This window comes from Callospermophilus lateralis, unplaced genomic scaffold, assembly GCF_048772815.1.
Source record: "Callospermophilus lateralis isolate mCalLat2 unplaced genomic scaffold, mCalLat2.hap1 Scaffold_386, whole genome shotgun sequence".
Lineage (NCBI taxonomy): Eukaryota > Metazoa > Chordata > Mammalia > Rodentia > Sciuridae > Callospermophilus > Callospermophilus lateralis.
In genome coordinates, this window is record NW_027514285.1 from 1,004,377 (window position 1) to 1,148,555 (window position 144,179).

Sequence of the window (144,179 nt, forward strand, 5' to 3'; positions counted from 1 at the left end):
ATAGCTCACTTGAATCTAATGTAGGAAATATGATATCTCAAGAGCTATGTAATGTTTTCAGCAACGAATATAAAAAAGAGGTCTTCATTTTTCTTTGTAGTTGAGATCTCCTGTTTCCGTGACATGTTTAGTTGTGTTCTCTCCTTTAGTCCTCCCATGCTCTAGTTATTCTGATATGGAGAAACTAGCTGATATGCCCAACCAGTCTGAAAATCAGTGACAATTTTTCATTAAGCCTAAAGTCACTTCACATTTGCTACAGTCATACTAAATACACTTCTTTGTTGGGAGTTTCAAATATGTTTCCATCAGCTAGATTACAAGTACCTAGAACTCCCATTCTTGTTTATGTAATAGTGGCTTCATCAGATTAAATGCTGTACTCTGGAATAAAACAAAATAGGAATAATTTACTCATAAACTTCCTATGTAAACCATCTTTATTTACAAAATACTATCTTAAGAATTATAGTTTCATTGAGATTCAATTGGAGCCAAAGTATAGTCAATTACTGAAGTAAAAGCAGTTACTTAAAAACTAAAAATGAGAGAAAAGTCAAATTACATTTGAAGAGAGAGCAACAGTATGAGGTTTCTTGATTGGTTCTGGATGTTGAGTAACAGGCTCATTGGCAGGTGGAAGGAACCCTTCAGGGAACTCACTTGTACTTTCAGAATGCAGGTGTAGAGGGCTGAATTCCAGCTCTTGGGGGAAGATTGAGAGGAAAACCCTCTCCCTGCAAAGACACTTCGCATTGGAAATGGAGTGGGTGGCGGGCCAGGTGGAAAATAATCTCCAGGTTCCCATACAAGTTTCCTCGGAGAGGTGGAGGAAAAAAAAGGACCTCTTCTCATGAACTGACTCCTTGGGTCAACTGGAAACAAGGCACCTCTTTGATTGCCAGCTTCAGTTCTTCCTCATTCACTTGAAAGAGTCTCCAGTTTGTTTTAGCTTCAGCTATTTGTGATCTGAGGGTTTCAGATTCACCTTGGAGGGACCGTATCCTTCTTGATAGATGCGCCATCGTTTCATCCTGTTGACCATGTTTAGCCTTCTGTGCTTTGAGCTCTTCTTCTAGAAAGAGCATTTCAACGCCATGGCTGGATTCGGACCAATGCAGCTTTTCGTAGGTTGCCTCCAGATGTTGTGCTTCCCTTGAACCCTTCTCAAACCTGCAATCCTTTAAAGATGAGGCTAAGCCTTCATGTTTTTTTTCAACAAGGCTCACTTTTTCAAGAAGTCCACACTTTTTTTCAATAAGTCCCGCAAGATTTAGAGCCAGCTTTTTTTCTCTTCCCACGTAAAGCCTGCTACTAACCGACTGAGAACATCTCCAGAGAACAGCCAAAAATCTAAGAGCTGTACACATCACCAACTCCCAAGGAAAGCCATAAGGAAGATGGCCTGGCTTCATGTCTTCGGACAATGCTGCCACAACCCTTGGTGCTTCTTCCAGAACCACTCACTAGTATGGCTGAGAGGCAGCCCTTGGCTCCTCCATCACACCAAGACGGCTTTGGCTCTTGCCACCACAACCACAGCCTGCCCAGGCAGGCCAACGCAGGCTGTGGACACTCAGGTGTTTGGTCAGGAACTCCAACCTGCACCAGGCAACGGAGCAGACCACTGCGATCCCCTTCAGGGTGTGAGCGTATGGCGGGTGGTGGGCGTATGGCGGTGGGAGCCATGATCAAGGGCTCCCAGGAGCCTTGTTGTGCTCAACTGCCCATCAGGGGAGTCTTGTCCCCTTCCCTACCCAGTGCATCCTCAAGTGCCACAGGTTTAGGTCCCTCCCACTCCAGCCAGAGAGAATTCCTCTCCATGCCACCCACCCCTTGATTTGGTTTAGGCCAGGCCAAGGCGGGGCTTAGTAGGAAGATTCCATCCAGTCATCATAACATTCATTTTGTTGTCACTCAAATTCTAAAGCTGTCTAAACTGTTCAAACAGCTTTCATGGCCTATATTGGTCTTTGTGTTGCTTGCCGTTTGTTTTATTTTGTTTTACTTTACTTTTTGTTTTTTTTTTTTGGCCTTTTGTTTTAGTGACTCAGTCCTTTCCCTGCCCTTGTACTCTCCCTATTTCCTCCTTCCTTGCTTTCTTCCTCCCTTCCTGGTATTTCTCCTTTTCTTCTTCCTTCTTTTCTACCTCCCTCCATCCCTCCAACTTTGCCTCCCTCCCTTCCAACTTTCTCTCTCCCTTCCGTCTTTTTTTTTTTTTCTTGCAAGTGTTTGGGGTGAAAATCCATGGCAGGCCAGCCCCAAGCTAGGCAAGGTCACTGCCAGTGAGCTGCTACAACATCCCCAGACCTGCTGCCACTTCCTACGCAAGTAATTTGAATTTTCTCTAAAGAGAAACTCTCACATTAGTCTACTTTCAAAGTAATTTCAGAAGAGTTGCCAACATGGGCACAAATCAGTTATGACAAGTCATTTTTGAAAAGCACGGCACAGCTAAGGTTCCTAAAAAGAAGGAGTTGAAAACTTTAGTTGGTTTTCATGTCAGCATTTCTAGACTAGTATTTGTTGAAAATTCTTGAAACTCTTCTTTCAGATTTTTTTTTTTTTGGACGTTTCATGGGCTTAAAAACATCTAAGGAAGCTGGCTGGACCTTATAAATATATAGCCAAGAGAAGGATGGATATGACACTCTGAAATGGATGTAACTCCTGAACATGAATTATATTGTTGATGTTAAGACAAAGAGGTCATGGCTTGATGTACAAAAAGGACATCCCAACATATTGTTTTCCTCCCAAGTTACACTTGACTTGTTGATGAGTCACATATGAGGTTCGAAGGTGAAGATGCACAAGTAATCACTGGTTTTGTAAGCATGCAAGTTCCCAGCTCATAGGCCACCATGCATGATTAGACCTGTTGTTATTTACACTTACACGGCCAGAGCTGTATCACTGTTTAAAAGTTGCCAAATGAGAGTCGCTTGTTTTCCTCTCCAGCACCTGTATCGAATGACCAGCTTTCAAGTGGACTTCCCTGAGCCTTTTCCGTATCTGAACATGCGAGTCCAAAACACTTTAGTCCTACTACTAAGAAGGATACTCACTGTAACACTGTTTTTCTGACCATTAAATGGACAATAAGATGACCCTGGTGTGCAAAGAACAGGACTCAGTGAAGATGTACTGCCTGCTGGTGCATGACACTTTTCTAGGTTTTACGGGCCATGTGGAGGAATCAGCCCAAACACCTTGAAATAGCACTCAATTCATAGTTTACTTAAGGACACATGTGGCTTAGGGAGAACTTCTTTCCTCTGAAAGTGTTTCTTCAAACGAGATGAGAGTCGAAAAGAAGGTATTGAGAACACTAAGTAAAATGGCTGTGCTTTGTGGAATTGGCAGGATTCATCAATACATGTAACAATGTTTGTCACTGCCTTTGGACCTAACACGTACCAGTGTAGATGAACAGAGGCACAGTAAGAAAGATAGCTGGCATAAAACACCAAGGGGATGGGGCTAAGCTGCCTTACTAGGTTTACTTTTTTCACTCTGGTGGCACTTTCTGTTGTCTGTATGAATAGAGTTTCCAAGTACTTTCCCACTTAGCCGGCCTCTCTGTTATTCATACAGTTGAACTACCAGGGAGAGATGGATCAGTTTACCACTGTGAGGCCTTTTATTCCACATTTTCTGCCCATTGCATGCTTTTGTTTTTTTTTCAGCTCTTCCTACAAGCCCCCCTAATCCTGATCTCTCCTTAGGCCTTATGATTTCTTTAAGTGTGCCCTTTCATGAAGTCATGTGTACAGATAGTATACCTGGTTCTATTGAACTCTACTTAATTCTTTCTCACCTCTGTGCTCCTTTTACCAAGTCACTCCTCAACACTTACTGTAACCCTTTGAATTTTTTGTCCATTGCCCTTTAAAAAACTCTTTGAAAATTGAAACATTTCACATGCAGATACAGTCTTCTTGATCTGCTATTGATCCCCCATTACTGACATTGTAAGTTATTGAAATGTGCACTTGCAGACCGTTTTCAGATTTTTGATTTCTGTATATCTATCTGTCTATCTATTTACAAACATAACATGGTATTCTGAAAATATCGTTCTGCTTTTGGAGCCCGACTTTGTGTTTTTCAGAAGCAGGCCTATTACACAGAGATGAATCCATGTTACCTAGATTGAGTTCAAACCGGTATGGGCACTGTGATTCCCATTATATTGTTCTACCTACTAATGGACAGTTAAGTTATATCCAGACCTCACCCCCTCCCCCATTAAGTAAAACCCCTGTGGAGAGACATGTAGATGCCTTTATGAACATATTGATAATTTTTCATGGCAGTGTTTTCCAAAAACCAGTTAGTAAAATCAATTTATTCCTTTGCAGCCTGAAATTACCTTCATTCCAGTTTACTGGTATAAGAACCGCAGTATATCAGCAACTATTCTCCAGTAGTAGTTCAGGCAGAAGTCATTCTAGATACCAATCAGGGCGGGATCCTCGATGTATTTTACACAGCCCATGGCAGGGGACATCCGTCCACTCGTTTAGAGCAACTGATGTTTTATGCTGGCAATTTAGGTTTATTTAAAGGACTGATTTGAAAACAGGTGAGACAGACTGATTAGATTTATTATGTATGTTGGCTTTGTTTTTCTAGGCCTGAATTTTTCACATTTCAATTAATTGTAGGTCAAGTATCAGGCAGATTCTTCACTGGGCTTCAAATGTGATAAAGCTGCTTCTTACTTTTAAGAAGGCTGTTGCAATCCTGCATTTATTTTACTCCTCAGTGCATGTTTTACACAAGAGCACACACACACACACACACACACACACACACACACAGACACGTAATTAGAGCACATTTAACACTCAAATAAAGCTTTAACTACTAAATCATAACTAGGGTATTTTTTTAATAAGTATTGTGTCTTGGTCTCTACTGGGGAAACATTGTTCAATGTGAGTTTTCTGGTTTGTTGTAGGGCAGTGAATGTTCACTTGTTGGCAATGATATAGAAATGGGGATTAAGAGTTTAAAAGTTTTTATAGTAGGTAGGCAGAGTCAGAGTATGGAATCTAAGAATAAGAAATTGGGGAATTTCCTCTTTGTTTTTTCATTTCAATCTCCTAATAATTCATATATATTTTCCTAAAGTCTCCCAGAAAACAAGGACTGAGTCAATCCACATATCAGTGAACCATAGCAGAATGCAATTCTGAATTTCATATAAAGAGTCATAAAATCAAAAAGACAGGTGCTGGGGTTTTGGCTGAGCACTAGAGTGCTGGCTGTGCACTTTCAAAGGTCTTGAGTTGGATCCCCAACACCATAGGTGAAAGGAATGAATGAACCAATGCATGAGCGTATGATGAATGAATTAAAGGTATAAGGAGGAGGAGGAAGAGGAGGAGGAGGAGGAGAAATAGAAGAAGATGATGAGTAATTTGACAGAAGGGAAATAGGGGAGCAGAGTGAGTTTAAAGTGTGGTTTCCAATTCCCAAACGTTCAATTACAGCAGATGGGATAGAGAGAGAAGATGGGAGGGCAGGAGAGGGGGGATAGTAGAGGATAGAAAAGGTAGCAGAATACAACAGTTACTAATATGGCATTTTGTAAAAATGTGGATGTGTAAACAATGTGATTGTGCAACCTGTATATGGGGTAAAAATGGGAGTTCATAGCTCACTTGAATCTAATGTAGGAAATATGATATCTCAAGAGCTATGTAATGTTTTCAGCAACGAATATAAAAAAGAGGTCTTCATTTTTCTTTGTAGTTGAGATCTCCTGTTTCCGTGACATGTTTAGTTGTGTTCTCTCCTTTAGTCCTCCCATGTTCTAGTTATTCTGATATGGAGAAACTAGCTGATATGCCCAACCAGTCTGAAAATCAGTGACAATTTTTCATTAAGCCTAAAGTCACTTCACATTTGCTACAGTCATACTAAATACACTTCTTTGTTGGGAGTTTCAAATATGTTTCCATCAGCTAGATTACAAGTACCTAGAACTCCCATTCTTGTTTATGTAATAGTGGCTTCATCAGATTAAATGCTGTACTCTGGAATAAAACAAAATAGGAATAATTTACTCATAAACTTCCTAAGTAAACCATCTTTATTTACAAAATACTATCTTAAGAATTATAGTTTCATTGAGATTCAATTGGAGCCAAAGTATAGTCAATTACTGAAGTAAAAGCAGTTACTTAAAAACTAAAAATGAGAGAAAAGTCAAATTACATTTGAAGAGAGAGCAACAGTATGAGGTTTCTTGATTGGTTCTGGATGTTGAGTAACAGGCTCATTGGCAGGTGGAAGGAACCCTTCAGGGAACTCACTTGTACTTTCAGAATGCAGGTGTAGAGGGCTGAATTCCAGCTCTTGGGGGAAGATTGAGAGGAAAACCCTCTCCCTGCAAAGACACTTCGCATTGGAAATGGAGTGGGTGGCGGGCCAGGTGGAAAATAATCTCCAGGTTCCCATACAAGTTTCCTCGGAGAGGTGGAGGAAAAAAAAGGACCTCTTCTCATGAACTGACTCCTTGGGTCAACTGGAAACAAGGCACCTCTTTGATTGCCAGCTTCAGTTCTTCCTCATTCACTTGAAAGAGTCTCCAGTTTGTTTTAGCTTCAGCTATTTGTGATCTGAGGGTTTCAGATTCACCTTGGAGGGACCGTATCCTTCTTGATAGATGCGCCATCGTTTCATCCTGTTGACCATGTTTAGCCTTCTGTGCTTTGAGCTCTTCTTCTAGAAAGAGCATTTCAACGCCATGGCTGGATTCGGACCAATGCAGCTTTTCGTAGGTTGCCTCCAGATGTTGTGCTTCCCTTGAACCCTTCTCAAACCTGCAATCCTTTAAAGATGAGGCTAAGCCTTCATGTTTTTTTTCAACAAGGCTCACTTTTTCAAGAAGTCCACACTTGTTTTCAATAAGTCCCGCAAGATTTAGAGCCAGCTTTTTTTCTCTTCCCACGTAAAGCCTGCTACTAACCGACTGAGAACATCTCCAGAAAAGTGAGAGAACAGCCAAAAATCTAAGAGCTGTACACATCACCAACTCCCAAGGAAAGCCATAAGGAAGATGGCCTGGCTTCATGTCTTCGGACAATGCTGCCACAACCCTTGGTGCTTCTTCCAGAACCACTCACTAGTATGGCTGAGAGGCAGCCCTTGGCTCCTCCATCACACCAAGACGGCTTTGGCTCTTGCCACCACAACCACAGCCTGCCCAGGCAGGCCAACGCAGGCTGTGGACACTCAGGTGTTTGGTCAGGAACTCCAACCTGCACCAGGCAACGGAGCAGACCACTGCGATCCCCTTCAGGGTGTGAGCGTATGGCGGGTGGTGGGCGTATGGCAGTGGGAGCCATGATCAAGGGCTCCCAGGAGCCTTGTTGTGCTCAACTGCCCATCAGGGGAGTCTTGTCCCCTTCCCTACCCAGTGCATCCTCAAGTGCCACAGGTTTAGGTCCCTCCCACTCCACCAGAGAGAATTCCTCTCCATGCCACCCACCCCTTGATTTGGTTTAGGCCAGGCCAAGGCGGGCTTAGTAGGAAGATTCCATCCAGTCATCATAACATTCATTTTGTTGTCACTCAAATTCTAAAGCTGTCTAAACTGTTCAAACAGCTTTCATGGCCTATATTGGTCTTTGTGTCGCTTGCCTTTTGTTTTATTTTATTTTATTTTATTTTTTGGTTTTTTTTTTGGCCTTTTGTTTTAGTGACTCAGTCCTTTCCCTGCCCTTGTACTCTCCCTATTTCCTCCTTCCTTGCTTTCTTCCTCCCTTCCTGGTTTTTCTCCTTTTCTTCTTCCTTCTTTTCTACCTCCCTCCATCCCTCCAACTTTGCCTCCCTCCCTTCCAACTCTCTCTCTCCCTTCCGTCTTTTTTTTTTCTTGCAAGTGTTTGGGGTGAAAATCCATGGCAGGCCAGCCCCAAGCTAGGCAAGGTCACTGCCAGTGAGCTGCTACAACATCCCCAGACCTGCTGCCACTTCCTACGCAAGTAATTTGAATTTTCTCTAAAGAGAAACTCTCACATTAGTCTACTTTCAAAGTAATTTCAGAAGAGTTGCCAACATGGGCACAAATCAGTTATGACAAGTCATTTTTGAAAAGCACGGCACAGCTAAGGTTCCTAAAAAGAAGGAGTTGAAAACTTTAGTTGGTTTTCATGTCAGCATTTCTAGACTAGTATTTGTTGAAAATTCTTGAAACTCTTCTTTCAGATTTTTTTTTTTTTGGACTTTTCATGGGCTTAAAAACATCTAAGGAAGCTGGCTGGACCTTATAAATATATAGCCAAGAGAAGGATGGATATGACACTCTGAAATGGATGTAACTCCTGAACATGAATTATATTGTTGATGTTAAGACAAAGAGGTCATGGCTTGATGTACAAAAAGGACATCCCAACATATTGTTTTCCTCCCAAGTTACACTTGACTTGTTGATGAGTCACATATGAGGTTCGAAGGAGAAGATGCACAAGTAATCACTGGTTTTGTAAGCATGCAAGTTCCCAGCTCATAGGCCACCATGCATGATTAGACCTGTTGTTATTTACACTTACACGGCCAGAGCTGTATCACTGTTTAAAAGTTGCCAAATGAGAGTCGCTTGTTTTCCTCTCCAGCACCTGTATCGAATGACCAGCTTTCAAGTGGACTTCCCTGAGCCTTTTCCGTATCTGAACATGCGAGTCCAAAACACTTTAGTCCTACTACTAAGAAGGATACTCACTGTAACACTGTTTTTCTGACCATTAAATGGACAATAAGATGACCCTGGTGTGCAAAGAACAGGACTCAGTGAAGATGTACTGCCTGCTGGTGCATGACACTTTTCTAGGTTTTACGGGCCATGTGGAGGAATCAGCCCAAACACCTTGAAATAGCACTCAATTCATAGTTTACTTAAGGACACATGTGGCTTAGGGAGAACTTCTTTCCTCTGAAAGTGTTTCTTCAAACGAGATGAGAGTCGAAAAGAAGGTATTGAGAACACTAAGTAAAATGGCTGTGCTTTGTGGAATTGGCAGGATTCATCAATACATGTAACAATGTTTGTCACTGCCTTTGGACCTAACACGTATCAGTGTAGATGAACAGAGGCACAGTAAGAAAGATAGCTGGCATAAAACACCAAGGGGATGGGGCTAAGCTGCCTTACTAGGTTTATTTTTTTCACTCTGGTGGCACTTTCTGTTGTCTGTATGAATAGAGTTTCCAAGTACTTTCCCACTTAGCCGGCCTCTCTGTTATTCATACAGTTGAACTACCAGGGAGAGATGGATCAGTTTACCACTGTGAGGCCTTTTATTCCACATTTTCTGCCCATTGCATGCTTTTGTTTTTTTTTCAGCTCTTCCTACAAGCCCCCCTAATCCTGATCTCTCCTTAGGCCTTATGATTTCTTTAAGTGTGCCCTTTCATGAAGTCATGTGTACAGATAGTATACCTGGTTCTATTGAACTCTACTTAATTCTTTCTCACCTCTGTGCTCCTTTTACCAAGTCACTCCTCAACACTTACTGTAACCCTTTGAATTTTTTGTCCATTGCCCTTTAAAAAACTCTTTGAAAATTGAAACATTTCACATGCAGATACAGTCTTCTTGATCTGCTATTGATCCCCCATTACTGACATTGTAAGTTATTGAAATGTGCACTTGCAGACCGTTTTCAGATTTTTGATTTCTGTATATCTATCTGTCTATCTATTTACAAACATAACATGGTATTCTGAAAATATCGTTCTGCTTTTGGAGCCCGACTTTGTGTTTTTCAGAAGCAGGCCTATTACACAGAGATGAATCCATGTTACCTAGATTGAGTTCAAACCGGTATGGGCACTGTGATTCCCATTATATTGTTCTACCTACTAATGGACAGTTAAGTTATATCCAGACCTCACCCCCTCCCCCATTAAGTAAAACCCCTGTGGAGAGACATGTAGATGCCTTTATGAACATATTGATAATTTTTCATGGCAGTGTTTTCCAAAAACCAGTTAGTAAAATCAATTTATTCCTTTGCAGCCTGAAATTACCTTCATTCCAGTTTACTGGTATAAGAACCGCAGTATATCAGCAACTATTCTCCAGTAGTAGTTCAGGCAGAAGTCATTCTAGATACCAATCAGGGCGGGATCCTCGATGTATTTTACACAGCCCATGGCAGGGGACATCCGTCCACTCGTTTAGAGCAACTGATGTTTTATGCTGGCAATTTAGGTTTATTTAAAGGACTGATTTGAAAACAGGTGAGACAGACTGATTAGATTTATTATGTATGTTGGCTTTGTTTTTCTAGGCCTGAATTTTTCACATTTCAATTAATTGTAGGTCAAGTATCAGGCAGATTCTTCACTGGGCTTCAAATGTGATAAAGCTGCTTCTTACTTTTAAGAAGGCTGTTGCAATCCTGCATTTATTTTACTCCTCAGTGCATGTTTTACACAAGAGCACACACACACACACACACACACACACACACACACAGACACGTAATTAGAGCACATTTAACACTCAAATAAAGCTTTAACTACTAAATCATAACTAGGGTATTTTTTTAATAAGTATTGTGTCTTGGTCTCTACTGGGGAAACATTGTTCAATGTGAGTTTTCTGGTTTGTTGTAGGGCAGTGAATGTTCACTTGTTGGCAATGATATAGAAATGGGGATTAAGAGTTTAAAAGTTTTTATAGTAGGTAGGCAGAGTCAGAGTATGGAATCTAAGAATAAGAAATTGGGGAATTTCCTCTTTGTTTTTTCATTTCAATCTCCTAATAATTCATATATATTTTCCTAAAGTCTCCCAGAAAACAAGGACTGAGTCAATCCACATATCAGTGAACCATAGCAGAATGCAATTCTGAATTTCATATAAAGAGTCATAAAATCAAAAAGACAGGTGCTGGGGTTTTGGCTGAGCACTAGAGTGCTGGCTGTGCACTTTCAAAGGTCTTGAGTTGGATCCCCAACACCATAGGTGAAAGGAATGAATGAACCAATGCATGAGCGTATGATGAATGAATTAAAGGTATAAGGAGGAGGAGGAAGAGGAGGAGGAGGAGGAGAAATAGAAGAAGATGATGAGTAATTTGACAGAAGGGAAATAGGGGAGCAGAGTGAGTTTAAAGTGTGGTTTCCAATTCCCAAACGTTAAATTACAGCAGATGGGATAGAGAGAGAAGATGGGAGGGCAGGAGAGGGGGGATAGTAGAGGATAGAAAAGGTAGCAGAATACAACAGTTACTAATATGGCATTTTGTAAAAATGTGGATGTGTAAACAATGTGATTGTGCAACCTGTATATGGGGTAAAAATGGGAGTTCATAGCTCACTTGAATCTAATGTAGGAAATATGATATCTCAAGAGCTATGTAATGTTTTCAGCAACGAATATAAAAAAGAGGTCTTCATTTTTCTTTGTAGTTGAGATCTCCTGTTTCCGTGACATGTTTAGTTGTGTTCTCTCCTTTAGTCCTCCCATGTTCTAGTTATTCTGATATGGAGAAACTAGCTGATATGCCCAACCAGTCTGAAAATCAGTGACAATTTTTCATTAAGCCTAAAGTCACTTCACATTTGCTACAGTCATACTAAATACACTTCTTTGTTGGGAGTTTCAAATATGTTTCCATCAGCTAGATTACAAGTACCTAGAACTCCCATTCTTGTTTATGTAATAGTGGCTTCATCAGATTAAATGCTGTACTCTGGAATAAAACAAAATAGGAATAATTTACTCATAAACTTCCTAAGTAAACCATCTTTATTTACAAAATACTATCTTAAGAATTATAGTTTCATTGAGATTCAATTGGAGCCAAAGTATAGTCAATTACTGAAGTAAAAGCAGTTACTTAAAAACTAAAAATGAGAGAAAAGTCAAATTACATTTGAAGAGAGAGCAACAGTATGAGGTTTCTTGATTGGTTCTGGATGTTGAGTAACAGGCTCATTGGCAGGTGGAAGGAACCCTTCAGGGAACTCACTTGTACTTTCAGAATGCAGGTGTAGAGGGCTGAATTCCAGCTCTTGGGGGAAGATTGAGAGGAAAACCCTCTCCCTGCAAAGACACTTCGCATTGGAAATGGAGTGGGTGGCGGGCCAGGTGGAAAATAATCTCCAGGTTCCCATACAAGTTTCCTCGGAGAGGTGGAGGAAAAAAAAGGACCTCTTCTCATGAACTGACTCCTTGGGTCAACTGGAAACAAGGCACCTCTTTGATTGCCAGCTTCAGTTCTTCCTCATTCACTTGAAAGAGTCTCCAGTTTGTTTTAGCTTCAGCTATTTGTGATCTGAGGGTTTCAGATTCACCTTGGAGGGACCGTATCCTTCTTGATAGATGCGCCATCGTTTCATCCTGTTGACCATGTTTAGCCTTCTGTGCTTTGAGCTCTTCTTCTAGAAAGAGCATTTCAACGCCATGGCTGGATTCGGACCAATGCAGCTTTTCGTAGGTTGCCTCCAGATGTTGTGCTTCCCTTGAACCCTTCTCAAACCTGCAATCCTTTAAAGATGAGGCTAAGCCTTCATGTTTTTTTTCAACAAGGCTCACTTTTTCAAGAAGTCCACACTTTTTTTCAATAAGTCCCGCAAGATTTAGAGCCAGCTTTTTTTCTCTTCCCACGTAAAGCCTGCTACTAACCGACTGAGAACATCTCCAGAAAAGTGAGAGAACAGCCAAAAATCTAAGAGCTGTACACATCACCAACTCCCAAGGAAAGCCATAAGGAAGATGGCCTGGCTTCATGTCTTCGGACAATGCTGCCACAACCCTTGGTGCTTCTTCCAGAACCACTCACTAGTATGGCTGAGAGGCAGCCCTTGGCTCCTCCATCACACCAAGACGGCTTTGGCTCTTGCCACCACAACCACAGCCTGCCCAGGCAGGCCAACGCAGGCTGTGGACACTCAGGTGTTTGGTCAGGAACTCCAACCTGCACCAGGCAACGGAGCAGACCACTGCGATCCCCTTCAGGGTGTGAGCGTATGGCGGGTGGTGGGCGTATGGCGGTGGGAGCCATGATCAAGGGCTCCCAGGAGCCTTGTTGTGCTCAACTGCCCATCAGGGGAGTCTTGTCCCCTTCCCTACCCAGTGCATCCTCAAGTGCCACAGGTTTAGGTCCCTCCCACTCCAGCCAGAGAGAATTCCTCTCCATGCCACCCACCCCTTGATTTGGTTTAGGCCAGGCCAAGGCGGGGCTTAGTAGGAAGATTCCATCCAGTCATCATAACATTCATTTTGTTGTCACTCAAATTCTAAAGCTGTCTAAACTGTTCAAACAGCTTTCATGGCCTATATTGGTCTTTGTGTTGCTTGCCGTTTGTTTTATTTTGTTTTACTTTACTTTTTGTTTTTTTTTTTGGCCTTTTGTTTTAGTGACTCAGTCCTTTCCCTACCCTTGTACTCTCCCTATTTCCTCCTTCCTTGCTTTCTTCCTCCCTTCCTGGTATTTCTCCTTTTCTTCTTCCTTCTTTTCTACCTCCCTCCATCCCTCCAACTTTGCCTCCCTCCCTTCCAACTTTCTCTCTCCCTTCCGTCTTTTTTTTTTTTTCTTGCAAGTGTTTGGGGTGAAAATCCATGGCAGGCCAGCCCCAAGCTAGGCAAGGTCACTGCCAGTGAGCTGCTACAACATCCCCAGACCTGCTGCCACTTCCTACGCAAGTAATTTGAATTTTCTCTAAAGAGAAACTCTCACATTAGTCTACTTTCAAAGTAATTTCAGAAGAGTTGCCAACATGGGCACAAATCAGTTATGACAAGTCATTTTTGAAAAGCACGGCACAGCTAAGGTTCCTAAAAAGAAGGAGTTGAAAACTTTAGTTGGTTTTCATGTCAGCATTTCTAGACTAGTATTTGTTGAAAATTCTTGAAACTCTTCTTTCAGATTTTTTTTTTTTTGGACTTTTCATGGGCTTAAAAACATCTAAGGAAGCTGGCTGGACCTTATAAATATATAGCCAAGAGAAGGATGGATATGACACTCTGAAATGGATGTAACTCCTGAACATGAATTATATTGTTGATGTTAAGACAAAGAGGTCATGGCTTGATGTACAAAAAGGACATCCCAACATATTGTTTTCCTCCCAAGTTACACTTGACTTGTTGATGAGTCACATATGAGGTTCGAAGGTGAAGATGCACAAGTAATCACTGGTTTTGTAAGCATGCAAGTTCCCAGCTCATAGGCCACCATGCATGATTAGACCTGTTGTTATTTACACTTACACGGCCAGAGCTGTATCACTGTTTAAAAGTTGCCAAATGAGAGTCGCTTGTTTTCCTCTCCAGCACCTGTATCGAATGACCAGCTTTCAAGTGGACTTCCCTGAGCCTTTTCCGTATCTGAACATGCGAGTCCAAAACACTTTAGTCCTACTACTAAGAAGGATACTCACTGTAACACTGTTTTTCTGACCATTAAATGGACAATAAGATGACCCTGGTGTGCAAAGAACAGGACTCAGTGAAGATGTACTGCCTGCTGGTGCATGACACTTTTCTAGGTTTTACGGGCCATGTGGAGGAATCAGCCCAAACACCTTGAAATAGCACTCAATTCATAGTTTACTTAAGGACACATGTGGCTTAGGGAGAACTTCTTTCCTCTGAAAGTGTTTCTTCAAACGAGATGAGAGTCGAAAAGAAGGTATTGAGAACACTAAGTAAAATGGCTGTGCTTTGTGGAATTGGCAGGATTCATCAATACATGTAACAATGTTTGTCACTGCCTTTGGACCTAACACGTACCAGTGTAGATGAACAGAGGCACAGTAAGAAAGATAGCTGGCATAAAACACCAAGGGGATGGGGCTAAGCTGCCTTACTAGGTTTATTTTTTTCACTCTGGTGGCACTTTCTGTTGTCTGTATGAATAGAGTTTTCAAGTACTTTCCCACTTAGCCGGCCTCTCTGTTATTCATACAGTTGAACTACCAGGGAGAGATGGATCAGTTTACCACCTGTGAGGCCTTTTATTCCACATTTTCTGCCCATTGCATGCTTTTGTTTTTTTTCAGCTCTTCCTACAAGCCCCAGTAATCCTGATCTCTCCTTAGGCCTTATGATTTCTTTAAGTGTCCCCTTTCATGAAGTCATGTGTACAGATATTATACCTGGTTCTATTGAACTCTACTTAATTCTTTCTCACCTCTGTGCTCCTTTTACCAAGTCACTCCTCAACACTTACTGTAACCCTTTGAATTTTTTGTCCATTGTCCTTTAAAAAACTCTTTGAAAATTGAACCATTTCGCATGCAGATACAGTCTTCTTGATCTGCTATTAATCCCCCACTACTGACATTGTAAGTTATTGAAATGTGCACTTGCAGACCGTTTTCAGATTTTTGATTTCTGTATATCTATCTGTCTATCTATTTACAAACATAACATGGTATTCTGAAAATATCGTTCTGCTTTTGGAGCCCGACTTTGTGTTTTTCAGAAGCAGGCCTATTACACAGAGATGAATCCATGTTACCTAGATTGAGTTCAAACCGGTATGGGCACTGTGATTCCCATTATATTGTTCTACCTACTAATGGACAGTTAAGTTATATCCAGACCTCACCCCCTCCCCCATTAAGTAAAACCCCTGTGGAGATACATGTAGATGCCTTTATGAACATATTGATAATTTTTCATGGCAGTGTTTTCCAAAAACCAGTTAGTAAAATCAATTTATTCCTTTGCAGCCTGAAATTACCTTCATTCCAGTTTACTGGTATAAGAACCGCAGTATATCAGCAACTATTCTCCAGTAGTAGTTCAGGCAGAAGTCATTCTAGATACCAATCACGGCGGGATCCTCCATGTATTATACACAGCCCATGGCAGGGGACATCCGTCCACTCGTTTAGAGCAACTGATGTTTTATGCTGGCAATTTAGGTTTATTTAAAGGACTGATTTGAAAACAGGTGAGACAGACTGATTAGATTTATTATGTATGTTGGCTTTGTTTTTCTAGGCCTGAATTTTTCACATTTCAATTAATTGTAGGTCAAGTATCAGGCAGATTCTTCACTGGGCTTCAAATGTGATAAAGCTGCTTCTTACTTTTAAGAAGGCTGTTGCAATCCTGCATTTATTTTACTCCTCAGTGCATGTTTTACACAAGAGCACACACACACACACACACACACACAAACACGTAATTAGAGCACATTTAACACTCAAATAAAGCTTTAACTACTAAATCATAACTAGGGTATTTTTTTAATAAGTATTGTGTCTTGGTCTCTACTGGGGAAACATTGTTCAATGTGAGTTTTCTGGTTTGTTGTAGGGCAGTGAATGTTCACTTGTTGGCAATGATATAGAAATGGGGATTAAGAGTTTAAAAGTTTTTATAGTAGGTAGGCAGAGTCAGAGTATGGAATCTAAGAATAAGAAATTGGGGAATTTCCTCTTTGTTTTTTCATTTCAATCTCCTAATAATTCATATATATTTTCCTAAAGTCTCCCAGAAAACAAGGACTGAGTCAATCCACATATCAGTGAACCATAGCAGAATGCAATTCTGAATTTCATATAAAGAGTCATAAAATCAAAAAGACAGGTGCTGGGGTTTTGGCTGAGCACTAGAGTGCTGGCTGTGCACTTTCAAAGGTCTTGAGTTGGATCCCCAACACCATAGGTGAAAGGAATGAATGAACCAATGCATGAGCGTATGATGAATGAATTAAAGGTATAAGGAGGAGGAGGAAGAGGAGGAGGAGGAGGAGAAATAGAAGAAGATGATGAGTAATTTGACAGAAGGGAAATAGGGGAGCAGAGTGAGTTTAAAGTGTGGTTTCCAATTCCCAAACGTTAAATTACAGCAGATGGGATAGAGAGAGAAGATGGGAGGGCAGGAGAGGGGGGATAGTAGAGGATAGAAAAGGTAGCAGAATACAACAGTTACTAATATGGCATTTTGTAAAAATGTGGATGTGTAAACAATGTGATTGTGCAAACTGTATATGGGGTAAAAATGGGAGTTCATAGCTCACTTGAATCTAATGTAGGAAATATGATATCTCAAGAGCTATGTAATGTTTTCAGCAACGAATATAAAAAAGAGGTCTTCATTTTTCTTTGTAGTTGAGATCTCCTGTTTCCGTGACATGTTTAGTTGTGTTCTCTCCTTTAGTCCTCCCATGCTCTAGTTATTCTGATATGGAGAAACTAGCTGATATGCCCAACCAGTCTGAAAATCAGTGACAATTTTTCATTAAGCCTAAAGTCACTTCACATTTGCTACAGTCATACTAAATACACTTCTTTGTTGGGAGTTTCAAATATGTTTCCATCAGCTAGATTACAAGTACCTAGAACTCCCATTCTTGTTTATGTAATAGTGGCTTCATCAGATTAAATGCTGTACTCTGGAATAAAACAAAATAGGAATAATTTACTCATAAACTTCCTATGTAAACCATCTTTATTTACAAAATACTATCTTAAGAATTATAGTTTCATTGAGATTCAATTGGAGCCAAAGTATAGTCAATTACTGAAGTAAAAGCAGTTACTTAAAAACTAAAAATGAGAGAAAAGTCAAATTACATTTGAAGAGAGAGCAACAGTATGAGGTTTCTTGATTGGTTCTGGATGTTGAGTAACAGGCTCATTGGCAGGTGGAAGGAACCCTTCAGGGAACTCACTTGTACTTTCAGAATGCAGGTGTAGAGGGCTGAATTCCAGCTCTTGGGGGAAGATTGAGAGGAAAACCCTCTCCCTGCAAAGACACTTCGCATTGGAAATGGAGTGGGTGGCGGGCCAGGTGGAAAATAATCTCCAGGTTCCCATACAAGTTTCCTCGGAGAGGTGGAGGAAAAAAAAGGACCTCTTCTCATGAACTGACTCCTTGGGTCAACTGGAAACAAGGCACCTCTTTGATTGCCAGCTTCAGTTCTTCCTCATTCACTTGAAAGAGTCTCCATTTTGTTTTAGCTTCAGCTATTTGTGATCTGAGGGTTTCAGATTCACCTTGGAGGGACCGTATCCTTCTTGATAGATGCGCCATCGTTTCATCCTGTTGACCATGTTTAGCCTTCTGTGCTTTGAGCTCTTCTTCTAGAAAGAGCATTTCAACGCCATGGCTGGATTCGGACCAATGCAGCTTTTCGTAGGTTGCCTCCAGATGTTGTGCTTCCCTTGAACCCTTCTCAAACCTGCAATCCTTTAAAGATGAGGCTAAGCCTTCATGGTTTTTTTCAACAAGGCTCACTTTTTCAAGAAGTCCACACTTTTTTTCAATAAGTCCCACAAGATTTAGAGCCAGCTTTTTTTCTCTTCCCACGTAAAGCCTGCTACTAACCGACTGAGAACATCTCCAGAAAAGTGAGAGAACAGCCAAAAATCTAAGAGCTGTACACATCACCAACTCCCAAGGAAAGCCATAAGGAAGATGGCCTGGCTTCATGTCTTCGGACAATGCTGCCACAACCCTTGGTGCTTCTTCCAGAACCACTCACTAGTATGGCTGAGAGGCAGCCCTTGGCTCCTCCATCACACCAAGACGGCTTTGGCTCTTGCCACCACAACCACAGCCTGCCCAGGCAGGCCAACGCAGGCTGTGGACACTCAGGTGTTTGGTCAGGAACTCCAACCTGCACCAGGCAACGGAGCAGACCACTGCGATCCCCTTCAGGGTGTGAGCGTATGGCGGGTGGTGGGCGTATGGCGGTGGGAGCCATGATCAAGGGCTCCCAGGAGCCTTGTTGTGCTCAACTGCCCATCAGGGGAGTCTTGTCCCCTTCCCTACCCAGTGCATCCTCAAGTGCCACAGGTTTAGGTCCCTCCCACTCCAGCCAGAGAGAATTCCTCTCCATGCCACCCACCCCTTGATTTGGTTTAGGCCAGGCCAAGGCGGGGCTTAGTAGGAAGATTCCATCCAGTCATCATAACATTCATTTTGTTGTCACTCAAATTCTAAAGCTGTCTAAACTGTTCAAACAGCTTTCATGGCCTATATTGGTCTTTTTGTTGCTTGCCGTTTGTTTTATTTTGTTTTACTTTACTTTTTGGTTTTTTTTTTGGCCTTTTGTTTTAGTGACTCAGTCCTTTCCCTGCCCTTGTACTCTCCCTATTTCCTCCTTCCTTGCTTTCTTCCTCCCTTCCTGGTTTTTCTCCTTTTCTTCTTCCTTCTTTTCTACCTCCCTCCATCCCTCCAACTTTGCCTCCCTCCCTTCCAACTTTCTCTCTCCCTTCTGTCTTTTTTTTTTTTTCTTGCAAGTGTTTGGGGTGAAAATCCATGGCAGGCCAGCCCCAAGCTAGGCAAGGTCACTGCCAGTGAGCTGCTACAACATCCCCAGACCTGCTGCCACTTCCTACGCAAGTAATTTGAATTTTCTCTAAAGAGAAACTCTCACATTAGTCTACTTTCAAAGTAATTTCAGAAGAGTTGCCAACATGGGCACAAATCAGTTATGACAAGTCATTTTTGAAAAGCACGGCACAGCTAAGGTTCCTAAAAAGAAGGAGTTGAAAACTTTAGTTGGTTTTCATGTCAGCATTTCTAGACTAGTATTTGTTGAAAATTCTTGAAACTCTTCTTTCAGATTTTTTTTTTTTGGACTTTACATGGGCTTAAAAACATCTAAGGAAGCTGGCTGGACCTTATAAATATATAGCCAAGAGAAGGATGGATATGACACTCTGAAATGGATGTAACTCCTGAACATGAATTATATTGTTGATGTTAAGACAAAGAAGTCATGGCTTGATGTACAAAAAGGACATCCCAACATATTGTTTTCCTCCCAAGTTACACTTGACTTGTTGATGAGTCACATATGAGGTTCGAAGGAGAAGATGCACAAGTAATCACTGGTTTTGTAAGCATGCAAGTTCCCAGCTCATAGGCCACCATGCATGATTAGACCTGTTGTTATTTACACTTACACGGCCAGAGCTGTATCACTGTTTAAAAGTTGCCAAATGAGAGTCGCTTGTTTTCCTCTCCAGCACCTGTATCAAATGACCAGCTTTCAAGTGGACTTCCCTGAGCCTTTTCCGTATCTGAACATGCGAGTCCAAAACACTTTAGTCCTACTACTAAGAAGGATACTCACTGTAACACTGTTTTTCTGACCATTAAATGGACAATAAGATGACCCTGGTGTGCAAAGAACAGGACTCAGTGAAGATGTACTGCCTGCTGGTGCATGACACTTTTCTAGGTTTTACGGGCCATGTGGAGGAATCAGCCCAAACACCTTGAAATAGCACTCAATTCATAGTTTACTTAAGGACACATGTGGCTTAGGGAGAACTTCTTTCCTCTGAAAGTGTTTCTTCAAACGAGATGAGAGTCGAAAAGAAGGTATTGAGAACACTAAGTAAAATGGCTGTGCTTTGTGGAATTGGCAGGATTCATCAATACATGTAACAATGTTTGTCACTGATTTGGACCTAACACGTACCAGTGTAGATGAACAGAGGCACAGTAAGAAAGATAGCTGGCATAAAACACCAAGGGGATGGGGCTAAGCTGCCTTACTAGGTTTACTTTTTTCACTCTGGTGGCACTTTCTGTTGTCTGTATGAATAGAGTTTCCAAGTACTTTCCCACTTAGCCGGCCTCTCTGTTATTCATACAGTTGAACTACCAGGGAGAGATGGATCAGTTTACCACTGTGAGGCCTTTTATTCCACATTTTCTGCCCATTGCATGCTTTTGTTTTTTTTCAGCTCTTCCTACAAGCCCCCCTAATCCTGATCTCTCCTTAGGCCTTATGATTTCTTTAAGTGTGCCCTTTCATGAAGTCATGTGTACAGATAGTATACCTGGTTCTATTGAACTCTACTTAATTCTTTCTCACCTCTCTGCTCCTTTTACCAAGTCACTCCTCAACACTTACTGTAACCCTTTGAATTTTTTGTCCATTGCCCTTTAAAAAACTCTTTGAAAATTGAAACATTTCACATGCAGATACAGTCTTCTTGATCTGCTATTGATCCCCCACTACTGACATTGTAAGTTATTGAAATGTGCACTTGCAGACCGTTTTCAGATTTTTGATTTCTGTATATCTATCTGTCTATCTATTTACAAACATAACATGGTATTCTGAAAATATCGTTCTGCTTTTGGAGCCCGACTTTGTGTTTTTCAGAAGCAGGCCTATTACACAGAGATGAATCCATGTTACCTAGATTGAGTTCAAACCGGTATGGGCACTGTGATTCCCATTATATTGTTCTACCTACTAATGGACAGTTAAGTTATATCCAGACCTCACCCCCTCCCCCATTAAGTAAAACCCCTGTGGAGATACATGTAGATGCCTTTATGAACATATTGATAATTTTTCATGGCAGTGTTTTCCAAAAACCAGTTAGTAAAATCAATTTATTCCTTTGCAGCCTGAAATTACCTTCATTCCAGTTTACTGGTATAAGAACCGCAGTATATCAGCAACTATTCTCCAGTAGTAGTTCAGGCAGAAGTCATTCTAGATACCAATCAGGGCGGGATCCTCGATGTATTTTACACAGCCCATGGCAGGGGACATCCGTCCACTCGTTTAGAGCAACTGATGTTTTATGCTGGCAATTTAGGTTTATTTAAAGGACTGACTTGAAAACAGGTGAGACAGACTGATTAGATTTATTATGTATGTTGGCTTTGTTTTTCTAGGCCTGAATTTTTCACATTTCAATTAATTGTAGGTCAAGTATCAGGCAGATTCTTCACTGGGCTTCAAATGTGATAAAGCTGCTTCTTACTTTTAAGAAGGCTGTTGCAATCCTGCATTTATTTTACTCCTCAGTGCATGTTTTACACAAGAGCACACACACACACACACACACACACACAAACACGTAATTAGAGCACATTTAACACTCAAATAAAGCTTTAACTACTAAATCATAACTAGGGTATTTTTTTAATAAGTATTGTGTCTTGGTCTCTACTGGGGAAACATTGTTCAATGTGAGTTTTCTGGTTTGTTGTAGGGCAGTGAATGTTCACTTGTTGGCAATGATATAGAAATGGGGATTAAGAGTTTAAAAGTTTTTATAGTAGGTAGGCAGAGTCAGAGTATGGAATCTAAGAATAAGAAATTGGGGAATTTCCTCTTTGTTTTTTCATTTCAATCTCCTAATAATTCATATATATTTTCCTAAAGTCTCCCAGAAAACAAGGACTGAGTCAATCCACATATCAGTGAACCATAGCAGAATGCAATTCTGAATTTCATATAAAGAGTCATAAAATCAAAAAGACAGGTGCTGGGGTTTTGGCTGAGCACTAGAGTGCTGGCTGTGCACTTTCAAAGGTCTTGAGTTGGATCCCCAACACCATAGGTGAAAGGAATGAATGAACCAATGCATGAGCGTATGATGAATGAATTAAAGGTATAAGGAGGAGGAGGAAGAGGAGGAGGAGGAGGAGAAATAGAAGAAGATGATGAGTAATTTGACAGAAGGGAAATAGGGGAGCAGAGTGAGTTTAAAGTGTGGTTTCCAATTCCCAAACGTTAAATTACAGCAGATGGGATAGAGAGAGAAGATGGGAGGGCAGGAGAGGGGGGATAGTAGAGGATAGAAAAGGTAGCAGAATACAACAGTTACTAATATGGCATTTTGTAAAAATGTGGATGTGTAAACAATGTGATTGTGCAACCTGTATATGGGGTAAAAATGGGAGTTCATAGCTCACTTGAATCTAATGTAGGAAATATGATATCTCAAGAGCTATGTAATGTTTTCAGCAACGAATATAAAAAAGAGGTCTTCATTTTTCTTTGTAGTTGAGATCTCCTGTTTCCGTGACATGTTTAGTTGTGTTCTCTCCTTTAGTCCTCCCATGCTCTAGTTATTCTGATATGGAGAAACTAGCTGATATGCCCAACCAGTCTGAAAATCAGTGACAATTTTTCATTAAGCCTAAAGTCACTTCACATTTGCTACAGTCATACTAAATACACTTCTTTGTTGGGAGTTTCAAATATGTTTCCATCAGCTAGATTACAAGTACCTAGAACTCCCATTCTTGTTTATGTAATAGTGGCTTCATCAGATTAAATGCTGTACTCTGGAATAAAACAAAATAGGAATAATTTACTCATAAACTTCCTATGTAAACCATCTTTATTTACAAAATACTATCTTAAGAATTATAGTTTCATTGAGATTCAATTGGAGCCAAAGTATAGTCAATTACTGAAGTAAAAGCAGTTACTTAAAAACTAAAAATGAGAGAAAAGTCAAATTACATTTGAAGAGAGAGCAACAGTATGAGGTTTCTTGATTGGTTCTGGATGTTGAGTAACAGGCTCATTGGCAGGTGGAAGGAACCCTTCAGGGAACTCACTTGTACTTTCAGAATGCAGGTGTAGAGGGCTGAATTCCAGCTCTTGGGGGAAGATTGAGAGGAAAACCCTCTCCCTGCAAAGACACTTCGCATTGGAAATGGAGTGGGTGGCGGGCCAGGTGGAAAATAATCTCCAGGTTCCCATACAAGTTTCCTCGGAGAGGTGGAGGAAAAAAAAGGACCTCTTCTCATGAACTGACTCCTTGGGTCAACTGGAAACAAGGCACCTCTTTGATTGCCAGCTTCAGTTCTTCCTCATTCACTTGAAAGAGTCTCCAGTTTGTTTTAGCTTCAGCTATTTGTGATCTGAGGGTTTCAGATTCACCTTGGAGGGACCGTATCCTTCTTGATAGATGCGCCATCGTTTCATCCTGTTGACCATGTTTAGCCTTCTGTGCTTTGAGCTCTTCTTCTAGAAAGAGCATTTCAACGCCATGGCTGGATTCGGACCAATGCAGCTTTTCGTAGGTTGCCTCCAGATGTTGTGCTTCCCTTGAACCCTTCTCAAACCTGCAATCCTTTAAAGATGAGGCTAAGCCTTCATGTTTTTTTTCAACAAGGCTCACTTTTTCAAGAAGTCCACACTTGTTTTCAATAAGTCCCGCAAGATTTAGAGCCAGCTTTTTTTCTCTTCCCACGTAAAGCCTGCTACTAACCGACTGAGAACATCTCCAGAAAAGTGAGAGAACAGCCAAAAATCTAAGAGCTGTACACATCACCAACTCCCAAGGAAAGCCATAAGGAAGATGGCCTGGCTTCATGTCTTCGGACAATGCTGCCACAACCCTTGGTGCTTCTTCCAGAACCACTCACTAGTATGGCTGAGAGGCAGCCCTTGGCTCCTCCATCACACCAAGACGGCTTTGGCTCTTGCCACCACAACCACAGCCTGCCCAGGCAGGCCAACGCAGGCTGTGGACACTCAGGTGTTTGGTCAGGAACTCCAACCTGCACCAGGCAACGGAGCAGACCACTGCGATCCCCTTCAGGGTGTGAGCGTATGGCGGGTGGTGGGCGTATGGCGGTGGGAGCCATGATCAAGGGCTCCCAGGAGCCTTGTTGTGCTCAACTGCCCATCAGGGGAGTCTTGTCCCCTTCCCTACCCAGTGCATCCTCAAGTGCCACAGGTTTAGGTCCCTCCCACTCCAGCCAGAGAGAATTCCTCTCCATGCCACCCACCCCTTGATTTGGTTTAGGCCAGGCCAAGGCGGGGCTTAGTAGGAAGATTCCATCCAGTCATCATAACATTCATTTTGTTGTCACTCAAATTCTAAAGCTGTCTAAACTGTTCAAACAGCTTTCATGGCCTATATTGGTCTTTGTGTTGCTTGCCTTTTGTTTTATTTTATTTTATTTTATTTTTTGGTTTTTTTTTGGCCTTTTGTTTTAGTGACTCAGTCCTTTCCCTGCCCTTGTACTCTCCCTATTTCCTCCTTCCTTGCTTTCTTCCTCCCTTCCTGGTTTTTCTCCTTTTCTTCTTCCTTCTTTTCTACCTCCCTCCATCCCTCCAACTTTGCCTCCCTCCCTTCCAACTTTCTCTCTCCCTTCTGTCTTTTTTTTTTTCTTGCAAGTGTTTGGGGTGAAAATCCATGGCAGGCCAGCCCCAAGCTAGGCAAGGTCACTGCCAGTGAGCTGCTACAACATCCCCAGACCTGCTGCCACTTCCTACGCAAGTAATTTGAATTTTCTCTAAAGAGAAACTCTCACATTAGTCTACTTTCAAAGTAATTTCAGAAGAGTTGCCAACATGGGCACAAATCAGTTATGACAAGTCATTTTTGAAAAGCACGGCACAGCTAAGGTTCCTAAAAAGAAGGAGTTGAAAACTTTAGTTGGTTTTCATGTCAGCATTTCTAGACTAGTATTTGTTGAAAATTCTTGAAACTCTTCTTTCAGATTTTTTTTTTTTTGGACTTTTCATGGGCTTAAAAACATCTAAGGAAGCTGGCTGGACCTTATAAATATATAGCCAAGAGAAGGATGGATATGACACTCTGAAATGGATGTAACTCCTGAACATGAATTATATTGTTGATGTTAAGACAAAGAAGTCATGGCTTGATGTACAAAAAGGACATCCCAACATATTGTTTTCCTCCCAAGTTACACTTGACTTGTTGATGAGTCACATATGAGGTTCGAAGGAGAAGATGCACAAGTAATCACTGGTTTTGTAAGCATGCAAGTTCCCAGCTCATAGGCCACCATGCATGATTAGACCTGTTGTTATTTACACTTACACGGCCAGAGCTGTATCACTGTTTAAAAGTTGCCAAATGAGAGTCGCTTGTTTTCCTCTCCAGCACCTGTATCGAATGACCAGCTTTCAAGTGGACTTCCCTGAGCCTTTTCCGTATCTGAACATGCGAGTCCAAAACACTTTAGTCCTACTACTAAGAAGGATACTCACTGTAACACTGTTTTTCTGACCATTAAATGGACAATAAGATGACCCTGGTGTGCAAAGAACAGGACTCAGTGAAGATGTACTGCCTGCTGGTGCATGACACTTTTCTAGGTTTTACAGGCCATGTGGAGGAATCAGCCCAAACACCTTGAAATAGCACTCAATTCATAGTTTACTTAAGGACACATGTGGCTTAGGGAGAACTTCTTTCCTCTGAAAGTGTTTCTTCAAACGAGATGAGAGTCGAAAAGAAGGTATTGAGAACACTAAGTAAAATGGCTGTGCTTTGTGGAATTGGCAGGATTCATCAATACATGTAACAATGTTTGTCACTGCCTTTGGACCTAACACGTATCAGTGTAGATGAACAGAGGCACAGTAAGAAAGATAGCTGGCATAAAACACCAAGGGGATGGGGCTAAGCTGCCTTACTAGGTTTACTTTTTTCACTCTGGTGGCACTTTCTGTTGTCTGTATGAATAGAGTTTCCAAGTACTTTCCCACTTAGCCGGCCTCTCTGTTATTCATACAGTTGAACTACCAGGGAGAGATGGATCAGTTTACCACTGTGAGGCCTTTTATTCCACATTTTCTGCCCATTGCATGCTTTTGTTTTTTTTCAGCTCTTCCTACAAGCCCCCCTAATCCTGATCTCTCCTTAGGCCTTATGATTTCTTTAAGTGTCCCCTTTCATGAAGTCATGTGTACAGATATTATACCTGGTTCTATTGAACTCTACTTAATTCTTTCTCACCTCTGTGCTCCTTTTACCAAGTCACTCCTCAACACTTACTGTAACCCTTTGAATTTTTTGTCCATTGTCCTTTAAAAAACTCTTTGAAAATTGAACCATTTCGCATGCAGATACAGTCTTCTTGATCTGCTATTGATCCCCCACTACTGACATTGTAAGTTATTGAAATGTGCACTTGCAGACCGTTTTCAGATTTTTGATTTCTGTATATCTATCTGTCTATCTATTTACAAACATAACATGGTATTCTGAAAATATCGTTCTGCTTTTGGAGCCCGACTTTGTGTTTTTCAGAAGCAGGCCTATTACACAGAGATGAATCCATGTTACCTAGATTGAGTTCAAACCGGTATGGGCACTGTGATTCCCATTATATTGTTCTACCTACTAATGGACAGTTAAGTTATATCCAGACCTCACCCCCTCCCCCATTAAGTAAAACCCCTGTGGAGAGACATGTAGATGCCTTTATGAACATATTGATAATTTTTCATGGCAGTGTTTTCCAAAAACCAGTTAGTAAAATCAATTTATTCCTTTGCAGCCTGAAATTACCTTCATTCCAGTTTACTGGTATAAGAACCGCAGTATATCAGCAACTATTCTCCAGTAGTAGTTCAGGCAGAAGTCATTCTAGATACCAATCAGGGCGGGATCCTCGATGTATTTTACACAGCCCATGGCAGGGGACATCCGTCCACTCGTTTAGAGCAACTGATGTTTTATGCTGGCAATTTAGGTTTATTTAAAGGACTGACTTGAAAACAGGTGAGACAGACTGATTAGATTTATTATGTATGTTGGCTTTGTTTTTCTAGGCCTGAATTTTTCACATTTCAATTAATTGTAGGTCAAGTATCAGGCAGATTCTTCACTGGGCTTCAAATGTGATAAAGCTGCTTCTTACTTTTAAGAAGGCTGTTGCAATCCTGCATTTATTTTACTCCTCAGTGCATGTTTTACACAACAGCACACACACACACACACACACACACAAACACATAATTAGAGCACATTTAACACTCAAATAAAGCTTTAACTACTAAATCATAACTAGGGAATTTTTTTAATAAGTATTGTGTCTTGGTCTCTACTGGGGAAACATTGTTCAATGTGAGTTTTCTGGTTTGTTGTAGGGCAGTGAATGTTCACTTGTTGGCAATGATATAGAAATGGGGATTAAGAGTTTAAAAGTTTTTATAGTAGGTAGGCAGAGTCAGAGTATGGAATCTAAGAATAAGAAATTGGGGAATTTACTCTTTGTTTTTTCATTTCAATCTCCTAATAATTCATATATATTTTCCTAAAGTCTCCCAGAAAACAAGGACTGAGTCAATCCACATATCAGTGAACCATAGCAGAATGCAATTCTGAATTTCATATAAAGAGTCATAAAATCAAAAAGACAGGTGCTGGGGTTTTGGCTGAGCACTAGAGTGCTGGCTGTGCACTTTCAAAGGTCTTGAGTTGGATCCCCAACACCATAGGTGAAAGGAATGAATGAACCAATGCATGAGCGTATGATGAATGAATTAAAGGTATAAGGAGGAGGAGGAAGAGGAGGAGGAGGAGGAGAAATAGAAGAAGATGATGAGTAATTTGACAGAAGGAAAATAGGGGAGCAGAGTGAGTTTAAAGTGTGGTTTCCAATTCCCAAACGTTAAATTACAGCAGATGGGATAGAGAGAGAAGATGGGAGGGCAGGAGAGGGGGGATAGTAGAGGATAGAAAAGGTAGCAGAATACAACAGTTACTAATATGGCATTTTGTAAAAATGTGGATGTGTAAACAATGTGATTGTGCAACCTGTATATGGGGTAGAAATGGGAGTTCATAGCTCACTTGAATCTAATGTAGGAAATATGATATCTCAAGAGCTATGTAATGTTTTCAGCAACGAATACAAAAAAGAGGTCTTCATTTTTCTTTGTAGTTGAGATCTCCTGTTTCCGTGACATGTTTAGTTGTGTTCTCTCCTTTAGTCCTCCCATGCTCTAGTTATTCTGATATGGAGAAACTAGCTGATATGCCCAACCAGTCTGAAAATCAGTGACAATTTTTCATTAAGCCTAAAGTCACTTCACATTTGCTACAGTCATACTAAATACACTTCTTTGTTGGGAGTTTCAAATATGTTTCCATCAGCTAGATTACAAGTACCTAGAACTCCCATTCTTGTTTATGTAATAGTGGCTTCATCAGATTAAATGCTGTACTCTGGAATAAAACAAAATAGGAATAATTTACTCATAAACTTCCTATGTAAACCATCTTTATTTACAAAATACTATCTTAAGAATTATAGTTTCATTGAGATTCAATTGGAGCCAAAGTATAGTCAATTACTGAAGTAAAAGCAGTTACTTAAAAACTAAAAATGAGAGAAAAGTCAAATTACATTTGAAGAGAGAGCAACAGTATGAGGTTTCTTGATTGGTTCTGGATGTTGAGTAACAGGCTCATTGGCAGGTGGAAGGAACCCTTCAGGGAACTCACTTGTACTTTCAGAATGCAGGTGTAGAGGGCTGAATTCCAGCTCTTGGGGGAAGATTGAGAGGAAAACCCTCTCCCTGCAAAGACACTTCGCATTGGAAATGGAGTGGGTGGCGGGCCAGGTGGAAAATAATCTCCAGGTTCCCATACAAGTTTCCTCGGAGAGGTGGAGGAAAAAAAAGGACCTCTTCTCATGAACTGACTCCTTGGGTCAACTGGAAACAAGGCACCTCTTTGATTGCCAGCTTCAGTTCTTCCTCATTCACTTGAAAGAGTCTCCAGTTTGTTTTAGCTTCAGCTATTTGTGATCTGAGGGTTTCAGATTCACCTTGGAGGGACCGTATCCTTCTTGATAGATGCGCCATCGTTTCATCCTGTTGACCATGTTTAGCCTTCTGTGCTTTGAGCTCTTCTTCTAGAAAGAGCATTTCAACGCCATGGCTGGATTCGGACCAATGCAGCTTTTCGTAGGTTGCCTCCAGATGTTGTGCTTTCCTTGAACCCTTCTCAAACCTGCAATCCTTTAAAGATGAGGCTAAGCCTTCATGTTTTTTTTCAACAAGGCTCACTTTTTCAGGAAGTCCACACTTTTTTTCAATAAGTCCCGCAAGATTTAGAGCCAGCTTTTTTTCTCTTCCCACGTAAAGCCTGCTACTAACCGACTGAGAACATCTCCAGAAAAGTGAGAGAACAGCCAAAAATCTAAGAGCTGTACACATCACCAACTCCCAAGGAAAGCCATAAGGAAGATGGCCTGGCTTCATGTCTTCGGACAATGCTGCCACAACCCTTGGTGCTTCTTCCAGAACCACTCACTAGTATGGCTGAGAGGCAGCCCTTGGCTCCTCCATCACACCAAGACGGCTTTGGCTCTTGCCACCACAACCACAGCCTGCCCAGGCAGGCCAACGCAGGCTGTGGACACTCAGGTGTTTGGTCAGGAACTCCAACCTGCACCAGGCAACGGAGCAGACCACTGCGATCCCCTTCAGGGTGTGAGCGTATGGCGGGTGGTGGGCGTATGGCGGTGGGAGCCATGATCAAGGGCTCCCAGGAGCCTTGTTGTGCTCAACTGCCCATCAGGAGAGTCTTGTCCCCTTCCCTACCCAGTGCATCCTCAAGTGCCACAGGTTTAGGTCCCTCCCACTCCAGCCAGAGAGAATTCCTCTCCATGCCACACACCCCTTGATTTGGTTTAGGCCAGGCCAAGGCGGGGCTTAGTAGGAAGATTCCATCCAGTCATCATAACATTCATTTTGTTGTCACTCAAATTCTAAAGCTGTCTAAAGTGTTCAAACAGCTTTCATGGCCTATATTGGTCTTTGTGTTGCTTGCCGTTTGTTTTATTTTGTTTTATTTTATTTTTTGGTTTTTTTTTGGCCTTTTGTTTTAGTGACTCAGTCCTTTCCCTGCCCTTGTACTCTCCCTATTTCCTCCTTCCTTGCTTTCTTCCTCCCTTCCTGGTTTTTCTCCTTTTCTTCTTCCTTCTTTTCTACCTCCCTCCATCCCTCCAACTTTGCCTCCCTCCCTTCCAACTTTCTCTCTCCCTTCTGTCTTTTTCTTTTTTTCTTGCAAGTGTTTGGGGTGAAAATCCATGGCAGGCCAGCCCCAAGTTAGGCAAGGTCACTGCCAGTGAGCTGCTACAACATCCCCAGACCTGCTGCCACTTCCTACGCAAGTAATTTGAATTTTCTCTAAAGAGAAACTCTCACATTAGTCTACTTTCAAAGTAATTTCAGAAGAGTTGCCAACATGGGCACAAATCAGTTATGACAAGTCATTTTTGAAAAGCACGGCACAGCTAAGGTTCCTAAAAAGAAGGAGTTGAAAACTTTAGTTGGTTTTCATGTCAGCATTTCTAGACTAGTATTTGTTGAAAATTCTTGAAACTCTTCTTTCAGATTTTTTTTTTTTGGACTTTTCATGGGCTTAAAAACATCTAAGGAAGCTGGCTGGACCTTATAAATATATAGCCAAGAGAAGGATGGATATGACACTCTGAAATGGATGTAACTCCTGAACATGAATTATATTGTTGATGTTAAGACAAAGAAGTCATGGCTTGATGTACAAAAAGGACATCCCAACATATTGTTTTCCTCCCAAGTTACACTTGACTTGTTGATGAGACACATATGAGGTTCGAAGGAGAAGATGCACAAGTAATCACTGGTTTTGTAAGCATGCAAGTTCCCAGCTCATAGGCCACCATGCATGATTAGACCTGTTGTTATTTACACTTACACGGCCAGAGCTGTATCACTGTTTAAAAGTTGCCAAATGAGAGTCGCTTGTTTTCCTCTCTAGCACCTGTATCGAATGACCAGCTTTCAAGTGGACTTCCCTGAGCCTTTTCCGTATCTGAACATGCGAGTCCAAAACACTTTAGTCCTACTACTAAGAAGGATACTCACTGTAACACTGTTTTTCTGACCATTAAATGGACAATAAGATGACCCTGGTGTGCAAAGAACAGGACTCAGTGAAGATGTACTGCCTGCTGGTGCATAACACTTTTCTAGGTTTTACAGGCCATGTGGAGGAATCAGCCCAAACACCTTGAAATAGCACTCAATTCATAGTTTACTTAAGGACACATGTGGCTTAGGGAGAACTTCTTTCCTCTGAAAGTGTTTCTTCAAACGAGATGAGAGTCGAAAAGAAGGTATTGAGAACACTAAGTAAAATGGCTGTGCTTTGTGGAATTGGCAGGATTCATCAATACATGTAACAATGTTTGTCACTGCCTTTGGACCTAACACGTATCAGTGTAGATGAACAGAGGCACAGTAAGAAAGATAGCTGGCATAAAACACCAAGGGGATGGGGCTAAGCTGCCTTACTAGGTTTACTTTTTTCACTCTGGTGGCACTTTCTGTTGTCTGTATGAATAGAGTTTCCAAGTACTTTCCCACTTAGCCGGCCTCTCTGTTATTCATACAGTTGAACTACCAGGGAGAGATGGATCAGTTTACCACTGTGAGGCCTTTTATTCCACATTTTCTGCCCATTGCATGCTTTTGTTTTTTTTTCAGCTCTTCCTACAAGCCCCCCTAATCCTGATCTCTCCTTAGGCCTTATGATTTCTTTAAGTGTGCCCTTTCATGAAGTCATGTGTACAGATAGTATACCTGGTTCTATTGAACTCTACTTAATTCTTTCTCACCTCTGTGCTCCTTTTACCAAGTCACTCCTCAACACTTACTGTAACCCTTTGAATTTTTTGTCCATTGTCCTTTAAAAAACTCTTTGAAAATTGAACCATTTCGCATGCAGATACAGACTTCTTGATCTGCTATTGATCCCCCACTACTGACATTGTAAGTTATTGAAATGTGCACTTGCAGACCGTTTTCAGATTTTTGATTTCTGTATATCTATCTGTCTATCTATTTACAAACATAACATGGTATTCTGAAAATATCGTTCTGCTTTTGGAGCCCGACTTTGTGTTTTTCAGAAGCAGGCCTATTACACAGAGATGAATCCATGTTACCTAGATTGAGTTCAAACCGGTATGGGCACTGTGATTCCCATTATATTGTTCTACCTACTAATGGACAGTTAAGTTATATCCAGACCTCACCCCCTCCCCCATTAAGTAAAACCCCTGTGGAGATACATGTAGATGCCTTTATGAACATATTGATAATTTTTCATGGCAGTGTTTTCCAAAAACCAGTTAGTAAAATCAATTTATTCCTTTGCAGCCTGAAATTACCTTCATTCCAGTTTACTGGTATAAGAACCGCAGTATATCAGCAACTATTCTCCAGTAGTAGTTCAGGCAGAAGTCATTCTAGATACCAATCAGGGCGGGATCCTCGATGTATTTTACACAGCCCATGGCAGGGGACATCCGTCCACTCGTTTAGAGCAACTGATGTTTTATGCTGGCAATTTAGGTTTATTTAAAGGACTGATTTGAAAACAGGTGAGACAGACTGATTAGATTTATTATGTATGTTGGCTTTGTTTTTCTAGGCCTGAATTTTTCACATTCCAATTAATTGTAGGTCAAGTATCAGGCAGATTCTTCACTGGGCTTCAAATGTGATAAAGCTGCTTCTTACTTTTAAGAAGGCTGTTGCAATCCTGCATTTATTTTACTCCTCAGTGCATGTTTTACACAAGAGCACACACACACACACACACACACACACACAAACACACACAAACACGTAATTAGAGCACATTTAACACTCAAATAAAGCTTTAACTACTAAATCATAACTAGGGTATTTTTTTAATAAGTATTGTGTCTTGGTCTCTACTGGGGAAACATTGTTCAATGTGAGTTTTCTGGTTTGTTGTAGGGCAGTGAATGTTCACTTGTTGGCAATGATATAGAAATGGGGATTAAGAGTTTAAAAGTTTTTATAGTAGGTAGGCAGAGTCAGAGTATGGAATCTAAGAATAAGAAATTGGGGAATTTCCTCTTTGTTTTTTCATTTCAATCTCCTAATAATTCATATATATTTTCCTAAAGTCTCCCAGAAAACAAGGACTGAGTCAATCCACATATCAGTGAACCATAGCAGAATGCAATTCTGAATTTCATATAAAGAGTCATAAAATCAAAAAGACAGGTGCTGGGGTTTTGGCTGAGCACTAGAGTGCTGGCTGTGCACTTTCAAAGGTCTTGAGTTGGATCCCCAACACCATAGGTGAAAGGAATGAATGAACCAATGCATGAGCGTATGATGAATGAATTAAAGGTATAAGGAGGAGGAGGAAGAGGAGGAGGAGTAGGAGGAGAAATAGAAGAAGATGATGAGTAATTTGACAGAAGGGAAATAGGGGAGCAGAGTGAGTTTAAAGTGTGGTTTCCAATTCCCAAACGTTCAATTACAGCAGATGGGATAGAGAGAGAAGATGGGAGGGCAGGAGAGGGGGGATAGTAGAGGATAGAAAAGGTAGCAGAATACAACAGTTACTAATATGGCATTTTGTAAAAATGTGGATGTGTAAACAATGTGATTGTGCAACCTGTATATGGGGTAAAAATGGGAGTTCATAGCTCACTTGAATCTAATGTAGGAAATATGATATCTCAAGAGCTATGTAATGTTTTCAGCAACGAATATAAAAAAGAGGTCTTCATTTTTCTTTGTAGTTGAGATCTCCTGTTTCCGTGACATGTTTAGTTGTGTTCTCTCCTTTAGTCCTCCCATGCTCTAGTTATTCTGATATGGAGAAACTAGCTGATATGCCCAACCAGTCTGAAAATCAGTGACAATTTTTCATTAAGCCTAAAGTCACTTCACATTTGCTACAGTCATACTAAATACACTTCTTTGTTGGGAGTTTCAAATATGTTTCCATCAGCTAGATTACAAGTACCTAGAACTCCCATTCTTGTTTATGTAATAGTGGCTTCATCAGATTAAATGCTGTACTCTGGAATAAAACAAAATAGGAATAATTTACTCATAAACTTCCTATGTAAACCATCTTTATTTACAAAATACTATCTTAAGAATTATAGTTTCATTGAGATTCAATTGGAGCCAAAGTATAGTCAATTACTGAAGTAAAAGCAGTTACTTAAAAACTAAAAATGAGAGAAAAGTCAAATTACATTTGAAGAGAGAGCAACAGTATGAGGTTTCTTGATTGGTTCTGGATGTTGAGTAACAGGCTCATTGGCAGGTGGAAGGAACCCTTCAGGGAACTCACTTGTACTTTCAGAATGCAGGTGTAGAGGGCTGAATTCCAGCTCTTGGGGGAAGATTGAGAGGAAAACCCTCTCCCTGCAAAGACACTTCACATTGGAAATGGAGTGGGTGGCGGGCCAGGTGGAAAATAATCTCCAGGTTCCCATACAAGTTTCCTCAGAGAGGTGGAGGAAAAAAAAGGACCTCTTCTCATGAACTGACTCCTTGGGTCAACTGGAAACAAGGCACCTCTTTGATTGCCAGCTTCAGTTCTTCCTCATTCACTTGAAAGAGTCTCCAGTTTGTTTTAGCTTCAGCTATTTGTGATCTGAGGGTTTCAGATTCACCTTGGAGGGACCGTATCCTTCTTGATAGATGCGCCATCGTTTCATCCTGTTGACCATGTTTAGCCTTCTGTGCTTTGAGCTCTTCTTCTAGAAAGAGCATTTCAACGCCATGGCTGGATTCGGACCAATGCAGCTTTTCGTAGGTTGCCTCCAGATGTTGTGCTTCCCTTGAACCCTTCTCAAACCTGCAATCCTTTAAAGATGAGGCTAAGCCTTCATGTTTTTTTTCAACAAGGCTCACTTTTTCAAGAAGTCCACACTTTTTTTCAATAAGTCCCGCAAGATTTAGAGCCAGCTTTTTTTCTCTTCCCACGTAAAGCCTGCTACTAACCGACTGAGAACATCTCCAGAAAAGTGAGAGAACAGCCAAAAATCTAAGAGCTGTACACATCACCAACTCCCAAGGAAAGCCATAAGGAAGATGGCCTGGCTTCATGTCTTCGGACAATGCTGCCACAACCCTTGGTGCTTCTTCCAGAACCACTCACTAGTATGGCTGAGAGGCAGCCCTTGGCTCCTCCATCACACCAAGACGGCTTTGGCTCTTGCCACCACAACCACAGCCTGCCCAGGCAGGCCAACGCAGGCTGTGGACACTCAGGTGTTTGGTCAGGAACTCCAACCTGCACCAGGCAACGGAGCAGACCACTGCGATCCCCTTCAGGGTGTGAGCGTATGGCGGGTGGTGGGCGTATGGCGGTGGGAGCCATGATCAAGGGCTCCCAGGAGCCTTGTTGTGCTCAACTGCCCATCAGGGGAGTCTTGTCCCCTTCCCTACCCAGTGCATCCTCAAGTGCCACAGGTTTAGGTCCCTCCCACTCCAGCCAGAGAGAATTCCTCTCCATGCCACCCACCCCTTGATTTGGTTTAGGCCAGGCCAAGGCGGGGCTTAGTAGGAAGATTCCATCCAGTCATCATAACATTCATTTTGTTGTCACTCAAATTCTAAAGCTGTCTAAACTGTTCAAACAGCTTTCATGGCCTATATTGGTCTTTGTGTTGCTTGCCGTTTGTTTTATTTTGTTTTACTTTACTTTTTGTTTTTTTTTTGGCCTTTTGTTTTAGTGACTCAGTCCTTTCCCTGCCCTTGTACTCTCCCTATTTCCTCCTTCCTTGCTTTCTTCCTCCCTTCCTGGTTTTTCTCCTTTTCTTCTTCCTTCTTTTCTACCTCCCTCCATCCCTCCAACTTTGCCTCCCTCCCTTCCAACTTTCTCTCTCCCTTCTGTCTTTTTTTTTTTCTTGCAAGTGTTTGGGGTGAAAATCCATGGCAGGCCAGCCCCAAGCTAGGCAAAGTCACTGCCAGTGAGCTGCTACAACATCCCCAGACCTGCTGCCACTTCCTACGCAAGTAATTTGAATTTTCTCTAAAGAGAAACTCTCACATTAGTCTACTTTCAAAGTAATTTCAGAAGAGTTGCCAACATGGGCACAAATCAGTTATGACAAGTCATTTTTGAAAAGCACGGCACAGCTAAGGTTCCTAAAAAGAAGAAGTTGAAAACTTTAGTTGGTTTTCATGTCAGCATTTCTAGACTAGTATTTGTTGAAAATTCTTGAAACTCTTCTTTCAGATTTTTTTTTTTGGACTTTTCATGGGCTTAAAAACATCTAAGGAAACTGGCTGGACCTTATAAATATATAGCCAAGAGAAGGATGGATATGACACTCTGAAATGGATGTAACTCCTGAACATGAATTATATTGTTGATGTTAAGACAAAGAGGTCATGGCTTGATGTACAAAAAGGACATCCCAACATATTGTTTTCCTCCCAAGTTACACTTGACTTGTTGATGAGTCACATATGAGGTTCGAAGGAGAAGATGCACAAGTAATCACTGGTTTTGTAAGCATGCAAGTTCCCAGCTCATAGGCCACCATGCATGATTAGACCTGTTGTTATTTACACTTACCCGGCCAGAGCTGTATCACTGTTTAAAAGTTGCCAAATGAGAGTCGCTTGTTTTCCTCTCCAGCACCTGTATCGAATGACCAGCTTTCAAGTGGACTTCCCTGAGCCTTTTCCGTATCTGAACATGCGAGTCCAAAACACTTTAGTCCTACTACTAAGAAGGATACTCACTGTAACACTGTTTTTCTGACCATTAAATGGACAATAAGATGACCCTGGTGTGCAAAGAACAGGACTCAGTGAAGATGTACTGCCTGCTGGTGCATGACACTTTTCTAGGTTTTACGGGCCATGTGGAGGAATCAGCCCAAACACCTTGAAATAGCACTCAATTCATAGTTTACTTAAGGACACATGTGGCTTAGGGAGAACTTCTTTCCTCTGAAAGTGTTTCTTCAAACGAGATGAGAGTCGAAAAGAAGGTATTGAGAACACTAAGTAAAATGGCTGTGCTTTGTGGAATTGGCAGGATTCATCAATACATGTAACAATGTTTGTCACTGCCTTTGGACCTAACACGTACCAGTGTAGATGAACAGAGGCACAGTAAGAAAGATAGCTGGCATAAAACACCAAGGGGATGGGGCTAAGCTGCCTTACTAGGTTTATTTTTTTCACTCTGGTGGCACTTTCTGTTGTCTGTATGAATAGAGTTTCCAAGTACTTTCCCACTTAGCCGGCCTCTCTGTTATTCATACAGTTGAACTACCAGGGAGAGATGGATCAGTTTACCACCTGTGAGGCCTTTTATTCCACATTTTCTGCCCATTGCATGCTTTTGTTTTTTTTCAGCTCTTCCTACAAGCCCCAGTAATCCTGATCTCTCCTTAGGCCTTATGATTTCTTTAAGTGTGCCCATTCATGAAGTCATGTGTACAGATAGTATACCTGGTTCTATTGAACTCTACTTAATTCTTTCTCACCTCTGTGCTCCTTTTACCAAGTCACTCCTCAACACTTACTGTAACCCTTTGAATTTTTTGTCCATTGTCCTTTAAAAAACTCTTTGAAAATTGAACCATTTCGCATGCAGATACAGTCTTCTTGATCTGCTATTGATCCCCCACTACTGACATTGTAAGTTATTGAAATGTGCACTTGCAGACCGTTTTCAGATTTTTGATTTCTGTATATCTATCTGTCTATCTATTTACAAACATAACATGGTATTCTGAAAATATCGTTCTGCTTTTGGAGCCCGACTTTGTGTTTTTCAGAAGCAGGCCTATTACACAGAGATGAATCCATGTTACCTAGATTGAGTTCAAACCGGTATGGGCACTGTGATTCCCATTATATTGTTCTACCTACTAATGGACAGTTAAGTTATATCCAGACCTCACCCCCTCCCCCATTAAGTAAAACCCCTGTGGAGATACATGTAGATGCCTTTATGAACATATTGATAATTTTTCATGGCAGTGTTTTCCAAAAACCAGTTAGTAAAATCAATTTATTCCTTTGCAGCCTGAAATTACCTTCATTCCAGTTTACTGGTATAAGAACCGCAGTATATCAGCAACTATTCTCCAGTAGTAGTTCAGGCAGAAGTCATTCTAGATACCAATCAGGGCGGGATCCTCGATGTATTTTACACAGCCCATGGCAGGGGACATCCGTCCACTCGTTTAGAGCAACTGATGTTTTATGCTGGCAATTTAGGTTTATTTAAAGGACTGATTTGAAAACAGGTGAGACAGACTGATTAGATTTATTATGTATGTTGGCTTTGTTTTTCTAGGCCTGAATTTTTCACATTTCAATTAATTGTAGGTCAAGTATCAGGCAGATTCTTCACTGGGCTTCAAATGTGATAAAGCTGCTTCTTACTTTTAAGAAGGCTGTTGCAATCCTGCATTTATTTTACTCCTCAGTGCATGTTTTACACAAGAGCACACACACACACACACACACACACACACACAAACACATAATTAGAGCACATTTAACACTCAAATAAAGCTTTAACTACTAAATCATAACTAGGGTATTTTTTTAATAAGTATTGTGTCTTGGTCTCTACTGGGGAAACATTGTTCAATGTGAGTTTTCTGGTTTGTTGTAGGGCAGTGAATGTTCACTTGTTGGCAATGATATAGAAATGGGGATTAAGAGTTTAAAAGTTTTTATGGTAGGTAAACAGAGTCAGAGTATGGAATCTAAGAATAAGAAATTGGGGAATTTCCTCTTTGTTTTTTCATTTCAATCTCCTAATAATTCATATATATTTTCCTAAAGTCTCCCAGAAAACAAGGACTGAGTCAATCCACATATCAGTGAACCATAGCAGAATGCAATTCTGAATTTCATATAAAGAGTCATAAAATCAAAAAGACAGGTGCTGGGGTTTTGGCTGAGCACTAGAGTGCTGGCTGTGCACTTTCAAAGGTCTTGAGTTGGATCCCCAACACCATAGGTGAAAGGAATGAATGAACCAATGCATGAGCGTATGATGAATGAATTAAAGGTATAAGGAGGAGGAGGAAGAGGAGGAGGAGGAGGAGAAATAGAAGAAGATGATGAGTAATTTGACAGAAGGGAAATAGGGGAGCAGAGTGAGTTTAAAGTGTGGTTTCCAATTCCCAAACGTTAAATTACAGCAGATGGGATAGAGAGAGAAGATGGGAGGGCAGGAGAGGGGGGATAGTAGAGGATAGAAAAGGTAGCAGAATACAACAGTTACTAATATGGCATTTTGTAAAAATGTGGATGTGTAAACAATGTGATTGTGCAACCTGTATATGGGGTAAAAATGGGAGTTCATAGCTCACTTGAATCTAATGTAGGAAATATGATATCTCAAGAGCTATGTAATGTTTTCAGCAACGAATATAAAAAAGAGGTCTTCATTTTTCTTTGTAGTTGAGATCTCCTGTTTCCGTGACATGTTTAGTTGTGTTCTCTCCTTTAGTCCTCCCATGCTCTAGTTATTCTGATATGGAGAAACTAGCTGATATGCCCAACCAGTCTGAAAATCAGTGACAATTTTTCATTAAGCCTAAAGTCACTTCACATTTGCTACAGTCATACTAAATACACTTCTTTGTTGGGAGTTTCAAATATGTTTCCATCAGCTAGATTACAAGTACCTAGAACTCCCATTCTTGTTTATGTAATAGTGGCTTCATCAGATTAAATGCTGTACTCTGGAATAAAACAAAATAGGAATAATTTACTCATAAACTTCCTATGTAAACCATCTTTATTTACAAAATACTATCTTAAGAATTATAGTTTCATTGAGATTCAATTGGAGCCAAAGTATAGTCAATTACTGAAGTAAAAGCAGTTACTTAAAAACTAAAAATGAGAGAAAAGTCAAATTACATTTGAAGAGAGAGCAACAGTATGAGGTTTCTTGATTGGTTCGGGATGTTGAGTAACAGGCTCATTGGCAGGTGGAAGGAACCCTTCAGGGAACTCACTTGTACTTTCATAATGCAGGTGTAGAGGGCTGAATTCCAGCTCTTGGGGGAAGATTGAGAGGAAAACCCTCTCCCTGCAAAGACACTTCGCATTGGAAATGGAGTGGGTGGCGGGCCAGGTGGAAAATAATCTCCAGGTTCCCATACAAGTTTCCTCGGAGAGGTGGAGGAAAAAAAAGGACCTCTTCTCATGAACTGACTCCTTGGGTCAACTGGAAACAAGGCACCTCTTTGATTGCCAGCTTCAGTTCTTCCTCATTCACTTGAAAGAGTCTCCAGTTTGTTTTAGCTTCAGCTATTTGTGATCTGAGGGTTTCAGATTCACCTTGGAGGGACCGTATCCTTCTTGATAGATGCGCCATCGTTTCATCCTGTTGACCATGTTTAGCCTTCTGTGCTTTGAGCTCTTCTTCTAGAAAGAGCATTTCAATGCCATGGCTGGATTCGGACCAATGCAGCTTATCGTAGGTTGCCTCCAGATGTTGTGCTTCCCTTGAACCCTTCTCAAACCTGCAATCCTTTAAAGATGAGGCTAAGCCTTCATGTTTTTTTTCAACAAGGCTCACTTTTTCAAGAAGTCCACACTTTTTTTCAATAAGTCCCGCAAGATTTAGAGCCAGCTTTTTTTCTCTTCCCACGTAAAGCCTGCTACTAACCGACTGAGAACATCTCCAGAAAAGTGAGAGAACAGCCAAAAATCTAAGAGCTGTACACATCACCAACTCCCAAGGAAAGCCATAAGGAAGATGGCCTGGCTTCATGTCTTCGGACAATGCTGCCACAACCCTTGGTGCTTCTTCCAGAACCACTCACTAGTATGGCTGAGAGGCAGCCCTTGGCTCCTCCATCACACCAAGACGGCTTTGGCTCTTGCCACCACAACCACAGCCTGCCCAGGCAGGCCAACGCAGGCTGTGGACACTCAGGTGTTTGGTCAGGAACTCCAACCTGCACCAGGCAACGGAGCAGACCACTGCGATCCCCTTCAGGGTGTGAGCGTATGGCGGGTGGTGGGCGTATGGCGGTGGGAGCCATGATCAAGGGCTCCCAGGAGCCTTGTTGTGCTCAACTGCCCATCAGGGGAGTCTTGTCCCCTTCCCTACCCAGTGCATCCTCAAGTGCCACAGGTTTAGGTCCCTCCCACTCCAGCCAGAGAGAATTCCTCTCCATGCCACCCACCCCTTGATTTGGTTTAGGCCAGGCCAAGGCGGGGCTTAGTAGGAAGATTCCATCCAGTCATCATAACATTCATTTTGTTGTCACTCAAATTCTAAAGCTGTCTAAACTGTTCAAACAGCTTTCATGGCCTATATTGGTCTTTGTGTTGCTTGCCGTTTGTTTTATTTTGTTTTACTTTATTTTTGGTTTTTTTTTGGCCTTTTGTTTTAGTGACTCAGTCCTTTCCCTGCCCTTGTACTCTCCCTATTTCCTCCTTCCTTGCTTTCTTCCTCCCTTCCTGGTTTTTCTCCTTTTCTTCTTCCTTCTTTTCTACCTCCCTCCATCCCTCCAACTTTGCCTCCCTCCCTTCCAACTTTCTCTCTCTCTTCCGTCTTTTTTTTTTTCTTGCAAGTGTTTGGGGTGAAAATCCATGGCAGGCCAGCCCCAAGCTAGGCAAGGTCACTGCCAGTGAGCTGCTACAACATCCCCAGACCTGCTGCCACTTCCTACGCAAGTAATTTGAATTTTCTCTAAAGAGAAACTCTCACATTAGTCTACTTTCAAAGTAATTTCAGAAGAGTTGCCAACATGGGCACAAATCAGTTATGACAAGTCATTTTTGAAAAGCACGGCACAGCTAAGGTTCCTAAAAAGAAGGAGTTGAAAACTTTAGTTGGTTTTCATGTCAGCATTTCTAGACTAGTATTTGTTGAAAATTCTTGAAACTCTTCTTTCAGATTTTTTTTTTTGGACTTTTCATGGGCTTAAAAACATCTAAGGAAGCTGGCTGGATCTTATAAATATATAGCCAAGAGAAAGATGGATATGACACTCTGAAATGGATGTAACTCCTGAACATGAATTATATTGTGGATGTTAAGACAAAGAAGTCATGGCTTGATGTACAAAAAGGACATCCTAACATATTGTTTTCCACCCAAGTTACACTTGACTTGTTGATGAGTCACATATGAGTTTCGAAGGAGAAGATGCACAAGTAATCACTGGTTTTGTAAGCATGCAAGTTCCAAGCTCATAAGCCACCATGCATGATTAGACCTGTTGTTATTTACACTTACACGGCCAGAGCTGTATCACTGTTTAAAAGTTGCCAAATGAGAGTCGCTTGTTTTCCTGTCCAGCACCTGTATCGAATGACCAGCTTTCAAATGGACTTCCCTGAGCCTTTTCAGTATCTGAACATGCAAGTCCAAAACACTTTAGTCCTACTACTAAGAAGGATACTCACTGTAACACTGTTTTTCTGAACATTAAATGGACAATAAGATGACCCTGGTGTGCAAAGAACAGGACTCAGTGAAGATGTACTGCTTGCTGGTGCATGACACTTTTCTAGGTTTTACAGGCCATGTGGAGGAATCAGCCCAAACACCTTGAAATAGCACTCAATTCATAGTTTACTTAAGGACACATGTGGCTTAGGGAGAACTTCTTTCCTCTGAAAGTGTTTCTTCAAACGAGATGAGAGTCGAAAAGAAGGTATTGAGAACACTAAGTAAAATGGCTGTGCTTTGTGGAATTGGCAGGATTCATCAATACATGTAACAATGTTTGTCACTGCCTTTGGACCTAACACGTATCAGTGTAGATGAACAGAGGCACACTAAGAAAGATAGCTGGCATAAAACACCAAGGGGATGGGGCTAATCTGCCTTACTAGGTTTACTTTTTTCACTCTGGTGGCACTTTCTGTTGTCTGTATGAATAGAGTTTCCAAGTACTTTCCCACTTAGCCGGCCTCTCTTTTATTCATACAGTTGAACTACCAGGGAGAGATGGATCAGTTTACCACCTGTGAGGCCTTTTATTCCACATTTTCTGCCCATTGCATGCTTTTGTTTTTTTTCAGCTCTTCCTACAAGCCCCCCTAATCCTGATCTCTCCTTAGGCCTTATGATTTCTTTAAGTGTCCCCTTTCATGAAGTCATGTGTACAGATATTATACCTGGTTCTATTGAACTCTACTTAATTCTTTCTCACCTCTGTGCTCCTTTTACCAAGTCACTCCTCAACACTTACTGTAACCCTTTGAATTTTTTGTCCATTGTCCTTTAAAAAACTGTTTGAAAATTGAACCATTTCGCATGCAGATACAGTCTTCTTGATCTGCTATTGATCCCCCACTACTGACATTGTAAGTTATTGAAATGTGCACTTGCAGACCGTTTTCAGATTTTTGATTTCTGTATATCTATCTGTCTATCTATTTACAAACATAACATGGTATTCTGAAAATATCGTTCTGCTTTTGGAGCCCGACTTTGTGTTTTTCAGAAGCAGGCCTATTACACAGAGATGAATCCATGTTACCTAGATTGAGTTCAAACCGGTATAGGCACTGTGATTCCCATTATATTGTTCTACCTACTAATGGACAGTTAAGTTATATCCAGACCTCACCCCCTCCCCCATTAAGTAAAACCCCTGTGGAGAGACATGTAGATGCCTTTATGAACATATTGATAATTTTTCATGGCAGTGTTTTCCAAAAACCAGTTAGTAAAATCAATTTATTCCTTTGCAGCCTGAAATTACCTTCATTCCAGTTTACTGGTATAAGAACCGCAGTATATCAGCAACTATTCTCCAGTAGTAGTTCAGGCAGAAGTCATTCTAGATACCAATCAGGGCGGGATCCTCCATGTATTTTACACAGCCCATGGCAGGGGACATCCGTCCACTCGTTTAGAGCAACTGATGTTTTATGCTGGCAATTTAGGTTTATTTAAAGGACTGATTTGAAAACAGGTGAGACAGACTGATTAGATTTATTATGTATGTTGGCTTTGTTTTTCTAGGCCTGAATTTTTCACATTTCAATTAATTGTAGGTCAAGTATCAGGCAGATTCTTCACTGGGCTTCAAATGTGATAAAGCTGCTTCTTACTTTTAAGAAGGCTGTTGCAATCCTGCATTTATTTTACTCCTCAGTGCATGTTTTACACAAGAGCACACACACACACACACACACACACACACACACACACACACACACACACAAACACGTAATTAGAGCACATTTAACACTCAAATAAAGCTTTAACTACTAAATCATAACTAGGGTATTTTTTTAATAAGTATTGTGTCTTGGTCTCTACTGGGGGAAACATTGTTCAATGTGAGTTTTCTGGTTTGTTGTAGGGCAGTGAATGTTCACTTGTTGGCAATGATATAGAAATGGGGATTAAGAGTTTAAAAGTTTTTATAGTAGGTAGGCAGAGTCAGAGTATGGAATCTAAGAATAAGAAATTGGGGAATTTCCTCTTTGTTTTTTCATTTCAATCTCCTAATAATTCATATATATTTTCCTAAAGTCTCCCAGAAAACAAGGACTGAGTCAATCCACATATCAGTGAACCATAGCAGAATGCAATTCTGAATTTCATATAAAGAGTCATAAAATCAAAAAGACAGGTGCTGGGGTTTTGGCTGAGCACTAGAGTGCTGGCTGTGCACTTTCAAAGGTCTTGAGTTGGATCCCCAACACCATAGGTGAAAGGAATGAATGAACCAATGCATGAGCGTATGATGAATGAATTAAAGGTATAAGGAGGAGGAGGAAGAGGAGGAGGAGGAGGAGAAATAGAAGAAGATGATGAGTAATTTGACAGAAGGGAAATAGGGGAGCAGAGTGAGTTTAAAGTGTGGTTTCCAATTCCCAAACGTTAAATTACAGCAGATGGGATAGAGAGAGAAGATGGGAGGGCAGGAGAGGGGGGATAGTAGAGGATAGAAAAGGTAGCAGAATACAACAGTTACTAATATGGCATTTTGTAAAAATGTGGATGTGTAAACAATGTGATTGTGCAACCTGTATATGGGGTAAAAATGGGAGTTCATAGCTCACTTGAATCTAATGTAGGAAATATGATATCTCAAGAGCTATGTAATGTTTTCAGCAACGAATATAAAAAAGAGGTCTTCATTTTTCTTTGTAGTTGAGATCTCCTGTTTCCGTGACATGTTTAGTTGTGTTCTCTCCTTTAGTCCTCCCATGCTCTAGTTATTCTGATATGGAGAAACTAGCTGATATGCCCAACCAGTCTGAAAATCAGTGACAATTTTTCATTAAGCCTAAAGTCACTTCACATTTGCTACAGTCATACTAAATACACTTCTTTGTTGGGAGTTTCAAATATGTTTCCATCAGCTAGATTACAAGTACCTAGAACTCCCATTCTTGTTTATGTAATAGTTGCTTCATCAGATTAAATGCTGTACTCTGGAATAAAACAAAATAGGAATAATTTACTCATAAACTTCCTATGTAAACCATCTTTATTTACAAAATACTATCTTAAGAATTATAGTTTCATTGAGATTCAATTGGAGCCAAAGTATAGTCAATTACTGAAGTAAAAGCAGTTACTTAAAAACTAAAAATGAGAGAAAAGTCAAATTACATTTGAAGAGAGAGCAACAGTATGAGGTTTCTTGATTGGTTCTGGATGTTGAGTAACAGGCTCATTGGCAGGTGGAAGGAACCCTTCAGGAAACTCACTTGTACTTTCAGAATGCAGGTGTAGAGGGCTGAATTCCAGCTCTTGGGGGAAAATTGAGAGGAAAACCCTCTCCCTGCAAAGACACTTCGCATTGGAAATGGAGTGGGTGGCGGGCCAGGTGGAAAATAATCTCCAGGTTCCCATACAAGTTTCCTCGGAGAGGTGGAGGAAAAAAAAGGACCTCTTCTCATGAACTGACTCCTTGGGTCAACTGGAAACAAGGCACCTCTTTGATTGCCAGCTTCAGTTCTTCCTCATTCACTTGAAAGAGTCTCCAGTTTGTTTTAGCTTCAGCTATTTGTGATCTGAGGGTTTCAGATTCACCTTGGAGGGACCGTATCCTTCTTGATAGATGCGCCATCGTTTCATCCTGTTGACCATGTTTAGCCTTCTGTGCTTTGAGCTCTTCTTCTAGAAAGAGCATTTCAACGCCATGGCTGGATTCGGACCAATGCAGCTTTTCGTAGGTTGCCTCCAGATGTTGTGCTTCCCTTGAACCCTTCTCAAACCTGCAATCCTTTAAAGATGAGGCTAAGCCTTCATGTTTTTTTTCAACAAGGCTCACTTTTTCAAGAAGTCCACACTTTTTTTCAATAAGTCCCGCAAGATTTAGAGCCAGCTTTTTTTCTCTTCCCACGTAAAGCCTGCTACTAACCGACTGAGAACATCTCCAGAAAAGTGAGAGAACAGCCAAAAATCTAAGAGCTGTACACATCACCAACTCCCAAGGAAAGCCATAAGGAAGATGGCCTGGCTTCATGTCTTCGGACAATGCTGCCACAACCCTTGGTTCTTCTTCCAGAACCACTCACTAGTATGGCTGAGAGGCAGCCCTTGGCTCCTCCATCACACCAAGATGGCTTTGGCTCTTGCCACCACAACCACAGCCTGCCCAGGCAGGCCAACGCAGGCTGTGGACACTCAGGTGTTTGGTCAGGAACTCCAACCTGCACCAGGCAACGGAGCAGACCACTGCGATCCCCTTCAGGGTGTGAGCGTATGGCGGGTGGTGGGCGTATGGCGGTGGGAGCCATGATCAAGGGCTCCCAGGAGCCTTGTTGTGCTCAACTGCCCATCAGGGGAGTCTTGTCCCCTTCCCTACCCAGTGCATCCTCAAGTGCCACAGGTTTAGGTCCCTCCCACTCCAGCCAGAGAGAATTCCTCTCCATGCCACCCACCCCTTGATTTGGTTTAGGCCAGGCCAAGGCGGGGCTTAGTAGGAAGATTCCATCCAGTCATCATAACATTCATTTTGTTGTCACTCAAATTCTAAAGCTGTCTAAACTGTTCAAACAGCTTTCATGGCCTATATTGGTCTTTGTGTTGCTTGCCTTTTGTTTTATTTTATTTTATTTTATTTTTTGGTTTTTTTTTGGCCTTTTGTTTTAGTGACTCAGTCCTTTCCCTGCCCTTGTACTCTCCCTATTTCCTCCTTCCTTGCTTTCTTCCTCCCTTCCTGGTTTTTCTCCTTTTCTTCTTCCTTCTTTTCTACCTACCTCCATCCCTCCAACTTTGCCTCCCTCCCTTCCAACTTTCTCTCTCCCTTCCGTCTTTTTTTTTTTCTTGCAAGTGTTTGGGGTGAAAATCCATGGCAGGCCAGCCCCAAGCTAGGCAAGGTCACTGCCAGTGAGCTGATACAACATCCCCAGACCTGCTGCCACTTCCTACGCAAGTAATTTGAATTTTCTCTAAAGAGAAACTCTCACATTAGTCTACTTTCAAAGTAATTTCAGAAGAGTTGCCAACATGGGCACAAATCAGTTATGACAAGTCATTTTTGAAAAGCACGGCACAGCTAAGGTTCCTAAAAAGAAGGAGTTGAAAACTTTAGTTGGTTTTCATGTCAGCATTTCTAGACTAGTATTTGTTGAAAATTCTTGAAACTCTTCTTTCAGATTTTTTTTTTTGGACTTTTATGGGCTTAAAAACATCTAAGGAAGCTGGCTGGACCTTATAAATATATAGCCAAGAGAAGGATGGATATGACACTCTGAAATGGATGTAACTCCTGAACATGAATTATATTGTTGATGTTAAGACAAAGAGGTCATGGCTTGATGTACAAAAAGGACATCCCAACATATTGTTTCCTCCCAAGTTACACTTGACTTGTTGATGAGTCACATATGAGGTTCGAAGGAGAAGATGCACAAGTAATCACTGGTTTTGTAAGCATGCAAGTTCCCAGCTCATAGGCCACCATGCATGATTAGACCTGTTGTTATTTACACTTACACGGCCAGAGCTGTATCACTGTTTAAAAGTTGCCAAATGAGAGTCGCTTGTTTTCCTCTCCAGCACCTGTATCGAATGACCAGCTTTCAAGTGGACTTCCCTGAGCCTTTTCCGTATCTGAACATGCGAGTCCAAAACACTTTAGTCCTACTACTAAGAAGGATACTCACTGTAACACTGTTTTTCTGACCATTAAATGGACAATAAGATGACCCTGGTGTGCAAAGAACAGGACTCAGTGAAGATGTACTGCCTGCTGGTGCATGACACTTTTCTAGGTTTTACGGGCCATGTGGAGGAATCAGCCCAAACACCTTGAAATAGCACTCAATTCATAGTTTACTTAAGGACACATGTGGCTTAGGGAGAACTTCTTTCCACTGAAAGTGTTTCTTCAAACGAGATGAGAGTCGAAAAGAAGGTATTGAGAACACTAAGTAAAATGGCTGTGCTTTGTGGAATTGGCAGGATTCATCAATACATGTAACAATGTTTGTCACTGCCTTTGGACCTAACACGTATCAGTATAGATGAACAGAGGCACAGTAAGAAAGATAGCTGGCATAAAACACCAAGGGGATGGGGCTAATCTGCCTTACTAGGTTTATTTTTTTCACTCTGGTGGCACTTTCTGTTGTCTGTATGAATAGAGTTTCCAAGTACTTTCCCACTTAGCCGGCCTCTCTGTTATTCATACAGTTGAACTACCAGGGAGAGATGGATCAGTTTACCACCTGTGAGGCCTTTTATTCCACATTTTCTGCCCATTGCATGCTTTTGTTTTTTTTCAGCTCTTCCTACAAGCCCCCCTAATCCTGATCTCTCCTTAGGCCTTATGATTTCTTTAAGTGTCCCCTTTCATGAAGTCATGTGTACAGATATTATACCTGGTTCTATTGAACTCTACTTAATTCTTTCTCACCTCTGTGCTCCTTTTACCAAGTCACTCCTCAACACTTACTGTAACCCTTTGAATTTTTTGTCCATTGTCCTTTTAAAAAACTCTTTGAAAATTGAACCATTTCGCATGCAGATACAGTCTTCTTGATCTGCTATTGATCCCCCACTACTGACATTGTAAGTTATTGAAATGTGCACTTGCAGACCGTTTTCAGATTTTTGATTTCTGTATATCTATCTGTCTATCTATTTACAAACATAACATGGTATTCTGAAAATATCGTTCTGCTTTTGGAGCCCGACTTTGTGTTTTTCAGAAGCAGGCCTATTACACAGAGATGAATCCATGTTACCTAGATTGAGTTAAAACTGGTATGGGCACTGTGATTCCCATTATATTGTTCTACCTACTAATGGACAGTTAAGTTATATCCAGACCTCACCCGCTCCCCCATTAAGTAAAACCCCTGTGGAGAGACATGTAGATGCCTTTATGAACATATTGATAATTATTCATGGCAGTGTTTTCCAAAAACCAGTTAGTAAAATCAATTTATTCCTTTGCAGCCTGAAATTACCTTCATTCCAGTTTACTGGTATAAGAACCGCAGTATATCAGCAACTATTCTCCAGTAGTAGTTCAGGCAGAAGTCATTCTAGATACCAATCAGGGCGGGATCCTCCATGTATTTTACACAGCCCATGGCAGGGGACATCCGTCCACTCGTTTAGAGCAACTGATGTTTTATGCTGGCAATTTAGGTTTATTTAAAGGACTGATTTGAAAACAGGTGAGACAGACTGATTAGATTTTTTATGTATGTTGGCTTTGTTTTTCTAGGCCTGAATTTTTCACATTTCAATTAATTGTAGGTCAAGTATCAGGCAGATTCTACTGGGCTTCAAATGTGATAAAGCTGCTTCTTACTTTTAAGAAGGCTGTTGCAATCCTGCATTTATTTTACTCCTCAGTGCATGTTTTAAACACAAGCACACACACACACACACACACACACACACACACAAACACATAATTAGAGCACATTTAACACTCAAATAAAGCTTTAACTACTAAATCATAACTAGGGTATTTTTTTAATAAGTATTGTGTCTTGGTCTCTACTGGGGAAACATTGTTCAATGTGAGTTTTCTGGTTTGTTGTAGGGCAGTGAAAGTTCACTTGTTGGCAATGATATAGAAATGGGGATTAAGAGTTTAAAAGTTTTTATAGTAGGTAGGCAGAGTCAGAGTATGGAATCTAAGAATAAGAAATTGGGGAATTTCCTCTTTGTTTCTTCATTTCAATCTCCTAATAATTCATATATATTTTCCTAAAGTCTCCCAGAAAACAAGGACTGAGTCAATCCACATATCAGTGAACCATAGCAGAATGCAATTCTGAATTTCATATAAAGAGTCATAAAATCAAAAAGACAGGTGCTGGGGTTTTGGCTGAGCACTAGAGTGCTGGCTGTGCACTTTCAAAGGTCTTGAGTTGGATCCCCAACACCATAGGTGAAAGGAATGAATGAACCAATGCATGAGCGTATGATGAATGAATTAAATGTATAAGGAGGAGGAGGAAGAGGAGGAGGAGGAGGAGAAATAGAAGAAGATGATGAGTAATTTGACAGAAGGGAAAAAGGGGAGCAGAGTGAGTTTAAAGTGTGGTTTCCAATTCCCAAACGTTAAATTACAGCAGATGGGATAGAGAGAGAAGATGGGAGGGCAGGAGAGGGGGGATAGTAGAGGATAGAAAAGGTAGCAGAATACAACAGTTACTAATATGGCATTTTGTAAAAATGTGGATGTGTAAACAATGTGATTGTGCAACCTGTATATGGGGTAAAAATGGGAGTTCATAGCTCACTTGAATCTAATGTAGGAAATATGATATCTCAAGAGCTATGTAATGTTTTCAGCAACGAATATAAAAAAGAGGTCTTCATTTTTCTTTGTAGTTGAGATCTCTTGTTTCCGTGACATGTTTAGTTGTGTTCTCTCCTTTAGTCATCCCATGCTCTAGTTATTCTGATATGGAGAAACTAGCTGATATGCCCAACCAGTCTGAAAATCAGTGACAATTTTTCATTAAGCCTAAAGTCACTTCACATTTGCTACAGTCATACTAAATACACTTCTTTGTTGGGAGTTTCAAATATGTTTCCATCAGCTAGATTACAAGTACCTAGAACACCCATTCTTGTTTATGTAATAGTGGCTTCATCAGATTAAATGCTGTACTCTGGAATAAAACAAAATAGGAATAATTTACTCATAAACTTCCTATGTAAACCATCTTTATTTACAAAATACTATCTTAAGAATTATAGTTTCATTGAGATTCAATTGGAGCCAAAGTATAGTCAATTACTGAAGTAAAAGCAGTTACTTAAAAAACAAAATGAGAGAAAAGTCAAATTACATTTGAAGAGAGCGCAACAGTATGAGGTTTCTTGATTGGTTCTGGATGTTGAGTAACAGGCTCATTTGCAGGTGGAAGGAACCCTTCAGGGAACTCACTTGTACTTTCAGAATGCAGGTGTAGAGGGCTGAATTCCAGCTCTTGGGGGAAGATTGAGAGGAAAACCCTCTCCCTGCAAAGACACTTCGCATTGGAAATGGAGTGGGTGGCGGGCCAGGTGGAAAATAATCTCCAGGTTCCCATACAAGTTTCCTCGGAGAGGTGGAGGAAAAAAAAGGTCCCCTCTCATGAACTGACTCCTTGGGTCAACTGGAAACAAGGCACCTGTTTGATTGCCAGCTTCAGTTCTTCCTCATTCACTTGAAAGAGTCTCCAGTTTGTTTTAGCTTCAGCTATTTGTGATCTGAGGGTTTCAGATTCACCTTGGAGGGACCGTATCCTTCTTGATAGATGCGCCATCGTTTCATCCTGTTGACCATGTTTAGCCTTCTGTGCTTTGAGCTCTTCTTCTAGAAAGAGCATTTCAATGCCATGGCTGGATTCGGACCAATGCAGCTTTTCGTAGGTTGCCTCCAGATGTTGTGCTTCCCTTGAACCCTTCTCAAACCTGCAATCCTTTAAAGATGAGGCTAAGCCTTCATGTTTTTTTTCAACAAGGCTCACTTTTTCAAGAAGTCCACACTTTTTTTCAATAAGTCCCGCAAGATTTAGAGCCAGCTTTTTTTCTCTTCCCACGTAAAGCCTGCTACTAACCGACTGAGTACATCTCCAGAAAAGTGAGAGAACAGCCAAAAATCTAAGAGCTGTACACATCACCAACTCCCAAGGAAAGCCATAAGGAAGATGGCCTGGCTTCATGTCTTCGGACAATGCTGCCACAACCCTTGGTGCTTCTTCCAGAACCACTCACTAGTATGGCTGAGAGGCAGCCCTTGGCTCCTCCATCACACCAAGACGGCTTTGGTTCTTGCCACCACAACCACAGCCTGCCCAGGCAGGCCAACGCAGGCTGTGGACACTCAGGTGTTTGGTCAGGAACTCCAACCTGCACCAGGCAACAGAGCAGACCACTGCGATCCCCTTCAGGGTGTGAGCGTATGGCGGGTGGTGGGCGTATGGCGGTGGGAGCCATGATCAAGGGCTCCCAGGAGCCTTGTTGTGCTCAACTGCCCATCAGGGGAGTCTTGTCCCGTTCCCTACCCAGTGCATCCTCAAGTGCCACAGGTTTAGGTCCCTCCCACTCCAGCCAGAGAGAATTCCTCTCCATGCCACCCACCCCTTGATTTGGTTTAGGCCATGCCAAGGCGGGGCTTAGTAGGAAGATTCCATCCAGTCATCATAACATTCATTTTGTTGTCACTCAAATTCTAAACCTGTCTAAACTGTTCAAACAGCTTTCATGGCCTATATTGGTCTTTGTGTCGCTTACCTTTTGTCTTATTTTATTTTATTTTTTTTGTTTTTTTTGGCCTTTTGTTTTAGTGACTCAGTCCTTTCCCTGCCCTTCTACTCTCCCTATTTCCTCCATCCTTGCTTTCTTCCTCCCTTCCTGGTTTTTCTCCTTTTCTTCTTCCTTCTTTTCTACCTGCATCCATCCCTCCAAATTTGCCTCCCTCCCTTCCAACTTTCTCTCTCCCTTCCGTCTTTTTTTTTTTTTTTTTGCAAGTGTTTGGGGTGAAAATCCATGGCAGGCCAGCCCCAAGCTAGGCAAGGTCACTGCCAGTGAGCTGATACAACATCCCCAGACCTGCTGCCACTTCCTACGCAAGTAATTTGAATTTTCTCTAAAGAGAAACTCTCACATTAGTCTACTTTCAAAGTAATTTCAGAAGAGTTGCCAACATGGGCACAAATCAGTTATGACAAGTCATTTTTGAAAAGCACGGCACAGCTAAGGTTCCTAAAAAGAAGGAGTTGAAAACTTTAGTTGGTTTTCATGTCAGCATTTCTAGACTAGTATTTGTTGAAAATTCTTGAAACTCTTCTTTCAGATTTTTTTTTTTGGACTTTTCATGGGCTTAAAAACATCTAAGGAAGCTGGCTGGACCTTATAAATATATAGCCAAGAGAAGGATGGATATGACACTCTGAAATGGATGTAACTCCTGAACATGAATTATATTGTTGATGTTAAGACAAAGAAGTCATGGCTTGATGTACAAAAAGGACATCCCAACATATTGCTTTCCTCCCAAGTTACACTTTACTTGTTGATGAGTCACATATGAGGTTCGAAGGAGAAGATGCACAAGTAATCACTGGTTTTGTAAGCATGCAAGTTCCAAGCTCATAGGCCACCATGCATGATTAGACCTGTTGTTATTTACACTTACACGGCCAGAGCTGTATCACTGTTTAAAAGTTGCCAAATGAGAGTCGCTTGTTTTCCTCTCCAGCACCTGTATCGAATGACCAGCTTTCAAGTGGACTTCCCTGAGCCTTTTCAGTATCTGAACATGCGAGTCCAAAACACTTTAGTCCTACTACTAAGAAGGATACTCATTGTAACACTGTTTTTCTGAACATTAAATGGACAATAAGATGACCCTGGTGTGCAAAGAACAGGACTCAGTGAAGATGTACTGCCTGCTGGTGCATGACACTTTTCTAGGTTTTACGGGCCATGTGGAGGAATCAGCCCAAACACCTAGAAATAGCACTCAATTCATAGTTTACTTAAGGACACATGTGGCTTAGGGAGAACTTCTTTCCTCTGAAAGTGTTTCTTCAAACGAGATGAGAGTCGAAAAGAAGGTATTGAGAACACTAGGTAAAATGGCTGTGCTTTGTGGAATTGGCAGGATTCATCAATACATGTAACAATGTTTGTCACTGCCTTTGGACCTAACACGTATCAGTGTAGATGAACAGAGGCACAGTAAGAAAGATAGCTGGCATAAAACACCAAGGGGATGGGGCTAATCTGCCTTACTAGGTTTACTTTTTTCACTCTGGTGGCACTTTCTGTTGTCTGTATGAATAGAGTTTCCAAGTACTTTCCCACTTAGCCGGCCTCTCTGTTATTCATACAGTTGAACTACCAGGGAGAGATGGATCAGTTTACCACCTGTGAGGCCTTTTATTCCACATTTTCTGCCCATTGCATGCTTTTGTCTTTTTTCAGCTCTTCCTACAAGCCCCCCTAATCCTGATCTCTCCTTAGGCCTTATGATTTCTTGAAGTGTCCCCTTTCATTAAGTCATGTGTACAGATATTATACCTGGTTCTATTGAACTCTACTTAATTCTTTCTCACCTCTGTGCTCCTTTTACCAAGTCACTCCTCAACACTTACTGTAACCCTTTGAATTTTTTGTCCATTGTCCTTTAAAAAACTCTTTGAAAATTGAACCATTTCGCATGCAGATATAGTCTTCTTGATCTGCAATTGATCCCCCACTACTGACATTGTAAGTTATTGAAATGTGGACTTGCAGACCGTTTTCAGATTTTTGATTTCTGTATATCTATCTGTCTATCTATTTACAAACATAACATGGTATTCTGAAAATATCGTTCTGCTTTTGGAGCCCGACTTTGTGTTTTTCAGAAGCAGGCCTATTACACAGAGATGAATCCATGTTACCTAGATTGAGTTCAAACCGGTATGGGCACTGTGATTCCCATTATATTGTTCTACCTACTAATGGACAGTTAAGTTATATCCAGACCTCACCCCCTCCCCCATTAAGTAAAACCCCTGTGGAGAGACATGTAGATGCCTTTATGAACATATTGATAATTTTTCATGGCAGTGTTTTCCAAAAACCAGTTAGTAAAATCAATTTATTCCTTTGCAGCCTGAAATTACCTTCATTCCAGTTTACTGGTATAAGAACCGCAGTATATCAGCAACTATTCTCCAGTAGTAGTTCAGGCAGAAGTCATTCTAGATACCAATCAGGGCGGGATCCTCCATGTATTTTACACAGCCCATGGAAGGGGACATCCGTCCACTCGTTTAGAGCAACTGATGTTTTATGCTGGCAATTTAGGTTTATTTAAAGGACTGATTTGAAAACAGGTGAGACAGACTGATTAGATTTATTATGTATGTTGGCTTTGTTTTTCTAGGCCTGAATTTTTCACATTTCAATTAATTGTAGGTCAAGTATCAGGCAGATTCTTCACTGGGCTTCAAATGTGATAAAGCTGCTTCTTACTTTTAAGAAGGCTGTTGCAATCCTGCATTTATTTTACTCCTCAGTGCATGTTTTACACAAGAGCACACACACACACACACACACACAAACACATAATTAGAGCACATTTAACACTCAAATAAAGCTTATCTACTAAATCATAACTAGGGTATTTTTTTAATAAGTATTGTGTCTTGGTCTCTACTGGGGAAACATTGTTCAATGTGAGTTTTCTGGTTTGTTGTAGGGCAGTGAATGTTCACTTGTTGGCAATGATATAGAAATGGGGATTAAGAGTTTAAAAGTTTTTATAGTAGGTAGGCAGAGTCAGAGTATGGAATCTAAGAATAAGAAATTGGGGAATTTCCTCTTTGTTTTTTCATTTCAATCTCCTAATAATTCATATATATTTTCCTAAAGTCTCCCAGAAAACAAGGACTGAGTCAATCCACATATCAGTGAACCATAGCAGAATGCAATTCTGAATTTCATATAAAGAGTCATAAAATCAAAAAGACAGGTGCTGGGGTTTTGGCTGAGCACTAGAGTGCTGGCTGTGCACTTTCAAAGGTCTTGAGTTGGATCCCCAACACCATAGGTGAAAGGAATGAATGAACCAATGCATGAGCGTATGATGAATGAATTAAAGGTATAAGGAGGAGGAGGAAGAGGAGGAGGAGGAGGAGAAATAGAAGAAGATGATGAGTAATTTGACAGAAGGAAAATAGGGGAGCAGAGTGAGTTTAAAGTGTGGTTTCCAATTCCCAAACGTTAAATTACAGCAGATGGGATAGAGAGAGAAGATGGGAGGGCAGGAGAGGGGGGATAGTAGAGGATAGAAAAGGTAGCAGAATACAACAGTTACTAATATGGCATTTTGTAAAAATGTGGATGTGTAAACAATGTGATTGTGCAACCTGTATATGGGGTAAAAATGGGAGTTCATAGCTCACTTGAATCTAATGTAGGAAATATGATATCTCAAGAGCTATGTAATGTTTTCAGCAACGAATACAAAAAAGAGGTCTTCATTTTTCTTTGTAGTTGAGATCTCCTGTTTCCGTGACATGTTTAGTTGTGTTCTCTCCTTTAGTCCTCCCATGCTCTAGTTATTCTGATATGGAGAAACTAGCTGATATGCCCAACCAGTCTGAAAATCAGTGACAATTTTTCATTAAGCCTAAAGTCACTTCACATTTGCTACAGTCATACTAAATACACTTCTTTGTTGGGAGTTTCAAATATGTTTCCATCAGCTAGATTACAAGTACCTAGAACACCCATTCTTGTTTATGTAATAGTGGCTTCATCAGATTAAATGCTGTACTCTGGAATAAAACAAAATAGGAATAATTTACTCATAAACTTCCTATGTAAACCATCTTTATTTACAAAATACTATCTTAAGAATTATAGTTTCATTGAGATTCAATTGGAGCCAAAGTATAGTCAATTACTGAAGTAAAAGCAGTTACTTAAAAACTAAAAATGAGAGAAAAGTCAAATTACATTTGAAGAGAGCGCAACAGTATGAGGTTTCTTGATTGGTTCTGGATGTTGAGTAACAGGCTCATTGGCAGGTGGAAGGAACCCTTCAGGGAACTCACTTGTACTTTCAGAATGCAGGTGTAGAGGGCTGAATTCCAGCTCTTGGGGGAAGATTGAGAGGAAAACCCTCTCCCTGCAAAGACACTTCGCATTGGAAATGGAGTGGGTGGCGGGCCAGGTGGAAAATAATCTCCAGGTTCCCATACAAGTTTCCTCGGAGAGGTGGAGGAAAAAAAAGGACCTCTTCTCATGAACTGACTCCTTGGGTCAACTGGAAACAAGGCACCTCTTTGATTGCCAGCTTCAGTTCTTCCTCATTCACTTGAAAGAGTCTCCAGTTTGTTTTAGCTTCAGCTATTTGTGATCTGAGGGTTTCAGATTCACCTTGGAGGGACCGTATCCTTCTTGATAGATGCGCCATCGTTTCATCCTGTTGACCATGTTTAGCCTTCTGTGCTTTGAGCTCTTCTTCTAGAAAGAGCATTTCAACGCCATGGCTGGATTCGGACCAATGCAGCTTTTCGTAGGTTGCCTCCAGATGTTGTGCTTCCCTTGAACCCTTCTCAAACCTGCAATCCTTTAAAGATGAGGCTAAGCCTTCATGTTTTTTTTCAACAAGGCTCACTTTTTCAAGAAGTCCACACTTTTTTTCAATAAGTCCCGCAAGATTTAGAGCCAGCTTTTTTTCTCTTCCCACGTAAAGCCTGCTACTAACCGACTGAGAACATCTCCAGAAAAGTGAGAGAACAGCCAAAAATCTAAGAGCTGTACACATCACCAACTCCCAAGGAAAGCCATAAGGAAGATGGCCTGGCTTCATGTCTTCGGACAATGCTGCCACAACCCTTGGTGCTTCTTCCAGAACCACTCACTAGTATGGCTGAGAGGCAGCCCTTGGCTCCTCCATCACACCAAGACGGCTTTGGCTCTTGCCACCACAACCACAGCCTGCCCAGGCAGGCCAACGCAGGCTGTGGACACTCAGGTGTTTGGTCAGGAACTCCAACCTGCACCAGGCAACGGACTGACCACTGCGATCCCCTTCAGGGTGTGAGCGTATGGCGGGTGGTGGGCGTATGGCGGTGGGAGCCATGATCAAGGGCTCCCAGGAGCCTTGTTGTGCTCAACTGCCCATCAGGGGAGTCTTGTCCCCTTCCCTACCCAGTGCATCCTCAAGTGCCACAGGTTTAGGTCCCTCCCACTCCAGCCAGAGAGAATTCCTCTCCATGCCACCCACCCCTTGATTTGGTTTAGGCCAGGCCAAGGCGGGGCTTAGTAGGAAGATTCCATCCAGTCATCATAACATTCAGTTTGTTGTCACTCAAATTCTAAAGCTGTCTAAACTGTTCAAACAGCTTTCATGGCCTATATTGGTCTTTGTGTCGCTTGCCTTTTGTTTTATTTTATTTTATTTTATTTTTTTGTTTTTTTTTGGCCTTTTGTTTTAGTGACTCAGTCCTTTCCCTGCCCTTCTACTCTCCCTATTTCCTCCTTCCTTGCTTTCTTCCTCCCTTCCTGGTTTTTCTCCATTTCTTCTTCCTTCTTTTCTACCTCCATCCATCCCTCCAAATTTGCCTCCCTCCCTTCCAACTTTCTCTCTCCCTTCCGTCTTTTTTTTTTTCTTGCAAGTGTTTGGGGTGAAAATCCATGGCAGGCCAGCCCCAAGCTAGGCAAGGTCACTGCCAGTGAGCTGATACAACATCCCCAGACCTACTGCCACTTCCTACGCAAGTAATTTGAATTTTCTCTAAAGACAAACTCTCACATTAGTCTACTTTCAAAGTAATTTCAGAAGAGTTGCCAACATGGGCACAAATCAGTTATGACAAGTCATTTTTGAAAAGCACGGCACAGCTAAGGTTCCTAAAAAGAACTAGTTGAAAACTTTAGTTGGTTTTCATGTCAGCATTTCTAGACTAGTATTTGTTGAAAATTCTTGAAACTCTTCTTTCAGATTTTTTTTTTTTTGGACTTTTCATGGGCTTAAAAACATCTAAGGAAGCTGGCTGGACCTTATAAATATATAGCCAAGAGAAGGATGGATATGAAACTCTGAAATGGATGTAACTCCTGAACATGAATTATATTGTTGATGTTAAGACAAAGAGGTCATGGCTTGATGTACAAAAAGGACATCCCAACATATTGTTTTCCTCCCAAGTTACACTTTACTTGTTGATGAGTCACATATGAGGTTCGAAGGAGAAGATGCACAAGTAATCACTGGTTTTGTAAGCATGCAAGTTCCAAGCTCATAGGCCACCATGCATGATTAGACCTGTTGTTATTTACACTTACACGGCCAGAGCTGTATCACTGTTTAAAAGTTGCCAAATGAGAGTCGCTTGTTTTCCTCTCCAGCACCTGTATCGAATGACCAGCTTTCAAGTGGACTTCCCTGAGCCTTTTCAGTATCTGAACATGCGAGTCCAAAACACTTTAGTCCTACTACTAAGAAGGATACTCATTGTAACACTGTTTTTCTGAACATTAAATGGACAATAAGATGACCCTGGTGTGCAAAGAACAGGACTCAGTGAAGATGTACTGCCTGCTGGTGCATGACACTTTTCTAGGTTTTACGGGCCATGTGGAGGAATCAGCCCAAACACCTAGAAATAGCACTCAATTCATAGTTTACTTAAGGACACATGTGGCTTAGGGAGAACTTCTTTCCTCTGAAAGTGTTTCTTCAAACGAGATGAGAGTCGAAAAGAAGGTATTGAGAACACTAGGTAAAATGGCTGTGCTTTGTGGAATTGGCAGGATTCATCAATACATGTAACAATGTTTGTCACTGCCTTTGGACCTAACACGTATCAGTGTAGATGAACAGAGGCACAGTAAGAAAGATAGCTGGCATAAAACACCAAGGGGATGGGGCTAATCTGCCTTACTAGGTTTACTTTTTTCACTCTGGTGGCACTTTCTGTTGTCTGTATGAATAGAGTTTCCAAGTACTTTCGCACTTAGCCGGCCTCTCTGTTATTCATACAGTTGAACTACCAGGGAGAGATGGATCAGTTTACCACCTGTGAGGCCTTTTATTCCACATTTTCTGCCCATTGCATGCTTTTGTCTTTTTTCAGCTCTTCCTACAAGCCCCCCTAATCCTGATCTCTCCTTAGGCCTTATGATTTCTTTAAGTGTCCCCTTTCATGAAGTCATGTGTACAGATATTATACCTGGTTCTATTGAACTCTACTTAATTCTTTCTCACCTCTGTGCTCCTTTTACCAAGTCACTCCTCAACACTTACTGTAACCCTTTGAATTTTTTGTCCATTGTCCTTTAAAAAACTCTTTGATAATTGAACCATTTCGCATGCAGATATAATCTTCTTGATCTGCAATTGATCCCCCACTACTGACATTGTAAGTTATTGAAATGTGCACTTGCAGACCGTTTTCAGATTTTTGATTTCTGTATATCTATCTGTCTATCTATTTACAAACATAACATGGTATTCTGAAAATATCGTTCTGCTTTTGGAGCCCGACTTTGTGTTTTTCAGAAGCAGGCCTATTACACAGAGATGAATCCATGTTACCTAGATTGAGTTCAAACCGGTATGGGCACTGTGATTCCCATTATATTGTTCTACCTACTAATGGACAGTTAAGTTATATCCAGACCTCACCCCCTCCCCCATTAAGTAAAACCCCTGTGGTGAGACATGTAGATGCCTTTATGAACATATTGATAATTTTTCATGGCAGTGTTTTCCAAAAACCAGTTAGTAAAATCAATTTATTCCTTTGCAGCCTGAAATTACCTTCATTCCAGTTTACTGGTATAAGAACCGCAGTATATCAGCAACTATTCTCCAGTAGTAGTTCAGGCAGAAGTCATTCTAGATACCAATCAGGGCGGGATCCTCGATGTATTTTACACAGCCCATGGCAGGGGACATCCGTCCACTCGTTTAGAGCAACTGATGTTTTATGCTGGCAATTTAGGTTTATTTAAAGGACTGATTTGAAAACAGGTGAGACAGACTGATTAGATTTATTATGTATGTTGGCTTTGTTTTTCTAGGCCTGAATTTTTCACATTTCAATTAATTGTAGGTCAAGTATCAGGCAGATTCTTCACTGGGCTTCAAATGTGATAAAGCTGCTTCTTACTTTTAAGAAGGCTGTTGCAATCCTGCATTTATTTTACTCCTCAGTGCATGTTTTACACAAGAGCAAACACACACACACACACACACACACAGACACACACACACACACACATAATTAGAGCACATTTAACACTCAAATAAAGCTTTAACTACTAAATCATAACTAGGGTATTTTTTTAATAAGTATTGTGTCTTGGTCTCTACTGGGGAAACATTGTTCAATGTGAGTTTTCTGGTTTGTTGTAGGGCAGTGAATGTTCACTTGTTGGCAATGATATAGAAATGGGGATTAAGAGTTTAAAAGTTTTTATAGTAGGTAGGCAGAGTCAGAGTATGGAATCTAAGAATAAGAAATTGGGGAATTTCCTCTTTGTTTTTTCATTTCAATCTCCTAATAATTCATATATATTTTCCTAAAGTCTCCCAGAAAACAAGGACTGAGTCAATCCACATATCAGTGAACCATAGCAGAATGCAATTCTGAATTTCATATAAAGAGTCATAAAATCAAAAAGACAGGTGCTGGGGTTTTGGCTGAGCACTAGAGTGCTGGCTGTGCACTTTCAAAGGTCTTGAGTTGGATCCCCAACACCATAGGTGAAAGGAATGAATGAACCAATGCATGAGCGTATGATGAATGAATTAAAGGTATAAGGAGGAGGAGGAAGAGGAGGAGGAGAAATAGAAGAAGATGATGAGTAATTTGACAGAAGGGAAATAGGGGAGCAGAGTGAGTTTAAAGTGTGGTTTCCAATTCCCAAACTTTAAATTACAGCAGATGGGATAGAGAGAGAAGATGGGAGGGCAGGAGAGGGGGGATAGTAGAGGATAGAAAAGGTAGCAGAATACAACAGTTACTAATATGGCATTTTGTAAAAATGTGGATGTGCAAACAATGTGATTGTGCAACCTGTATATGGGGTAAAAATGGGAGTTCATAGCTCACTTGAATCTAATGTAGGAAATATGATATCTCAAGAGCTATGTAATGTTTTCAGCAACGAATATAAAAAAGAGGTCTTCATTTTTCTTTGTAGTTGAGATCTCCTGTTTCCGTGACATGTTTAGTTGTGTTCTCTCCTTTAGTCCTCCCATGCTCTAGTTATTCTGATATGGAGAAACTAGCTGATATGCCCAACCAGTCTGAAAATCAGTGACAATTTTTCATTAAGCCTAAAGTCACTTCACATTTGCTACAGTCATACTAAATACACTTCTTTGTTGGGAGTTTCAAATATGTTTCCATCAGCTAGATTACAAGTACCTAGAACACCCATTCTTGTTTATGTAATAGTGGCTTCATCAGATTAAATGCTGTACTCTGGAATAAAACAAAATAGGAATAATTTACTCATAAACTTCCTATGTAAACCATCTTTATTTACAAAATACTATCTTAAGAATTATAGTTTCATTGAGATTCAATTGGAGCCAAAGTATAGTCAATTACTGAAGTAAAAGCAGTTACTTAAAAACTAAAAATGAGAGAAAAGTCAAATTACATTTGAAGAGAGCGCAACAGTATGAGGTTTCTTGATTGGTTCTGGATGTTGAGTAACAGGCTCATTTGCAGGTGGAAGGAACCCTTCAGGGAACTCACTTGTACTTTCAGAATGCAGGTGTAGAGGGCTGAATTCCAGCTCTTGGGGGAAGATTGAGAGGAAAACCCTCTCCCTGCAAAGACACTTCGCATTGGAAATGGAGTGGGTGGCGGGCCAGGTGGAAAATAATCTCCAGGTTCCCATACAAGTTTCCTCGGAGAGGTGGAGGAAAAAAAAGGACCTCTTCTCATGAACTGACTCCTTGGGTCAACTGGAAACAAGGCACCTCTTTGATTGCCAGCTTCAGTTCTTCCTCATTCACTTGAAAGAGTCTCCAGTTTGTTTTAGCTTCAGCTATTTGTGATCTGAGGGTTTCAGATTCACCTTGGAGGGACCGTATCCTTCTTGATAGATGCGCCATCGTTTCATCCTGTTGACCATGTTTAGCCTTCTGTGCTTTGAGCTCTTCTTCTAGAAAGAGCATTTCAACGCCATGGCTGGATTCGGACCAATGCAGCTTTTCGTAGGTTGCCTCCAGATGTTGTGCTTCCCTTGAACCCTTCTCAAACCTGCAATCCTTTAAAGATGAGGCTAAGCCTTCATGTTTTTTTTCAACAAGGCTCACTTTTTCAAGAAGTCCACACTTGTTTTCAATAAGTCCCGCAAGATTTAGAGCCAGCTTTTTTTCTCTTCCCACGTAAAGCCTGCTACTAACCGACTGAGAACATCTCCAGAAAAGTGAGAGAACAGCCAAAAATCTAAGAGCTGTACACATCACCAACTCCCAAGGAAAGCCATAAGGAAGATGGCCTGGCTTCATGTCTTCGGACAATGCTGCCACAACCCTTGGTGCTTCTTCCAGAACCACTCACTAGTATGGCTGAGAGGCAGCCCTTGGCTCCTCCATCACACCAAGACGGCTTTGGCTCTTGCCACCACAACCACAGCCTGCCCAGGCAGGCCAACGCAGGCTGTGGACACTCAGGTGTTTGGTCAGGAACTCCAACCTGCACCAGGCAACGGAGCAGACCACTGCGATCCCCTTCAGGGTGTGAGCGTATGGCGGGTGGTGGGCGTATGGCGGTGGGAGCCATGATCAAGGGCTCCCAGGAGCCTTGTTGTGCTCAACTGCCCATCAGGGGAGTCTTGTCCCCTTCCCTACCCAGTGCATCCTCAAGTGCCACAGGTTTAGGTCCCTCCCACTCCAGCCAGAGAGAATTCCTCTCCATGCCACCCACCCCTTGATTTGGTTTAGGCCAGGCCAAGGCGGGGCTTAGTAGGAAGATTCCATCCAGTCATCATAACATTCATTTTGTTGTCACTCAAATTCTAAAGCTGTCTAAACTGTTCAAACAGCTTTCATGGCCTATATTGGTCTTTGTGTTGCTTGCCGTTTGTTTTATTTTGTTTTATTTTATTTTTTGGTTTTTTTTTGGCCTTTTGTTTTAGTGACTCAGTCCTTTCCCTGCCGTTCTACTCTCCCTATTTCCTCCTTCCTTGCTTTCTTCCTCCCTTCCTGGTTTTTCTCCTTTTCTTCTTCCTTCTTTTCTACCTCCCTCCATCCCTCCAACTTTGCCTCCCTCCCTTCCAACTTTCTCTCTCCCTTCTGTCTTTTTTTTTTTTTTCTTGCAAGTGTTTGGGGTGAAAATCCATGGCAGGCCAGCCCCAAGCTAGGCAAGGTCACTGCCAGTGAGCTGCTACAACATCCCCAGACCTGCTGCCACTTCCTACGCAAGTAATTTGAATTTTCTCTAAAGAGAAACTCTCACATTAGTCTACTTTCAAAGTAATTTCAGAAGAGTTGCCAACATGGGCACAAATCAGTTATGACAAGTCATTTTTGAAAAGCACGGCACAGCTAAGGTTCATAAAAAGAAGGAGTTGAAAACTTTAGTTGGTTTTCATGTCAGCATTTCTAGACTAGTATTTTTTGAAAATTCTTGAAACTCTTCTTTCAGATTTTTTTTTTGGACTTTTCATGGTCTTAAAAACATCTAAGGAAGCTGGCTGGACCTTATAAATATATAGCCAAGAGAAGGATGGATATGACACTCTGAAATGGATGTAACTCCTGAACATGAATTATATTGTTGATGTTAAGACAAAGAAGTCATGGCTTGATGTACAAAAAGGACATCCCAACATATTGTTTTTCTCCCAAGTTACACTTGACTTGTTGATGAGTCACATATGAGGTTTGAAGGAGAAGATGCACAAGTAATCACTGCTTTTGTAAGCATGCAAGTTCCAAGCTCATAGGCCACCATGCATGATTAGACCTGTTGTTATTTACACTTACACGGCCAGAGCTGTATCACTGTTTAAAAGTTGCCAAATGAGAGTCGCTTGTTTTCCTGTCCAGCACCTGTATCGAATGACCAGCTTTCAAGTGGACTTCCCTGAGCCTTTTCAGTATCTGAACATGCGAGTCCAAAACACTTTAGTCCTACTACTAAGAAGGATACTCACTGTAACACTGTTTTTCTGACCATTAAATGGACAATAAGATGACCCTGGTGTGCAAAGAACAGGACTCAGTGAAGATGTACTGCCTGCTGGTGCATGACACTTTTCTAGGTTTTACAGGCCATGTGGAGGAATCAGCCCAAACACCTTGAAATAGCACTCAATTCATAGTTTACTTAAGGACACATGTGGCTTAGGGAGAACTTCTTTCCTCTGAAAGTGTTTCTTCAAACGAGATGAGAGTCGAAAAGAAGGTATTGAGAACACTAAGTAAAATGGCTGTGCTTTGTGGAATTGGCAGGATTCATCAATACATGTAACAATGTTTGTCACTGCCTTTGGACCTAACACGTATCAGTGTAGATGAACAGAGGCACACTAAGAAAGATAGCTGGCATAAAACACCAAGGGGATGGGGCTAATCTGCCTTACTAGGTTTACTTTTTTCACTCTGGTGGCACTTTCTGTTGTCTGTATGAATAGAGTTTCCAAGTACTTTCCCACTTAGCCGGCCTCTCTTTTATTCATACAGTTGAACTACCAGGGAGAGATGGATCAGTTTACTACCTGTGAGGCCTTTTATTCCACATTTTCTGCCCATTGCATGCTTTTGTTTTTTTTCAGCTCTTCCTACAAGCCCCCCTAATCCTGATCTCTCCTTAGGCCTTATGATTTCTTTAAGTGTCCCCTTTCATGAAGTCATGTGTACAGATATTATACCTGGTTCTATTGAACTCTACTTAATTCTTTCTCACCTCTGTGCTCCTTTTACCAAGTCACTCCTCAACACTTACTGTAACCCTTTGAATTTTTTGTCCATTGTCCTTTAAAAAACTGTTTGAAAATTGAACCATTTCGCATGCAGATACAGTCTTCTTGATCTGCTATTGATCCCCCTCTACTGACATTGTAAGTTATTGAAATGTGCACTTGCAGACCGTTTTCAGATTTTTGATTTCTGTATATCTATCTGTCTATCTATTTACAAACATAACATGGTATTCTGAAAATATCGTTCTGCTTTTGGAGCCCGACTTTGTGTTTTTCAGAAGCAGGCCTATTACACAGAGATGAATCCATGTTACCTAGATTGAGTTCAAACCGGTATGGGCACTGTGATTCCCATTATATTGTTCTACCTACTAATGGACAGTTAAGTTATATCCAGACCTCACCCCCTCCCCCATTAAGTAAAACCCCTGTGGAGAGACATGTAGATGCCTTTATGAACATATTGATAATTTTTCATGGCAGTGTTTTCCAAAAACCAGTTAGTAAAATCAATTTATTCCTTTGCAGCCTGAAATTACCTTCATTCCAGTTTACTGGTATAAGAACCGCAGTATATCAGCAACTATTCTCCAGTAGTAGTTCAGGCAGAAGTCATTCTAGATACCAATCAGGGCGGGATCCTCCATGTATTTTACACAGCCCATGGCAGGGGACATCCGTCCACTCGTTTAGAGCAACTGATGTTTTATGCTGGCAATTTAGGTTTATTTAAAGGACTGATTTGAAAACAGGTGAGACAGACTGATTAGATTTATTATGTATGTTGGCTTTGTTTTTCTAGGCCTGAATTTTTCACATTTCAATTAATTGTAGGTCAAGTATCAGGCAGATTCTTCACTGGGCTTCAAATGTGATAAAGCTGCTTCTTACTTTTAAGAAGGCTGTTGCAATCCTGCATTTATTTTACTCCTCAGTGCATGTTTTACACAAGAGCACACACACACACACACACACACACACACACACACAAACACGTAATTAGAGCACATTTAACACTCAAATAAAGCTTTAACTACTAAATCATAACTAGGGTATTTTTTTAATAAGTATTGTGTCTTGGTCTCTACTGGGGGAAACATTGTTCAATGTGAGTTTTCTGGTTTGTTGTAGGGCAGTGAATGTTCACTTGTTGGCAATGATATAGAAATGGGGATTAAGATTTTAAAAGTTTTTATAGTAGGTAGGCAGAGTCAGAGTATGGAATCTAAGAATAAGAAATTGGGGAATTTCCTCTTTGTTTTTTCATTTCAATCTCCTAATAATTCATATATATTTTCCTAAAGTCTCCCAGAAAACAAGGACTGAGTCAATCCACATATCAGTGAACCATAGCAGAATGCAATTCTGAATTTCATATAAAGAGTCATAAAATCAAAAAGACAGGTGCTGGGGTTTTGGCTGAGCACTAGAGTGCTGGCTGTGCACTTTCAAAGGTCTTGAGTTGGATCCCCAACACCATAGGTGAAAGGAATGAATGAACCAATGCATGAGCGTATGATGAATGAATTAAAGGTATAAGGAGGAGGAGGAAGAGGAGGAGGAGGAGGAGAAATAGAAGAAGATGATGAGTAATTTGACAGAAGGGAAATAGGGGAGCAGAGTGAGTTTAAAGTGTGGTTTCCAATTCCCAAACGTTAAATTACAGCAGATGGGATAGAGAGAGAAGATGGGAGGGCAGGAGAGGGGGGATAGTAGAGGATAGAAAAGGTAGCAGAATACAACAGTTACTAATATGGCATTTTGTAAAAATGTGGATGTGTAAACAATGTGATTGTGCAAACTGTATATGGGGTAAAAATGGGAGTTCATAGCTCACTTGAATCTAATGTAGGAAATATGATATCTCAAGAGCTATGTAATGTTTTCAGCAACGAATATAAAAAAGAGGTCTTCATTTTTCTTTGTAGTTGAGATCTCCTGTTTCCGTGACATGTTTAGTTGTGTTCTCTCCTTTAGTCCTCCCATGCTCTAGTTATTCTGATATGGAGAAACTAGCTGATATGCCCAACCAGTCTGAAAATCAGTGACAATTTTTCATTAAGCGTAAAGTCACTTCACATTTGCTACAGTCATACTAAATACACTTCTTTGTTGGGAGTTTCAAATATGTTTCCATCAGCTAGATTACAAGTACCTAGAACTCCCATTCTTGTTTATGTAATAGTGGCTTCATCAGATTAAATGCTGTACTCTGGAATAAAACAAAATAGGAATAATTTACTCATAAACTTCCTATGTAAACCATCTTTATTTACAAAATACTATCTTAAGAATTATAGTTTCATTGAGATTCAATTGGAGCCAAAGTATAGTCAATTACTGAAGTAAAAGCAGTTACTTAAAAACTAAAAATGAGAGAAAAGTCAAATTACATTTGAAGAGAGAGCAACAGTATGAGGTTTCTTGATTGGTTCTGGATGTTGAGTAACAGGCTCATTGGCAGGTGGAAGGAACCCTTCAGGGAACTCACTTGTACTTTCAGAATGCAGGTGTAGAGGGCTGAATTCCAGCTCTTGGGGGAAGATTGAGAGGAAAACCCTCTCCCTGCAAAGACACTTCGCATTGGAAATGGAGTGGGTGGCGGGCCAGGTGGAAAATAATCTCCAGGTTCCCATACAAGTTTCCTCGGAGAGGTGGAGGAAAAAAAAGGACCTCTTCTCATGAACTGACTCCTTGGGTCAACTGGAAACAAGGCACCTCTTTGATTGCCAGCTTCAGTTCTTCCTCATTCACTTGAAAGAGTCTCCAGTTTGTTTTAGCTTCAGCTATTTGTGATCTGAGGGTTTCAGATTCACCTTGGAGGGACCGTATCCTTCTTGATAGATGCGCCATCGTTTCATCCTGTTGACCATGTTTAGCCTTCTGTGCTTTGAGCTCTTCTTCTAGAAAGAGCATTTCAACGCCATGGCTGGATTCGGACCAATGCAGCTTTTCGTAGGTTGCCTCCAGATGTTGTGCTTCCCTTGAACCCTTCTCAAACCTGCAATCCTTTAAAGATGAGGCTAAGCCTTCATGTTTTTTTTCAACAAGGCTCACTTTTTCAAGAAGTCCACACTTTTTTTCAATAAGTCCCGCAAGATTTAGAGCCAGCTTTTTTTCTCTTCCCACGTAAAGCCTGCTACTAACCGACTGAGAACATCTCCAGAAAAGTGAGAGAACAGCCAAAAATCTAAGAGCTGTACACATCACCAACTCCCAAGGAAAGCCATAAGGAAGATGGCCTGGCTTCATGTCTTCGGACAATGCTGCCACAACCCTTGGTGCTTCTTCCAGAACCACTCACTAGTATGGCTGAGAGGCAGCCCTTGGCTCCTCCATCACACCAAGACGGCTTTGGCTCTTGCCACCACAACCACAGCCTGCCCAGGCAGGCCAACGCAGGCTGTGGACACTCAGGTGTTTGGTCAGGAACTCCAACCTGCACCAGGCAACGGAGCAGACCACTGCGATCCCCTTCAGGGTGTGAGCGTATGGCGGGTGGTGGGCGTATGGCGGTGGGAGCCATGATCAAGGGCTCCCAGGAGCCTTGTTGTGCTCAACTGCCCATCAGGGGAGTCTTGTCCCCTTCCCTACCCAGTGCATCCTCAAGTGCCACAGGTTTAGGTCCCTCCCACTCCAGCCAGAGAGAATTCCTCTCCATGCCACCCACCCCTTGATTTGGTTTAGGCCAGGCCAAGGCGGGGCTTAGTAGGAAGATTCCATCCAGTCATCATAACATTCATTTTGTTGTCACTCAAATTCTAAAGCTGTCTAAACTGTTCAAACAGCTTTCATGGCCTATATTGGTCTTTGTGTTGCTTGCCGTTTGTTTTATTTTGTTTTATTTTATTTTTTGGTTTTTTTTTGGCCTTTTGTTTTAGTGACTCAGTCCTTTCCCTGCCGTTCTACTCTCCCTATTTCCTCCTTCCTTGCTTTCTTCCTCCCTTCCTGGTTTTTCTCCTTTTCTTCTTCCTTCTTTTCTACCTCCCTCCATCCCTCCAACTTTGCCTCCCTCCCTTCCAAATTTCTCTCTCCCTTCTGTCTTTTTTTTTTTTTCTTGCAAGTGTTTGGGGTGAAAATCCATGGCAGGCCAGCCCCAAGCTAGGCAAGGTCACTGCCAGTGAGCTGCTACAACATCCCCAGACCTGCTGCCACTTCCTACGCAAGTAATTTGAATTTTCTCTAAAGAGAAACTCTCACATTAGTCTACTTTCAAAGTAATTTCAGAAGAGTTGCCAACATGGGCACAAATCAGTTATGACAAGTCATTTTTGAAAAGCACGGCACAGCTAAGGTTCATAAAAAGAAGGAGTTGAAAACTTTAGTTGGTTTTCATGTCAGCATTTCTAGACTAGTATTTTTTGAAAATTCTTGAAACTCTTCTTTCAGATTTTTTTTTTGGACTTTTCATGGTCTTAAAAACATCTAAGGAAGCTGGCTGGACCTTATAAATATATAGCCAAGAGAAGGATGGATATGACACTCTGAAATGGATGTAACTCCTGAACATGAATTATATTGTTGATGTTAAGACAAAGAAGTCATGGCTTGATGTACAAAAAGGACATCCCAACATATTGTTTTCCTCCCAAGTTACACTTGACTTGTTGATGAGTCACATATGAGGTTTGAAGGAGAAGATGCACAAGTAATCACTGGTTTTGTAAGCATGCAAGTTCCAAGCTCATAGGCCACCATGCATGATTAGACCTGTTGTTATTTACACTTACACGGCCAGAGCTGTATCACTGTTTAAAAGTTGCCAAATGAGAGTCGCTTGTTTTCCTGTCCAGCACCTGTATCGAATGACCAGCTTTCAAGTGGACTTCCCTGAGCCTTTTCAGTATCTGAACATGCGAGTCCAAAACACTTTAGTCCTACTACTAAGAAGGATACTCACTGTAACACTGTTTTTCTGACCATTAAATGGACAATAAGATGACCCTGGTGTGCAAAGAACAGGACTCAGTGAAGATGTACTGCCTGCTGGTGCATGACACTTTTCTAGGTTTTACAGGCCATGTGGAGGAATCAGCCCAAACACCTTGAAATAGCACTCAATTCATAGTTTACTTAAGGACACATGTGGCTTAGGGAGAACTTCTTTCCTCTGAAAGTGTTTCTTCAAACGAGATGAGAGTCGAAAAGAAGGTATTGAGAACACTAAGTAAAATGGCTGTGCTTTGTGGAATTGGCAGGATTCATCAATACATGTAACAATGTTTGTCACTGCCTTTGGACCTAACACGTATCAGTGTAGATGAACAGAGGCACACTAAGAAAGATAGCTGGCATAAAACACCAAGGGGATGGGGCTAATCTGCCTTACTAGGTTTACTTTTTTCACTCTGGTGGCACTTTCTGTTGTCTGTATGAATAGAGTTTCCAAGTACTTTCCCACTTAGCCGGCCTCTCTTTTATTCATACAGTTGAACTACCAGGGAGAGATGGATCAGTTTACCACCTGTGAGGCCTTTTATTCCACATTTTCTGCCCATTGCATGCTTTTGTTTTTTTTCAGCTCTTCCTACAAGCCCCCCTAATCCTGATCTCTCCTTAGGCCTTATGATTTCTTTAAGTGTCCCCTTTCATGAAGTCATGTGTACAGATATTATACCTGGTTCTATTGAACTCTACTTAATTCTTTCTCACCTCTGTGCTCCTTTTACCAAGTCACTCCTCAACACTTACTGTAACCCTTTGAATTTTTTGTCCATTGTCCTTTAAAAAACTGTTTGAAAATTGAACCATTTCGCATGCAGATACAGTCTTCTTGATCTGCTATTGATCCCCCACTACTGACATTGTAAGTTATTGAAATGTGCACTTGCAGACCGTTTTCAGATTTTTGATTTCTGTATATCTATCTGTCTATCTATTTACAAACATAACATGGTATTCTGAAAATATCGTTCTGCTTTTGGAGCCCGACTTTGTGTTTTTCAGAAGCAGGCTTATTACACAGAGATGAATCCATGTTACCTAGATTGAGTTCAAACCGGTATGGGCACTGTGATTCCCATTATATTGTTCTACCTACTAATGGACAGTTAAGTTATATCCAGACCTCACCCCCTCCCCCATTAAGTAAAACCCCTGTGGAGATACATGTAGATGCCTTTATGAACATATTGATAATTTTTCATGGCAGTGTTTTCCAAAAACCAGTTAGTAAAATCAATTTATTCCTTTGCAGCCTGAAATAACCTTCATTCCAGTTTACTGGTATAGGAACCGCAGTATATCAGCAACTATTCTCCAGTAGTAGTTCAGGCAGAAGTCATTCTAGACACCAATCAGGGCGGGATCCTCGATGTATTTTACACAGCCCATGGCAGGGGACATCCGTCCACTCGTTTAGAGCAACTGATGTTTTATGCTGGCAATTTAGGTTTATTTAAAGGACTGATTTGAAAACAGGTGAGACAGACTGATTAGATTTATTATGTATGTTGGCTTTGTTTTTCTAGGCCTGAATTTTTCACATTTCAATTAATTGTAGGTCAAGTATCAGGCAGATTCTTCACTGGGCTTCAAATGTGATAAAGCTGCTTCTTACTTTTAAGAAGGCTGTTGCAATCCTGCATTTATTTTACTCCTCAGTGCATGTTTTACACAAGAGCACACACACACACACACACACACACAAACACATAATTAGAGCACATTTAACACTCAAATAAAGCTTTAACTACTAAATCATAACTAGGGTATTTTTTTAATAAGTATTGTGTCTTGGTCTCTACTGGGGAAACATTGTTCAATGTGAGTTTTCTGGTTTGTTGTAGGGCAGTGAATGTTCACTTGTTGGCAATGATATAGAAATGGGGATTAAGAGTTTAAAAGTTTTTATAGTAGGTAGGCAGAGTCAGAGTATGGAATCTAAGAATAAGAAATTGGGGAATTTCCTCTTTGTTTTTTCATTTCAATCTCCTAATAATTCATATATATTTTCCTAAAGTCTCCCAGAAAACAAGGACTGAGTCAATCCACATATCAGTGAACCATAGCAGAATGCAATTCTGAATTTCATATAAAGAGTCATAAAATCAAAAAGACAGGTGCTGGGGTTTTGGCTGAGCACTAGAGTGCTGGCTGTGCACTTTCAAAGGTCTTGAGTTGGATCCCCAACACCATAGGTGAAAGGAATGAATGAACCAATGCATGAGCGTATGATGAATGAATTAAAGGTATAAGGAGGAGGAGGAAGAGGAGGAGGAGGAGGAGAAATAGAAGAAGATGATGAGTAATTTGACAGAAGGGAAATAGGGGAGCAGAGTGAGTTTAAAGTGTGGTTTCCAATTCCCAAACGTTAAATTACAGCAGATGGGATAGAGAGAGAAGATGGGAGGGCAGGAGAGGGGGGATAGTAGAGGATAGAAAAGGTAGCAGAATACAACAGTTACTAATATGGCATTTTGTAAAAATGTGGATGTGTAAACAATGTGATTGTGCAAACTGTATATGGGGTAAAAATGGGAGTTCATAGCTCACTTGAATCTAATGTAGGAAATATGATATCTCAAGAGCTATGTAATGTTTTCAGCAACGAATATAAAAAAGAGGTCTTCATTTTTCTTTGTAGTTGAGATCTCCTGTTTCCGTGACATGTTTAGTTGTGTTCTCTCCTTTAGTCCTCCCATGCTCTAGTTATTCTGATATGGAGAAACTAGCTGATATGCCCAACCAGTCTGAAAATCAGTGACAATTTTTCATTAAGCGTAAAGTCACTTCACATTTGCTACAGTCATACTAAATACACTTCTTTGTTGGGAGTTTCAAATATGTTTCCATCAGCTAGATTACAAGTACCTAGAACTCCCATTCTTGTTTATGTAATAGTGGCTTCATCAGATTAAATGCTGTACTCTGGAATAAAACAAAATAGGAATAATTTACTCATAAACTTCCTATGTAAACCATCTTTATTTACAAAATACTATCTTAAGAATTATAGTTTCATTGAGATTCAATTGGAGCCAAAGTATAGTCAATTACTGAAGTAAAAGCAGTTACTTAAAAACTAAAAATGAGAGAAAAGTCAAATTACATTTGAAGAGAGAGCAACAGTATGAGGTTTCTTGATTGGTTCTGGATGTTGAGTAACAGGCTCATTGGCAGGTGGAAGGAACCCTTCAGGGAACTCACTTGTACTTTCAGAATGCAGGTGTAGAGGGCTGAATTCCAGCTCTTGGGGGAAGATTGAGAGGAAAACCCTCTCCCTGCAAAGACACTTCGCATTGGAAATGGAGTGGGTGGCGGGCCAGGTGGAAAATAATCTCCAGGTTCCCATACAAGTTTCCTCGGAGAGGTGGAGGAAAAAAAAGGACCTCTTCTCATGAACTGACTCCTTGGGTCAACTGGAAACAAGGCACCTCTTTGATTGCCAGCTTCAGTTCTTCCTCATTCACTTGAAAGAGTCTCCAGTTTGTTTTAGCTTCAGCTATTTGTGATCTGAGGGTTTCAGATTCACCTTGGAGGGACCGTATCCTTCTTGATAGATGCGCCATCGTTTCATCCTGTTGACCATGTTTAGCCTTCTGTGCTTTGAGCTCTTCTTCTAGAAAGAGCATTTCAACGCCATGGCTGGATTCGGACCAATGCAGCTTTTCGTAGGTTGCCTCCAGATGTTGTGCTTCCCTTGAACCCTTCTCAAACCTGCAATCCTTTAAAGATGAGGCTAAGCCTTCATGTTTTTTTTCAACAAGGCTCACTTTTTCAAGAAGTCCACACTTTTTTTCAATAAGTCCCGCAAGATTTAGAGCCAGCTTTTTTTCTCTTCCCACGTAAAGCCTGCTACTAACCGACTGAGAACATCTCCAGAAAAGTGAGAGAACAGCCAAAAATCTAAGAGCTGTACACATCACCAACTCCCAAGGAAAGCCATATGGAAGATGGCCTGGCTTCATGTCTTCGGACAATGCTGCCACAACCCTTGGTGCTTCTTCCAGAACCACTCACTTGTATGGCTGAGAGGCAGCCCTTGGCTCCTCCATCACACCAAGACGGCTTTGGCTCTTGCCACCACAACCACAGCCTGCCCAGGCAGGCCAACGCAGGCTGTGGACACTCAGGTGTTTGGTCAGGAACTCCAACCTGCACCAGGCAACGGAGCAGACCACTGCGATCCCCTTCAGGGTGTGAGCGTATGGCGGGTGGTGGGCGTATGGCGGTGAGAGCCATGATCAAGGGCTCCCAGGAGCCTTGTTGTGCTCAACTGCCCATCAGGGGAGTCTTGTCCCCTTCCCTACCCAGTGCATCCTCAAGTGCCACAGGTTTAGGTCCCTCCCACTCCAGCCAGAGAGAATTCCTCTCCATGCCACCCACCCCTTGATTTGGTTTAGGCCAGGCCAAGGCGGGGCTTAGTAGGAAGATTACATCCAGTCATCATAACATTCATTTTGTTGTCACTCAAATTCTAAAGCTGTCTAAACTGTTCAAACAGCTTTCATGGCCTATATTGGTCTTTGTGTTGCTTGCCGTTTGTTTTATTTTGTTTTATTTTATTTTTTGGTTTTTTTTTGGCCTTTTGTTTTAGTGACTCAGTCCTTTCCCTGCCGTTCTACTCTCCCTATTTCCTCCTTCCTTGCTTTCTTCCTCCTTTCCTGGTTTTTCTCCTTTTCTTCTTCCTTCTTTTCTACCTCCCTCCATCCCTCCAACTTTGCCTCCCTCCCTTCCAAATTTCTCTCTCCCTTCTGTCTTTTTTTTTTTTCTTGCAAGTGTTTGGGGTGAAAATCCATGGCAGGCCAGCCCCAAGCTAGGCAAGGTCACTGCCAGTGAGCTGCTACAACATCCCCAGACCTGCTGCCACTTCCTACGCAAGTAATTTGAATTTTCTCTAAAGAGAAACTCTCACATTAGTCTACTTTCAAAGTAATTTCAGAAGAGTTGCCAACATGGGCACAAATCAGTTATGACAAGTCATTTTTGAAAAGCACGGCACAGCTAAGGTTCATAAAAAGAAGGAGTTGAAAACTTTAGTTGGTTTTCATGTCAGCATTTCTAGACTAGTATTTTTTGAAAATTCTTGAAACTCTTCTTTCAGATTTTTTTTTTGGACTTTTCATGGTCTTAAAAACATCTAAGGAAGCTGGCTGGACCTTATAAATATATAGCCAAGAGAAGGATGGATATGACACTCTGAAATGGATGTAACTCCTGAACATGAATTATATTGTTGATGTTAAGACAAAGAAGTCATGGCTTGATGTACAAAAAGGACATCCCAACATATTGTTTTCCTCCCAAGTTACACTTGACTTGTTGATGAGTCACATATGAGGTTTGAAGGAGAAGATGCACAAGTAATCACTGGTTTTGTAAGCATGCAAGTTCCAAGCTCATAGGCCACCATGCATGATTAGACCTGTTGTTTTTTACACTTACACGGCCAGAGCTGTATCACTGTTTAAAAGTTGCCAAATGAGAGTCGCTTGTTTTCCTGTCCAGCACCTGTGTCGAATGACCAGCTTTCAAGTGGACTTCCCTGAGCCTTTTCAGTATCTGAACATGCGAGTCCAAAACACTTTAGTCCTACTACTAAGAAGGATACTCACTGTAACACTGTTTTTCTGACCATTAAATGGACAATAAGATGACCCTGGTGTGCAAAGAACAGGACTCAGTGAAGATGTACTGCCTGCTGGTGCATGACACTTTTCTAGGTTTTACAGGCCATGTGGAGGAATCAGCCCAAACACCTTGAAATAGCACTCAATTCATAGTTTACTTAAGGACACATGTGGCTTAGGGAGAACTTCTTTCCTCTGAAAGTGTTTCTTCAAACGAGATGAGAGTCGAAAAGAAGGTATTGAGAACACTAAGTAAAATGGCTGTGCTTTGTGGAATTGGCAGGATTCATCAATACATGTAACAATGTTTGTCACTGCCTTTGGACCTAACACGTATCAGTGTAGATGAACAGAGGCACAGTAAGAAAGATAGCTGGCATAAAACACCAAGGGGATGGGGCTAATCTGCCTTACTAGGTTTACTTTTTTCACTCTGGTGGCACTTTCTGTTGTCTGTATGAATAGAGTTTCCAAGTACTTTCCCACTTAGCCGGCCTCTCTTTTATTCATACAGTTGAACTACCAGGGAGAGATGGATCAGTTTACCACCTGTGAGGCCTTTTATTCCACATTTTCTGCCCATTGCATGCTTTTGTTTTTTTTCAGCTCTTCCTACAAGCCCCCCTAATCCTGATCTCTCCTTAGGCCTTATGATTTCTTTAAGTGTCCCCTTTCATGAAGTCATGTGTACAGATATTATACCTGGTTCTATTGAACTCTACTTAATTCTTTCTCACCTCTGTGCTCCTTTTACCAAGTCACTCCTCAACACTTACTGTAACCCTTTGAATTTTTTGTCCATTGTCCTTTAAAAAACTGTTTGAAAATTGAACCATTTCGCATGCAGATACAGTCTTCTTGATCTGCTATTGATCCCCCACTACTGACATTGTAAGTTATTGAAATGTGCACTTGCAGACCGTTTTCAGATTTTTGATTTCTGTATATCTATCTGTCTATCTATTTACAAACATAACATGGTATTCTGAAAATATCGTTCTGCTTTTGGAGCCCGACTTTGTGTTTTTCAGAAGCAGGCCTATTACACAGAGATGAATCCATGTTACCTAGATTGAGTTCAAACCGGTATAGGCACTGTGATTCCCATTATATTGTTCTACCTACTAATGGACAGTTAAGTTATATCCAGACCTCACCCCCTCCCCCATTAAGTAAAACCCCTGTGGAGAGACATGTAGATGCCTTTATGAACATATTGATAATTTTTCATGGCAGTGTTTTCCAAAAACCAGTTAGTAAAATCAATTTATTCCTTTGCAGCCTGAAATTACCTTCATTCCAGTTTACTGGTATAAGAACCGCAGTATATCAGCAACTATTCTCCAGTAGTAGTTCAGGCAGAAGTCATTCTAGATACCAATCAGGGCGGGATCCTCCATGTATTTTACACAGCCCATGGCAGGGGACATCCGTCCACTCGTTTAGAGCAACTGATGTTTTATGCTGGCAATTTAGGTTTATTTAAAGGACTGATTTGAAAACAGGTGAGACAGACTGATTAGATTTATTATGTATGTTGGCTTTGTTTTTCTAGGCCTGAATTTTTCACATTTCAATTAATTGTAGGTCAAGTATCAGGCAGATTCTTCACTGGGCTTCAAATGTGATAAAGCTGCTTCTTACTTTTAAGAAGGCTGTTGCAATCCTGCATTTATTTTACTCCTCAGTGCATGTTTTACACAAGAGCACACACACACACACACACACACACACACACACACACACACAAACACGTAATTAGAGCACATTTAACACTCAAATAAAGCTTTAACTACTAAATCATAACTAGGGTATTTTTTTAATAAGTATTGTGTCTTGGTCTCTACTGGGGGAAACATTGTTCAATGTGAGTTTTCTGGTTTGTTGTAGGGCAGTGAATGTTCACTTGTTGGCAATGATATAGAAATGGGGATTAAGAGTTTAAAAGTTTTTATAGTAGGTAGGCAGAGTCAGAGTATGGAATCTAAGAATAAGAAATTGGGGAATTTCCTCTTTGTTTTTTCATTTCAATCTCCTAATAATTCATATATATTTTCCTAAAGTCTCCCAGAAAACAAGGACTGAGTCAATCCACATATCAGTGAACCATAGCAGAATGCAATTCTGAATTTCATATAAAGAGTCATAAAATCAAAAAGACAGGTGCTGGGGTTTTGGCTGAGCACTAGAGTGCTGGCTGTGCACTTTCAAAGGTCTTGAGTTGGATCCCCAACACCATAGGTGAAAGGAATGAATGAACCAATGCATGAGCGTATGATGAATGAATTAAAGGTATAAGGAGGAGGAGGAAGAGGAGGAGGAGGAGGAGAAATAGAAGAAGATGATGAGTAATTTGACAGAAGGGAAATAGGGGAGCAGAGTGAGTTTAAAGTGTGGTTTCCAATTCCCAAACGTTAAATTACAGCAGATGGGATAGAGAGAGAAGATGGGAGGGCAGGAGAGGGGGGATAGTAGAGGATAGAAAAGGTAGCAGAATACAACAGTTACTAATATGGCATTTTGTAAAAATGTGGATGTGTAAACAATGTGATTGTGCAACCTGTATATGGGGTAAAAATGGGAGTTCATAGCTCACTTGAATCTAATGTAGGAAATATGATATCTCAAGAGCTATGTAATGTTTTCAGAAACGAATATAAAAAAGAGGTCTTCATTTTTCTTTGTAGTTGAGATCTCCTGTTTCCGTGACATGTTTAGTTGTGTTCTCTCCTTTAGTCCTCCCATGCTCTAGTTATTCTGATATGGAGAAACTAGCTGATATGCCCAACCAGTCTGAAAATCAGTGACAATTTTTCATTAAGCGTAAAGTCACTTCACATTTGCTACAGTCATACTAAATACACTTCTTTGTTGGGAGTTTCAAATATGTTTCCATCAGCTAGATTACAAGTACCTAGAACTCCCATTCTTGTTTATGTAATAGTGGCTTCATCAGATTAAATGCTGTACTCTGGAATAAAACAAAATAGGAATAATTTACTCATAAACTTCCTATGTAAACCATCTTTATTTACAAAATACTATCTTAAGAATTATAGTTTCATTGAGATTCAATTGGAGCCAAAGTATAGTCAATTACTGAAGTAAAAGCAGTTACTTAAAAACTAAAAATGAGAGAAAAGTCAAATTACATTTGAAGAGAGCGCAACAGTATGAGGTTTCTTGATTGGTTCTGGATGTTGAGTAACAGGCTCATTTGCAGGTGGAAGGAACCCTTCAGGGAACTCACTTGTACTTTCAGAATGCAGGTGTAGAGGGCTGAATTCCAGCTCTTGGGGGAAGATTGAGAGGAAAACCCTCTCCCTGCAAAGACACTTCGCATTGGAAATGGAGTGGGTGGCGGGCCAGGTGGAAAATAATCTCCAGGTTCCCATACAAGTTTCCTCGGAGAGGTGGAGGAAAAAAAAGGACCTCTTCTCATGAACTGACTCCTTGGGTCAACTGGAAACAAGGCACCTCTTTGATTGCCAGCTTCAGTTCTTCCTCATTCACTTGAAAGAGTCTCCAGTTTGTTTTAGCTTCAGCTATTTGTGATCTGAGGGTTTCAGATTCACCTTGGAGGGACCGTATCCTTCTTGATAGATGCGCCATCGTTTCATCCTGTTGACCATGTTTAGCCTTCTGTGCTTTGAGCTCTTCTTCTAGAAAGAGCATTTCAACGCCATGGCTGGATTCGGACCAATGCAGCTTTTCGTAGGTTGCCTCCAGATGTTGTGCTTCCCTTGAACCCTTCTCAAACCTGCAATCCTTTAAAGATGAGGCTAAGCCTTCATGTTTTTTTTCAACAAGGCTCACTTTTTCAAGAAGTCCACACTTGTTTTCAATAAGTCCCGCAAGATTTAGAGCCAGCTTTTTTTCTCTTCACACGTAAAGCCTGCTACTAACCGACTGAGAACATCTCCAGAAAAGTGAGAGAACAGCCAAAAATCTAAGAGCTGTACACATCACCAATTCCCAAGGAAAGCCATAAGGAAGATGGCCTGGCTTCATGTCTTCGGACAATGCTGCCACAACCCTTGGTGTTTCTTCCAGAACCACTCACTAGTATGGCTGAGAGGCAGCCCTTGGCTCCTCCATCACACCAAGATGGCTTTGGCTCTTGCCACCACAACCACAGCCTGCCCAGGCAGGCCAACGCAGGCTGTGGACACTCAGGTGTTTGGTCAGGAACTCCAACCTGCACCAGGCAACGGAGCAGACCACTGCGATCCCCTTCAGGGTGTGAGCGTATGGCGGGTGGTGGGCGTATGTGGTGGGAGCCATGATCAAGGGCTCCCAGGAGCCTTGTTGTGCTCAACTGCCCATCAGGGGAGTCTTGTCCCCTTCCCTACCCAGTGCATCCTCAAGTGCCACAGGTTTAGGTCCCTCCCACTCCAGCCAGAGAAAATTCCTCTCCATGCCACCCACCCCTTGATTTGGTTTAGGCCAGGCCAAGGCGGGGCTTAGTAGGAAGATTCCATCCAGTCATCATAACATTCATTTTGTTGTCACTCAAATTCTAAAGCTGTCTAAACTGTTCAAACAGCTTTCATGGCCCATATTGGTCTTTGTGTTGCTTGCCGTTTGTTTTATTTTGTTTTATTCTTTTTTTTGGTTTTTTTTTGGCCTTTTGTTTTAGTGACTCAGTCCTTTACCTGCCCTTGTACTCTCCCTATTTCCTCCTTCCTTGCTTTCTTCCTCCCTTCCTGGTTTTTCTCCTTTTCTTCTTCCTTCTTTTCTACCTCCCTCCATCCCTCCAACTTTGCCTCCCTCCCTTCCAACTTTCTCTCTCCCTTCTGTCTTTTTTTTTTTCTTGCAAGTGTTTGGGGTGAAAATCCATGGCAGGCCAGCCCCAAGCTAGGCAAGGTCACTGCCAGTGAGCTGCTACAACATCCCCAGACCTGCTGCCACTTCTTACGCAAGTAATTTGAATTTTCTCTAAAGAGAAACTCTCACATTAGTCTACTTTCAAAGTAATTTCAGAAGAGTTGCCAACATGGGCACAAATCAGTTATGACAAGTCATTTTTGAAAAGCACGGCACAGCTAAGGTTCCTAAAAAGAAGGAGTTGAAAACTTTAGTTGGTTTTCATGTCAGCATTTCTAGACTAGTATTTGTTGAAAATTCTTGAAACTCTTTTTCAGATTTTTTTTTTTGGACTTTTCATGGGCTTAAAAAAATCTAAGGAAGCTGGCTGGACCTTATAAATATATAGCCAAGAGAAGGATGGATATGACACTCTGAAATGGATGTAACTCCTGAACATGAATTATATTGTTGATGTTAAGACAAAGAAGTCATGGCTTGATGTACAAAAAGGACATCCCAACATATTGTTTTCCTCCCAAGTTACACTTGACTTGTTGATGAGTCACATATGAGGTTTGAAGGAGAAGATGCACAAGTAATCACTGGTTTTGTAAGCATGCAAGTTCCAAGCTCATAGGCCACCATGCATGATTAGACCTGTTGTTATTTACACTTACACGGCCAGAGCTGTATCACTGTTTAAAAGTTGCCAAATGAGAGTCGCTTGTTTTCCTGTCCAGCACCTGTATCGAATGACCAGCTTTCAAGTGGACTTCCCTGAGCCTTTTCAGTATCTGAACATGCGAGTCCAAAACACTTTAGTCCTACTACTAAGAAGGATACTCACTGTAACACTGTTTTTCTGACCATTAAATGGACAATAAGATGACCCTGGTGTGCAAAGAACAGGACTCAGTGAAGATGTACTGCCTGCTGGTGCATGACACTTTTCTAGGTTTTACAGGCCATGTGGAGGAATCAGCCCAAACACCTTGAAATAGCACTCAATTCATAGTTTACTTAAGGACACATGTGGCTTAGGGAGAACTTCTTTCCTCTGAAAGTGTTTCTTCAAACGAGATGAGAGTCGAAAAGTAGGTATTGAGAACACTAAGTAAAATGGCTGTGCTTTGTGGAATTGGCAGGATTCATCAATACATGTAACAATGTTTGTCACTGCCTTTGGACCTAACACGTATCAGTGTAGATGAACAGAGGCACAGTAAGAAAGATAGCTGGCATAAAACACCAAGGGGATGGGGCTAAGCTGCCTTACTAGGTTTACTTTTTTCACTCTGGTGGCACTTTCTGTTGTCTGTATGAATAGAGTTTCCAAGTACTTTCCCACTTAGCCGGCCTCTCTGTTATTCATACAGTTGAACTACCAGGGAGAGATGGATCAGTTTACCACTGTGAGACCTTTTATTCCACATTTTCTGCACATTGCATGCTTTTGTTTTTTTTCAGCTCTTCCTACAAGCCCCCCTAATCCTGATCTCTCCTTAGGCCTTATGATTTCTTTAAGTGTCCCCTTTCATGAAGTCATGTGTACAGATATTATACCTGGTTCTATTGAACTCTACTTAATTCTTTCTCACCTCTGTGCTCCTTTTACCAAGTCACTCCTCAACACTTACTGTAACCCTTTGAATTTTTTGTCCATTGTCCTTTAAAAAACTGTTTGAAAATTGAACCATTTCGCATGCAGATACAGTCTTCTTGATCTGCTATTGATCCCCCACTACTGACATTGTAAGTTATTGAAATGTGCACTTGCAGACCGTTTTCAGATTTTTGATTTCTGTATATCTATCTGTCTATCTATTTACAAACATAACATGGTATTCTGAAAATATCGTTCTGCTTTTGGAGCCCGACTTTGTGTTTTTCAGAAGCAGGCCTATTACACAGAGATGAATCCATGTTACCTAGATTGAGTTCAAACCGGTATGGGCACTGTGATTCCCATTATATTGTTCTACCTACTAATGGACAGTTAAGTTATATCCAGACCTCACCCCCTCCCCCATTAAGTAAAACCCCTGTGGAGATACATGTAGATGCCTTTATGAACATATTGATAATTTTTCATGGCAGTGTTTTCCAAAAACCAGTTAGTAAAATCAATTTATTCCTTTGCAGCCTGAAATAACCTTCATTCCAGTTTACTGGTATAGGAACCGCAGTATATCAGCAACTATTCTCCAGTAGTAGTTCAGGCAGAAGTCATTCTAGACACCAATCAGGGCGGGATCCTCGATGTATTTTACACAGCCCATGGCAGGGGACATCCGTCCACTCGTTTAGAGCAACTGATGTTTTATGCTGGCAATTTAGGTTTATTTAAAGGACTGATTTGAAAACAGGTGAGACAGACTGATTAGATTTATTATGTATGTTGGCTTTGTTTTTCTAGGCCTGAATTTTTCACATTTCAATTAATTGTAGGTCAAGTATCAGGCAGATTCTTCACTGGGCTTCAAATGTGATAAAGCTGCTTCTTACTTTTAAGAAGGCTGTTGCAATCCTGCATTTATTTTACTCCTCAGTGCATGTTTTACACAAGAGCACACACACACACACACACACACAAACACATAATTAGAGCACATTTAACACTCAAATAAAGCTTTAACTACTAAATCATAACTAGGGTATTTTTTTAATAAGTATTGTGTCTTGGTCTCTACTGGGGAAACATTGTTCAATGTGAGTTTTCTGGTTTGTTGTAGGGCAGTGAATGTTCACTTGTTGGCAATGATATAGAAATGGGGATTAAGAGTTTAAAAGTTTTTATAGTAGGTAGGCAGAGTCAGAGTATGGAATCTAAGAATAAGAAATTGGGGAATTTCCTGTTTGTTTTTTCATTTCAATCTCCTAATAATTCATATATATTTTCCTAAAGTCTCCCAGAAAACAAGGACTGAGTCAATCCACATATCAGTGAACCATAGCAGAATGCAATTCTGAATTTCATATAAAGAGTCATAAAATCAAAAAGACAGGTGCTGGGGTTTTGGCTGAGCACTAGAGTGCTGGCTGTGCACTTTCAAAGGTCTTGAGTTGGATCCCCAACACCATAGGTGAAAGGAATGAATGAACCAATGCATGAGCGTATGATGAATGAATTAAAGGTATAAGGAGGAGGAGGAAGAGGAGGAGGAGGAGGAGAAATAGAAGAAGATGATGAGTAATTTGACAGAAGGGAAATAGGGGAGCAGAGTGAGTTTAAAGTGTGGTTTCCAATTCCCAAACGTTAAATTACAGCAGATGGGATAGAGAGAGAAGATGGGAGGGCAGGAGAGGGGGGATAGTAGAGGATAGAAAAGGTAGCAGAATACAACAGTTACTAATATGGCATTTTGTAAAAATGTGGATGTGTAAACAATGTGATTGTGCAACCTGTATATGGGGTAAAAATGGGAGTTCATAGCTCACTTGAATCTAATGTAGGAAATATGATATCTCAAGAGCTATGTAATGTTTTCAGCAACGAATATAAAAAAGAGGTCTTCATTTTTCTTTGTAGTTGAGATCTCCTGTTTCCGTGACATGTTTAGTTGTGTTCTCTCCTTTAGTCCTCCCATGCTCTAGTTATTCTGATATGGAGAAACTAGCTGATATGCCCAACCAGTCTGAAAATCAGTGACAATTTTTCATTAAGCGTAAAGTCACTTCACATTTGCTACAGTCATACTAAATACACTTCTTTGTTGGGAGTTTCAAATATGTTTCCATCAGCTAGATTACAAGTACCTAGAACTCCCATTCTTCTTTATGTAATAGAGGCTTCATCAGATTAAATGCTGTACTCTGGAATAAAACAAAATAGGAATAATTTACTCATAAACTTCCTATGTAAACCATCTTTATTTACAAAATACTATCTTAAGAATTATAGTTTCATTGAGATTCAATTGGAGCCAAAGTATAGTCAATTACTGAAGTAAAAGCAGTTACTTAAAAACTAAAAATGAGAGAAAAGTCAAATTACATTTGAAGAGAGAGCAACAGTATGAGGTTTCTTGATTGGTTCTGGATGTTGAGTAACAGGCTCATTGGCAGGTGGAAGGAACCCTTCAGGGAACTCACTTGTACTTTCAGAATGCAGGTGGAGAGGGCTGAATTCCAGCTCTTGGGGGAAAATTGAGAGGAAAACGCTCTCCCTGCAAAGACATTTCGCATTGGAAATGGAGTGGGTGGCGGGCCAGGTGGAAAATAATCTCCAGGTTCCCATACAAGTTTCCTCAGAGAGGTGGAGGAAAAAAAAGGACCTCTTCTCATGAACTGACTCCTTGGGTCAACTGGAAACAAGGCACCTCTTTGATTGCCAGCTTCAGTTCTTCCTCATTCACTTGAAAGAGTCTCCAGTTTGTTTTAGCTTAAGCTATTTGTGATCTGAGGGTTTCAGATTCACCTTGGAGGGACCGTATCCTTCTTGATAGATGCGCCATCGTTTCATCCTGTTGACCATGTTTAGACTTCTGTGCTTTGAGCTCTTCTTCTAGAAAGAGCATTTCAACGCCATGGCTGGATTCGGACCAATGCAGCTTTTCGTAGGTTGCCTCCAGATGTTGTGCTTCCCTTGAACCCTTCTCAAACCTGCAATCCTTTAAAGATGAGGCTAAGCCTTCATGTTTTTTTTCAACAAGGCTCACTTTTTCAAGAAGTCCACACTTGTTTTCAATAAGTTCCGCAAGATTTAGAGCCAGCTTTTTTTTCTCTTCCCACGTAAAGCCTGCTACTAACCGACTGAGAACATCTCCAGAAAAGTGAGAGAACAGCCAAAAATCTAAGAGCTGTACACATCACCAACTCCCAAGGAAAGCCATAAGGAAGATGGCCTGGCTTCATGTCTTCGGACAATGCTGCCACAACCCTTGGTGCTTCTTCCAGAACCACTCACTAGTATGGCTGAGAGGCAGCCCTTGGCTCCTCCATCACACCAAGATGGCTTTGGCTCTTGCCACCACAAACACAGCCTGCCCAGGCAGGCCAACGCAGGCTGTGGACACTCAGGTGTTTGGTCAGGAACTCCAACCTGCACCAGGCAACGGAGCAGACCACTGCGATCCCCTTCAGGGTGTGAGCGTATGGCGGGTGGTGGGCGTATGGCGGTGGGAGCCATGATCAAGGGCTCCCTTGAGCCTTGTTGTGCTCAACTGCCCATCAGGGGAGTCTTGTCCCCTTCCCTACCCAGTGCATCCTCAAGTGCCACAGGTTTAGGTCCCTCCCACTCCAGCCAGAGAGAATTCCTCTCCATGCCACCCACCCCTTGATTTGGTTTAGGCCAGGCCAAGGCGGGGCTTAGTAGGAAGATTCCATCCAGTCATCATAACATTCAGTTTGTTGTCACTCAAATTCTAAAGCTTTCTAAACTGTTCAAACAGCTTTCATGGCCTATATTGGTCTTTGTGTTGCTTGCCGTTTGTTTTATTTTGTTTTATTTTAGTTTTTTGGTTTTTTTTTTGGCCTTTTGTTTTAGTGACTCAGTCCTTTCCCTGCCCTTGTACTCTCCCTATTTCCTCCTTCCTTGCTTTCTTCCTCCCTTCCTGGTTTTTCTCCTTTTCTTCTTCCTTCTTTTCTACCTCCCTCCATCCCTCCAACTTTGCCTCCCTCCCTTCCAACTTTCTCTCTCCCTTCTGTCTTTTTTTTTTTCTTGCAAGTGTTTGGGGTGAAAATCCATGGCAGGCCAGCCCCAAGCTAGGCAAGGTCACTGCCAGTGAGCTTCTACAACATCCCCAGACCTGCTGCCACTTCCTACGCAAGTAATTTGAATTTTCTCTAAAGAGAAACTCTCACATTAGTCTACTTTCAAAGTAATTTCAGAAGAGTTGCCAACATGGGCACAAATCAGTTATGACAAGTCATTTTTGAAAAGCACGGCACAGCTAAGGTTCCTAAAAAGAAGGAGTTGAAAACTTTAGTTGGTTTTCATGTCAGCATTTCTAGACTAGTATTTGTTGAAAATTCTTGAAACTCTTCTTTCAGATTTTTTTTTTTTTTGGACTTTTCATGGGCTTAAAAACTTCTAAGGAAGCTGGCTGGACCTTATAAATATATAGCCCAGAGAAGGATGGATATGACACTCTGAAATGGATGTAACTCCTGAACATGAATTATATTGTTGATGTTAAGACAAAGAAGTCATGGCTTGATGTACAAAAAGGACATCCCAACATATTGTTTTCCTCCCAAGTTACACTTGACTTGTTGATGAGTCACATATGAGGTTCGAAGGAGAAGATGCACAAGTAATCACTGGTTTTGTAAGCATGCAAGTTCCCAGCTCATAGGCCACCATGCATGATTAGACCTGTTGTTATTTACACTTACACGGCCAGGGCTGTATCACTGTTTAAAAGTTGCCAAATGAGAGTCGCTTGTTTTCCTCTCCAGCACCTGTATCGAATGACCAGCTTTCAAGTGGTCTTCCCTGAGCCTTTTCAGTATCTGAACATGCGAGTCCAAAACACTTTAGTCCTACTACTAAGAAGGATACTCAATGTAACACTGTTTTTCTGACCATTAAATGGACAATAAGATGACCCTGGTGTGCAAAGAACAGGACTCAGTGAAGATGTACTGCCTGCTGGTGCATGACACTTTTCTAGGTTTTACAGGCCATGTGGAGGAATCAGCCCAAACACCTTGAAATAGCACTCAATTCATAGTTTACTTAAGGACACATGTGGCTTAGGGAGAACTTCTTTCCTCTGAAAGTGTTTCTTCAAACGAGATGAGAGTCGAAAAGAAGGTATTGAGAACACTAAGTAAAATGGCTGTGCTTTGTGGAATTGGCAGGATTCATCAATACATGTAACAATGTTTGTCACTGCCTTTGGACCTAACACGTATCAGTGTAGATGAACAGAGGCACAGTAAGAAAGATAGCTGGCATAAAACACCAAGGGGATGGGGCTAAGCTGCCTTACTAGGTTTACTTTTTTCACTCTGGTGGCACTTTCTGTTGTCTGTATGAATAGAGTTTCCAAGTACTTTCCCACTTAGCCGGCCTCTCTGTTATTCATACAGTTGAACTACCAGGGAGAGATGGATCAGTTTACCACTGTGAGGCCTTTTATTCCACATTTTCTGCCCATTGCATGCTTTTGTTTTTTTTCAGCTCTTCCTACAAGCCCCCCTAATCCTGATCTCTCCTTAGGCCTTATGATTTCTTTAAGTGTCCCCTTTCATGAAGTCATGTGTACAGATATTATACCTGGTTCTATTGAACTCTACTTAATTCTTTCTCACCTCTGTGCTCCTTTTACCAAGTCACTCCTCAACACTTACTGTAACCCTTTGAATTTTTTGTCCATTGTCCTTTAAAAAACTCTTTGAAAATTGAACCATTTCACATGCAGATACAGTCTTCTTGATCTGCTATTGATCCCCCACTACTGACATTGTAAGTTATTGAAATGTGCACTTGCAGACCGTTTTCAGATTTTTGATTTCTGTATATCTATCTGTCTATCTATTTACAAACATAACATGGTATTCTGAAAATATCGTTCTGCTTTTGGAGCCCGACTTTGTGTTTTTCAGAAGCAGGCCTATTACACAGAGATGAATCCATGTTACCTAGATTGAGTTCAAACCGGTATGGGCACTGTGATTCCCATTATATTGTTCTACCTACTAATGGATAGTTAAGTTATATCCAGACCTCACCCCCTCCCCCATTAAGTAAAACCCCTGTGGAGATACATGTAGATGCCTTTATGAACATATTGATAATTTTTCATGGCAGTGTTTTCCAAAAACCAGTTAGTAAAATCAATTTATTCCTTTGCAGCCTGAAATTACCTTCATTTGAGTTTACTGGTATAAGAACCGCAGTATATCAGCAACTATTCTCCAGTAGTAGTTCAGGAAGAAGTCATTCTAGATACCAATCAGGGCGGGATCCTCGATGTATTTTACACAGCCCATGGCAGGGGACATCCGTCCACTCGTTTTGAGCAACTGATGTTTTATGCTGGCAATTTAGGTTTATTTAAAGGACTGATTTGAAAACAGGTGAGACAGACTGATTAGATTTATTATGTATGTTGGCTTTGTTTTTCTAGGCCTGAATTTTTCACATTTCAATTAATTGTAGGTCAAGTATCAGGCAGATTCTTCACTGGGCTTCAAATGTGATAAAGCTGCTTCTTACTTTTAAGAAGGCTGTAGCAATCCTGCATTTATTTTACTCCTCAGTGCATGTTTTACACAAGAGCACACACACACACACACACACACACACACACAAACACACAAACACATAATTAGAGCACATTTAACACTCAAATAAAACTTTAACTACTAAATCATAACTAGGGTATTTTTTTAATAAGTATTGTGTCTTGGTCTCTACTGGGGAAACATTGTTCAATGTGAGTTTTCTGGTTTGTTGTAGGGCAGTGAATGTTCACTTGTTGGCAATGATATAGAAATGGGGATTAAGATTTTAAAAGTTTTTATAGTAGGTAGGCAGAGTCAGAGTATGGAATCTAAGAATAAGAAATTGGGGAATTTCCTCTTTGTTTTTTCATTTCAATCTCCTAATTACTCATATATATTTTCCTAAAGTCTCTCAGAAAACAAGGACTGAGTCAATCCACATATCAGTGAACCATAGCAGAATGCAATTCTGAATTTTATATAAAGAGTCATAAAATCAAAAAGACAGGTGCTGGGGTTTTGGCTGAGCACTAGAGTGCTGGCTGTGCACTTTCAAAGGTCTTGAGTTGGATCCCCAACACCATAGGTGAAAGGAATGAATGAACCAATGCATGAGCGTATGATGAATGAATTAAAGGTATAAGGAGGAGGAGGAAGAGGAGGAGGAGGAGGAGAAATAGAAGAAGATGATGAGTAATTTGACAGAAGGGAAATAGGGGAGCAGAGTGAGTTTAAAGTGTGGTTTCCAATTCCCAAACGTTAAATTACAGCAGATGGGATAGAGAGAGAAGATGGGAGGGCAGGAGAGGGGGGATAGTAGAGGATAGAAAAGGTAGCAGAATACAACAGTTACTAATATGGCATTTTGTAAAAATGTGGATGTGTAAACAATGTGATTGTGCAACCTGTATATGGGGTAAAAATGGGAGTTCATAGCTCACTTGAATCTAATGTAGGAAATATGATATCTCAAGAGCTATGTAATGTTTTCAGCAACGAATATAAAAAAGAGGTCTTCATTTTTCTTTGTAGTTGAGATCTCCTGTTTCCGTGACATGTTTAGTTGTGTTCTCTCCTTTAGTCCTCCCATGCTCTAGTTATTCTGATATGGAGAAACTAGCTGATATGCCCAACCAGTCTGAAAATCAGTGACAATTTTTCATTAAGCCTAAAGTCACTTCACATTTGCTACAGTCATACTAAATACACTTCTTTGTTGGGAGTTTCAAATATGTTTCCATCAGCTAGATTACAAGTACCTAGAACTCCCATTCTTGTTTATGTAATAGTGGCTTCATCAGATTAAATGCTGTACTCTGGAATAAAACAAAATAGGAATAATTTACTCATAAACTTCCTATGTAAACCATCTTTATTTATAAAATACTATCTTAAGAATTATAGTTTCATTGAGATTCAATTGGAGCCAAAGTATAGTCAATTACTGAAGTAAAAGCAGTTACTTAAAAACTAAAAATGAGAGAAAAGTCAAATTACATTTGAAGAGAGAGCAACAGTATGAGGTTTCTTGATTGGTTCTGGATGTTGAGTAACAGGCTCATTGGCAGGTGGAAGGAACCCTTCAGGGAACTCACTTGTACTTTCAGAATGCAGGTGTAGAGGGCTGAATTCCAGCTCTTGGGGGAAGATTGAGAGGAAAACCCTCTCCCTGCAAAGACACTTCGCATTGGAAATGGAGTGGGTGGCGGGCCAGGTGGAAAATAATCTCCAGGTTCCCATACAAGTTTCCTCGGAGAGGTGGAGGAAAAAAAAAGACCTCTTCTCATGAACTGACTCCTTGGGTCAACTGGAAACAAGGCACCTCTTTGATTGCCAGCTTCAGTTCTTCCTCATTCACTTGAAAGAGTCTCCAGTTTGTTTTAGCTTCAGCTATTTGTGATCTGAGGGTTTCAGATTCACCTTGGAGGGACCGTATCCTTCTTGATAGATGCGCCATCGTTTCATCCTGTTGACCATGTTTAGACTTCTGTGCTTTGAGCTCTTCTTCTAGAAAGAGCATTTCAACGCCATGGCTGGATTCGGACCAATGCAGCTTTTCGTAGGTTGCCTCCAGATGTTGTGCTTCCCTTGAACCCTTCTCAAACCTGCAATCCTTTAAAGATGATGCTAAGCCTTCATGTTTTTTTTCAACAAGGCTCACTTTTTCAAGAAGTCCACACTTGTTTTCAATAAGTCCCGCAAGATTTAGAGCCAGCTTTTTTTCTCTTCCCACGTAAAGCCTGCTACTAACCGACTGAGAACATCTCCAGAAAAGTGAGAGAACAGCCAAAATCTAAGAGCTGTACACATCACCAACTCCCAAGGAAAGCCATAAGGAAGATGGCCTGGCTTCATGTCTTCGGACAATGCTGCCACAACCCTTGGTTCTTCTTCCAGAACCACTCACTAGTATGGCTGAGAGGCAGCCCTTGGCTCCTCCATCACACCAAGATGGCTTTGGCTCTTGCCACCACAACCACAGCCTGCCCAGGCAGGCCAACGCAGGCTGTGGACACTCAGGTGTTTGGTCAGGAACTCCAACCTGCACCAGGCAACGGAGCAGACCACTGCGATCCCCTTCAGGGTGTGAGCGTATGGCGGGTGGTGGGCGTATGGCGGTGGGAGCCATGATCAAGGGCTCCCAGGAGCCTTGTTGTGCTCAACTGCCCATCAGGGGAGTCTTGTCCCCTTCCCTACCCAGTGCATCCTCAAGTGCCACAGGTTTAGGTCCCTCCCACTCCAGCCAGAGAGAATTCCTCTCCATGCCACCCACCCCTTGATTTGGTTTAGGCCAGGCCAAGGCGGGGCTTAGTAGGAAGATTCCATCCAGTCATCATAACATTCATTTTGTTGTCACTCAAATTCTAAAGCTGTCTAAACTGTTCAAACAGCTTTCATGGCCTATATTGGTCTTTGTGTTGCTTGCCGTTTGTTTTATTTTGTTTTATTTTATTTTTTGGTTTTTTTTTTGGCCTTTTGTTTTAGTGACTCAGTCCTTTCCCTGCCCTTGTACTCTCCCTATTTCCTCCTTCCTTGCTTTCTTCCTCCCTTCCTGGTTTTTCTCCTTTTCTTCTTCCTTCTTTTCTACCTCCCTCCATCCCTCCAACTTTGCCTCCCTCCCTTCCAACTTTCTCTCTCCCTTCTGTCTTTTTTTTTTCCTTGCAAGTGTTTGGGGTGAAAATCCATGGCAGGCCAGCCCCAAGCTAGGCAAGGTCACTGCCAGTGAGCTTCTACAACATCCCCAGTCCTGCTGCCACTTACTACGCAAGTAATTTGAATTTTCTCTAAAGAGAAACTCTCACATTAGTCTACTTTCAAAGTAATTTCAGAAGAGTTGCCAACATGGGCACAAATCAGTTATGACAAGTCATTTTTGAAAAGCACGGCACAGCTAAGGTTCCTAAAAAGAAGGAGTTGAAAACTTTAGTTGGTTTTCATGTCAGCATTTCTAGACTAGTATTTGTTGAAAATTCTTGAAACTCTTCTTTCAGATTTTTTTTTTTTTTTTGGACTTTCATGGGCTTAAAAACTTCTAAGGAAGCTGGCTGGACCTTATAAATATATAGCCCAGAGAAGGATGGATATGACACTCTGAAATGGATGTAACTCCTGAACATGAATTATATTGTTGATGTTAAGACAAAGAAGTCATGGCTTGATGTACAAAAAGGACATCCCAACATAGTGTTTTCCTCCCAAGTTACACTTGACTTGTTGATGAGTCACATATGAGGTTCGAAGGAGAAGATGCACAAGTAATCACTGGTTTTGTAAGCATGCAAGTTCCCAGCTCATAGGCCACCATGCATGATTAGACCTGTTGTTATTTACACTTACACGGCCAGGGCTGTATCACTGTTTAAAAGTTGCCAAATGAGAGTCGCTTGTTTTCCTCTCCAGCACCTGTATCGAATGACCAGCTTTCAAGTGGTCTTCCCTGAGCCTTTTCAGTATCTGAACATGCGAGTCCAAAACACTTTAGTCCTACTACTAAGAAGGATACTCACTGTAACACTGTTTTTCTGACCATTAAATGGACAATAAGATGACCCTGGTGTGCAAAGAACAGGACTCAGTGAAGATGTACTGCCTGCTGGTGCATGACACTTTTCTAGGTTTTACAGGCCATGTGGAGGAATCAGCCCAAACACCTTGAAATAGCACTCAATTCATACTTTACTTAAGGACACATGTGGCTTAGGGAGAACTTCTTTCCTCTGAAAGTGTTTCTTCAAACGAGATGAGAGTCGAAAAGAAGGTATTGAGAACACTAAGTAAAATGGCTGTGCTTTGTGGAATTGGCAGGATTCATCAATACATGTAACAATGTTTCTCACTGCCTTTGGACCTAACACGTATCAGTGTAGATGAACAGAGGCAAAGTAAGAAAGATAGCTGGCATAAAACACCAAGGGGATGGGGCTAAGCTGCCTTACTAGGTTTACTTTTTTCACTCTGGTGGCACTTTCTGTTGTCTGTATGAATAGAGTTTCCAAGTACTTTCCCACTTAGCCGGCCTCTCTGTTATTCATACAGTTGAACTACCAGGGAGAGATGGATCAGTTTACCACTGTGAGGCCTTTTATTCCACATTTTCTGCCCATTGCATGCTTTTGTTTTTTTTCAGCTCTTCCTACAAGCCCCCCTAATCCTGATCTCTCCTTAGGCCTTATGATTTCTTTAAGTGTCCCCTTTCATGAAGTCATGTGTACAGATATTATACCTGGTTCTATTGAACTCTACTTAATTCTTTCTCACCTCTGTGCTCCTTTTACCAAGTCACTCCTCAACACTTACTGTAACCCTTTGAATTTTTTGTCCATTGTCCTTTAAAAAACTCTTTGAAAATTGAACCATTTCGCATGCAGATACAGTCTTCTTGATCTGCTATTGATCCCTCACTACTGACATTGTAAGTTATTGAAATGTGCAATTGCAGACCGTTTTCAGATTTTTGATTTCTGTATATCTGTCTGTCTAGCTATTTACAAACATAACATGGTATTCTGAAAATATCGTTCTGCTTTTGGAGCCCGACTTTGTGTTTTTCAGAAGCAGGCCTATTACACAGAGATGAATCCATGTTACCTAGATTGAGTTCAAACCGGTATGGGCACTGTGATTCCCATTATATTGTTCTACCTACTAATGGACAGTTAAGTTATATCCAGACCTCACCCCCTCCCCCATTAAGTAAAACCCCTGTGGAGAGACATGTAGATGCCTTTATGAACATATTGATAATTTTTCATGGCAGTGTTTTCCAAAAACCAGTTAGTAAAATCAATTTATTCCTTTGCAGCCTGAAATTACCTTCATTTGAGTTTACTGGTATAAGAACCGCAGTATATCAGCAACTATTCTCCAGTAGTAGTTCAGGCAAAAGTCATTCTAGATACCAATCAGGGCGGGATCCTCGATGTATTTTACACAGCCCATGGCAGGGGACATCCGTCCACTCGTTTAGAGCAACTGATGTTTTATGCTGGCAATTTAGGTTTATTTAAAGGACTGATTTGAAAACAGGTGAGACAGACTGATTAGATTTATTATGTATGTTGGCTTTGTTTTTCTAGGCCTGAATTTTTCACATTTCAATTAATTGTAGGTCAAGTATCAGGCAGATTCTTCACTGGGCTTCAAATGTGATAAAGCTGCTTCTTACTTTTAAGAAGGCTGTTGCAATCCTGCATTTATTTTACTCCTCAGTGCATGTTTTACACAAGAGCACACACACACACACACACACACACACACACACACACAAACACATCATTAGAGCACATTTAACACTCAAATAAAGCTTTAACTACTAAATCATAACTAGGGTATTTTTTTAATAAGTATTGTGTCTTGGTCTCTACTGGGGAAACATTGTTCAATGTGAGTTTTCTGGTTTGTTGTAGGGCAGTGAATGTTCACTTGTTGGCAATGATATAGAAATGGGGATTAAGAGTTTAAAAATTTTTATAGTAGGTAGGCAGAGTCAGAGTATGGAATCTAAGAATAAGAAATTGGGGAATTTCCTCTTTGTTTTTTCATTTCAATCTCCTAATAATTCATATATATTTTCCTAAAGTCTCCCAGAAAACAAGGACTGAGTCAATCCACATATCAGTGAACCATAGCAGAATGCAATTCTGAATTTCATATAAAGAGTCATAAAATCAAAAAGACAGGTGCTGGGGTTTTGGCTGAGCACTAGAGTGCTGGCTGTGCACTTTCAAAGGTCTTGAGTTGGATCCCCAACACCATAGGTGAAAGGAATGAATGAACCAATGCATGAGCGTATGATGAATGAATTAAAGGTATAAGGAGGAGGAGGAAGAGGAGGAGGAGGAGGAGAAATAGAAGAAGATGATGAGTAATTTGACAGAAGGGAAATAGGGGAGCAGAGTGAGTTTAAAGTGTGGTTTCCAATTCCCAAACGTTCAATTACAGCAGATGGGATAGAGAGAGAAGATGGGAGGGCAGGAGAGGGGGGATAGTAGAGGATAGAAAAGGTAGCAGAATACAACAGTTACTAATATGGCATTTTGTAAAAATGTGGATGTGTAAACAATGTGATTGTGCAACCTGTATATGGGGTAAAAATGGGAGTTCATAGCTCACTTGAATCTAATGTAGGAAATATGATATCTCAAGAGCTATGTAATGTTTTCAGCAACGAATATAAAAAAGAGGTCTTCATTTTTCTTTGTAGTTGAGATCTCCTGTTTCCGTGACATGTTTAGTTGTGTTCTCTCCTTTAGTCCTCCCATGTTCTAGTTATTCTGATATGGAGAAACTAGCTGATATGCCCAACCAGTCTGAAAATCAGTGACAATTTTTCATTAAGCGTAAAGTCACTTCACATTTGCTACAGTCATACTAAATACACTTCTTTGTTGGGAGTTTCAAATATGTTTCCATCAGCTAGATTACAAGTACCTAGAACTCCCATTCTTGTTTATGTAATAGTGGCTTCATCAGATTAAATGCTGTACTCTGGAATAAAACAAAATAGGAATAATTTACTCATAAACTTCCTATGTAAACCATCTTTATTTACAAAATACTATCTTAAGAATTATAGTTTCATTGAGATTCAATTGGAGCCAAAGTATAGTCAATTACTGAAGTAAAAGCAGTTACTTAAAAACTAAAAATGAGAGAAAAGTCAAATTACATTTGAAGAGAGAGCAACAGTATGAGGTTTCTTGATTGGTTCTGGATGTTGAGTAACAGGCTCATTGGCAGGTGGAAGGAACCCTTCAGGGAACTCACTTGTACTTTCAGAATGCAGGTGTAGAGGGCTGAATTCCAGCTCTTGGGGGAAGATTGAGAGGAAAACCCTCTCCCTGCAAAGACACTTCGCATTGGAAATGGAGTGGGTGGCGGGCCAGGTGGAAAATAATCTCCAGGTTCCCATACAAGTTTCCTCGGAGAGGTGGAGGAAAAAAAAGGACCTCTTCTCATGAACTGACTCCTTGGGTCAACTGGCGTGTCCGCCGGGTCCCTGCTGTGGAGGTGCTGGTGTGGTTCTGGCCTCTCTGATCTCCTTGCCCACCCCCAGACCAGTGCTCCGGGACCTGCCAGTTCAGTGCCATTTGCCTGTCCCGCCGTGGCCGACCCCGCTGTTCCTATGACCGTGTCACCTGTGATGGAGCCTACAGACCGGTGTGTGCCCAGGATGGGCACACGTATGACAACGACTGTTGGCGCCAGCAGGCTGAGTGCCGGCAGCAGTGAGCCATCCCTCCCAGGCACCAGGGCTCGTGTGGTGAGCACCCTGTGGTCCCTGCCATCAGTCCTTGCCCACCATCACATGCCATCTTCATTCCTTGGCACCCACCTCCCAGGGTCTTGGGCCAGGGTGGGTCCCCTGGGAGGGTCAGGGTGTGGAGGGTAGAGGCTGCGAGAGGGTGCCTGGATATGTGGGGAGGCGGTCAGAGATGGGCCTGCACTTGGCTGTGCAAGTCCTGGCTGCAGGTCCTGTAGTCTGTCTGCCCACCCATCTCTGTTCTGCCTGAGGGTACAGATAGCTTGGGTGGGCAGGAATTGGATACAGCGGCGGGGTCCCTCACTCTTGGGACATGACTGTCACCAGCCCCTTCAGAGGCAGGATCTCAGTTGATTTCAAGGAGTCATTGGAGGGTGGAGGCAGCTGGGAAGTGGCCAGCATGTCCCATGGGGACCAGGGCTGCAGTGACCCTGTGACCATCTGGGTCAATCCTCTGTCCATCTCTCTGGTCTGTCTTTCTGCGTCTGTCTTCTCCTCGGTCCTTCCCTCTAGGCTCCTCCTCTTGTGTCTTCCAGCCTGACCTGCTGGCAGGATGAGGTGCCGCGCCTGCCCACCAGGAGCCCACAGCCCGAGGTCTGCCCCTGGTGCGGCTGCGGGGGGGTGGCTCGCTACTGCCTGGCCTGTGGTTCTCAGAGCAAGTGGACAGACACCTCCTCCCCGTGCAGCCCTGGGTGTGACTCTAGGGTGCAGACTCCTCTTAGCCTGGAGAGAGCCCCCACATGCATGGGTGTCCCAGGGCTGCTGGTGGTCGGGGTCAGTGGCCTGTTGTGGGCAGTCAGGAGGCTCCTGTGTCCCCATCTGCCTCTGTCGTGTGTCTGTCCCTTTCTTTGCTATGTCCTGCACATCTAGCTCTTCCTTGACCACCCCACCCTGGGAGAGGGCCTGCTGCGTGGGGCTGGGGGCTCTGCCCAGTATGGGGGGTAGCAGGTGGGCTGAGTGCCCTGTCCTTCCCAGACCAGGCTCCGTCCCCGTGCCGTGGGGTGCAGTGCGCATTCGAGGCGACGTGCGCGGTGAAGAACGGGGAGGCTGCGTGCGAGTGCCAGCAGGCGTGTGCAAGCGCCTACGACCCCGTGTGCAGCAGTGACGGCGTCACATATGGCAGCACCTGCGAGCTGGAGGCCATGGCCTGTGCCCTTGGGCGGGATATCCGGGTGGCCCGCAGAGGACCCTGTGGTCAGTAGTGGACAAGCAGGCCTGGGGGGTATGGCCTTCCTGACACAGTGGTGACAGAGCCCCCTTCCCAGACCGATGCGGGCAGTGCCGTTTTGGAGCCCTGTGTGAGGCCGAGACCTGGCGCTGTGTGTGCCCCTCTGAGTGTGTGGCCTCAGCCCAACCCGTGTGCGGTTTTGATGGGTACACGTATGCCAGCGAGTGTGAGCTGCATGTCCACGCCTGCACGCACCAGATAAGCCTGCATGTGGCATCAGCTGGACACTGTCGTGAGTGGGGCCATGGGGGCCAGCGGGCTAGGGTCCCACCACTCTCCGGCTGGGTCTGCTGACCCCTGCTGGCTCCATATGTTTCAGAGACCTGTGGAGACACAGTGTGTGCCTTTGGGGCTGTGTGCTCAGCCGGCCAGTGTTTGTGTCCTCGTTGTGAGTGCCCCCCGCCTGGCCCCGTGTGTCGCAGCGATGGTGTCACCTACTGCAGTGCGTGTGAGCTACGGGAGGCTGCCTGCCAGTAGCAGATACAGCTTGAGGAAGCCCGGGCAGGGCCCTGTGAGCAGGGTAGGCTTGGGCAGCTGCCTGAGCTGTGGGGCACCAGCCTCAGGGGAGAACCTGTGGGTGAACTGCCCTTCTTCCCCACAGCTGAGTGTGGCTCAGGAGGCTCCGGCTCTGGGGAGGACAGCGAGTGTGAGCAGGAACTCTGCCGGCAGCGTGGCGGGGTGTGGGATGAGGACTCAGAGGATGGACCATGCGCCTGCGATTTCAGCTGCCAGGGTGTTCTCAGGAGACCGGTGAGCCCCCACCTCCCCGAGCTGTAGGGGGGCAGTGAGGAAGGGGCCAAGGCTGCCCACGCTGACCCCACCCCTCCAGGTGTGCGGCTCAGATGGGGTCACCTATGGCAGTGAGTGTGACCTGAAGAGGGCCAGGTGCGAGTCTCAAGGAGAGTTGTACGTCGCAGCTCAGGGACCCTGCCGTGGTGAGTGGGCCGGAGCACATTCTTGTAGGCTTGTGCAACAGCCTCTGCACTTCTGTGTGTGCATATTCAAAGGTGTATGCCTGCACTGGTGTGGACACATGGGCATCCATGTGTGCTGTGGTAGGCTTGTGGTCTTGTGTGTTCTTCTGAGTACAAAGCACTGATACGTGCACTGTGGACACAAGCCCGTCTGTCAAAGTATGCACCACACTCAGGAGGGTGGGCAGGAGGATTGTGAGTTTGAGCCCAGCCTGAGCCATGCAGTGAGATACTGCCTCATAAAAGCAAGTGTATGCCAACTTCCTACTGCAGGTCAGGCCAGGCTTCTATGCAGGAGGCAGCAGGAAACCACAGGGCACCTTCTGGGCCCTTTTGCTCTTCTGGGCAGGAACTGACAGTGGTCTGTAAATGCCACATGTCACACACGAGTGCTCACGGTATGCTCATGCACGTTCACAGATGTGTCTGTACAGTTGTATATAAATGTGCATGGTTTGGAGGAATGTGAGTGCATGTCCGTCTTCATGTGTGTGTGCTGCCTTTACACTTATCTGTGTGTCCATAGCTCTGTGTACACACAAGGCTGTGTCCGTGACTTTGGGTATTCTGTGTGTATGTGGACCTGTATGTTTCCTGTGTGCTGGGTCCTACATGTGGCACTTGCATGTCCTTGTATGATTATGGTGGCCTCACCCAGGGCCTTAGCCTCAGATTCCAGACCTGAGGGGCATGGTGTCAGGCTGAGTAGTGGTGTGGAGGAGGTTGAGGCAGAGGGGTGGGCATAAGCACTGCCTCAAGTCTGACCCCACACCCCTCTCTGCAGGCCTCACCTTGGCCCCACTGCTGCCTGGAGCCCCTGCTCACTGTGCCCAGACCCCCTACGGATGCTGCCAGGATAATGTCACTGCTGCCCGGGGTATGGGCCTGGCCGGTTGCCCCAGTGAGTACCTGAGTACCCTCACCCTGGCCTGGCACAGCTGTGTGACTGTGCTGACCCTGTCTCTCCCCTTCCCTTGCAGGCACTTGCCAGTGCAACCCGCACGGCTCCTACGGAGGCACCTGTGACCCAGCCACAGGCCAGTGCTCTTGCCGGCCAGGCGTGGGCGGCCTCAAGTGCGACCGATGTGAGCCTGGTTTCTGGAACTTCCGTGGCATTGTCACTGACAGCCGGAGCGGCTGTACTTGTGAGTGACAGGGCCCCAGGGCTGGCTGCCAGTCAAGTCCTCCTGCCTGTCCACCCCCATCCCTGTGCTCAGGCCCTGGCCTGCACTGCACCTGGCAGGCTCTGCAGCAGGTGGAGAAGACTGTCTAGGTACAGACTCAGGCTCCCCTCCCCGCAGCCTGCAGCTGTGACCCCCGGGGCGCTGTGCGGGATGACTGTGAGCAGATGACTGGGCTGTGCTCCTGTAAGCCAGGCGTTGCTGGTCCCAAGTGTGGGAAGTGTCCTGATGGCCACACCCTGGGCCCCACCGGCTGTGAGGCAGGTGAGGACAAGATCTGGGCTGGCCTGGGGTTTGCTGTGCAGAGGGACAGCCTGAGCTGGTGGAGATTCTGTGTCCACCCCAGATCCCTCAGCACTGGTGACCTGTGCAGAGATGCACTGTGAGTTTGGCGCTTCCTGTGTGGAAGAGGCAGGTTCTGCCCACTGCATCTGCCTAGCCCTCACCTGCCCAGAGGCCAGTGCCACCAAGGTGAGCAAGGTGAGGGTGGAGAGTGTGAAGGGCAGTGGGTGGGGGAACCGCCTGAGTGCCCTTGCCTTGCGCCTCAGGTCTGTGGATCAGATGGCATCACCTACGGCAGCGAGTGCCAACTGAAGACCATCGCCTGCCGCCAGGGCTTGGACATCTTCACCCAGAGCCTCGGCCCGTGCCAGGGTAGGGTCTGGGAGCCACCACCCAGCACTGACAGGAGGGCCTTGCCCTCCCCGACTCCAGCCCCAGCTTCCCTCTCCTTACAGAGGCTGCTGTTCCTGGCGCTCACCCAACCCCCAGGGCCACGACAGCCCCGGGGCACTTGCCAAGTGAGCCTCTGCTGCCTCCACCCAGTGCCCTCCCCCTGGCTCTCAGCAGTACCCCCCAGAGCCGGCCCACCCCTCCACCCACCTTACGACCTCGGACCACAGCCAGCCTCCCCAAGACCACAGCTCAGCCCGCGCTGACCATGCCCCTCATAGAAACCTCCACTGCAACCAGTCTCTCCGCGTCTGCCTTTGGAGAATCTGGCAGCACTGATGGGAGTGGCAATGAGGAACTAAGTGGGGACCAGGAGGCCAGTGGGGGGGCTCTGGGGGTGAGCAGGGGCTCGGGGACATGGGTGGGCCTGGGGTGAGCAGGGGCTCGGGGACATGGGTGGGCCTGGGGTGAGCAGGGGCTCGGGGACGTGGGTGGGCCTGGGGTGAGCAGGGCTCTGGGGTGTGGGGCAGGCCTGGGAGGTGAGTAGGGGCTCAGGGACATGGGACAGGCCTGGGGAGTGAGCAGGGCCTTGTTGGGGCAGGGCCCAGAGAGGCTCCCACCTGTGGCTGGACTCAGACTTCGCATCCCTAGGACTGGAACTCTCCATGGACAGCAGTGTGGTGACACCTGGACCACCCATTGAGAGAGCCTCCTACTACAACTCACCTTTGGGCTGCTATTCGGATGGCAAGACACCTTCACTGGACGCAGAGGGCTCCAACTGTCCTGGTGAGTGGGTGGCAGGGCAGGTGGAGCTTGAGGAGCAGCCTGGGCAGCCATGGGTGCTGCTCCTACCCGCTGGCAGCAGGTGGGTCCAGGTTTTATGGTCTTTGGTCTCAAATGTGTATGAGATCTTGGGGATCCGGCACCCATGTGCACACGTGTGGTCTCAGCCCTAACACTTGTGCGTGCCCAGGACCGTGTACCTAACCCGTCTCTCTCCTTGCAAGCAAGCCTGGGGCAACTGCTCTGAGGAGTCTGCCTGGTAACTGACGCCAGCCCTGGTCACTAACCTCATGACCATCTGACTAACATCCACCTGCCCCTGTACCCTATGTGGCTTGCTCCAGGGGCCTGCACCAGGCCGGTACCAGGCAGGGCCTCACCGCCCCTTCTCCCACAGCCACCAAGGCGTACCAGGGCGTGCTGGAGCTGGAGGGGGTCGAGGGGCAAGAGCTGTTCTACACACCCAAAATGGCCGACCCCAAGTCAGAGCTGTTTGGGGAGACAGCCAGGAGCATCGAGAGCACTGTAAGTGGGGGCGTCCCCCCAGGTCAGACCCAGAGGGGGCCAGGGCAGGAACCCCACAGTGTAAGGGGACTGATTTCAGTGCGTTGAGCGGTGCCCAGTATCCTCACTCACTCCCTGCCCACAGCTGGACAACCTTTTCCGGAACTCAGACGTCAAAAAGGACTTCCGGAGTGTCCACCTGCGGGACCTGGGGCCTGGCAGATCAGTCCGTGCCACTGTGGATGTGCACTTTGACCCCAGTGAGATCCCCACGCTAAGTCTCTCCCAGGAGGTGATGGGTAGGGGCTGCACAGGGCCAGGCCATGCTCAGTACCCCCTCTTCCCCAGCCACAGCCTTCAGGGCACCTGACGTGGGCCGGGCCCTGCTTTGGGAGATCCAGGCCTCCAGGCCCCGGGCCCTGGTGGTGAGGAGGCCTCTGCAAGAGCACGTGCAGTTCATGGACTTTGGTGAGCACCAGGCCGGGCCTCCTTGTCTGTTCCCATCCTCCACTGCCCCGCCCCCTGCTCCTTGCAGACCCTGACCACTCCCTGCCCCACAGACTGGTTTCCTGCATTCTTCATGGGAGCCACCATAGGAGCCACCGCTGCAGTGGCCACAGCCAGAGCTACCACTGTGGGCCAACCACCTTCCTCCGTGATCCCTCGGGTCCACCCCAGTCACACCAGCAGGCCCATTGGAAGGACCACGGCCCCCCAACACACACACCGGCCCCCCACCACCGCTCCCGGCCATGTGGCTGGACACCAGCCTTTGCTCCCCAGTCCCAAGCAGCACCCAAGGTCCTGTGATTCTCAGCCCTGCCTGCATGGGGGGACCTGCCAGGACCAGGACTCTGGCAGGGGCTTCACCTGCAGCTGCCCGGCAGGCAGGGGAGGCACCTTCTGTGAGGACGGTAGGCGCTTCTGTCCACCTCTCTGGAAGGACAGGGAGGCTGATGGGGGCAAGGAGGGAGGGCAGAGATAAGCCACCAGCAGGAGGTGGTAGGGGCAGGGTCCTGGGTACTCTTCCAGCTCACCCTCCCTATCCCCTGCAGTGCTACGCCCCTCTGTCTCTGTTCCTGCCTTTGGGGATACCTCCTTTCTGGCCTTCCCCACCCTCCGTGCATATCACGCTGCACCTGGTGCTGGAATTCTGATCCCTGTAGCCTCAGGGACTGCTGCTATACAATGGCAACACACGAGGCAAGGACTTCCTGGCACTGGTGCTGCTGCTTGGTGGGCGCCTTCAGCTCAGGTGCAGAGAGGGTGGGGCCTCCTGACTGTCTGGTGGGTGGGCAGGGCTAATGCTCAGTGGTGGGGCCAGGGCCTTCCAGGGAGGAATTTGTGGGTGGTTCCTGACCAGACTGTGGATGGAGCCAGGCCAGTGCTCTAAGCACCTGCTTGGGTCTCCAGGTTTGACACAGGTTCTGGACCAGCAATACTGACCAGATCAGTACCTGTGGAACCAGGCCGGTGGCACCACCTAGAACTATCACGGCATTGGCGCCAAGGCACACTGTCTGTGGATGGCGGGACCCCAGTTCTGGGCGAGAGCCCCAGTGGCACAGATGGCCTCAACCTAGATACCTACCTCTTTGTGGGCGGAGTCCCAGAGGACCAGGCTGATGTGTGAGCAAGAGGGTGGAGCATGCATCAAACTGGGTCTCTGACCTTGATCTTGCCTGGGACTCCACCAGAGCAACCTCCATTGGATAGCAAATAGGATCAGAAGAATGGTGTGGGTGTGGCTAGGACCCTGAGCTCAGCTGGGGCTCCTGGCCCTTCCCTGTCTCATCTGGGTGGCTTACCTTTGGTGCCAGAGTGAGGAGGGCCTGGGCTGACCCTTACCTCCAGTCCTAACCCTTAACCTCGGCCCCACCCTCTGGTTGGTCCTCTTTGTGGGACTTGCTGCTTTGTCTAAAGGGTGATGGGATGGAGCAGCTCTGACTTCTGACCCTAACTGTAACCCTGTGACTCTGGCCGCGAGAAGGAGGCCTCTGCCTGAGCTTACTCTGACCCCCTTCCTGTGGCAGGGCCCTGAGCGGACCTCCGTTGGCGTGGGCCTGAAGGGCTGCATCTGCCTGCTGGATGTCAACAATCAGCGCCTGGAGCTGGGCCCCTGGCAGGGGGTTGTGTCCCACAGCTCCAGTGTGGGAGAGTGTGGAGAGCACCCCTGCGTGCCCAGCCCCTGCCATGGTGGGGCACCATGCCAGGCCCTGGGAGACGACATGTTTCACTGCCAGTGTCCACCTGGCCGCTTTGGTGAGGGCAGGTTGGGATCCGGGTGAGGGCTAGGAACCGGGTGTCAGGGGGCCTGCCTTCTTGGAACTCATCTCCATCTCCCTCCAGGCCCAACCTGTGCAGAAGAGAAGAGCCTCTGCCAGCCGAACCCCTGCCGCATGCTACCCAAGGGCGGGGCCAAGTGCGAGTGCCCCGCAGGACGTAGAGGCATGCTCTGCCAGACAGGTAGGGGCACCAGGCTGTCGGGAGGGGACAAGAAGTCAGGGTCAAATATTCAGTTTGAATTGTGGCCCAGTCTTCGGGTCCAGGAAGAGCTGGGATTCGGGTCCTGTGGGTTTCGGTGGAGTTAGGCAGGACAGTGGGGTACACGGCATGAGTGAGCCCTGTCCTCCCTCTGCAGTGTCTGAGATGGACGGTAGTGCCCAGCCCTTCCTGGCAGACTTCCATGGCTTTTCCTACCTGGAGCTGAGAGGCTTGCACACCTTTGAAAGAGACCTGGGGTCAGTAGGGTAGGTGAGGCAGAGGAGGGGAGGCAGCCTGTAGGGAAGGGGCAGTGAGACACGCTGACCCACGTGACCCAGGGAGAAGATGGCCCTCGAAGTGGTGTTCTTGGCCCAAGGACCCAGTGGTCTGCTCCTGTACAATGGGCAAAAGACCGATGGCAAAGGGGACTTCGTGTCACTGGCCCTGCATGACCAGCACCTGGAATTCCGCTATGACCTGGGCAAAGGGGCAGCAGTCATCAGGTGGGCAAGCATGAGGGCTGGAGGCTCTGTCCTGGGCTGCCCACGGGGCGGGCCTGGAAGCCTGGGACTGGACAGGGGTAAGGCTGGGGCTCCTGACACTGTCACTCAGTGGGTAGGCAGAGCCCACAGCCGGCTCACTCAGCCTCTTCCTCACAGGAGCAAGGAACCCATAGCCCTGGGCTCTTGGATTAGGGTCTTGGTGGAGAGAAATGGCCGTAAGGGTGCCCTGCGTGTGGGTGATGGGCCCCGCGTGCTGGGAGAGTCCCCGGTGAGTGTCCAAGGTGTGCGGAGGGCCCAAGTGTCCCCCCACCCTGCCCTGCTCCTCCGCCTCCTCCTCCTCCTCCTCCTGGGGGCTTGGCAGCCCCCATGCCAGTTCTTACAAAACTCTTTTCTCTCGTCTGTCCTGTGCCTGGTCTGTCTCCTCTCTGCCCTGCTCTCTGGCTCTTACTCTGCACCCCCATGCTCTCCGGTTATTGTCTGCTGCTCATACCGCTCATTGTCTGACACCACCCTAGAGTAGCTCCTCCCCATTAAGGCCCCTGTCCACCATTTCTGTGTGGTTAATGCTGCCTGCTGGTTAGCTAGGGGCTGGGGTGTGGGTGTCAGGCAGTTGGGCACCCTGGTCTGGGACTCAGACCTGCCCCTGCCTAGTGGGTAGGCCCTGCACACCCTCATCCAGCGCCTTCTGCAGGTGCCGCATACCATGCTCAATTTGAAGGAACCACTCTACTTCGGGGGTGCCCCCGACTTCAGCAAGCTTGCCCGGGCAGCTGCAGCATCCTCTGGCTTCGACGGTGCCATTCAGCTGGTGCGAGGCATGGGGTGGGGCCCTCCTGCCAGGGCTCTCCACAGTGGGGGAGGAGGGGCTGCCCCGGGCTGACTGCAGGGCAGGGAGGGCGCACCTGCTGAGACACAGGCTCTCACCCTGTGCCCTGCAGGTCTCCTTGGGAGGCCGCCAGCTGTTGGCCCAGGAGCACGTGGTGCAGGCGGTGGACGTCTCATCCTTTGCAGACCACCCTTGTACCCAGGCCTCAGGCCACCCCTGCCTCCATGGCGCCTTGTGTCTCCCAAAGGAAGCCACCTACACATGCCTGTGCCCCATGGCTTCTCGGGGCTACACTGCGAGAAGGGTGAGCACCTGTGGCTAGGCCGGGGCTGCACCTGCACCTGCAGCCCACCTCACCCTGCCTGTCTCCCAGGGCTGGTTGAGAAGTCAGCAGGGGACCTTGAGGCACTGACCTTCGATGGGAGGACCTACATCGAGTACCTCAATGCTGTGACCGAGAGGTAATGCATCGCCCAGGAGCCAGCACATGGTGCACCCTCCGCTGTCTATCTGATCCTGTCTGTACACACCACACAAGGCAGGACACCATGCTCTGACCAGGCGGGAAGCCCCAGTGTCCACCCCTCCTCCCCCTCCTTCCTTCTCACCTCTCTGTCTCTTTGTTTCCAAGCGAACTGACCAATGAGATCCCAGTGTAAGTAGCCCCTCGGCCCCCACCTGCACCTTCCCCTCATCCATGCCCATCTGTGCTTCCCTGACCCTGCCACAGCACAGTCCTGAGCCCCTCGAAGGGCAAAATGTCCCTCCTGGATGGAGGTGGGGGTTAGGGCCTTTAGTGCTGTGTGAGGCTCAGCTTCTTTCCTGGGAAATGGTACCCCCTCCCAGGACACGTGCCTCATCCACCCTGCAGCCACCACCCTACCCCAGGCCGGCGTGAGTGTGTGCCTGTGCCTGTGCCTGTGGGTGCGTGCACACACTTAGACATATCTGTATGTGTGAGTAAAGGTGTTCCTGTGTATGCCTGTGTGTGCATGCAGAGATGTAAGGCGTGTTCGTGTGGATCGTGTGTGAGTTCAAGTGTGTATGAGCATGTCTTTGCTTGTGTGTCCATGTTCTGTGCACATGCATGTGTGCTGGGCATCAGGGCCACCCCCAGGCAGATGAGCCCTCTGCTTCCATCTGCCATTCACGTCTAATTCCTTGAACTCTGCACTAGCTTGGGCCATGCCACCAGCTGTGTCTGCACACGCGTGTTGCACACATGTCACTTCTATGGCTCTCTGGAGGGTCATCAGTGGGGCCCAGGGCCACACGCGTCCAGGTGTATGCTTGCTTTTCCCAGTGCTGGAAATGGGACTTGGGCCTGTGCTTGGCCTGTCTGTCCCTGGCTCACTGCTTCCCTCTCTTCCTGTTTCTAAGCCCCGAAACTCCGGATTCTGGGGCCCTAAACAGGTGAGCATGTGGCAGTGCCTGAGGGGCAGAGTGGCTGTCACCCCACGGTGTGCCTGCCTGTCATTCTCGATCTCTGATCACCTCTGCCAGTCCCTCCATCTGTCTGTCTCTCCTCCGCCCACCATTGGTGTTTCCCTCACCCAGCCACCAGCCCCCATGGCCTGTGAAGTCCAGGCTCTGTCCTCCTGCCCTCCCCATCCACCCTGCCGCCTTCCTGGAGGCCTGACCCACCCCTTCACCCTCCAGCGAGAAAGCACTGCAGACCAACCACTTTGAGCTAAGCTTGCGCACTGAAGCTACACAGGGGCTGGTGCTGTGGAGCGGCAAGGCCACCGAGCGTGCAGACTACATGGCGCTAGCCATTGTGGATGGACACCTTCAGCTGGCCTATGACCTGGGCTGTCAGCCCGTGGTGCTGCGCTCCACTGTGAGGGTCAACATCAACCGCTGGTTGCGAGTCAGGGCTCACAGGTCAGTGGGGCCCCCTGAGAACAGCAGGCAGTGCCTGCACTTTCCCAGCCACTCCTTGTCACCAACTGCCTGACCCAGGGTCACTGTCATGGGGAGGAGAGGAAGGAAGGACAAGAAGATGCAGGAGAAGCAGTGTGGCAGGAGGCTTGTTACTGCCACCATCCTGGGCTCCAGGGTGACCTGGTGTGGGCCCAGCCTGCAGCACTGTAAGGCATGGAGGGGGCTCTGATCTGGAGGAGGTGGGGAGGACCCCTGATAATCTTGCCCCACCTGCACCCTCAGGGAGCAGAGAGAAGGTTCCCTTCAGGTGGGCAATGAGGCCCCTGTGACCGGTTCCTCCCCACTGGGTGCCACACAACTGGACACAGATGGAGCTCTTTGGCTCGGTGAGTGCTCGAGGGAGGTCAGGCCAGGGGCCATCCAAGGGCCTCAGTTTATCTAAGGGACAGACTCCATCTGTCCATCTGCGTCCTCTCCCATCTTGGCCCCAGGCCCAAGGCCAGAGGACAGGGTCCTATGGGTGGGCATGCCTACTACCCACCTGTTCCCTGGGCAGTGGTGGCCCTCTGCCCTCTAGCCACAGCTGTGTGATCTCCTGCTGTCTGTCCTGTAGGGGGCCTGCAGAAGCTGCCTGTGGGCCAGGCCCTGCCAAAGGCCTATGGAACAGGTTTTGTGGGTTGCCTCCGGGATGTGGTGGTAGGCCAGCGTCCACTGCACCTGCTGGAGGATGCCCTCACCAAGCCAGAGCTCGGCCCTGCCCAGCCTCCTAAACTGACACCGGAGCACCCCCATCTGCCCACCCTACTGTAATTATTTTCTATTTTTGTAAACTGTTGCTTTTTGATATGATTTTCTTGCCTGTGTGTTGGCCAGAAGGACTGCTGGCCTGTCCTCCCTTCCGTCCAGGCAGCTGTGCTGCAGAGACAGACTGGTATCAAGAGGCTCCCAGGGGTGGTGTGGCAGCTTCAGGACGTGCCCCTTGGCCTCAGGGCACCACACCAGCCCTTTGCACTGTGTGTCCCCGTGTGTCGGCCCCCACACTTCCCTCCTGTACCCGGTCCACTGGCAGACCCTGCTCCCGACCTCACCCTTGCTGCATTTGATGAAGCCTGTTGTCCCAGGGCAGGAGGGGCTTGAGGGGCCTTCCACTGAGTACCCCCATGGGACCTTTCTTGGTCCTTACTTAAGCTGATGTTTCTTCCTTTGTGCTGTGGATAGCCTTGCCCCAGGCTAGCCTGGACCCCAGGACTCCTGTGCCAATACTGTGACTTAGAAATGACATTACCATTGATGTCATATTCTACCATGGACATGGCCTCCACACACACACTCCAGGCCCTGTGAGCAGCCCCTGAGAGGGAATGGGCCACTGTGCATGATATGGTTGACCTCTGTTGCCTGTGTCCTCCTCTAGAGTGATGGATGTCCAGGCCTGGCCACCAAACATGTTCTGGGACCATTGGTTTTATTTGGTGCCCAAAGCAGAAGAGCTGTTATCTTTCCTGTCCTGACTCCAGAGCATTTAAGCATCCTCATCAGGGTCAGTATGAGAAGTGATCATCTTTATCTGAAAGTGACTGGGGTCTAGCCAGTGTCTGAGCAAGACCAAAGTGTAGGTGCAGGGGTGGCAGAGGTGGCCACAGAGTCAGAAATGCCTTAAACTGCAACGTCCACCCCCCACTCCCCGCCTGGATGCCCTTCCCAGTCCTCTTGGGAGTAAGACCAGACAACGGTGGTGGGGTTGGCAGCCTGGCCATCCTCTGCTGGGGGTGGGGGGCTGCAGGAAACTGCCCTGGTGTGTCCTTACTAACTCCAGTATGTGTCTTGTCAAGCACCGTGAAATAAAGTTTGGAAACTTTAAAAGAAGGGCCATGTCTGTCCTCCCCAACTGCCAGCCCTACACCCTGGCGGCGCCCTGCTTGGCTTCATGGTGGGGACACAGGCTTCCAGCTCCCTTAGGTGGCCTTGCACTGAGAGCTGGGGCTCCAGGCTCTTTTTGGTGAGGAGCCCCGTGTGTGGATGAGCACAGTGCTGTGCAGTGTGGGGACAAGGTGGGGTCACAGACAGTATCCAGGTGGCCCCCCAGGTGTGGGCTCGGTGGGGTCACAGAGACTAGTCCAGGTGGCCTGGGGGTGTGAGGTGGAGTTCTGGGAGGCCTGTGGACTAAGCCCATGCCCATCTGCACTTACACAGCAGCCTCCCTTCATCCCTCCAGGATGTGCAATGGGCTGAGGGGGCCTGCCGACTGCCCTGGGGGCAGTCACGCTTGTGGAGGCCAGAACCAGGGCGAGTGGGTGTAGGAGGGTCTTGTGTGGTGAGTTGGGTGGCAGGCAGTTGCTGAACTGGCTCCAGTGTGCAGGGCCACCCATTAGCACTTCTGGGAGACACTGACAGGTGGCCCAGACCAGGGTGCTGTATATGCAGGAGCTTCTGCAGACGCAGCCCCATTCCTGGCAGAAGTCTGAGCTTAGAAAGGAAAGGGAGATGAAGGGGGGCTGTGTGGTCACATAGGTGACCCCCTCCCTCAAACTCATGACTTTAATTGAAGATAATAAGTGCGCCTGTTTGATTTTGTATTAATGAGCACCCCCTCCCAACAAAAAGACCCTCGAATTCAGACCCAGGGACCCAGGGAGTCCTCGGGTATTCACTTCCTACCCCCTCACTAACTTGTTCTTTAAGGAGTGTTGGCTGCTGAACACCAGGCAAGTCAGATGCTGGGTTGGGGGAGGCAGGTGCTGGGGGTTGCAAGAGGCAGTGGTGCTGGTGGGGGCTGCCCTAGTTTAGGCTTCAGGGAGGGTGGGGAGTACCCTACCAGCTAAAGATATCAACCCTTACCCAAGCACAGGGATTGCAAGGCACATCTGCACCATGGGTGGCACATGTAAGTGTCCCGAGTCTGGACAGAGGTTCTTGGGGCAGAAAGGAAGCATAGGAACGGCCAGAGGCCAGGGCCAGGTCAGAGAAGCCATGGAGGGTGAAGCTGTTGGGGCTTGGGGAGGACTTTAGGGATGAAATATTCAGGCTTCATGAGAAGGCCTGCCCTGGGACGCAGGGTGCTTGGGAGAGCCCTGTGGCCCAGCTGGATGGGGTTTGGGTCATTTACGCTAGGAAAGACAGGCCCTGGTTGGCAGCACCTGGCCAGGACCCCTGGCTTGGGGAGCTCGGGCCCCTCATGGACTCCAGCATTTACATGGCCTGCTGCAGGGTGAGCCAAGGTGGAGGAGAGGACCACAGGGAAGGTGAGGACCCAGAAGGGAAGCCCAGGAGAGGGAGAGGGTGACATGCCCTTCTGGGATCTGGGTGAGTCAGAGAGGAAGTCAGGACAGCACTGACCCTGCTCTCTGGGGCGACAGTGCATTGGGTGCAGGAGCAAAGGCTGAAGTCAAAGACCCCAGGGGAGATGGTTCCAGGCCACAGTGGACCCTTCTTGAAAGTCTGCATGACCCCAGAAGAGTAGTGGCTGTGAACCCCAGGACACAAGCAGGCTTGACCACAGCTAGGGTGCCCCTGTGGCAAGGAAGTGAAGAGACTGCAGCAAGGAAGGGGATGACCTGGTGTCCACCTCCCACCTCTGCCTGGAATTCCGGGGCTGCGGTGGGGGAGCGGGGTTCTACTCCGCCCTCCTCTGGCTTGGCCGCCCCTAATCGGAGCGAGCACAGGAGATTCTTGGAAGGAGCAGCTTCCAGCCTAGGGCTGATCCCTTAGTAATCGTGTAGACTGAGTGGCAAGGCCATAGGCCACTAGGGCCGTGGGGCCGTGATACGCCTTAACATTCGGAACCCGGAATCCCGTGCGCATCCCTTTGCTCTGAAGTGCGGATACCCTGGGAAACTTTAGCACCTTTATCCGGAGTTCCCGGGCTCCAAGGCCGATGGGGCGGTTGCAGGGGCGGGGGTTTGCATTTTAATGAAGCCGGCAGGGGTGGGGCCTCTGTGGGACTGGTTAGCCGGAGGGCACAGCTGCGGAGTTCGGGGGCTGGCCGGGGGCTGGCGCATCGGAGAGCGGCTCTGGTGCTGACGTGACCTCGCAAAGATGCGCCTAGCCTGCGTGCAGCCGGATACGTGCATGCCAAGAGATGCGCTGCAGCTCCGACCAGCTCTCACCAGTGGGCGCGGGATTCTTGCCACCCAGGACTTCCCTGTGCTTCCAGCCTGTGGCCTCCAGGCCCAATGTTCTGCACCTAGCCTCCCCAGAGATGTGGGAGGGAGGCTCTTCACTAACTGCAGAGGCTTGGCCTGGATGGAGATCAGCTGTTCCCCACCCTAGGGAAGGTGCCCTGCAGGTAGCCCAGGTGTGGGGGGTGGCTGTGGAAGGACAGTGGCACCTCCTCCTGCTTAAGTGTGGCAGGCCCTGCTCCTGCTCCCTTTTGCCACCAGAGATGCAGCCTGTTAGAGGGCACTGAAGGCATGTGGGCAGGGGTAGGGATCAGCAAAAGCACATGATCCACATAGCCCTATGCCCTGGCATCTGGCATATCACCCAGAGTGCCCATCTCTGGTGCTTGGTCAGGCTGGAGTTCACAGGAGAGGTCCCCAGTGGTACTGAGCAACCGTCCCCAGATCAGGGTCCTGGGATCTCTGGGTAGAGAGTGAGGTGTGGGATGCAGGCAGGACAGGCCTGGCACAGTCTCGGGCCCTCACAGGCTGAGGAACTGTGAAAGTGAGTTGGATCACAGAACTTGCAAGCCAGCAGCCTCGTGATTCCAAGGTATAATGTCCAGTTGGATACCAAGAAACAGAGCTACATGTGTATGATCCATCTCAGAAACTGGCTGGAGTGGCCCCTGGGTCCCCTGGACCTCATTCTTACTTGTCCTTTGAGTACAGGACTGGTTCTCAGAGAGGGTCATGTCTGTGTCATGTGCGTGTGACCCAGGTTGGTCTGGGAAAGCCCCAGGTGGGGCTCTGCTCACCTGCTCCCCCTCCCTCCCTCACCTGTGATGACTGTTCGTCCTCTGGTCCTGGGCCCCTGCCCACAACCCTATCAGGCCTGACAGGCCCCACCAAATTGTAGAGCCACGCCCTCCCCCTGCCCTCTCACCATGGTTTGTGGGTCAACAGGCACCACTCACCCCCCCCCACTCAGCATAGCGAGGCAGGATGGGGACAGGACTGGTTCTGTGCCCATGCTAGAGCCTGGGAGGATCTGCACCCCATGGGGACAAGCCTACTGTACCCCCCTGAGTTGGAGAGGAAGCACATCTCGGTCCACTTGGTCCTGTATAGTCGGGACAGATCCTGGTTGGATTTTTCTGGAATAGGAATAGCTGGGGCCAGGGAAGGGCTGGGATAAAGACCTCCAGGTGCTCTGGGGAACTGACCCCCATCCCTGGAGTCTGGCCTGGAATACTTTCCCACCACCACAGACAGGCATGTCTGCACCCAAGTGTGCTTAATCCCTTTGAACCGAAGTTCCTGCTCTGGGTGTGTGCAGGTGTATTGATGAGCTGTGGTGTGTCCCCTGACCCATATTTGTGGGGTAATGTCCCTGGGTCCATATCTACAAGGGACATCAAGGCCAAGGCTGTGAGGGGATCTGGGCCCACCATGGCCAGTATGGGTTCAGGCTGACCTCTTGGGTGTCCTTGACTGTCCCTGGGTTCCTGAGTAGCCTAGGCCCAGTATGCTCTGCCCCCGGGTCCCCTCAGGAGGCCTGGTGTCGCCAGTTAGACTTAAGCCACCGCCATACCATGGAGCTGGCTAGCCCCTGAGCAGCATCAAGGGCAGCAGGGCTCTGAAATGGGCACCTGTGGCCTCCCTTCTTCCCTCCCTCTTCCTACCAGCCTCGGCCAGATGCAGATGCACACTGGCCTACTGGGTACCCCACTCCACCATCAGACCCTGCCTCAGACTGGTGGGAGCCACTGCAGCTAGGGAGCCCCCCATTGGAGGTTTCTACCTGATAGACTCTTGGCAGCCTGGTGGGAGGACAGGGGATTAAAAGTATGATTTAGAGTCCCCAAAAGGACAAACAGGGGCCCTTCACCCCTGTGGCTTTGAAGCTGGACCTTGGCACTGCCCTTGCCCCCAGCTCTGTATCGCCCATCTGGGGCTGTTGGACAGCACCTGGGTTCAGGATATGGGTCAGCATAGTGGGCAGCCCAGGTAGGGGCAGGAAGGCACCTCTGGTTCCGTCCCTCTTCCTCTGCAGTGTCAGTACTATGCAGGGACATGGAACCTTTGCCTGCCTTTTTCCTGTGGCCTTGCCTGCTGTCCTAGACTGGCCCCTGGGGTCACCATATAGCATCTCCTCCTGCAGAAAGCCCTCCTTGGTTCCAACCTGGCCCCCTTAGTGGGAATTGCCCAAGGTCTGCCAGCGTGGGAGGGAGCTCAGGCACCAAGCCCAAACTATGCCCAGAAACCCCTTCTTCCCCACAGGAAGGTGGCACCAGAGTGTACTGCTGGACCACCCTGGAGCAGCCCCTTGAGCTCTTGGTCCCTCTGAACTGAAGTGTATGCTCTGGGTAGCCATCAGGTTCAGAACAGAGCTGCCGATGGGTTCACGCCTGGGCAGAATCCACAGGGCGGCAGGTCAACACTGAGGTGTATAGGGGGACACTTGTTCCTCACACATGCCACAAGCTCCTGTGACGTACAGAGGGGCAGTCATGGAGGCACAATGGCATTGGGGTGGGCCTCTCAGGCAGTGTGGATGCCTGTATCCATGGGGCACACCTGCTGGCAGGGGGACTGCTTTGCAGGACTCTTGGTGCTTCCCAACAGCCGAAAGGCCGATGACCAGCAGTAGGCAGGTCCAACTGGATGTTCTGAGAACACAGCCATCTGCCATGGGGCCGCGCGGTGGGCGGGGAGAGAAGGGAGTGACTCTGGGCATGTTGCAAAGGTGTGACCAGAGAGTGCTGGTGGATCATTGCTGGGGTTGAGGCCCAGGCAGTGGGTGCACAGTGGCTTGCTTTGCTGAGAGGGAAGATGGAGAACGGGAGACAAATCCTGCAAATATTGCGAAAGATGCTGCTCTCTTTACAAATGGAGATGCTGAGGTGTCTATGAGCTTGCAGCTCCATGCAGGGCTAGGGCTGGAGGTGAATGGCAGGTGGACTCAGTGGGACCCCACATGAGGAGCCAAGCACCATGGCCAGGCCCCGGAGGTGGGAGACAAGCATGGACTCCTGAGGAAGAGCAGGACCTGGGGCCAGAGGTGGGGAGCAGCCTGGAAGGAGGTCTCAGTGGGGTTGGGGAGCGGGAGGCAAGCCCAAGGACATCTGGAGGGACACAGGGTCTGCAGAAGAGCCTCCCTGCCTGCACTTACTTGGAGGCTCATGTTCAGTGGACGACAGCAAGGCCCTGACAGGAGTCCTGTTGGGAGGGGGCAGAGGCCTGCCATGTCGGGGCCTGCTGCTCCTCCCTACCAGCACTTGCCTCTGTCCTGCTGTGCCCTGTAGTCAGTGAACTCATGGCCTCTGGCTTTCTCAATGGTTCCTGCTAGCTGCTGGGCTTCCACCCACCCATCCACCCATCCACCCATCCACCCATCCACTGACAGCCCCTGCCATCTACCGCCTGCCATTCTTAGTCATTCACTTCTTCTTTTAGTGGAGCTTTAAGGTTACACATGGTAGTTGGGTTTATATCAACCAACTCCTAGACGCACGGAATTCGTCTCCAGTTGCTTATCCCCCTTTTCCTCCTGTCCTCCCTGCCCTCTCCCTCCTCTGCTCTGCTGGACTTCCTTCACTTTCATTGATTTGTATTTGGTTCTTTATGTTATCCTCTCCTTCCCTCCCCCTCTCCTTTATTTTACTGTAGCTTCCACAAAGGAGAGAAAACATTTGACCTTTGGGTTTCTGAGTTTTGCCAATTTCACTTTGTGTAATATTCTCCATTTCCATGGATTTACTGGCAAATGCCATAATTGTATTCTTTTTTTTTTAAAGAGAGTGAGAGAGGAGAGAGAGAGAATTTTTTAATATTTATTTTTTAGTTATCGGCGGACACAACATCTTTGTTTGTACGTAGTGCTGAGAATCGAACCCGGGCCACACGCATGCCAGGCGAGCACGCTACCACTTAAGCCACATCCCAAGCCCTGTATTCTTTTTTTATGGTTGAGCAGAACTCCATTGTGTGTGTGTGTGTGTATCACATATCACATTTCCTTTCTTTAATATTTATTTTTTAGTTGTAGTTGGACACAATACCTTTATTTATTTATTTTTATGTGGTGCTGAGGATTGAACCCAGGGCCTCGTACATGCTAGGTGAGCACTCTACTGCTGAGCCACAATCCCAGCCCACAATTTCTTAATCCATTATCTATTGACAGGCATCTGGGTCAATGTCATAATTTACCTATTGTGAGTTGTGCTGCTATGAATGTTGATGGTAATTCACTTATTTTTTTCAAATATTTATTTTTTAGTTGTTTAGGTGGACACAATATCTTTATTTTATTTTTATGTGGTGTTGAGGATCAAACCCAGCACCTGGCGCATGCCAGGTGAGCACGCTACCGCTTGAGCCATATCCCCAGCCCAGGTCATTCACTTCTTGATTCAAATGTGATTATTTTCTGGTCCCAGGCACTGTTTTCAGCCCTGGAAAATGGCAGCACACAGAGTGGCACTTATGGAACTTAATTTTTGAGTAGGAGACATTCAGCAGGCTACTCAGTGTGGTGCCTGTGATGGGGGCTGAACAGCAAGTGCACAAGCCAGAAGGGCACATCAGCTGCTGGCCTCTGTCAGCCAGGGCAGCCACCCCAGAGCTGGGCAAAGCCTTCCTTCCTGCAGCCAGGAAGCTGAAGTCTTCCAAGACCAAGGGGCCAGTGGGGTGGCTCTAGGGGGTCTGAACAAGGGCTCATGCTTGTGGCAGGACCCAGCTCCACCCTGAGAAGCTGGGTCATGTAGAAGGGTGCTTCTGATGGCTGTCCTCTGGACGAGCTGGAAGGGTCTCCCTCACCCACCTGGCCCCCGCCTCCTTCTTCATCATGGCCCATCAAAAGCTTTGAGCAGGGGAGGCCCACTTGGCAACTGTGGGTGTTAGCTGCAGAGATGATGCAGGGGCTGGGGCAGGACTGGTCTGCAGTCTCCAACGTACTGTCCCCATACCAGGTGGCTTCACCCCAACGCCAGTGGGGTGGAGGCAGAGATGCTGCTTCTGTCCCAGGGCCCCAGGGGAGCTTCCCAGGCAGGCCCAGCAAGAGCAGCCCAGGAGGCTCCACACTGTCTGCGGAGGGTGGGCCTGGCCAGGCAGGGTTCTGAACACCTGAGGATGCTCCCAGAGGGTAGTGGCCAGTAGCTGAGGGAAACTGGGTGCTGTGGGGCAGCTGCTATGCCCCTGGGCAGGACTCTGTTGGGGTGGCTCAGGGATTGAGGGAAAGCTGGTCCCACTGCCTGCCGTCTGGGGGCCAGCTCCTGGGGATTGTGTGGGAGGAGAGGCAAGGGAGGAGTTGTGACAGCAGAGTAGACAGCTGGACCCATGTCTGCCTGGATGAGGAGGCATCAGTCTGTGAGGAGAAGTGGCCGCTGGGGCGCTAACAGGCTTCAGATCTGCCTAGGTTCTCTCCTGAGGCAGCAGGCTCACTCCCCAGAGCTCCCCAACTGTAAGGTGGCACCTGGGACACTGACTTGAGCACATTGAGGGGGGGGGTAGGGGACTGAGCCTGATTGTTGAGCTCCTGGGCAGGACCACTGGTGGTGGGCTGCCCCAGCCTTGGCCTCCAGGTTAAGGAACTTGGGCCTGGGGTCCCAAAGCCTAGTCCTGGGCAGGGGGTGGGAGGAGTGCCCACACTGACTGGACAAGAGCTGCAGTGGGGAGGGTCCTGGCCCCATCTATTTCTGGCAGGAAAAGCCCAGAGACTGTCCTGGAGGCTGAGTGAAGATGGGAGGCGGGGGATGGTGGGAGCCAGGCTCCCTTCCCATAGCTGCCCTTGAACCTGCCCTCCAGGTGGCACAAGGAGGGACCCACATCATGATCCAGAACATGGGTGACAACTGTGACCTGTATGGGGGGAAGAAGTTTGCCACGCTGGCTGAGCTGGTGGAGCATTGCACGGGCCAGTGTGGGTGGCTGCTTCACGATCACAGCAGGGCCCACTGGGCTGCCTGGACCCCATGTCAGAGTGATGAGCCTGGGCTAATGGCACCTGTATGTGTGTGCAAGTGTGTGAGTCTGCTGGGAACCACCTCTCACCTACTCTTCAGTCACCCAGGTGCAGCGGCCGCCAAACTGAGAGTGTTGGCAGCCCTGCCCCCGTGTGCTATGAGGCCCGTGTCCCCCAAATCCAAAGCACAGGTGCAGGGGTGAGAGAGCAGGGAACTGGGCCCTGATGCCACCACTACCCTCCTGGCTAGTGACTGGGGTGAGCCAGCTCCTGCAATCTGTTTCCCCACTACAGGAAGCTGGTTGTGCCAGGGACCCGGTGGGCTGGTCTGGGAGGCCACTCTGCTTCTTGTTGCTGAGGACCAGGCTGCCACCTGGTGGCCACCCCGCACCCTGCTCAACACAGCTGTCTTGTCTTTTAGCACTGCTGGGGGAGAGAGGGTCAGAGGGTTGGGCCAGAGGTCTGATGCTTGTCTGTCTCTGTCTCCATATCTGTTTCTGAAGTGTCAGCTTCACACGAGTCTCTCCCAGGCTAGGGCCTCCAACCACATCTGTGCTTCACCCTGGGCCAGGTGGTACCACAGGCACCTGTCTGGCAAGGAGGCTGAGAAGCTGCTGATGGAGAAGGGCATCCGGGCAGCTTCCTGGTACAGGAGAATCAGAGCAACCCTGGGGAGTTTGTGCTCACAGTGCTGATTCAGGAGCCAGAGGAGGCACCAGGCACCGACCGCAGCCCCGCATCACCTACATGATGGTCTGCGTCCAAGCTGTAGGCGGCATGAGAGGGCTGTGACTCTGGGAAGAGCGGGCTTCACAGCCAGGCCCCTCACTGCCACCCCACAAACAGATGGGAAGTGTGGCGGGAGGTAGGGAGCAGTTCTACATCCTGAGAGAACTGGTGGGACCCGACAGGAAGGCTTCTCCGACCCCTGGGTGGAGAAGTCGGGGCCGTCATGCAGCTCCAGCAGGTAGGCTGCTGCAGGAGCCCCGGGGCCCAAGGAATGCCACATTGACCCCTCCACGAAAAAGGCCAGGGGTAAGACTTCCTGCAGGCCTGCCCTGGGAATCTGAAGGACCAAGAGAAGGGAGGAATAGGCAAGGCCCCTGGCAGATGGCCCCAGTGTCCTCCCCAGAATGAGGGTCCTGGGCCTGGTCAGGGCGTGGTGGCCACCTTGGTGAAGGGTGCTGGGGGCTCTGCCTGGAAGCCCTGCAAGGCCACAGGAATCAGTGCCGAGAGCCACGTGCAGAAGCTCACCCAGGCTGCCGATGCCCGTGGGAAGACAAGCAGGGTCTCTGGGAGGAGTCTGAGGTGCTCCCTTCCTGCTGCCTACCTCTGACTCCATCCTCCAGGGCTGGGGCGGGGTGGTGGCACTGAGGGCTCTGCAGAGGGACAGAGCCCTCACTCTCTGAAGCCTCCACTCTCCCAGGTGTTGCAACAGCAGGAAAGCTGGCTCCTATAACCCTGGAAGAAGGCACAGAGGCCAAGCCTGATAACCTCTGCAAGAACGTCCTTCCCCGTGATCAAGTGCTTCACTGTCATGGGCACGTGGAGACCACCTGGCAGGGGTCCTGGGGGAGGCAGGGAGCGCCCACCACCAGATTTGGCTCCCTCTTACACACAAGGCCCCAGACCTCCCCACCTCTGCTCACCACAGGTCAGTGGGCAAGGAGACAGGGTGGTGGAGCTTCCCACCTCTCCAGGAGACCCGAATGGCCTCTTTACCTTCCCAGTTGATACCACCCATGTCACCCCGCATGACGTGGACACCTGCATGCCTGGAGCCGACTCCGTCAAGGCTAACTGCATCAGGTGGGTGTGTGAGGGAGCAGGTAGGTGTGCATGACATCCTGCCCTCAAGGCCTGTCTGGATCGCACAGGAGACCCTGACCTGTGTCTGCCCCCCAAGTCATCCGGGCTCCATCTTGGGCACCAGAGACCATGCTGGGAGGTCCCAGAGAGCCAGGTCCAAGGGGTGGAGAGCAAAGTGCGGACCCTGGCAGGGCTGAAAGCCAGCCAGCAGGGTCTTCAGAGCAAGCTGGACTGAGTGTGACTCCTCAGCCCTCCCCTGGCCTTAAGTGTGAGGAACCATGAACCACCTAGGCTCTTTTGCACACTTGCATAAACTTAGATCTGTCCTCTCAGCTTTAATTTTGACATTCACCCTCTTTCAGAGTGACCCAGAGGAGAAGTCAGACTTGGGAGTGGGCAAAGTGGACATTGCTACACAGGGCTCCCTGCAGACCACGTCAGCTGCCTTCGGGGCACGATGTGCCAAGAGAACACACATGTCCCTGTCATGACCATCAGACAGGTGGAGCAGGGGTGGGTAGGAGCCCGGAGTCCTACCTGTACTGTGAGGTCCAGGCTTCCCTCTTAACTGGTCAAGGAAGCAGCTCCTCCTCCGGGACAAAAAGCTGTGGGGCACTGGGGCGGAGGGAGGAAGAAGAGCCCATGACCGCACCTGTGTGCGTGTGCTTGCCAGGCAAGGCGTCACAGGCTGACCTCCTTCAGAACAAGTGTTTCTGGTATTGGCCAGAGCTTCGGGGCCACCAAGAGTAAGGCCATCCACAGAGAGAAGTTGAAAAGGACAGGCAAAAATGTATCCTTCACATGAGTCTCATAAACAAGCAGAGGTTTCTACTCTCATATTCAATAAAATAGACTGTAAGCCAAAGTTAACAGAAGAGACAAAGAAGGCCATTTTATACTGCTTAGGGGAGTCATAAAACAGCAAGAAATAACAGTCATAAATATTTATGCCCTAAACAATGGAGCATCTATTCACATCAAACAAACCCTTCTTTAATATCAAGAATCAAATAGACCACAACACAAATTCTGGGTGACTTTAGCACACGTCTCATCACTGGATATATTATTCAAATAAAAACTAAAAATGCTATGGAACTAAAACATACAATTAATAAGTTAGATGTAATGGACATACAATATTTCATCCATCAGTGACTGAGTAAACTTCTCAGGTACACATGGAGCATTTTCTAAAATAAACAATATTTTAGGACACAAAACAACTCAGCAAATACAAAAAAATGGACATATACCATGCATAATATCAGATTATAATGTAATAAAATTATAAATCAATTATAAGATAAAAATAGAAAGTAATATATCACCTGGAGACTAAATAAATCACCATTGAATAATAAATGATTAAGACATCAGGGATGAAATTTAAAAATATATAGAGGTAAATGAGAATAATGATACAATATCAAAATCTCTGATACAATATGAAGGTGGTTCTAAGAGGAAAGTTCACAACATTGAGCTCATAGAACAACAGAATAGAAAGATACCAAATAAATAATCTAACATTACAACTCAAGGCCCTACAAAACGAAGAACAAATCAACACCCAAATCAGTAGAAGACAAGAAGTAATTGAAATCAAAGCCAAAATTAATAAAATTGATACTTTAAAAGTTTTTAAAAGTTAATGAATCAAAAAATTGGTTCTTTGAAAATTGATAAGCCCTTAGGGAAAAAGATATGATAAAAATGGAAATATCACTACAGACACTACTGTAATACAGTAATACACTATTGTAATAAGATCATAATCGGAAGCTATTTTGAAAGTCTTTAATAAACTAGAAAATCTTGAAGATCTTGATAAGTTCCTGATATGACCTACCCAAATTGAACAAGGAGGATATAGAAAATTTATATAGATCAATTTCGAGTAATGAGATTGAAAAAGTCATCAAGCGCCTACCAACAAAGAGAAGCCCAGGACCAGATGGATTCTTAGCTGAGTTCTACCAGACCTTTAAAGAAGAACTAATATAAATATGTCTCAAATCATTCCACAAAATAAAAAAGAAGTCTTTCAAATGCATTTATGAAGCCAATATTGATACAAAAACCAAAGACACATAATGAAAACTTCAGACCAATATACTTGATGCACATGGATGCAAAAATCTATGGCAAAGCACATACAAAAACACAAGGTCAGAATCGTCCCAGAAACAAACCCACTTCTTGTTACCAATTTCTGTTTTAGCCAGATTTTTGTCACTATGACCAAAAGACCTGAAAAGAACAATGTAGAGAAGGAAACTTTTATTGTGACTCATGGTTTTAGAGGTTCAGTTCATGATTGGCTGATTTCGTAGCTCTTGACCTGAGGTGAGGCAGGACATCATGGTGGCTGGGCATGGCAGTGGAAAGAACTCAGGACATGGAAACCAGGTAATAGGGTTTGCTCTCCAAGGACAAAACATAAGCCTCCGACACCTCCCTAGTGATCTGCTTCCTTAGTTACATCCTACCGGCATACATTTATCACCCAGTAAATATGTATTAGTGGATTAATTCACTTATTAGGTTCAAGTTTTCATGATCTAATCATTTCACATCTGAACATTCTTGTCTCACACAAGAGCTTTTGGGGGAAACACCATCTCTAAACTATAACTCTTATTTTTTGTATTGTTTCATTTTTAAAAATTTTTAGTGTTTTAATTAGCTATACATTACAGTAGAATGCATTTATGCACTATGATATCTCATACATAGATATAATATCTCATACATAGGTATAATACCTCATTTTTCTGATTGTACATTTTGTAGAATGAGATTGGTCATGTAGTCACATATATACATACAGTAATAATGTCTGTTTCATTCTACTATTTTTCCTATCCCCACATCCCCTACCCCCATCCCATCACTTCCCTCTACCTAATCCAAGGTAACTATTCTTCCCTAGGGCCCCCCACCTTATTGTGAATTAGCATCCACATATTAGAGAAAATATTTGGCCTTTGCTAGTGGAATTGGTTTATTTTGCTTAGCATGATAGTCTCCAAAACCACTTTCTTATTAGTTTATATGCTGATATACCCCAGAGATGTACATATACAGGAATAAGTACCAATATTTTATATATGTAAATATTTATATGATTTACTATGTACTTAGATGTGTTCAATCAACAGCTATATTGACATCTGTGTGTAGATGTAATTAATTAGCTTATAATTGTAGCTGAGTTCGCCCCAGTGGTTTCTGGATGGCCTTTAGAAACTCTCCAGTTGCATCTGATCAAAGTAATTGTCCAACCAGTCAACCATGAGAAATATTCTAGGTCAATTACGAGTGGCCAGAACTGGCTAGACCAGCAAAGTGTAGCCTTTAGCATCTGAGGCAATTTGCCTGATGCAAAGGTTTCCTCATATATCTGCAGAGCATCACGTCTCTCCAGCCTCTCAACTATAAAATGTAATGGCACAAAGGAGCCAAATCCCCAGCCTGTGTGAGTCAGCTTTCTGTCAGTGTGACACAACATCTAACAACTTATAAGAAGTGAAGGTTTATTTTTTCTCACAGTTTCAGAGGTTTCAGTCTCGGTTGGGTTGGCTCCATTGATTTTGGGCCTTTGGCAAAGTAGAACATTATAGTGTGGAATGTGTCATGCAGAAAAGCTGTTCACCTCATGGTGGCTGGGAAACAGGGAGAAAAGGGCTGAGATACCAATGTCCCCTTCAAGGGCATTCCCTCATTGACCTAACTTCCTCCCACTAGACCCCACCTCCTAAAGGTTCCACCACCCCTAACTGGACTAACTTGGGGACCAAGACATCAACACATGGGCCTTTCGGGAACAGGCAAACTACAGCACAGCCTAACTCTCAGAGGCTTTTCATCATTGGTAATAGAGGCAAATGTGTCCTTAGGGTCCACAGCTCTGAAGAGTGCCATGATCCACCGTCATCACCCAGGCTGAGAACCAGAATAACGGCCTCACAGATCTCAACCACAAAACACTGTGGCAAAGGGAGCCAAATCCCAGTGCAGGGCACAAAGGAGAACAGGCAAAACTGAGGGTGGTGTTAGGTGTTGCCCTGACTGAGGACCTGGGGAGAGTTTCTCATTTCAGGAAAACTTAAGAATTGATGGTAAAAAAATACATGTTTCATGCTCCCTCTGAATTATCCATGTTGCATCAGCCTTAGGTAAATTTCTTTCTGTGATAATAGAGTTTTCTCTGTGGCTTTTCATAACTTGCTTAACAGTTGCTAATAAGTCTAGAGTAGAATATCTTGTGGGAAAAAAACTAATCTGAAGATGATACCAACCCAGAGGAATCCAGAGAGAGATGGCGTACAGAGAGATGCTGTTCAGAGGGCCGGTGGGCCACTCAAGCCAATTAGAGACACATAGATAGATGGCTTCCTGTTTTTCTCTGCCTCATCTCTGGTATCTTAAAAACTCTTGATTTGCTCATTTTGCCTAATTTCAGGGGATTTGTTTTGGGATTTGCTCAAGAGGTACAGTAAACCTGGTCTTTGTTACTCGATCATCACCAGAAGCACAGGGCCCCAACCTGAACATAAAATCCCAAGTAATGTGGGGTGGTGAGTGTTGTGATTGTTCTCAAATGCTTTATACTACTGGTCTTTGGCCAATTTTATATACTTCTTAATATGCATGCAGAACTGTTGGCTCCATTCATTACTTACATTCTTGCAGAGAGTTTGTATACACACACACACACACACACACACACACACACACGTACCTTTTTAAAGGATCTGATTATAAAAGTCCTTGAACTTGTTTCTCTTTATGGCCTTTTACTTGCAGAACCATGGTTACTCCAAGCCAGGTTTCTCCAGGATGCCAAGGAGACCACAAGATTGGGGTTCCAGTGCTCAAGAGTGATGGCCAGGAGGCATAAGCTGGACATGTTGTCTGTCTGCCAGTATGAACAACTTTCCCATGTGAGGGTCCATCCCACTGGTCACAGGACTGACAACTAGGTGTTAGGTTTTTCACCAGGTTAAAGAAGTATTTTGTGGAAGGTACACTGTAAATACCCACAGGCAACCCCTTCACTTCCTGTTAGGTAGCAACTAAAGAAATCACAAGTCATTGTGCTCTTTGAGCCATCCACAGAGGTTTACAGAGAGTGATGTGGGACCAACAAAGGGCATTTAAAGCAGCTGTGAAGGCAGACTAGCCAGAGGCATTTTGGCTAAGACTTAAGAGAAAGAGGAGGATAAGCCCAGGGTGGAGGAGGGAGGCAGAGGACAATAAGAAGCACCAGAATGGGAGATGGGGTCAAACTCCCGCACACAGAGACAGTGGAGTCCTTTAGGGCATAAAGAGTGTGAGTGGCCTATAGGGGAAAATGAAAGGAGAAGTTTGCAGTAGAATCCCTGTGCTCTGGTGAATCACAAGTATTTCAATGGTATCTGAAGTCACAGAGTCAGATAAAATCACTTAGGTTTCAGAGAGCAGGCACAGACATAGGGCTTACGAAGGAGCAGGTGTAAGAACCAAGACCCAGCCAATCATTCACAATGGAGGATTTCAGAGAGAGTTATGTCTGAACATCCTGAAGTGATAATATTTTATATTGAACATGCATTCAAATCACCTGCACAGCCTGTTAAAACAGAGGTTCCTGGGCCCCACAACCATAGCTCCTGACCCACAGCATCCAGGTCTTCCTGAGAATGTGCACGTCTAACATTGTTAACATTTTCCTATGTGATGTCTATGCTGCTGGTCTAGGGACCCATTTTGAGAAATAACCCTTATGATATCCATTTTGTGCCATGAAGTGACTTCTATTCTCTGTAGCAGAGAAGGTACTAGTTATGTGCCATCCTGAGAATTTTGTGAGATAGACTCTCAAATCCTTCATTATCTCTGCTCTGAGGCTCAGATATAGGAGCTCAAGAGGGAAGGGACTATGTGAAGAGGACAAAGGGCAGGAGGAGAATCAGGGTGGATCAGTGAAGGTCAACACTGAAGGCATTCAAGGAGGAGAGGACCTTAGAGGACACAGAATGCCAGAAGTAAGTAGAAAAGAATAATTGTTTATTTTTATTTAAGCAAATTAGGAGAATTATGCCAGTCTCATGCATCTTCCAGGGTTTTTGCAAGAGCTCAGTGAGATAATCATTAAATATAAAGTATTAGGTAACCACCCATAGGCAAATATAGATTATGATTATCTCTCTGCATTGGTAACTGTCTCATCATTTGTGCTGCTTTTCATTCACAATGAATCTCCATGGCATCAGATAATGATGCATGCCAATCTTCTAATGCCCCTCATTAATTTTCAAATCACTCTCTGTAACCTCTGTCCATTACTCAATAACACTTCATGAGAAAATGTAATTTCTTATTTTTGTAGTAACTAATATCACAAATAAAACATTTTCATGGTTATCCTTTGAATGGATATTAAAAATAATCCCTAATTCAAGAAGTTGACTTATTTTCTGGCCTGGGGAATTCTGAGAATTGGGTATCTTTTTCCAGAGTGCACCCTTTGCTATCTGTGGCTTCTCTGTAACCTCAGGAAAGTTAACTTTGAAATAACAAACTGTGGTGGAACAAACTGGAAATTTTAGCAGCTTAAGAGCTGACTGGCTGTGGTTTCACACATTGCATTTAGCCACAGAGACTTGCAGAGACTGACAGGTAGCTGTGACAAGATGGCCACAGTAGCAGAAGCAGAAAACAAAATAACTGGGATAAAAGACCCCCCCCCTAGGCTTAATGACCTAAAATTCCCCAAGCTGTATGAGCTGAAAGCCCCTATGCTGTTGATGTATAAGGAATGTAAGATGCACTCTCCAGTAGAATTGCACCAATGCCCTTGCCGCAGTGTACTCCAAACTTGCTTACTTATAAAAGTAAAAGCCCTTCTGTGCTTGGGGCTCAGACTTTGGGAATCATGCCTTTGGGCTGTGTCCACTAACAAAGTGTTGCTTCCAGATCTCAGTGTCCTGGCCTTGATTTCTTATTTCAAGTCTGCCTGAGTGCTTAGTAGCCAGGCGGCTTCAGCTACCTAAGACTACAGAAGAGTAGTCGCTTGTTGAAGGAGGAGCTTCCTGTGGTTGCCTGGCCTGCTGGGCTCCTGGACAGGCCTGCTCTGTGAACTGGTGAAAGGGTCTGCTGCAGTGGTAACACTCACCTTGGAGAACATAACCCAGTAATTCACTTCTGCCCTCCTGGCTGACCAGGGCTCAGCAACCTTCCCCAAGCTGAGCTTGTGGGCTGATTTTATCCAGTCTAGAAGCTGCTGTTTGTTCTTCTATTCTACATACAAAGTGCTCAGCCTTCTAAACTGGGCTCCTGGTAGTCTCAAATCACACACTGATGTGCTTAATAGGGGTCTTTCCAGAGTTTCATCAGGAAGGAGGATTATCTTTCCAACTCTATCTTCTGCCACGGCTCATCTGAGACCTGCCTATGCAGAGTCTCACGATTCCTACAGAATTTCCTCCTGGCCCTGAATCTTATCCTTAAGGAGTTTGGAGCTGGACCTCTTCTGAAATAAATAAAAAGTTTTTCCTCAGTTCAAAACTGGTCTAATTTTTATTCTTCATGACATTATTTTTAATGATGAAGTACACATTTATGGAAATACTTAATCTAGTATATTTCATTACATACAAAATTATGCTTGATGCAACAGCCCTATAAAGCAATTATATCATTACTCTGTGTCTCAGATGAAAACGCTGTGGCTTGGAAAGATGAAGAGATACTCAGTATCACAGTGATGAACAGTCTGAATCTCAGTTCTGGACAGCCAGGCTGAGCTGAGCTTTCAAGAGCACGTTTTCTTTCCTTTCTCCTAGCTCCACTGCTCAGATCAGAAGCACAAAGACCTGACAAATCTCCTGTCCTGATTGATTTCAGCCAATCAGTTCCATGTCTCATTCAGGATGGAGTGTTACTCTGCTCTCGGGAAAGCTCTGACCTCCAACCTTGGCCAAAGCCTACTTGAAACAAGTGTTATCTGTAAATCTCAAATAAAATGAGCATGTATATTTGACAAATTGTTTTCCCTGCAGATGTCCATATCCTAATCCCAGAGCCCAAGAATATGTCACTTTGCATGGCAAAAGAGACTCTGAAGATGTAATTAGATTAAAAATTTTGAAGTGGGGTGATTTTCCCAGATCCTACATGGGACCTATGTAATCACAGATCCCTATTTGAAGAGAGGCAGAGGATTCAGAGAAGGGAATGTACTTATAGAAACAGGTCAGAGAGAGATAAAGGGATCTGATGATGCAGTGCTGTTGGTTTTGAAGACAGAAGAATGAGGCCACAAGCCAAGGAATGCAGGCAGTTCCCAGAAGCCAAACAGGTAAGGAACAGATATTTCCCTATAGCCTCCAGAATTGACACAACCCTGCCAACACCTTGATCTGAGTGTTTCTGACCCCCAGTACTGCGAGATAATAAATTTAGTCTTAAGCACTAACTTTTAGTAACTTGTTACAGCAGCCATAGAAAACTAACACAGGCCCAGGGCAGGTCTCAAGATCCTTTGAGGAGCTGACAATAATCTGTCTGTCATGACCAAAGGGTATAAATATTATGTCCTAAATGTCCAAATTTACTTTTCCCCCTAATCTCCCAAACTTGCACTTTTAGGGTGGATAAAGCTGAATTTTTGAAAGCAGGAAGGAGCAGGAACCTGCCTGCTAAATCCTGGTGGATGGTCCTGGTCAAAATAGGAATGAGAACCTGATTGTCACATGCTGAGGATGCTCTGTGCAAAAAACAGGTTCAAAGTCTAATGTAGGCCAGGGCAAGAACTAGAATCTGGTTTCTTGGGAGCAGCAGCCAGTAGATGTGCAGGAACAAGAAGGAATGTCCTTGATCCATCATCATGCCCTGTGGTACTACAGAGCCAGACAAGGCATCCCCAGAATGCTAGCCTCTGCTTCAAAGACTTCCCAGGTTCTGAAGCTGTGAGTCCTCCTCCTGTCCTCCTCCTAACAGATTTAGGTTGGTCTCTTTTGTAAACATGAGCTCAGATTTCTTTTTTTCTCAATATGCTGCTTGGCTTCTGTTTTTTTTTCCATTAAAGAGTGTGATTACAACTGTTTAAAACTGAATTTTACAAACCTTAATTTATCTCTCAATGTCTGACTTGGCTGAGTCTCTTGGATTGTACTAAAAGTTGCTATTTAAAAAAATCCAACTTCCGATATTGAACACTTGAATAATTAGTTCTTTCTCTGTGTGGCACTGGCTCACCTGAACATATCCTGTGTCTAGAATGTGCTTAATGTAAAATATGTTTTAGGCAGCCATGATGTTGAAAACAAAGGCCATGGTTTTCTGCCATTTCTTATTTTGTAATCAGCCCAAGAATGTCGGAGATATTTGCATTGCAGTACAAATGCTCATGGTGGTATATGGTAATGCACAGAAACCCTTTGGTTGAATGTAATCATAATATTTAAATGAACTGTCAGTCCATCACTTGCTCATTGGACTGTATGTGATTTCATGTCTTCTCTAAGAGGAACCCATATTGCTTCTTGGTTATTTTATTGTCAGCTTAGTTTATTATTATTATAAGAGTAAGATTTTAAAAATAATTGATATGTGGAGAAACTTCATTGTTATTTTTAAGACTATAATAATAAATGATTGTTTTTTAGCTTTTATTATATTCCACAAACATTTATTGAACAACTGTCAGCACCAGATATTTTCTAAGTTCTTAAATCTTATAAGTGGGGAAAGTCCCTGCCAAAGAAGTGCACGTTAAGCCATGGTTCAAGGCTAGGATTGTAATTAAGTCACTTTATTTTTAAAAAAATACATTTGCAAATAAATAATTTCCATGTTGTGTCTCTGTGCTGATAATAGAGTTCTCACAGTCAACCCTGAGAAACTCTTAAGGAGCAATCTAAAACTAGCTCCTGAAAAATCAGGCATTTATTTTGTAACTTGAAAAGTCTGGCCATAAGGTATGGCTGCTAAGGTGAAATTGGTGTGCCTATTGCCTAAGAGGTTAAAGGTCATATTATTGTCCTTAGAGACTCCCTCAAGAACCACACATTCAATTGACTATGGTGAAAAAGTTTGTTTGTTGGCCACTCCGCCCTTCCAAGGCACACTCCTCCTGAAGGGCTCCACTTCAGATTCATCCATGACCTAGGCATCCAGCACAAGCCTCCAGGGCAGTAGGATTCTGAGATTAGGTCCACTGGCCGCACAGGGGATGACTTGAATGCTGTCTTTACTCACCATCTCCAGACCCAGACCTGTGACTCCTGGGCAGAGGGTGAGAAGGTGCTTCCTGGAGCCTACACTGCAGGAGGCCAGGTAATCCTACTGAGTCACCTACAGAGTGAGTTAGAAGAGGGTATGTATGATGGAAAAACTAGAGTGGAATAAGGGGAATGAGTGGGATAAAAAGTCCATAAGTAGACTGGTTGGGGAGACCACAGTGACGTGAGGTTTCCAGCCAAGACTTGAAGATGGTGAGGAGTGAGTCCTGAGGCATAGAGAAGAGCCAGGGCAGATCTCTAAGGCAGGAGCGTGCTGGCTGAATTCAAGGAGTGTAGAGAATCTACAGGGTCTTAAGAGGAGAGAGCAGTGGGGGAGAGATTGTCCAGATAGGGACCCCAGCAGCAGATGGAGTAGGACCTTGGAGCCATCAGACAGTTTGGCTTTTATTCTTACAGGGAAGATGAGCAGCTGCAGACTTCCAGTCCGCAGGGTGATGGGTTCTGCTGTGAGGGGATCCATTAAGAATGATCATGTAGTGGCTGGACTGAGCAAAACCAGGAGGACTAGTCAAAAGTGAAAGGAGGGGGATGAGGATGCTCTTGCAATTCTCCAGGAAGGGATGTCAGTGGCTCAGATGAAGGAGCGAACAGCAGTATTGGTGAAAAGCATTTAAATCCTGGTATATGTTGAAGGCAGACCCAAATGGATTTCTTATGATTGGAGTGTGGTGTACCAGAGACAGGAATAAGATGATTCAATAGTTTTGTCTGAGTGACTGAAAAGATAGAATTGCCATAAACTGAAATGAGGAAGGCCACAGGAGATCAAATTTGGGGGTCCAATCCTCTATTAAAGTCTCAATTTTTTTTCCTTTTTTATTGGTTGTTCAAAACATTACAAAGCTCTTGACATATCAGTTTTTTGGTTAGAAGTGTATATTTGACATGCAGATAGATGAAGTCAAAGTTGGGCAGACAACTGAAGAACTCAGGGTTAAGATCTGAGACGGTGATTTGAGTCCAGGTGATGGAATCATGTAGAAGGAATTTGAATCCATGAAATAAAATGAGATATGGTCCAAGGAGCCAAGGGTGGGCTAGAAAACAAGAGAAAGAAGAGATATAAAACATGGAACTTTGATATTTTCACCTACATTTTAATGTGCTTTTATGAGGACCATTTTTTAAAAGTTTTTTTGTTACATTCTTTTTTCTTTCATTTTTAAAACACATTAGAATTTTTCAGTATCTTCTACCACTCTATCTCCCAGCTTTTAAAAAGTACCCTTGACCGTCAAAAGAAAAGTTCTTTTCTTGCTTTTTAAAAAGGAAAAGCTTAAAGAAACTTGGAGCTAGTAGAGAAACAAATATTTGGTTTATATTTGGAAATAATAAAATACTTTAAATAATCACAAAATTATCTATGAAGGGCGTTGGATGCTTTCACAAACATTTGCCCTACATTCAAAATTCTAAATGGTATTTGAGAATATGCAAATACCTCAATTATTTTAAATTTCAGCCAATTATTAATTTTATAAAAATATAATCAAATCTATATGAAACATTAAGGAAGTATCACAAATAAAAGCTTATTCAGTATTTTAATATATGCATTCTGTGTTCAACAAGGAGAGAGAAATCATACTGATTTGAGCAGGGAAAATTTACTATAAAAAATTATTAACTCGGGGCTGGGGATGTGGCTCAAGCAGTAGTGGGCTTGCCTGGCATGCGTGTGGCTCAGGTTCGATCCTCAGCACCACATACAAACAAAGATTTTGTGTCCGCTGAAAACTAAAAAATAAATATTAAAAAATTCTCTCTCTCTCTCTCTCTCTCTCTCTCTCTCTCTCTCTCTCTCTCTCTTAAAAAAAATTATTAAGTCTAACAAGTGTTTGGAGTAATGAGGGCTTGGCTATTAAAATTAAATAAACTCTGAAGAATATAGGAATAGCTGACTAAAGGAGATTTACTACCCCAGAGGCTGAAATGAATTCTGGAGCCTTACCAGAACTAGGACTGAGATCCTGCTCATATAGGAGAGGGCATGGCTATGTCTCCAGGGATAACAGAAATTTGGTGTAGCTCTGGAAGAACTTGCTGCTCTACCCCTTGGAATGTGCAAGAAATCTCCCTCTAGTGAGCAGGGGAAGCTGTTCACAAAGATGTGTCTCCCTGGAGGCACTCCAGCAAGACCACTCTGGGAGGAAGCTGCTGGATGCCCACGCTGCAGGGGCTGGATACCAGGAAAGCCAGGAGTGCTTCAGGAGCCAGACCTGGAGATGCTGCCCACAGTGGCAAAGGACAGCAGCAGGCTGGACAGTGAACACAATTAGCCTGGAAGCAGAAAACTTCCTCCTGCAATGTCTCTCCAGTGCCCTCTACTGGCAGCATTAACATGATATCATTTACAATGAGATCATTTATTTTTTATAATATTATCGGAGCCCATAGAGAACGAATTTTAAAAGACATATATGGTTAAATAACAGAGCATTTCAATTACTGTCCAATATTTCTTTACATTTATATGTTCCAACAAACACACAATTATTGCCATGGTTGTATTGAAATACAGTATTTTGCAGGAGCAAACATAAAACCCAAGAGAGCAAAACATTATACTTTTTTGGAAGTGCATATATGTTTTTGTATTCTTCAAGAGCAGTAAAAAACCACAAATATTACATATGTTATAAAAATTGTAGAAAAAATATTCATAAGATTTATTATTCTAACCATTTTAAATATGCAATTGATTCATTAAATACATTTGCAATGTGATGTAATCATTATTACTATCCATTTTCAGAATGTTTTTCTTATCCCAAACAGAAATCCTGTACTTATTACAAAATAGCTCCCTATTTTCCTTATTCCATTGGCTGGTAACCTTAATTCTATTTTCTGGTACTAAACATTTGAATACCCTGTAATTAACAGGATTGCAATCTTGTAATATTCATGATTTTATGCCTGGCTTATTTAATATAGCATATCATTTTCTACATTTGTACACATAATAGCATCCATCAGAATTTCCTTCTTTATTATGGCTGAACAATATTTTATGGCATATATAGTGTACATTTATCTACCCATTTGTATGTTGATGAACCCTTGGGTTTTTCCAACCTTTTGGCTATCATGAACAACACTGCTAGGAATATCAGTTTACAAGTATGTGTTTGAATCTCTGTTTTCAAGTCTTTTGGGTACACAAGTAAGACTGGGATTTCTAGATCATATGGTAATTATGTATTTAACTTTCTGAGGAATTACCAAACTTCTTTCCACAGCAGCTGTACCGTTTTACATTCCTACCAAACCAGCCATGTACAAGTCTTTCAATTTCTCTACATCCTTGCCAATACTTGTTGTTTTCAATTTTTTAATGATGACCTTCCTAATGCATATGAAGTAATATCTCATTGTGGTTTTTATTTGCATTTCCTTAACAACTAATAATATTACATTAGTCAGCCTCTCATCACTGTGATAAAATACCTGACATAAACAACTTATGAAGAGGAAAGATTTATTTTTGCTCACAATTTCAGAAGTTTCAGTTCACTGACACAGTTATTTGATTTAGTTGCTTTGTACTTGTGGTGGTAAGTACATTATGAACTTTAAAAATTAAAAATATTATTTTTAAAAAATCTATTTTAGTACATATAATCTCTAATAAGTATCTGTTTAATTTAGATCAATATGTGCATAAGAAGAGGGGTAAAATGTCATTAGACTTATCTCAGAGTGTTAGTCACCTTTAGTTTTACATCTCTGGGACGAAAAGACAAGAGAAGAACAACTTTGGAGAGGAAAAGTTCACTTTGAGCTCATGGTTTCAGAGGTTCGGTCTGTGGTTGGCCTTCTCCATAGCTCTGGCCCACATGAGGCAGAACTTGAGGCAGACACTCACGGCAGAGGAATCTGCTCAGTTCATGACATCCAGGAAGCAGAGAGAGCTCTGCTTGCCAAGGACAAAATGTACCCATAAAGGACTCCTCAGTGACCTTCTTCCCTGGCCATGCCATACCTGCGTGTAGTTACCGCCGATTAATCTATTCAAATTATTAATCCATCAAATAGATTCAGCTACTGATGAGGTCATAGCTCTCATGATCTAATCATATCATCTCTGAACATTCCTGAATTGTCTCCCACATGAGATTTTGGAAGCCACCTTGTATCCAAACCATGACAATCAATATATACATGACCTCCTGTAGCTGTATTTTAAAAACATCTCTGTATTAATCTAAAAAGATAGGAATGATAGAAATTCAGATAATCTACAGAAGGAAATTCCCTGGAGAGCATCTCCTAAAGTGATTATTAGAAATTGCCAAAGGCAAACGATGCCAGCTAGTTAAATAAGAATAAGCAACTGTTCATTGCTGGCACAGTGGTGCACACCTGTGATCCCAGAGGCTGGGGAGGCTGAGGCAGAAGGATTGTGAGTTCAAAGCCAGCCTCAGCAAAAGCGAGGCACTAAACAACTCAGTGAGACCCTGTCTCTAATAAAATACAAAATAGGGCTGGGGATGTGGCTCACTGGTTGAGTGCCTCTGAGTTCAATCCCAGGTACCCACTAAACCCACAAAAATAGAAAAAGAGACAGTTTGTTGATTGTGCTCAAACTCATTCCAGTAAAGTACCAGTAAAAATTTTGTAACTGTATGTGTTTACTTAATGTTTTACTGGATTTCATCTCAAAACTCTAATATATGTGTATGTATATTCCTACATAATTTTACCCATTTATCTTAAGTAATTACAAGGGAGTTGGAATATTCATTATAAACAAATGACTGATACCACTAAAAAATAGCTGATACTTGAAAAAAATGTGTAACAAAATATTGATGAGATGCATTTAGAGATGGTCACATTAAAACAATTGATCATGGGAGGCCAAATTGGTGTAATTATTTTATAAATAATTGAGCATTGGAGACTTGATAAATTTAAGCTCATTGACCCAGTAATCACATACATACAGATGTAGTTTTGCATTGTTACATAAAACCATCAAAATTGAAAAACTATCTCATTGTGAGGCACTGTTAAATGAATCAGCCCATGTTTATGATGAAACATTAATCAGTCACTAAAAATTATATGTACAAACAATTATTTATAAAAATGTAATAACTAATAAGTTAGTATTGAGTATTTTTATGTTTTGTCACTGGATAAACATTTTACATGGGTTATTGCCAAAAAGCCTATTAAGAAATTTATCATACTGATGCTATTATAGTATATTTATAGATGAGGAAACACAGGTATAATGCTATCAAGTAATTTGCAGCTGATAGGATTGAGACAATGGTGCCTGGACTCAACCTCTGTATTTAGTTTCTCCCTCATTCAGAGACCCTAGATGTTTTAGCAACAGGGCTATTAATTAATTAACCAGGTGCTGTGTCCCAAACAATATGAGCACAGATCTTCTATGTGAAGAAGAATAATATAGAAGATGGAGTAGACGGGCTCTAGTAACTATTAAGAGTAAAATTACTATGTGTATATTGATGTGCGCATTAGTATATGTAACTCATATTCAACTGAATTTCAACAAATTGCATGCAATTTAGAAAAGTTAAAAATTAGAACTATTTAGCTGTTAGGCAAAAAAAGTCATAAAAGAAGTATAATGAAAACATTTTTACCAGAAGCAAAAAGTCTTCTCAAGGTATTTTACTAGGAATTTTGGCACTGATAGTCTATTTTTAAAATTCTAGGCACAAATGCCAGAATTTGTCCTTAAAATTATATCCCACACATAAATGTTAGAAACATTATTTGTAAAGCACTTGGCATTCTTAGTGGTAACTTTAAAGGTAAATTGGTTATATTGTTAAACACACATGTATATATAAGTATGTGTAACTCTCATAATTAAATATTAATTATAAACATATGAAAACAAAAATAAATAATTATGTACCTATTAGTAATAGACAGTGTCCCTTACAGGGGTTGGCAGACTATAGTCTCTTTATGGTCCATGTATTAAGAATGGTTTTGATATTTTCAATGGGTTAAAATAAAGCAAAAATAAATACTAGAGAAACAAAGAAAAATAAGTAACAAAGTAATAAAAATTTGCACCATCTGCCCTCTACAGAAAACATTTTCCAACCCCTGCCTTACAGTAAACTATTTGATATCATACAACCTCTTAGCATATTTTTTTTCTCTAGAAGATTAAGCAATACTGTGTTCTCCAATTTTGCTTGTCTATTCAGTATCCAAAAGAATTGTAAAGTTGTAGTTTGGAGACTAGAGGGAGACTTTAAATTTCTCTTTTTCTTTCTGATTTTCAGAAGGTGGCAGAAATGTTCAAATGAATACACCTGTACTAAACTTGCTGAAGCCATTGTATCAAACTCCTCTTCTCCTCCCCACACCTACTTAGCCTCCCCACCCTCCCATTCTGGCTCTGGGCTCTGCTGGCCTGTCTGAAGATGTCACTAAGGTGTCCTGCCCTCCCTGCGCACTTCAGGCTCCTGTTCTCAGAACTTCTCAGGCACTCCCAGTGCACACAGCCCACCTACGTGGTCCCCTTCACCTTCTCTGAGGAACAGTCCTGGCTGTTCCTATGCGTTTTTTGGGTGTATTTTCAAGATTGAGCAAGAACTCCCTTTCCTCATTTAGCAAGGACAATGTTTCCCTACTGATTCTTCTACTCTCCCCTGACATTACACCTCACTTCTGCGGCACGGAGTGATAACAGTTCATAAAATCTCCATGTTAGAAAACCAGGGTGAGAGAGTTGATACAGAGAAGATGAGAGTCAGCTTTGTTATTCTGGAATACATCTGTTTCCCTGGGCTAAAATATATGAATTTGTTCGTATGCTACATGCCTGGGAACACTGCACTATGGTGAACTTGGAATATTCTGCATAGTCTTCGTGTAATTGCTTAGGTCATTACATTATACAACCCTAGTTACATAGCTTTGTAATAGATCTTAGTATCTGGTACAGGTACTTTTGTTTTTGTTTTTAATCAGTGGGGATCCAACCCAGGGTCTCAAGCATGGTAGGCAAGTACCCCCAGGTTTTTTATGTACTGATTGCTGTATGGCACAAAATGTCCACCATCTCATCTCTCAGCAAATCTTTAATGAAAGTCTTAGAGCCCATTAACTCAATACAGAATTGGATCGATTATATTTTTTTAAAATTTATTTTAAGGTAGGTTATCAAGTGCTGGGCATAGACTCATAATAGGTTTTGAGTCAAGGTGAATATATATATATAACAGACAAGTTTTCATATATGACTCATTCAAAGTTTTCAGTTAGCAAAAGAACCCTTAAAACCATGACATGGTTATAATTATTTCAAGTTTTGCTTTCCCATTTAAAATTCCTTTTAAGAATCAGATGCAGTCTTTGTTAGGATAATACTGTTAATCTTAACAGTACAAAGTTTTAGTATTGCCATACTTATATATCCAATCCATGTTCACAAATGTGAGTTAAATAATAAAACACTGTAAGGCAGTTTTAATCACTCTCTAGATTTGAGGAGTTTAACTCATTTAATGTTTCAGAAAGAACAAATTATTACTTACATAAAGTTACCATAATAACTACTCCTTTAATGATAAGTTGCATAATAAATATAATGTTAAAACTTGTGACATAAAATAACACTATAAAATATTTTTAAAAACATTATTTTATTTTCAGAGTCATGTAAAATTAAACATTTTCTATTATTATTTTTAAAAGTACATTAATTCCTTGAATATAAAGGCATTGGTCTGTGCAATAGTCTGAATGTTTATGTCCTTCCCTAATTCAAATGCTGAAATATTAACACCAATGATGATATTAAGAGGTAGGGACTGTGTGAGGTGAGTAGGTTCATGAGGGCAAATCCCTCACTAATGAGATTAATGTGATCATTATTATACTGGGAATTAAACCCAGAGGGGCTTAACCACTGAGCCACCTCCTCCATCTTTTTTTAAAATATATTATTTAAAGACAGGGTCTTTCTGAGCTGTTTTGGGCCTCACTAAGATGTTGAGGCTGGCTTTGTACTCTTAATCTTCCTTCCTCACCCTCTTGAGCCTCTGGGATTGCAGGCTTGAGTCACGACACCTGGTCTTGATTAGTGCCATTATTAAGGGCCATCAGAGAGCATGCTTGTCCTTCTATCAGGTCAGTTTTCAGAGAAAAGAATGCCATCTCTAATAAAAGCTGGCTCTCATTAAATCCCCCAGTGCCTTGATCTTGGACTTTCCCATCTCCAGAAGGATGGGAAAGGATCAAGTTTTTATTGTTTAGAAGCCACTAAGAGTAGGGTAATTTGCTATAGCAGCCTGAACAGACTAAGAAAGGCTCATTTGATAGAGAGAGAAAAAAACATGAAAGGTGAGGCAATTCTGGATTTCTAGACATTAAAATAAACATAATTTTAGTATTAGGTTCAGTCCTTAGGTCAGTTGCTGCTCCTGTATCATTGTTCTTCCTGTATCTGTACAGGTGATAAGAAACAGAAACCTGAGAAATCTATCCAGTAAATTTGATCCAGAGTTTGTCTAGAGAAACAAACATCATTGAAATTATTATCTTTTACTGGGTTCTTCTCCTTCTATTTTTTTTTTAGAGAGAGAGAGAGAGAGAGAGAGAGAGAGAGAGAGAGAGAGAGAGAGAACTTTTTAATATTTATTTTTTAGTTATCGGCGGACACAACATCTTTGTTTGTATGTGGTGCTGACGATCGAACCCGGGCCGCACGCATGCCAGGCGAGCGCGCTACCGCTTGAGCCACATCCCCAGCCCCTTCTTCTATTTTTTAAAGAAGATGTTCTATGGGAGGTCAAGCTGGCAACTCACTCTGATCCTTACTTGGTAGCAGTCTGTGGATGAAGGAAACTTGGACCAGAGCCTGATTCTCAGCTCTGAAGGTTCACAATCTCAATCTGGAGGGAGTTCATTCTCACCAAATCTGCAAGAGTCTTATTATAGTAGAGTGCAAATTTATTAGTTGGACCTACTTGAACAATCATCTTCAAGATGTCTAGAATATTGAACTGTGAGTATTTTCTCTTGATAATAATGATGGTGACTTACATTTTTGAGTTCTTAACAGGTGTTTGATTTTATTGTGAGCATTTTGCTTGAATTGAACTGTTTGTTCTTCACATCCACCTTTTGCATCAAGTATTTAATTATTCTTATCTTACTTAGGAACAGGCTAAGGCAGACATAAGTAAAGTGGTGAAGGCTGTAAGTGATAGAGCTAATATTCAGTCTTTGGCAGTCGCACTCAAAGCCTGTACTCTCGGCCAGAGTGTTGAATTGCCTACAGAAATTGATTCAGCACATAATTTCAAACCATCAGTGGACAAAATACTGGATGTGAATGTCTTTAGTTTGGAAGTGCTTCTGGATGGTTCTCTTTCAAGGCATGTTCTCTGGGGTATGGTCTTATATTATATAGTTCACTATTTCTGGATTAATTCCATCTTTTCTTAATAATCATTGTTGAAAAAGGGATGCACATAAGAGAAAAAAATGAGAGATTTTCCAGGAGATTGTCCAAAATTTAGTTATATAACTTCATCATTATTAAAGGGGAGGCTGGGAAATGTGTTTGAGTACATGCTGAAGGATAATATACATCGTATGTAATGTATATCCTAGTGCAGAGGCTTTATCTCCTAACGGAATTCAAATATTTGTGACTATTTCAAAAAGGCATGACAATTCATGATCCTATATCTTATCTGTGAACCTTTCAGTACTTTGCAACTTTTCTACTATAAACCATGATGCTACAACCACACTACTAATAAGCACGATTATGAATGTTATCATGTAGAAGAGGAAACAGATGAACAGAGAAGTAACTTATCCAAGTCTGCACAAAGTAAATGGAAAATCTAAGAACTGAACCCAGGCAGTCTGGCTCTAGGTCCATGACCCTAATGCACATTATTCCCTTTATGACTAGAAACACCACAATAAACAGCCAAGCCCCAGTAGTTTAATCTTTTCTTTTTTCCCAACTTAATACATATATTTTCAAAATTGATCCATATGGACCACATGCCCTTCCCACTGTTGTCATCCTGGTCCAACTCATTTTTATGCCTCATCTAGATTAACAGAAGTACTTTCTAACTAGCCTCCCTGCCTCTGCCCTCAAGATTCTTCAGTGTGTTTTCAGCACAATAGCAAGAGTGAACTATTCCTGGGATGAAAACCTTTCAATGGTCTATGAACTCAGAGTTAAATCCCAATTCTTAACTAAAGTCTACAATGCCCTTGTAGAGTCTATTTCCAGCACATTATTACTTCTAACAAATACTGATATTGCTCAATTTACACTGGGGTTATGTCCATCAGGAAATACCCATCCTTATCATGGGATAAATTAATCATAAATTGAAAATATTGTGAGTTAAAATGCGTTCAGTACACCAAACCCACCAAACACCCTAAGCTTGTCAACCCGGTGCCCTTTAGAGCATCTGTTGTTTCCCCTCCTGATCATGAGGCTTATTGGGAGCGGTGGCTCACTGCCTCTGCCCAGATTGCACATCACTAGCTTGGAAAAAAGATCCAGATTCAAAACTCAAAGAGCAGTTCCCACTGAATGAGTATTGCTTTTGCATAGTCCTAAAGTTGACAAATCATAAATTAAACCTTTTTAAGTTGGATGCTGTGTGTAATTGCCTCCACCACATCCCCTTGCCTTCTCTACTTCAACCACACAGTCTCTTTGCTGCTCCCAAGTGCACCTCATGCCAAGGAGGCATATGATGTTGAAAAATTAAAATATGCACTTTCAAAACACTCCATATAAATGTATAATCCTATGAAAAGGGTAAATAAATGCGGTTTGAAGAGTTACTTAAACACTTTGTTATCGTTTGGGTATGCGGTGTACCCCAAAAGCTCATGTGTAAGACAATGTAGGGATGCTCAGAAATGAAATAATCAGATTATAAGAGCTATAACCTAGTCAGTGGATTAATCCACTTAAATGGATTAACTGTGGGTGACTGTAGACAGGTAGGGTGTGGCTGGATGAGGAGTGTCAGTGAGGGCATGCCTTTGGGGTTACTATTTTGTTCCTGATGAGCAGAGCTCTTTCTGTGCTTCTTGGTTGCCATGTCTTATGTTGCTTTCCTCTTTCACACCTTTCTGCCATGATGTTCTTCCTTGCTCAGGGCCAAAGCCACAGATTTTGCCAACCAGGGACTGAACCACTGACTGTGGGACAAAGTTAACTTTTTCTGTTCTAAGTTGTTGGGTCTTTTGATCACAGCAACAAACTCAATAAAAAGAAATTGGCATTGAGAGTGAGGTTTTGTCTGTGAGTAACCTGACCACATGGTTTGGAGGCATTCGGAACTAGTTTCCAGGAGGATCTTGAATAATCTGGAGGTTCAGGTGGAACGCTGGAAACAGAGCTCAATGGGCAATTCTCATGGGAGTGCAAAGACCAGAATACCCATGGAACTCTGAGCTCATTTGGTTTCAGTGGAGGAGGACTTTATTGGAAATTTGACTGGTCATCATTCATGTTCAATTCTTATAAAGAAGTTATTTACATTTTGACCATGTCTTGAGATTTTCTGTGAGGCTAAATTTAAGTGTGACAGAATAATTAATCTGGTGGAGAAAATTTCAAGGCAGTACAGCATTTGGGCAGTGGAATGGGTATTGCTCTTAGCCAGTTTTACTGTGATAATGAGGAGCAGAAAACAGAGAAGAAAGATTTGAAAATCTTCCCGCTTGGCCAGAAAAGTAGGAGTAATACTGGGGCTAAGGATGTTGTGGTTATTAAAGACATTTGCAGCAACTAAAGAGATATCAAGTACTTTTCACAAAGATGATAGGAAAAATGGCTTGAAAGTATCTCAGGAATGGACAAGATCACATTAATTGGATCCTCAAAAGTGTAAACATAGAAATTCCTTTGAGAAGAGAGCAAGGCTGGAGAGACCTTTCATGAACAGGAAGGACTAGGAAGTCATTTCACTGTGCGTAGCCATCTAGGCCTTGAGAGTCTGCTTCAACTCTAGTCCCAGGAGGCTTGGATACGCTCCAGATGGTGGTGGAGCTGGGCATCAACCACCTGGGGCTGGCTCTGCAGGAAAAATAGAACGTAGGGATGGAGAATGTTGGAGTTAGGGGATCATGGAGACTTCCATCAAGACTTAAAGACAAGCCTGGTAGGCCAGGAAAAGTGCAGTAGGGTTGACATCCCTCAGGTAACACCTGAGAGGGGCAATGTATAAAGGTATAAGAAACCTCTGAAATTGCAGTGTAGATGCCTGAGTTCAGGAGATGCCAGTACCATGACACCTGCCAAGGAAAGCTATAGTAATTGAGTAAATACAAGCCAAGAGAGAAGCCGTGTGGGCAGCAATCACCAAGGACATAAGTGCAGAACTAATCAAGCCCTTTGGAGAAAACCTTCTGATGCCATGTGTCTCAAATGTTGGAGCTGCAAATCTCGTTTGCCCAGTTGGGGCAGAACTCTACTCTCTGACTGTCATGTTCTGAGCTGCTTTCTTCTGTCAGGATGTTTAGTCTCACCTTGGGTCCAGAGCTATAGTATACACTGACCATGGACTGAACCTGTGAAAATATGAGCCCAAATAAACTTCTTCCTCTAAATTGTTCTTGTCAGATCTTTTGGTCACAGCAATGCGAAACTGACTGCTGGCTAAAGGATTCTTCATTGAGTCAGATGGCCTTTTTAAAGGACTCTGGAGCTACCACTGCTGAGAAGGATTTTGCAGCTGGCAACGGGTTGAATTCAGCTGTTGATGTGTTGGGGGGTGGTTGGGGACTGACAGATTTCTGATAACTCATTCAGAATACTATAAATCAAAAAAGTTCTATTTTATTTGTTGGTGAAAGTAAAATGATTTTTTTTTATGTTGAGCAATTTAAGAGTGAAGGCATTCTTCAGCATTTCGAATGCAAATGATCCATGAAGCATATACAATATCTGTGATCTTCTGATGGCTTATTTCTCATTGTTCATTTTGCCACACATGTAGGGATGGGATAAATGCCAAGCTTGGGTCAGGCATTGGGGGCAGAGGATGGTTTCTCAAAGGAAGGCATCTCTCCTTCAAGTCCCATTCCAGGGACCAACCTGGACTACCACCACATGATTCCAGGTTTTTCCTTTTTCCCATTAGCTGCCATGGGTTTGATTCTGACATGAATTCATGGTTTCTGAGTTTTGAAGCTTCCCAGATTTCAGCACACATCTCTTGTGTACGTAGCCTTGGTCATAAGCTTTGGGACTTTTTTCTCATCCTTGACTTGATGTGGCACTTAACCTTTGTCCTGCTGGCTCAGAGCACTTGCTATATTCAGTGGATTTCTACTTTCACCCTTCTACTGTCTTCTTTCCCCGATTCCTTGTTGGACCCCCCATCCAGGGTTACATCTACAATTTTATACTGTAGATTAGAAAATTTAAACTGTGATCATGGTTAAGGGTCCTTCGTTTGGAATTATACTAGATATATTTGCCTCTCGGTTCTTTTTTGTTCCATGTATGAGAG

General features: G+C 43.7%; 1 protein-coding gene across 1 annotated transcript; it reads left to right on the forward strand.

Moving 5' to 3' along the window:
- Nucleotides 1-37,752: 37,752 nt before the first annotated feature.
- On the forward strand, nt 37,753-120,864 carry LOC143386842 (agrin-like). The gene is given in 44 exon segments (XM_077108290.1): nt 37,753-37,756; nt 97,251-97,457; nt 98,433-98,651; nt 98,723-98,917; nt 99,005-99,205; nt 99,287-99,435; nt 99,515-99,620; nt 100,444-100,560; nt 100,640-100,804; nt 100,961-101,104; nt 101,187-101,311; nt 101,389-101,494; nt 101,578-101,919; nt 102,164-102,301; nt 102,696-102,823; nt 102,948-103,062; nt 103,151-103,270; nt 103,363-103,716; nt 103,858-103,933; nt 103,935-104,057; nt 104,216-104,429; nt 104,845-105,064; nt 105,152-105,268; nt 105,444-105,543; nt 105,625-105,789; nt 105,946-106,057; nt 106,469-106,597; nt 106,728-106,887; nt 106,890-106,919; nt 106,989-107,076; nt 107,247-107,270; nt 107,996-108,028; nt 108,275-108,499; nt 108,782-108,885; nt 109,113-109,305; nt 117,573-117,696; nt 118,408-118,522; nt 118,673-118,763; nt 119,136-119,210; nt 119,254-119,332; nt 119,697-119,835; nt 119,991-120,088; nt 120,219-120,377; nt 120,736-120,864. Coding segments are annotated over 44 exon segments (6,057 nt in total).
- The last annotated feature ends 23,315 nt before the right edge of the window (nt 120,865-144,179 follow it).